At 42.7% G+C, this 122288-nt stretch overlaps 2 protein-coding genes across 2 annotated transcripts; one reads left to right on the top strand and one right to left on the bottom strand.

The window, feature by feature from the left end:
• The first annotated feature begins 29641 nt into the window (after nucleotides 1-29641).
• UPP2 (uridine phosphorylase 2) lies at nucleotides 29642-37204 on the top strand. The gene is given in 8 exon segments (XM_010563073.1): nucleotides 29642-29667; nucleotides 30325-30436; nucleotides 31503-31592; nucleotides 31594-31644; nucleotides 33836-33953; nucleotides 34595-34804; nucleotides 36419-36565; nucleotides 36873-37204. Coding segments are annotated over 8 exon segments (1086 nt in total).
• A 4940-nt stretch (nucleotides 37205-42144) lies between these two features.
• On the bottom strand, nucleotides 42145-103739 carry CCDC148 (coiled-coil domain containing 148). Its single transcript, XM_010563044.1, has 14 exons — nucleotides 103685-103739; nucleotides 98519-98640; nucleotides 91321-91424; nucleotides 90620-90702; nucleotides 90291-90454; nucleotides 89938-90033; nucleotides 89665-89846; nucleotides 81943-82081; nucleotides 79652-79858; nucleotides 60588-60728; nucleotides 53477-53595; nucleotides 46999-47116; nucleotides 44263-44403; nucleotides 42145-42291 (listed from the first exon to the last, which is right to left on the bottom strand). Exons 1-14 carry the CDS (start codon nucleotides 103737-103739, stop codon nucleotides 42145-42147), a joined length of 1818 nt encoding a protein of 605 aa, XP_010561346.1.
• Between the last annotated feature and the right edge of the window lie 18549 nt (nucleotides 103740-122288).

Here is a 122288-nt window from a genome sequence, read left to right as displayed (position 1 = left end):
CGTTGGCGGGAGCGGTGCGGGGTGCGCGGCGGCCGCCCCGCCGTCCCCGCTCGGTTCCCCCGGTGAACCGCTCACCGGCCGCAGAGGAGCGCCCACAGACGCCACCGCGGACGCCGCTCCTGCCGGGCAAGGCCGCCAGCGATCCAGCGGCAGAAACGCCCTCGCCCGTACCGAAGGCAGGGCGGCCTAGCGCCCCGTGGGGCCTGGGCCGGGGAGCGCCCCGCGGCGTCCCCGTGGAGCGAGGGCCCGGTGCCTTCCTCCGCGAGTAACCGGGTCTCTCCCCTCTCTCCCAGCCGGACCTGGGGCTGGGCTTCCCCCGCCCGGTACCGGGCCCCGATGGGAGAAGGAGGTCTCCAGCCGTCCCGGGGGCAGAGGCCCTCGTCTCAGGGGGAACCCGCTGAGAGGCCGAGGAGGGCCGTGGGGCGCGGAGCAGCCAGCGTCCCGGGGGGCCGGCGGGGAGCACACCTGCGGCCCGTGAAGCGGCACAGCCTGGGACCTCCTAGGCGCCGTCCGCGGAGGGACCTGGAACCTGATGGAAGAGGAGAAAAGCGCGCGACGACGAGGAGAATCGGACCGCGGGCGGCTTTTGCGCCGCTTTAGGGTACGTTAAGGCTACTGTGACCAAAAACACCCTCATTTTGATTGGTTCGGGTTGAACCGCGGCCACTGTGCCAGTTGCGCCAAGTAAACGTCACCGGGAGTTCCTGAAAAGGCACAGGTTTCTTTCCAAGGGGGATAATGAGGCAGATTTCCAGAATAGTTGCATCTAATTACTACTAACGGAGCGCTTAAGTTATCACGTGGTGAATTAAGGACATGAAAACCCACGTTTTAAACAAGCCTGAACAATTCCAAGCAGACCAACTACATCAGAAATTCCCAAATAATACTGACCTTCTGATGCTCTGCATACCTTCCTGACTTAAATTCCATGATACAGGGCTTCCCTGTGATGCTCCGTGTTTTCCTCAAGACAGTGATACGAGGGCAGAGCGCTCAGTAGGCACTGAGGAAGGCGAGTCCCGTGACACCGCCAGGTCAGGCTGTGTGAAACCATCCTGCCAGGTCTCATTTGTCGAACCCTGTCTGAAACATCAACTTTGTTGCCAGAGACTTCAGACTTATCAGCCATTACGTGTCCCTCTGCGATCAACATGGGGCTGCCATCATTGCCCCGTGGTATGCTCTCACCCGCCCGGGAGCGTCCTTCTGTGCTTATGGCTGAGCTAGACCATGTTTGTTTTCCCAGGCAGCACCGCTGTGCGCAGCCCTGCTGCTGATGGACGTGGAGCCCAGTGGGCTTTAACAACCCACAGCACATACCAGCGGGCGAACCACAGAGGTTTCCTTCCTGATCCAGGGAAGGCGGACACCAAAGGTCTGCGCAAGGACAACAGCAAACCATGTTCTTGTGACAGTAACGAGACCCCGAGGCTGGCTGAGCCACCGCCTCCAGCTGTGGAGGCGGCAGGGAAAGATTTCAGGCCAGAGGAGGAGCATGCTGCGCCCTGCGTCATTTCTTCTACATGACGGAGGACATATTTTGTTCCTTTTCTTGACACATACGGCACTTTCCAAGCAGTGACATGAGCATCTGTGAGACAGGAGGTGAGGGACTAAGAGGAGTGAAAACAGAGAAGACATGGAGACGTAGCATGAGTCAGGCTGGGACAACATGGGTAGTAATCACAGCGGTGGTGTCGGGGTGGGAGGCACATGCTGGTTCCCTTGGGAAAAGGCAGGTGCACAGAGGGTTTGGGAAGTGCTCCCTCAGAAGCTTCTTTGTGTGTACAGCCCATTTAGGCACCACTCTCCAAATAGGGCCAGGATTTGACTCATTATGAGTAATAGGAATGTTTTAAACAGAGGAAAGAATACTAATTCCCTTAAAAATACAGATAGGTCTACATTTGGCTCAACAGTACAAGGCCAGTAATTTTCCACAGTGTACTGCCAAACAACTGAATGTGACATTCAAGTAGCTCATGTGTAGGTGTTCCTCAGGAGAAAATACAGCTCTAACAAGGACCATTTTCCAAAAGAGAAGACTAAAGGTTGGGTATCTAAATACGACTTTACAGAATCTAAGTAAACAGCTAAATTTCCAGAAATGCCAAGCTTCCCTTGAGGCTCCACTTGTGGTGCTGACAGCCAACACTTCTGACAATCTAGCTGCTTATTTGCAGCCTAAAGCACTTTTGAAAATAGTAGCCCACATAGTTAATAGAGCTTATAACCACGGCTGACATTGTTGGATTAAAAGCCTTCTCTAACTAATGACAGGTTGCAGGATTTCCAGGCGACATGAGAAACTGCATGGGTTAGAAACACTTGGCATGAAAAAGTTTCTACTTTACTTTTGGTGGAATAACATGAGTTTTGGAAACTGTCATTTTCTAAGTAACCCACACATGGCTTGCTAAGGGGCAGCTCTTGCTAAGTGCTCATTCAAAGCCACAGCAGCAATCAGTGCTAGAAACTGGAATCAGGAGTCCGCAGCTCCTGCCCACAGCCTCATGTGACTGGATCACGTACAGTTTACCTGCAGCTGATTTTTAATTAATAGTGAAGATGAGGGAAGAATTGGGTTAGTGAAGTAATCTCAGCATAATTGGTAAACGACTGTTTTTCTGTCCTTTTGAATACCAATTCTTATTCATCGTTACAAGCATCCTTACAAATAAATTCGCTTTCCAAAAGGTGCAGGTTTTTTTCAATTATCTTTTCTATCAGTACCATAAGTGTTGATAGGAAATTCCAGCCGTAAGTAGAATTTGGTCTGTAATAACATTATCTGGGGAGAAAAACAGGGCTGAAGTCTAAGATGAGTATCATGACAAGGTGTTTCGTTTAATGGCTGGCAGCGGTGTCTCAGAATCAGGACTGCTGGTTCTGCTGCTGACCGCTGACTTGGGGAGGATCACAGGGCTGTTTCTCTGTGCCTCGGCTGCCATGATGGCACAGTGAGGGCACTAAAACACCTAGCTTTTCAAGTATTTTACAGTCCCCCAAGGAAAGGCTTTATGGGTTTAATGAGCGTATTCGTGCATAGCTGACTTTGCACAGCTGTGCAAGGAGTGGAGCATGATTAAGTTTGGGGTCTTCCAGTCCACAGCAGAGTACCTCTTGTAGCTACTCTTTCCATGCCAGTGTACAGTTTGTAACTTTTTCCCAGATAATGTTTGTATTAATCAAGGTGTAATAATGGCATGTCCATGTGAAAGGAGTAGTATGCGCATAAATTGCCACGCACAGACATTAGAATAAACCCATTAATGTTAATGCAAATATCATGCTCTTTAGAAGTATGTGGGCCCCAGAAAACAATTGCAAGCAGAGCACACCTTTTGCTGTAGAGCAGGTTCACCCTGTCATCCTTCCATGTAGAAAACTCTCCCGACAAGACAGCAAGTATAGCAAAATCAGGCTTCTCTGTTTTGAAATTATTACCATGGTAACCTGAAACCCCTTTGTACTTCATAAATTCTGCCTCTCTCTGGAGCAGCTGAAATTTCAAGTAAGACCACTCCGCAATGCTTTGTGAGTGTAGAAACAGCTCTCACAGTTTAAAGATGACATAGAGGAAATTTTTGGAAGGCTAGGGAGTTGTTGGACCCCAGACCAGTCACCTCATTTAGTAAAATGATCTCCCTTTAGACTCCTAATATCTTTTCAATTGAATGGGAGATTTGCCATTTTCACGAGCGCAGCTCCAACTTGGCATGCTTCGCAATTAGCCGTATTGCTTGGCACTCTCAAAGCGTATCTACTTCAAGGAAGTTTGTGGGAATTTTCCTGTGCCGGCGCAGTTCCACGTGACCCAGCGGGTGAGGTGCGGGAGGCTTCATCACGCAGCAGGCAGCGTGGCAGCAATGCTGCGGAGCGGTGAGCACCATTCCCCTCCCACCACAGGAGAGGAGCAGGCAGGGCTGGAGGGACCTGATCAGGTCCGGGCTGCCTGGATGGGCACTGCTGCTACCAGAAGAGCGGTGGGATGGCTCAGGGTCAGTATGGAGCTGAACGACAAGGCCTGTTTAGCAAAAAAAAACCCCACAAACCAACACTATTATTCCTTCTGAAATACACAGTAAAAGATATTTTTCTTAAAGTAGATGAAATGCGGCCGTACGTGAAAAAGCCTACCTAATAATTCCTTGGAGTATTGCTAAGGTTTTAAACTCTTTTAGCATTATTAAAATCAGTACATAAAGACTTTGCTTATGTGTTGGAGGTGAGCCACGGTACAGAAATAATAATCCAGATGACCTTCCAAGCTGCTGCTTGTCATGAATTATTTTCTCTTGCCTTGGGGAAATTTCTAAATATATATATATACACATATACATGTAAATAAGCAAATCTTTCAGTTGTAATGTAGCGACGGTTACATCACTGCCCCTTCCCAAGTGTACAGCACAGCATCGCTCTGAGTACAGCTGCTGAGAAAACCCCGGGAAGTACTTGGGTTTGAAATTAAAGAGCTTGTTTTAATATTTAGCTGTGATAAATTTGACTGAGAGTACATGTATTTCATCAGGTGTCTGTGAGTCAGGCGTGTGAGTCACAAAAGGAGCCGCGCTTGGGCTGCTGAAGACAGCCGGCGAGGCCTGTCCTAACAGTTCCAGTGCATGCGTGCAAAACCCCCATTAATTCCTCTGGGGAGATTTAATTAGTGTGAGGATGGGACGGAGGACATGTGTGCTGTCCCAGCTGCTCTGGAAAGGGCCTGGCCCCGAGCACCACCTTTGTTTCTCTTTGTTTGAGTCCTGACATCGCGCGCACACCTTTACATCGCAAATCCCACAGCCTTTGGTGGCATCGGGGAGCCAGGTGCGATTCAGTATGGGCACGGAGAGGAGAACCCAACTCCAAGTAATTAACAATAACATATGATTGCTACTAATTCAGCTTTACACAAATTACACAGTGTTATTAAATTAAGCAAACCATGTTCTTCTATCTGAGCATTAGCAGCAGAACTCATCTTCATGTAATTAGTCTTCTTTGCTTTCCAGACCGATCACATGCAACATTTTGTTTTTACCAAAACACCCACCAAAAGTGTTCAGGTTCTCTAATTGCAAAGATTCACTTCACACGACTGTGCAACTTCTTTCTGCTCTGGGTGTTATTTAGGAACAGCCAACTGGAATTTATTGAAATCGTGTCGAAAACCAAACAAAATTGCTCCCCAGCTGGGTGGGACACCTCGCGTGCCAAGTTTCAGCCCATGAGAACTCTTGCAACGGACTCACAGGGCATGCAGCTGAGCGCGGGAGGTCGGGGTGGAAAAGCCGGCAAGCTCTTTACCGTTCCAAACGCCGAGACCGTAACACGGGCAAGCTCTCCCCTGCGGCTGACGGCGTGTCTCCGCGGGCGCTGGGCGCTGGCACACCTCCGCTCGGTGCCCTGCTCGCTGCCACGCTCGGCGGGGTTTTGCTGGGCGATGCACCAGCCCCTTCCTCCCCGTGGCCCAAGGCACCGCGGCCGGGCCGTCCCCCCTGCCCGCTCCTGCCTGGCGTGGGTGTCCCCAGCGTGCCCGATGCCGGCCCTGCACCCCCGTGGCCCCGCTGGCGCAGCCGCCCCTTTCTCTCCCACTTGGCTGGGAAGGGTGCTTTTTTTGGCCTCTGCTCCTGTCATCTGGCATTTAAATGTAACGAGATCTCTCCTTGCTAACATTTATAGCAGCAAAATATTTAAGTTCCAGGGCTTGTAACGCATGTTATTAATGTCCCGTTGCCAAGCCCAGCTGAAGGATCCCCAAACCCTTCTCTGCACTTGCTTCGGGTCCGTGCCAGCAAAAGGACGTCGTCACCCCTGGCTGCGCGGCAGCGGGTGACCAGTGAGCACTGGAGCCCCGGGCGCTCTCACGGCACCAGGAGGCAGAGGAAAAGCCCACCGGTGCTCCCCAAGGGTAACGCGTGGCGGCGGCGGCTGCCTCTGAGCAGACCCTCGCGGGGCTTCACCCGCCCGCTGTTGGCACACAAAGGGCAAGGTAGAGTTTGTCAAATGGGCCGACGCGGCTGGGCAGAGGAGGAGGCAGGAGAAGGACGAGCTACGGTCATCAGCCTGCCGGGACTTCAATCAAAGGCAGTAATTAAAGAGGGAAAGTGGTTTAAAGTGCCTGATTTAGCAATGCACGTGCCAGGGCGTGTATTTAAACGCTCCCACCGCTCCCGCTGCCGCCCTGGCAGTTGGTCTACAAAAACCGCCTGGAAAGGAAAGGCGGCGAGCAAGCGCGGCCCGGTCTGCATGCACGGAGCCGGCACATGGCCTCCTGTCGCTCACCCCCTCCTCGCCCCTCCGCGGAGCCCGCAGTGCCAGGCTGCCCGGCGGGACGTTCCTGCCTCCCCGGCACCGGTGCAGCGCGGGAGGGGAGCTGGGCAAAAGCACCGAGGCAAGCAGAAAGCGATGCCTCAGTCCCACAGTTGTCTAATAAAGATGTTCCTGGCTTTCGAAAAAGCCTAAAGCAACATCAAACGTTACCAAAGAGTCTCTTCTTCCTGTTCCTGTTTTACCCTTCGTTACAGTCACCTCCGAGATCTGAAGGCTGCTCCTGACCAGTCTGCGCCGGGGTGCTGCGTGCGTGGCTGTTCCTCCCTCGCGCACAGGTTCTGCGTGGCTCTGCCACTCTGCAGCGGGCGAGGGGCGGTGGTAGCTGCCGGCCGTTGCTCACCAGCCTGTCTCGGCAATGGTTTGGGGTCGTCCCAAAGCCACAGGTCTTGGACACCCTGGACACCTCAGGGGTTGGGAAGAATAAGACAAGAGGCTTCTGATCATTGTGGTCACAGCAAGGAGCTTGAGATGTAAACCCCGAAGGCTCAATACAGAAAAAAAAAAACCGAAAACGTTTTTAAGCTTCCAGATTTTTGAGCCAGGCTCCAGCTCTGTCTTCTTGCGGTCCGAAGCCCTGGGGTTGAATTGCGGGAGCCCTCACCTCTGCAAGAGCACAGCAGGCGGCCAGCAGTCAACTCGCCCACTGGTGTCCTCTTCTCCCACTCATCTTTTTCAGGACTTCCCACCTCACTGTGGACTGAGGAATCCCTCAAAGGTCTCGTCGCCTGCAGCACCCCTAAAAGACCCACTCTGCAACAGATTTCTTCAGCCTTCTGCTTGGAGGTTGTGGCCAGGCTCTGTGCTGGAAAACCACGCCAAGTATTTCGGAGCAGCTCTTGACACATGCTCTTCCGTTTGAAGAGTGGACACAGGAAAGAGAAGTGGACTGCAGCTGCCAAATTTAGACCTAGGAGTGAGAGGAGGTATTGGATGTGAGGGCTTGGCCCACCCTTTTCCAACATCTGCCAAGCAGAGACCGCAATTCAAATATCTCCAAAGTCCAGGGCATGAGATCACAGCAGCAAAGGGTAGGTCCTTAGCAGCTCCTCTGAAGTGAAGGCTAAAAGGGGTGCAGCCTCAGTATGAAGATAGTTCTCATAAATCATTTCTCATAAAGCCAGGCACCATCTTTATTTTCCTCTCCGACAGCTGATTAAGTAGCTGGTGAAGGGAAGACGTGTAATTCATCGTCTGACCAGGACAAGGACCCAAAGTCTGCTTGCTGTGATGCTTCTGAACAGCTGGAAACGGAAAGAGGGAGAATGTCTGTTAATATTGGATGTGACAGAAATAACCTGGCAATATATCAGAGGGCAGACAGCCTAACGCAGTTAAGGGCAGTGTGTGCTGTGAGGTACAGTTATATTTTAAAAAAAGCGCTTCGGAAGGTCCCAGATTTCTTCAGATCTTCCGTGACTGGCATGGATAAGGCTACAGCCTGACTTATGTCCTTCTCTCTTGGATGAGCTCAAAGTGACCCAGCTGGCCGCTAATCTGCAGGGGCCTTTCTGGGGAGCACAGTTGTCACGTGCATGATAAAATATGGCTGAAATATACTGTGGTCCATAGCAAAGTGCCACTGCCATAGCTCAGCTCCAAACAGCACTTGGGCAAGCTGCATGTCAGGGATGGGGACCAGTTATAAACAGTTGTACAACATCTCCTCCCCAGAGCAGCTGCTTTCAGCAGATAGGAGTGCCAGCATGAAATAAGAAATAAAGCCAGGTCATCGCTGTAAAAAGGATGCTTTCCTCTACTGGCCTTAATGTGATTTATTTGGTTTAGGCTTCTTTTTGCAAAGTAATAAGGAAACTTTATAGATTTGGTGATAATCTGAGACTCATCTGAATGACAGAATCGCAACTGCTGGCCAAATAAAGGAAGTGCTTTCATAATTTAGCAGTGAGAGGTGTATGAAAACAAAGAACAGCTACACAGAGAATATACCACATGCACACCTGACACTCTTGCCACATTATAACCCTGCGTAGTTGGATATTTGGGAATTAGAGGAGTTACCAGCTCATATATAAATTGTCCTGAAGTTGTGAGTGCTGAAATCAGGCTCCTCTATGGATCAGTTGGTAGGCTGTCTGCCCTGGCATACTTAATTAAATTGCCTTTGTCTCATTACCTGAGGTGAGAAATGAGCCAGCAGAGTTGTACCCGGTGTAGGGCTGAGCAGGCGGGAGGGCGGCAGCGGGGAGCACCTTAAACCCAGGGGCACGGCCAGCGTGCAGCTCCTTTGCTAGGGTGAATGAATGGGCAGAACGAGCCTCTTCCACCAATCTGCCTTAGTTTTGCCTTCTTTGACTTGTCTCCTCCATGAAAAAGACACCACAGCCACCATTCTACAAATTTAGCAGTGCCAGCACTTAAAAACACGAGTTACTGCCCAAAGCAATGAGACCGGCCAAAAGACAAGAAGGCTGCATGTTTACAGACGGGCTGCAGGGCAGGGCTCCTCTGTAGCGCTCGGGATTTTCGCTGGGTTTCCTCCCAGAAGATGTCCACGCGCAGACCCTGTGCACCCAGCAGCATCGCACCACATCCAAGTTTTGTTCCCTGCCTGGTGCCACCTGTGGCCTTTTCAGGCCCAGTACGCCGATACAAGAACTGGAAATGTGGTAGGAAGAAAGCACGAGCTGTGGTTTTGCTTGGCTGCCGGGAAGGCACCCGCCTCCTCTCGGGTGACCGGTCCTGGAGTACCGAGTGACCGTGAGTGGCCCTCAAAACTCTGTCAATGCCAAAAGTGACATGCTTCCCCACGACGGGCACCTCCAGCTCACCGCCTGCCCCCGCGCCGCTCACCTCCCCGGACCCCTGCCTGCCCCGGACCCCCGTGCCCCGTCCAGGCCAGGACTGGAGCTCGGCACTGGGAAACTCCCACCAGCTCTGGTTTTATCTCTGCTTGAGGAGCTTTCCCCCGGGGCCGCCTGCGTGACCGAGGTGGCCTGAGCTGTCCGTGAACGACCCTCCTTCATATTTACAAAAATCAAGCTTCAGCCCACCTGGTTTTGTCTTTCAGGTCCAGCTCTGCTCTCAGGCTCTCCTTCCATTTCACAGCACTGGGCTAACAAACCTGGGTTTGACTCTGCGGTGAAACACTCAAATGCCGGTCGCTGCGTGCACCCTCCTCTGGTATTTGGGCAATGGTATTTCTGAATTTAGCTATCGCGGGAAAATAGGGCTGAACAGGGCAGTGGAGGGAGGGGGAGGCCGGTGTTGCTCTGGCAGCCTGCAAAACCAGCACCTGGCCAGAGCCAAAGGGTGAGCAACTGTCCCTGGCTGGGGAGGGCTGGGACTGGGAACACAAACCGGGGGAAAGGGAATAAAGGGGAAGTGCTCTCCTGGATGGGGGCTGCTTGTTTAGCTTTAACTTTATAGCCATTTAATTAAAAATCTATTCTAACAAAGGCAGAAGAAAATGAGCACATTTCCTCAAAAAAACCCATAAAGTTACTGAAATTAGTTCTGAAATATTTTTGTTTAAGAGCCTTTTGCTGTGCTGCGCCTTATGTAGTAAAGGCAAAACCAGATAACGCTCCCTCGTAGTGGCCAACAGCCTGAGCTGATACATATTTTGTAGGCAAATACAACTGCAATCCCCAGGTTCACAGATGCCCTCCGAGTCCAGCCTGCAGCCCACGCATGAGCTGCCCATGCTGTCCCCATGCTCTTACTTGCAGTCTAGCCCAAATCCCCGCAGTTTGCAGATTGCTCCGCACCGGGGATGCCCCTAAGGCTGGGCAGGCTGATCAGGTCGATGGCAGGGGTCAGGACGAGGGACGAGGGCTCCCTGCACGGCGCAGGGACGTGCTGAGGTGTAGAGGAAAGCCAGCACGGTGCCTGGAAATGCTGCTCGGGGTCTGACCCTGCACAGCAGTCCCACGTCTCCCAGGCAGTGGACGTTGCCTGCGCAGGAGCAGGTCCCTCGTGCGCTTGGCCTCTGCTCTGCTGGAGCTGCCGGACCCCTCAGTGCGTTTCACTGCCCCATGGATCCCCTGCTCAACACTGTGGTCCTGTGGATGAGAGCCACAGAAGGATCTCCTGTGGGCAAAAAAAGCATTAACTTCGTGGCAAGGCAGCACAGCTCCGAATCTGTCACGAACAGCTGAACCGCTTGTGTCCTGCCCGCGGGGGGGCACAAGCCCTGGCGAGCAGCGGCAGCCCCTCGGGGGCATCTCATACCCCGCAGCCCCGCTGGCACATCCCCGACGTGGCGCTGGGGTCAGCGCAGCCCAGCTGCCCGCTTTGGCCCGAGTTCTGAGCAGCCAGGAGGGTCCTGCACACTGCTGTCCTTGCCAGCTTCAGTTACCCCACCTCTTCTTTCCAGGCACCCTGCTCAAACTCCTGATTCATTGGAAAAAAAGCCGTTTCTTTTAGCATGAGTAAGTTTCCCAGCCCATCACCAGGGACGGGCCAGCACCCGCTGCCCTCTGCACTTTTCAGCCGAGCTCAGGCTGCCAGGAGCTCTGCTCCCTCCTTGAGCAGCCGCACGAGCGACTGGCAGTGCCGACATCTTCTGCCAGCGCTGCAACGGTGGGTCTCGCTCATGGTGCTGGGCCAGCAGCACTGTCGGTATGGCCGGCATGACCTAGACCTTCATTCTGAGGACATTGATTTTTTAATTAATTTTTCATAAAGGCTTGGGATACACAGCTCAGAGTCGACTGCTAGTGCTGTCTTACAGGCTGCTATTTTTATCGCCTTGATAAAATAATTACTGCTAGAGCTGGAGGTGAGCGCAGGAATGTAAATATTTATTAGAGGGTCTGTGTGCAGATATGGAGATGCACTTCCAGCCCGGGTGAGGACTGATGTTTCATCAGCACGCCTGCCCAGCCTGCCAGGCCTGCTGGCTAGTGCATAAATAATTACACCGGGAGCTGGATTTGGTTTTACAGAAGGAGTTTGTATGGCGTCTGCAGCACAAACAAGGTAAGGCTTTCAGAGCAGCAGCGCCTGTTGCACTGCAAAGGCACCGTAGCACAGAGGGCCCCGAGGTCGTTCAAGTAAGCCTCACCGCCAACAGCGGGGCAAGTAATTAATAACCGAAGCAGATGAACAGCGGGGAGAGAAAACAGAGGGCAGTGCTCCAGTCTCAGCTCTGCCAAAGCCCCAAGTTGCCCAGCCGGACGCGCAGGCTGGGGAGAGGGACCCCTCGGACTCCGTCCGTCTGTCCACACTGCTCCACCCTCCCGGCGGCACCGGGAAAGGCAGAAGCACCGACACGGTCCACTTTTACCCCATATGGTTTGTCCCGTTTCTGTCGGCTCGCTTCACGTTCAGCCGCACGGTGCCAGGGAGGACAGCCCACTCCTGCTCTAGCTCAAGAAAGAACCGAATGGCTGCGTTTTACTCCCTTTTACATCACGTTTCCTCGGGTGGTTCTTAATAGATCGGCTACAGTGCAAACCGCGTCTGCCTTCGGTGTCTCTGCGGCAGCGGTTCTGTGCTGCTGCGCGTTCTTAAACAGCTGGTGGGGTGTCATGAGGACCTGGCTGCGTTTCAGTGATAAGTGAGGAGTTTATCAAAGGCACAACCAAATAAAAATAAAAGGAAAGGAAAGAAATTCTCTCTCGCTGTGCCTGCTGCATGAAGAAGGGTTTCCACACAAGGTGGCACCTGCTTCCTTCCCTTCTGGCCTCGCTCAGGAGAAGCTGAACGGCGGCTGAAAATACTCTCTGAAAATTGACTCCTCGCAAATAGGATGCATAATACGTCATTCGTTCACTCATTAGCCATCGTTTTTTTCCTCGGCGCTAAGAATCAGGAACAGAAGCGAGCACCGCCCTGACCAGCACTGGTATTTAGCAGCACGGGGCCGGCAGGACGGAGGAGGCTGACAGCAGCGGAGTCGGCTCCCCAGTGCCGCGGCTGTGGGATGGGCAGGCTCTCCCTCAGAGCCTCCCAAGGCACAAGGATGCTCCCGGGAGCCAAAGAGGAGAGCCCTGCCCAGCCGCCCCCGGGTGCCCGAGCCAGCCTGGGGACAGCCCCAGCTCCCGGGCACTCCACGTCAGCTGCAGACAGGCAAAGAGGTTTATGTGCTCCCAGCAGATCGGCCCTGCACTTTATCTGATGGAGCTTAATGTTTTTGTGCCTATAATTTTAAATCCCAATTAAGGTATTTTAGAATATTTTTTCATACACAGTGCAGACCAGTCATAGCTCTGCTGACGTATGACGTGCTTTTGCATTCAAATGCAGGATGCTGACGAGGCCCGCCTTCCACTGCAGGCTTTTGCTTTTGATCCTGACCTTTCCACACAAAGAAAATGCAAATTATTATTACATATTAGAAATACGGGGTAGCTAGAAATAGCCTCTTGCATTCAGTAGCGAGACAGTAACAGCGTTGTGGCCCGGCTGAGATGCCCGGGCTGTGCTGGGCAAGGTGTTCACTGCCTACGCCAGCGGGATGGCCCGAGTCCGACAGCCCGATGTGCCCACGCTCACCCCTGGGTCCATCCCAGAGCTGTCCTGGAGCTGGTCCCATGGCTGGTAAACTCAGGGAGTTAATTTTCTGCGGGATCTGCCTAGGTTAGCAGACTTCAGTGAACAGCAGAGTTATGAAGGAATTACAAAGAGAGTGCCTCTGCCATGTTTTCCGTAAGAAACTAAGGATCCCGGATCGTGTGGCTTTGGCAAGGAGGCTCCATTTACAGACAGATGCTTCCCATTCTTCAGACTCCTCTCAAAATGCAACAAATACATCACTGAAGACTGGGACTGGCCACCGGGAGTGCATCCCTGGAGCTAACCTCAGCACCAGCTTGGACCTGTCCACCGGCAGAGCCGCCCCGGGCAGCATGGGGGAAAGCACACAGCGCTCTGGGCCAGGGCACAGCACCGGCAGGGCACTGCCACGGGCACCCAAAAACCGGGGCACGCATCGCCCCAGGCATGCACAGCCCCTCAGACAGTGCAGACTTGCTGCACAGAGCCTTGGGTGTGCTGCAATGCAGAACTGCTGTTGGACTCACTGCTCCCGTTGCGGGGTACAAAATGACATTCTTGCCAGCAGCGCCAGTTAATGTCTGTCCCGGTACTGAGTGGAAGTTAAAGTTTCAGTATTTCTCCCAAAATCCCAAAATAAATCAGTATTTCTCCCGGGGTTGGAGTAGGGGTAGACTTTTTAGTGTATCAAAGCACTGTGCTCCAGCTTCAACTTTCTAAAAATGGCCTTTTCTAATATAAAGGGAAATATATTTCAAAGTAATGAAGTTCCTACATGGCAATTTAGACATCACGTTCTGAAAATGTCAGCTTGGGATGACATTAATGAATCATTTTTTGTTTGGGTATTTTGCTGACATGGAAATTCATCAGAATGGACTGTCTTCACTGAAATGTATTTGCTTTTGATGAATTGGCCTTTTACAATGGGAAAATGGTCCACGAAAATTGCCGACAGCCCCAGCCAGCGGGGTGCTGTCGAGCCCCTTTTTCCCCTTCTAAATGCGACTGCTGTTGGCTGCAGCCTGCACACACTCGCTGCACCTCACCCCGTGCCAGCGCAATTGCGCCAGCTCCTGGGTTCCCATGGGTCAACCCCAAATACCTCGGCTTTGAAGATGTTTCGGCGCCAGTTGTTTCAGAGGTTAACCATTAACTCCGACGGTGATGTCTGCTGCATGCCGCTGTGATGTACTGCAAACAGAAAAACCTGGTTTCTGTTGTGCTGTTAGATGGGTGTGTTCTGTCCCAGTGCACGGACTCTCTTCAGTTTGGTTGTTTTGTAACTTCTCTGCGGACCTGGGGTCGGCCTCTGCGCTTCCAGGGATTGCAGACGGGAGCCTGAGTTCGGACTGGGGCACAGGGCAAGCGTCGCCGCGAGCGCTCTGAGCTCTCCCTGGCTCACACCCCTGACTTTTCAGGGGTGGCATTACTTTTGATTCACCACTTCAGCACACAAAGCTGTGAAAGGTTGATTTCAGATCTCATGGACACTGGCAGGGTGTTACTGCATGGGAATTGCACGTACTTCAGCTGAATCAGTTCAGATTTAAATCCATATAAGTGAGGGCTGGTTCTGGGTCTGAGAAGTAATTTATCTAAATTCCTGCCTCATGAAATGTAGCTACCGTTAAAAGTCCCATTTCAAAATCATCAGAAAACTCACACCAATACTTACCCAATGCTGCTGCTGCTGCCATAAAGTGAATTTTCATGTACCTGAGTTGCAGGAAACAGAATTCTTGCACTGCAAATGGATTTGAATATAGCATAAAGAACTTCACAGAAGAGTGCTCTTTCTGCAGCTAAAACTGTCTTTTCTTCTGGCACATGGCAGCCTATGGAGGTAGTGAGTTTCCGTGATGGCTTATGCATATTTAACTAACACGCATATTTGCAGAACAGCTGGAATGATGGCGTTAAATTGAATTGCTGAGATATTTGAATATACAAATATAAATACATGGTTTAGTTTGTCCAAGACTGCAGGTGAGGTCTGATCTCACACAACAGCCCCGATTCAGACGGGGGCTGGCCCAGGTGACCTCCTCGGGTCCCTTCCAGCCTGGCCGTCCAGTGGCTCAGCATTCTCCAGAAACTGTGCCGTGGGGCCAACATCAGCCAAAGGCAGCAAGATGCTCCAATGCACAGGTCCTCTGACGATAAACTCATCCCTGGTGCTGAGCTACGGCACTCTGCCATGGCCCTGCCGGTGAAATCACTGCAAAAAGCTCCCCATGGTATCCTTGGAGATGGAGATTCAAACCTCTTGTCTTCCGTAGCCGCTGATGGGATGGGCTCACAGAAGGGTCTCCTGGCCGGGGGGAATTCCCTTGTCCTGTGCTGGCTCCCGGCAGCACTGAGCAAGGGCCTTTAATTCCCATCATTACCAACCGTCCCTATAGCTGCATTTAATCCTGCAGCCCATTAACTCCGGATGCTGTGCCGCAGCCACTCCGCACACCAGCCAGCCAGGACTGGAGCGACACAGGCTGGTCGCCCAGTCTGTATAATGCCATCCTCCTGTGCTCGCCTTCGGGAGCAGGATGGGTGCCGGCGAGGGGACCCAAGACCCTCCAGCCCCGCAGGCGTCCTGGCTCACGTTCCACGGGACGGGGGCTCTCCGGGGCTGGCCCACAGCTGCCCCTGCCCACCCTCTGGTTTATGCCTACGGTGCAGCAGGCGCGGGGCGGGGGGGGGCGCAGAAAAATTAAGCACTGTGGTCCCCAGCCTGGGAAGCTGACAACCAGCTTTTAACAGACTGGAACTCGAAAAGAATGTAACAAACCAGTGAATAAAGATCCTAGAATGCCTACTGATAGAGGGTTTAAGTACACATGTATCTGTATAGCGACTTTCCTCTAAGCCAAGGATTCTCTGGATTTGGGAGCTTGCCTGGGGCGAGCAGCGGGTGCACCACTGCAAGCTCCAGCCCACCGCTGGCTGTGCCTAGGTGGGTTTTCCAGCAGGCATTTCCAGCTCAGCTCAGGCCCCTGCACCAGCTGTGCCAGGAGAGCCGCCCAGCACTCGCCAGCCCAGCTTGCAAACTGCTGGTTTATGTGCTGATGCAAACACCATTAACATTAAGTAGAAGAATCTCAACAGCTGCTAACCACTGGTACCTCTGTGCATGCAGAAAAAAAACCAAACCCAGTCACGTATTGACTTGTTCACAAGACTCTTCTTCTGGCCTTTTTTTTTGTTTTCTTCTAAAGCCGCTGTTTTCCCCACCTGGCACATCACACACACACACTGAGAAAGAGTCAAAGTCACAGAGCTCTCAGCTCTGCGATTACGAAAATATACGACCTTCTATTTTTCTGAGTTGTACAGGGCAAATTATTAACCCAGTTCTCTCTGCCCTGGCTTCATGTGCCATTTATTTAGTTTTCTAATTAATTTCTAGTTTGAATGGCTAAGTACCTCATCTGTTTAAAATGCTTAGTTTTGTAAAAACAGACTGTTTTGAGGATTTCTAGTTCCTTCTGTTTGGTACAAGAACAGAGGAACATTGAGGTTTTCATATCTTAGGCTAAAAAAAACCCAAAAAACAGGAAGGTCAATTTTGTAGATGACTTTCAGGGTGATGAACTGATGAGCTTACTCCTATCTGAGCTGAACACCAGATGAACACCATGCAACAGGGACTGTAACGTGACTGCTCCGTAATAAATGCTTAGCCAGTCTGGAACAGTTTTAAGATAAACTGTGATTCTTCTGGGATAGTTATATGCTTTATTGTACGCTTTTCATCTGCATCCAGTAAGTGCTTGGCACAAATACATAAAAAATTAAATGGGACATGCCAGAAGTGTACGTTCAGAGGGTTATTGCACTTCTTGAATGACTAAAGCCACTTGCCCTTCAGTCCCACATCTCCCACAGCACCAGAGATGCTCTAAGTCCAGAAATCCCTTGTCTTAGTGTGCAAATGAAGCGTGAACAATGCTGCTGATCTGCAGCCATCAGAGATACTGGGGTTGGATAATGAAGGGATCTTATGGGTCATCTGGCCTGTTTACTTCCATCTGTAGGTAATTTGGGTTTATGCAGAAGAGTCACACTAATGAAAAGTCTTTCTGAGCCTTCTTCGCAGGGTAAGAGAGGAGCAGGGCTGTCCTCCGGCACCTTGAGACCCTGGTACCCGCACAGAGCCCGCTGGGCACCATCATGACCCGCCGTCCTGGCAGCCAGGTCCCGGCACAGGCGCAGGGATGCCCTTGTTGAGCATCTCCTCAGGCAGCATTGCCAACAGCCCTGTTTCCACCAACCCCTTCTCCAAGGGCATGCTGTGGCACAGAGGACCGCCACAGCATCCCTTTCACATGCATTTTCCAAACTCGGCTGACAAGGCTGTGGGGACCCTTAAGGCCCCATGGCCATTTCTTTGCACCCCCTTCCAGCCTCCAGTCTTAGCCTGTGGCTTGCTAAATCCCTGTCTTCATGGACCATGAGATTTCAGCAGAAGTCTTGCAATGTTTGGTGGTTTTAAACCTTAAAAACCGTGGTGAAGCTATGAAGCTGCAAGATCACTTACTTACATTAAGGTCCTTGGTCCTCAGAGTTGCAGAGAAAGGCAAGGATATGTCCTGAAGGCTGCAAGAAACCAGTTTGATTTTTGTGTTATTATTTTCAACTCCTCTCATGCTTCTCTCACCTGTCTCCAGCTCTGTGGTCTCTGGCCACATCCCAGTGCTGGCACAGTGGCTAAGGGCTTGGGCTCCCACGCCTGTGGAGTGGGATGGCAGGTTGGGGAGGAGTATGGGACAAACTCTCCTTCTCCAGCCTCTGTGGAGGAGAAGGGGAAAGGCCATGGGGACACGGGGCCAAGGGTGAGAAAGGAGATGTGTAAAAAGAGAGAAATTATGATAATTACAGGGAAAAGGAAAAGAACTGTCTGAAAAAGAAAAAAAATACACATTTCAAGCCTGCTTGCTTGAACTGGGTGCAGGGAAGACGGAGGAAAGTCAGGGATGGTTTTGCAGTGCTCCTGCACATGTGTCCACAAGGCACTGAAACACAGAGCCAGCACCAGCAGGACCGGGACACCTCCTCTGAAAGCTGTATTTATTCCTTTTATGTGTTTCCATCTCAACAAAGTTGGATAAGGTAAGGTCTGGACACCTTATTTTAAAATAATGGAGCCAGCATAGGTTTGTCATTGCCTGGAAGCCCCTGATCCTCCATGGGGTGTAGGAAACTGCCCGAGCAGCCACGCAAAGAAAAAACTCAGATCCTCACAAATTTAGCACACAAAGCGATGCAGCAGCTACCACCAAGCCCACCTGTGCTGCCTGGGGCTGGGGACCAGCTCATCCCTGTGCTCCAGCCCTGCACCATCCGCAGGCACCCCACCAGTGCAGGGCACGTGGGTGGGAGCAGGCAGCTTTGGAGGGGACAGGGCTGGGGCACAGTCAGCCAGACCCCCATACGTCGCCTGAAGAAAAATTGTTTCTTGTCCTGGTTTTGACCTGTAATTGGGCTCAACAAGCACAGTGGCTTTATGAACTCCACTGAGGCCCTGCGTCATTTGCCTTATTGTGGTCAAAATCTCCTCCCAGCCCGCCCTCCTTCTGCCTGCACCCACGGGCACCGACGTCTGTAACATGCACCCACAAGCCCAGAGAGGGAAGGACGAAAGGGTAAAAATACCCATGTAAAAAAAAAAGAGAAAAAGAAACCCAGGCACCATCTGGATTCAGAGCCTGGAGAGCAGGAAAGCAGGAAGGGAGCAAGCAGAGAGGAGCACATTTGCTGGTGCCGAGAGTTGGGGACCACCACCGAGCCCATGCATGCTCTCACCGCAGCTGGTCTCCCAGCTGAGGGAGAGCCGCTTCCCTGCTCCATCTCAGCAAACCAGGCAGCATTTCGTCCATCTGCATTTTGCCTAAGCCTCTGTGGATGCTCTCAGCAGCCGTCCAGGGCATGTGGGGCTGCCGGGGAGGGCTGGTGGCTCCGCAGGAGGTGGGCAGCCCTGGGAAGGGGCTGCTGCTGGCTGCAGAGGGGACGGAGCAAGCCAAGAACATGCTACCGGTGACATTCTCATAGTTTGTGAAGGACTGGAGCAGCTAACTCTAATACAAACCTTGCATTAGTTTCTTGTTGCATAGGACAGGGCTGGCGGCTGGACCGCGGGTGAGCACTCACAGGGTGGTTGGAGGGGGGCCGTGGAGACAGGCGAAACTCAGATGTCACAGCACTCAGTGCCCAGGAACGAGCCCATCCCAGGACGCCTGGTCCCCAGCTCTTTTTAAAGCGGAGGAGCCCCTCCACAGGAGAGCAGACAAGCAGCAGATGGAAAACGAAAGGGCTGCGCTTGACAGCGGGCGCATGCATTGCGCCAAGCAAACACAGGCTGGCCAGGAGAGACCTGGTGGTCCTGGACCCTTAGTGCCCCCCCACGTCTCACACCCATCCTGGGCACGGCAAGGTCCAGCCCCGTGGCAAATGCTTCCAGCCAGTCCTCCCTCTGCCGTGGAAGCATCTCCATGAGCCACCGGCCCCAGGACTACGCTCCCTGTCACACTGAATAATGGATAAACAACACAAACCTGTGCAGACATACTCTCCATAGGCAACACAGAGTGCAGAGCAACTCAGAAAATACTGACAATTAAGCTGAGAATATCACGAAAATCCTTTCTTTTTTCAGGATTGGGTTAAATACAGCCCTTATTCAGGATCTGGCAGATTGTTCCTGTTAAGACCGGAATTCATAATGAAGACAGGTATTAATTTCTTGCAATCTGTTAATTTAAAAAAAAGATAATCTCAAATTCTTTTATTTTCTGCACATACTGCAGGAGGCAGTTTTCATGCTCAAAATAAAAATGTCTGGTTTTACCACCAGTATTGCACCCAGAAGTGTCCACCCTCCTTCCGCAAAGCCTCGGCTCTTCTGCTGATCCCTGGCTTTCTGCAGCCAGCGTTGCCTGCGGCCGTTGTTTCTGGTGGGCGCGCTGGCAGCCGCCATCCCAGCGCTCGCGCCCAGCTCCCAGCCCGGCCGTGCAGCCGCGCAGCCCGTGCCAGCCCCGCGCGTCCACGGCGGGGTACGTGCCCTGGCACGCTAACCCCCAGAACGGCCCCTGCTGGAGCCAGCTCATACGAGCCAATTTCTAAGCAGGGACGGAAACCTAACGGAGCTGACATCTTTACCAATTAACAAAACTATGTCCCGAGGCTGTTTCTCCAGCCCCTGCTTCTGAGTACAAACCATCATTTTTATCATCTACAAGCATCTGTGCTTTTGGAAGGAAAAGAGGTCTCGCGCCTGACCCCGCAGCAGGGTTTCCGCTTGCGAGGGCTGAAGAAAGGAAAGTCTGGGACTCTGCTCTGCTGTGCAGAAGAAACTGCTGCCGCCTCCGCTTGGTGCTCCCTTTCATGTCCCCACCCCGGCACACCGCTGAACCAATTTGCGATGGCTAGCGGCAAAGCGCTCGGATCCAAGGTCACTCTCTCGCGTGTCCCTCGGCCACGCCGTGTCTGCACAAAGCCTGCAGCGGGGAGCGGGGGGAACGCAGCCGGAGCAGGGGCTGCTCCAACGTGGCCGTAAGTGGGGCTCTCCATCGGCTGCGGCTCAGCCTTCCTCGCGCCCCACCGCTCCCCTCATGAAGGCCGCGCAGCTTGCAAGCTGCCACCAAAGCAGTGCCGGGGCAGGAGCCGCATTTGCAGAGAAGGGCACGAGGCAGGTCAGGACGTTGGACGACTGGATCCGGGCACCCTGCGCCCATCGATGTGGGATGCCTGCTGCGCGATGGAGACCAACAACAGCGACAACTGTACGGCACTGCAACACCACCACCATGTTTACTGAGCACTTAAGAAAACTGCCTTTCTGGAACAATAACACTTCACAGGATAAATAAAGCATGCTTGTTCTCTGTGCCACCGGCTGAGGCCAGCCGATGGCACGACCCTGACACAGGAGAGAGCGGGAACGACCTCACCACGCATCGCCACGTTGCATGCTCCGGCGGCGAGCAGCTCGGCGCTGCCAACCCCGCTGGTCCCTGCGGCTCTGCTGGGCAGCACGGCGGTGACACCGGCAGGACCGGCAACTGCGGGGTCTGCTGGGCTGGGGCTGTGAGAGCCTGGCCTGGGCACACCGCCAGCTCGGCTCTGCCCGGTCAGGTCGTGAGGAGATGGAGGAGTTTGTCGTGAAATAGGGAAACACGGGACCAGAGGCTGCCGGGTCCTGGCTGTCCTCCTCCTGCACTGCCCTTAGCGGGGTCCTCCCCGAGCCTCTGGTTAGCAAAACAGCGCTTTAAAAAGAAGCAAATTCCTGCAGTCTCTAGTGACTCTGACTAATCAATGCGCAGTAAAAAAGACGGGAATTAGCCCGGTTTTAACCCAAAACTCCTGTGGGGGCCGGCCACCAGCAGAGCTCAGACGTTGCGGTTGCGCTGGCGGCTCTGGGAACCAGCCTGGGTGGGAGCTGGTGGAGGGGCTGTGAGGTGGTGCCACCTCCTGCACGGGCCCTTCCCCAGCCAGGAACGCTGCTGGTCTGGACCAGCAACCTGGTGCAATAGAGCCGGGGAGAGCTGGACTGTTTCCCATCAGCTACCTCCAGGCTGCGGGTTTCTGCTCTGGGATGGGGGATGTTTGCTCCGGTGGATGCGCTAACTGTCCCGCAACGAGTGTGCCCCGATCCCTCTGCCCTGTCAGCAGAGGAGCGGTCTCCAGCTGGGCTGCAGCTCCCGGTTGCACTACAAGCAGTAAATAAGCTCCTGTATTGCATCCTCCTAGCTCCTCTCATGTGAATACGGCTGTAACTGAGCGCCCACAGCAGACGCAGCAGCAGCTCGCAGGCAGCGATGAGCCTGGTTCTCTGGCCCGGAGGCTGCGCCTGGCACCGCGGGGGTCCTGCCGGGAATGGCCCAGGCAGGTCACACCGAGGTGGTCAACTCCGCGTGCCTGGCCCTGACTACTCACCGGCCGAGTGCCTGCGTTGGCTGCAGGAGCCTCTTCGGGAAAGGCAAGCCCACACGGCTGCATTGGGGGGGGAGAGCCCAGGGCCAGGAATGCTGATTGAAGGTGGGCATATATAGACGGCCAAGTCCAGCTCTGTCAGTCCCGGGGATCGGAGAAGGTGTGTCAGGAAAAGCAGGGGTCCAGCCTGGTGCCCAAATTTGGCACCCGGATTTCACTCACCGAAGGGTGCCAGGCAGACGGAGAGCTGGCAAGGTGCGTGGAGGACGCGTGTCACAGAGCACAGCTCCTCCGACTGACTGGCCTTGCTCAGGAAACAGCTGGCAGTGTTGATAAATAAATGTGATACAAAAAGTAGAAAGTGTTGACCATCAGTACAAGGGCCCCGTGGGGTGGGGTAAATGAGTTCAGCAGCACAGAGCGGCGTGACAGCCGCTCAGTGGGGTGGTTTGCTCCGAGCCCGTAAATCTCATCCGCAATGGGAGAGAACAGCCCCAGACGCTGGAGGAGAAGGGGACTGCACTGGTGCCGGATGGGACGGTAGCTCCTCACCTGGAGCTCTGCTGGTGACACAGCGTGGGGACCAGCAGAGCTGACCGGCAAGGTTTCTGCTTGCCGCAGGCTGTTATGGCATTCACTAAAGTCTTTGAGGATCTGATCCCATAGCACCAGCAGCAGCGCAGCAGCATCGCCCCCGCACCAGTATCCAGCACAGCATCGGCCCCAGGGGTCCCCATGCCCGCGCAGGCTCTGTGCCAGGGGCAGAGATGGTGCAGCTCCCTCCAGCCCGTCGCCGTAAGCAGCCCTGCGCGGCAGGTCCGGCGTGACGGCAGCGGTCGCCCCCCAAATGTGGGCTTACTGCGGCTTTACCGCATGGTCCCGGGAGTCCGCTGCGCTGCCCTCGCGCTTTCAAAGCACGTTTTGCAGCTGCAGCCAGCAGGAACAAAAACAGCTTAAAGGAAGGCAAGGTGAAACCTAACCCGGCCTGGGCGTGGGGTCCCTACCTCCAAACAATCCCACTGGTGATCTTTCCTCTCACTTTAATTTCTGTCCTGCGTGAAGGCACGAAAGGAACTTTGCGTTTGGAGAAGCAATACGCCAAAAACAATGTTTGCTGTTGAAGCTGATCCTCTGTGCCGGGCCAGGGAAGGAAGTTTTCCAGGAAGGGCACCGATGGGCAGCAGCGATACAGCACAAACGACAACAAACCTGCACGCCGCCGATGGTGAAGGCAGCAGCGGGGCAGACGGCGTCGGGTGCCAGAGGGAAACGCCACGCGGCTGCTTGTGCCAAGGCCGCCGGAGCCGGGCAGGGCTGGGGCAGCGTCCCGCGCTCCTGCAACAGCCAGGACCGACTCCGGCCAGAAACCGGTGGGTTTAAACCCAACTGGAGCGGCTTTTCCGGAGCTCCTCAACCTGGTGCTCCCTGAGCGTGCGTGGGCAGGCGTGTGTGGCTGCCGCCCTCAGGCCTCTTGGGCAGCCCGGTGGGGCCGGACGCCCCGGTGCGTGGGCTCAGCACCTCCTGTCGGCCCGGGCAGGATTTGGGCAGAAAGGTGTCCACAGAGTGGGCAGAGTCCCTGCCCGTCCCCAGGTGGGCAGCCAGCATGGTATGTTCGAGGCTACAGAGTGGGTACAGTGGGAAAAGCGGCTCAACCTTATCCACAACTCCACGAAACATTCCTGCAATGAAGCAGCAGTGCTCAGCCCCTCCAGCGCAGCAGACAGAGGGACTGGTGGATCAGCAGCTCCTTGAATAGCTACACACGTCAGGCAGCTGATTCCTGCCTGAAATAAATGGGTTTATGACAGTGTTTCACCTCAGGGGAAAACATGTCCTGACAAGCTGTAGTTACTCGCGTGCCCTGAGGATTTGTGGTGCCTGGTTTCTTCAGAGAGCGTTTTACTGACTTCTCCTGAAGCCAGGAACAGATCTATACCAATAATAAACAAGGCAAAAGAAAGAACCAGAGCAAACAGTTGATAAAAATCTACATTTTGCCCACCTTGTTTGCTAATCTGGATCTGCAACACAGGGGAAGGAAGGGGCAGAGGCAGGGCAGGAGCTGGGGAACGGGAGAGGGAGAGCTCTGTAGTGCTGGCACACAGCCTTGTTTCTGTCAGGTAAGAACTCTCCCCAGTGCTTTTTCTGCTCCTTTATGCCGATTGCCAGAGATCGTCACTAGAGGAATATACCAGACATCTCATAGATTGTGAATTTTCATAAGCTCTCTGCTAACGAACCAGAACTGCTAATTTAAAAGCTGACACTAATGCACTTGCGTGAGCATGGGCTCGCACGTGGGCTGCTGTGACGGTGGTGGAAGAGCCTGCTCCTGCTACGAGCACAATCTGTCCCCTCCTGCCCAGCCCCGAGACCCGCGGCTGCGAGGGGCTGCCTGCCTTCGCTCATAGACCAGGGCTGCACTCCACACGGGCGGAATATCGCGTTTATCAGCAGCTTCAGGCAGCACAGCGTTGCAACAGAGGTACCACAGGAGAGAAGTCAGAATTGAGCTGACTTGGGAAGAAACTGCTCAGGCTTGTTCAGAGCAGACATTACAGCAGCTCGGGCAGGACACAGCGGGTGGAACGTCTTTCTGCCATGCAAAGGCTGACATGTGGCTGTCTATTTTAAAATAGCATTTAACATGACTAGAGGTGTTGGATGGGTACAGGAGCGCTGGCTCTCCCGAGCTCTTCTCTTGCTGAGAGCCTGTCTAGATTACCATATGTTATTCTGCCGTATACTTCATCGTGCTTTATTTGTCATCCTTTAGCACATATGCTAACAGCTCTACTGCCTGGCACTCAGAAAGTCTGAATTTAGCTCTGAATCAGTCACAAACAAACACTCGCTCAGGGCAATGATCTCTGCTTCTCACCATCCGCACTTCCTCACCCTGCCTCGCAAAAGAAGAAGACAGTCAGGCAGTTGGACTAGATGATCGTTGTAGGCCCCTTTCAACTGAAAAGACTTTATTTTCTATTATTTTCTTTTCTCTGTTCTATTCTATTCTTGCAGCCTCTGCCGTGGCAAGCAAGAGGGCAAACCGTGCTTGCAACACACAAGTCACCCTACAGTCAGTGAGAGAACAGCCACGCTTCAGTCCGGGATATATTTAAAGCCACAGTTTTTACATGCATTTTTACATACATTTAAAACCACAATAAAGCCATATAGGAGAAGAACCACAAGAAAAATAATCAAAAACAAGTGAACCAAATGTCAGGCACTTTTTGTACGGGCCAGCAGCGAGCCTACCCGCGCTGAGGCAGGTGCTGAAACCTGTGCAGCCGCGGCAGCTGTCGTCCCTTCCCTTCAACATCAGTTCTGAGAAGCCAAAAGCACAAGTCGACTGTTTCCCTTGGTGCAATTGTGTTTACTTAAAAAGAACACGGTTGTTCCTTTTACCTTGAACACAGCAGGGACAAACACCGCCAGGAACATTGCTTACTCACGATTTCTCAGCCTACCTTTCCAGGCAGAGCTATAGTTCCAGGAGATTTCTGTCTCTGCTCACTCAGCAGGGCCACCCTCCAAAATCTTGCCCCTTTGTCACACGCGGGGGGGGGCTCCCTGCCAGGGACCGAGCACGCTGGGGGCAGAGGGCTGCGGCGGGTCGGGGATGGGGTTTCACTGACCACCAGGCAAGGATGTCACGAATGGCAGCTGAGTGTGCTGGAATATTATTTTTAGATCGTAAGTAAATATTTAACTTAAGAAGTGGTCCATGTGCTCTGGGAAATTGTTTCATCGTGAGACAGTTTACAATTGCGCAGGTGCAGACCTTGCCACATGTGCCCCAAAATACTTTGCCACAAAAGATGGAGAAGGGGGAGACATGGAAATGCTGCATTTAACAGACCAAGCCACCAGCGACCTCTGCCCACGGGAGCGCGCTGGCTCAGGGCCATACGCACGCTCCCGCCTTGCCGCAGGGTCACTCACGTGATGACAGCTGTCTGTCCATCCGTCCATCCACCATTCTGCCAAATCCCGCCTTTCCCTCCAGCACCGCTGAATACTTGCTCCCCGATGAAGCCCCTGTCCAGTCATGCCCTGCGAGTCGCAGAGCGCCTGCGGATGGGCTCAGCCCGCTGCAGAGCCGGAATTCGTGGGGCCAAGACGCCGCTGTGCCGAAGCGAGACCAAGGTCCCTCCTCCTCCTCATCCCCTTGGGGCTGGGGATTGCAAGTCCGTGTTGGAACCACTGGAAAACGATAGAGCAGGGTGAGGACTTGTGCCATTCCTTCCCTATCAGCTGCGCTCCCTTTGCAAGCAGGTGATTTTTGTGCCCACTCATCCCACGGACTCATCTGGGCTCGACGCACAAGCTGTTCCTTCTCCTTCGTGCATCAACAACAATAATATGGGCCCCGTGCGTGCCAAATTAGTCTCTTAACGATGGCTGGGTAACTGCCCTGGCTTCAGCCCATCCGCACTCGTGCGGCTGCGTGGCTCATGGCACACAGGCAGGGCAGAGCCAGTGCTCCCTCCCAGCTCTGTGCCTCCTGGGGCTCCGGCAGGGAAGGCGTTTCTGTCGGGGAGCAAGGGATGCGAAAGGCAGGCGTGGGGCAGGGGAACCTCGTTTCCCTCCACCAAACAAGTGCGCACCCAGGGAAGCAGGCAAAGGCGAACCCGTGGGAAGCCTAAACCGCGATCTCACCTCCCCCAAAGCGTTTACAGCTGCCATTTGCAAGTAGCAAACCTTTCTATTGCATTCTCTAAATCAAGTAATGCTAATTGGACAAAACTGTAAAGATCTGCATGACAATCACTGAATTAACTGCAATGTGCCTGAAACATTGAGCTTTACGCTGAAAAATAGAGCAATTGCACTGAGTGACTTAGGCAGTTCAAGGCTGCAGGAGGAAGATGTACGTGCAGCCCCAAGGAAGCTTTTCTCTGTGTACCTCATGGTGCAATCTGGTGCACTCTAAAAGGAAAAAGAGGCTCCAGATCCTTATTCTTCAGGAGTGCTGTGGAGCATCAGTAATAAGTCATCTTTGGCAGGCATATGTTAACAGCATCCAGGGAGGGGAGAACTTCATCAGAGCAGAGAAATCATTCCAGCCTGACTTTGGTACAACTCCAGCAAGTCTGAAATACCCATAAGGGCTCTGCTCCCATCCCTCCTCAGATCTATCCTGACCCTGTCTTGGCCAAGATACCCAGTTTACACTTTTCTGTACCACTGATTTGTAGTGCTTATTTGCTTTCAGATGGTGTTTTGCAATTTTAAGGGTTTGGACGTGTATTTGCCCAGCAAAAGGCTGCCTCAGTTACAGCAATTACCTTCCCTGCCCTGTTAGCGAAACAGGACCTCGTTACTGCCTGGATGCTATGCTGCAAGCGGCCACACACAATATGTTTTTAACTAGGGCTGCAGCTTTGAATGGATGGCACTTGTGCTTTGATTTTTCTTTCATTTATTTTTAGTGCTTATTAACCGGCTAAATGGGTAAGAAGAAAACCATCATGCACGAAGGGTAAAGGCATCTGGAAGGAGGGGGCCTTGCAAATCTCTTTGAAAGAAGCCAAAGCCATCGTTAAGTACCAGTCCAAAAGATGGGGGGTGCCATGGCAGCAAGAGGGGGGGGGAGCAGGAGCAGGGTGGTGAGCCTGGCAGCCTCATCCCCCGGCCTCGCAGGACACCTCACAGCCCCAGACGCAGAAGAGCCGCCTGTCACAGTCAAGCACCTGGCCGACATGGGGATTTTGTGCTGATCTGGGTCTAACTCTGGATTGCAGTTGCCCAGTGTCACAAGCCCGGCACTCAGCCCAGGACCCGGAGGTGCAGGCATGGCCAGTGACCAGCTGCTGAACCAGGGGCACGGCGGGCACCCGCTCCCCTGGGGGAGGCAACCCAGGCTGCTCGGCCATCCCTGGCCGGGTGCAGAGGGGTGGTCAGGCCGGGGTCCTGGGCGCAGGAGCCCACCAGCACCCCGAGGACGCCTGGCCCCCAGCCCACATCTGAACAGTTCAGTCTGCAAAGTGCATGGCTGGCCAGGCCCTGCCGTGTTTGCGTGGCTCCGATGACAAAAGTTGTCAAAACTGGAAAACCAAAATAATAAAAACCTCTGCAGGCAATTAAGGCTGCCCAGAGGCTGTAATGAGCGCACTGGCTGCTTCTGCAGACTCTTCGTGTTTCTCTGCAGTTTGCTGCTAGGACGAGCATTTGCCATAACAGTCGGGGGGCCTGCGGTGGCGATCACATAAATCACAGCAAAGTGGTCCGAGACGGCAGCAGATCAAAAGCATCAGCTGACAAAATCTGCACTGAAATCAGACGTGTTTATTGGTTCAGTTCACCATGGTAATTAATTACCTAGCACTTATCTAATTAACCAGAGCTTTCATCTACCATTCCCAGAGGCCAATAGCAAATGCCAGATCCCGCCCCTCCAGCCTCTGCCTAAAATATCTTACAGGGCAACGCAACGTCTCGCGTCGTGTCAGGACAGGCAGCAGGACCAGTATCTCCAGTCTTCTCCCGATCCTGAAGCACAGGACGCTCGTGCACATCTGTCTCAAACAGCAGCTTGCTGCTGACGAGACAAACCTGGGAAGCGCCGAGGCGGAGACCCAGCGCCCGCAGCCTCGCTCGGCGTCCTGCGGCTCACGCTGCGAGCAGGGGGGGACCCAGCCTGGCCGAAGCAGTGCTGCCCTTCGGTCTGAGCCGTGAGCAGGGGCTGTGCTGGCTGCTCCCCAGGCCCCGTCCAGCACCCCAGGACCTGCCCCATCTCCCATCGCACGCTCCGCGGCCCCGGGGGCAGCAGGCAGCGGGGTGTGCCATCAGCCTCTCCAGGCCAGGACTGGTCACTTCAGGATCTGCTTCTGGGCGGCGGTAGCTGATCCCCGTCTGTCGCCGTACCTGGGCACCGCTGTGGTACTCGGCAGTGCTGCCTTCTGGGGAGCTTAGCCAGCGAGAGAAACAAACCTACCGCACGTCACTTTTTTGTGTTAAGAGCCACGAGGGTAAAAACGGGGATAGGTGGGAATGGGCACATCCGCCTCTCGATGCTTATCTCAGTTTTCTGGGCCACCCGGGACGACCACAACAGCTCAAAAGGCGTCCCAGCCGCCGTTGACCCCACGCTCAGACAGGCTGCCCGGGGCTGGGGAGCCAAGCGTGCCGAGCCCAAGCCCTGGAGCCCGTCCCCCCCTCCGAGCCGTGTCCCCCCCGAGCACCCTGGCAGGCTGACGCCACGCGGACGCCCGCGGCCCCTGAGCGCCGGGTGCGAGGCAGCTGCTCTGGGGCTGCCGCGGCTGGGAGCCATGGTGCCGAGCCGGGGGGCTGCGGCACAGCCGCCCCTTCGCAGAGCCTGCGGAGGTTCACCACGGCATTAACTCTTTCTTCTGCACCTGAGAGAAACGCAGAGCAGTTTCAAATTTGCACCGGACAGGGCCAAAGGCACGGCCTGAAGCCGGCACGTGGGGCAGGAGCGGCGTTTCGATCCCCAGGGCCCAGAGCCCGGGCGAGGAGCGCCGTGGCGGCGAACTCGGACAAGCCCTCGGCACGAAGCCGTCGCCGGAGACGGCGGGCACGTGTGCCGACCCTGCCGGCCAGAGGGCGAGCGGACCTCACCGGCCCCGGCCCTCGCCGCCTGATCGCGGTGGCGGAAGGCGAGTCAAGGCTCTCGGTGCCACAGCTGCCAAAACAGCCAGCGTGGGACCAGCCACGGCGCCAGCCCTGGGGAGGAACCTCTGGCACCCGACGGGGCAAAGGAGAGCGGGCGGAGGGGGAGACCGCCGCTGTTGATCTTGGGAGCCGCACAAAGCCAGAGAGGGTATTTAACCCCCTGCAGAGCCCCTCAAAACCTCTTCTGAGCTCCAAAACCCAACAGCTGAAGAAATAGTCGGGTGTTTTCTTTACTGTTTCTGCGGAGTATCACTTTCAGCTGACTGGTAGAGCCGCTATGACCAAAACAACAGATTACTCTGGGTGAGTAACAGGGGAGGGTTCCAATTTGTTTTAATAAGACAAGAAAAATGATCTCTGCGTTTTGTTTAAGCCTTATTTATAAAATTGACTTGTATTGTTACTTAGTTGCTTTCCGTCTATTAGAGCAGGTGGAAAGGAAAGGCAAACTGGCCCCCTGCTGTCTGCAGAATCTGCATTTAATTTGCACTTGTACTGCTAGGCAGTTATTTGGGACAATATAAATATAAAATCCTGATTTGCTAAGAGCTTAATAAGCTGTCACATACAAAATAGCTAAGTACATTACCCGCTAGATATTTCTGGCAGAATTATATGAAAGAAAGAGATAAGGTTGCCATTGACAAAATTGATGATAAATACTGAGAAACATTTTTTGCTGAATACGTTGACATAATAAAGAGATGTCGAAAAGGTTACCAACAGCGGTGGATGTAAGGAGGAGGACAGCTCATGTGACAGCAGGGCTCTGACAGAAAGGCAGCCACCCCGGACACCACGCAGAGCTGGCTCGTCCCTGTCCCATCCCTTCCCTGACACCAGGGCTGTGCGTGCCCTTCGCAGGGCTCCCAGGCCACCCCATACTCCGTCCTGCCCCGTCCCTGTTCCTGCAGGCACTGCCCAGTGCCCTTGACCCATCTTCACCTCGTCTCCCCGCAGCAGTGGGCTTGTCCACTTTAAAAACCCGCATTTGGACTTGATGGAAGAGAACGTTCTGTATCATTTGGACTTGGGAACGAAGATGCACAACCTGCCAGCTATGTTTGGGGACATAAAGATAAATAGCAGGTAAAAAAGCAAGGCAGCAGGTCCCAGCCCCGCAGGGCTCTCCAGCCCCTCGTCCCACAGCTCTGCCGTCCCATGCCGGGGTCCCACTGCTGCGGGCGCTCCCGCTGGGGACAGGGTCCAGCTGCTTGGCAAAGGGACTCAGTGACCCAGGGCAGGCTGGGCAGGGAGGTCATCTATCCTTGCTTGTTTTTGGGCAGAAGTCCCAATAGCAAATTATCCTTCTAAAACCCTGTAGTTCCGTAAAACCTGATTTTATATTGGTCCCATGTTGGAGGACAGACAGAGGAAGCATTTGTCCAAAGCATCTGATCATCATCTACTGGAGACAACGGAAAGAGGATGTTGTATTTTTGGCAGAGACCTGCTGTCAAAACCAGCCCGTCATGACTGCATCCTCTTCCATTTTTAACTGGAGAATTTCCCCAGCAGTGCAGGGGAAGAGCCGCGGTGCCCCAGGGCTGAAGCAGCCTGGCACAGCCCTGCCACGCGTGGGCTCCTGCTCCGCTGCGCTGCTGGCAGCCGGATCAGCAGCACTGCCCTTGCAGCTGCTTGTGGGTCCCCCTCCTACGTTCGGGGAGCATTTTTTTCCTTTAATATGTAAAATTTGTCCTTTTTCCTCCCTGACTTTACGGCCCCTGTGTCATCAGCAGTGCTCATTAATTGCAGTCAGCACTGTTGATAGAATAAATTAAACGATGAGCTACTCTAACATCTGGTTTTGCTTTGCTGTCAGTAGGAATACTAACAGCTTAAATTTGCTGAATTAGTTTAGATTTTCTTGGCCTGGGACTGATACCCAAGTATGTGCAGCTGTACAGCTGTCTGGACCTAGCATAGTCACAACCCTAAAGGAGTAACAGCTTGGTTTTACTGTTAACTCCTGTTTTTGAGACCCTTGGTTGTTCTGATGTCCCTTGACTGCCTGCGAGGAAGCAGCATCCCGCTGCGCTCTCTGGGGAGACCTGTCTGGCACAGCCCGCCACTGCCACATTAAGACTGAATCTTGGCACCAATTTTAGCTAAAATGTACCAACACATACCTATTTCACATCCAGCTTGTCTGCGTTGGCAGCAGCCCAAACAGGATGAGGGCATTTGCCCAGTTCATGCACAAGCAGCTGGGACTGGTGGGCGAGACGGGGAGGACCTGGCAGACATCCGCGCAGGGATGGACCGGTGCTCTCCATCAGCGTAAGTACTGTGCCGTGCTGGACCGCACCGCACAAGTTTTCCATCCCAGGCACTCATGGCAGCCCCTGCCCCGGGGTCTGCTGCTGCCGCTGTGGTCCCAAGTGGGCTGGCACGGGGGACCCATCTCCTCCAGCAGCAGGGAGGGCGGCTGGCATGACCTCTCCCTCCTGCAACACCCACCGGCAGGTTTTTTTCCTCTTTTCACTTTTCAGCCATTACCACCAGTGCAACCTTTTAGCCATGGTAAAGCTGCTTCTGTTTGAATGGTATTTCTCAGCACCCTACATGTTCAGTTTTAGAAGCATTGTATTAAAAATGAACATGCATGTGTTTTGCTCAGCTCAGCAGCCTGGCAATTTGAGAGGCAAAGACCACTTCCCACCATGCATGAACTATGAAATATTGCTGGAAGTATTACATTGACATGAGCTCTAAAGTAAAAACCTTGCTTTATTATTAATTATTCTTTAAAAGCACAGTTTTTGGCACTGCACAAAGGAAAAAAAAATACAGGCTGTGCTGGTGAGTGCTCATACCCAAAGGCTTGGTCCTGCTGTCATTTCTTCAGGCACAAGATTAATCTTAAATCTGATTCAGAGGAGACAGTGTCACTCACACAACAGAGATCACGTTTGGTCCCTCTGACAAAACCAACCCAAATCTGACTGATTGAAAAGCCCGAGGGAATCAATTCTGCCAGGATCCAAGGGGAAAGAAACCCACAAGTTTTGCTATTCCCCAGTCTGGCAGCAGTTATGACACAGCTAGAAGAAAAGCTTACGCTGAGCTCTTGGCCATGCACCAGTTTTGTGCCAATGCAGAAGCCATCGACCCCCAGGCTCATCCCTGCGAGGGGACGCAGGGCAGAGCATGCAGCGAGCCTCCCCCAAAATGCTGCGTGCAGAGAAGCTGCCAACATCACATTTTTGCAAGTTGCTTAGAAACACAAATGAACTCAAACATACCGGAGGCAGGAACACAGTTTCCTGCTTTGAATATTTACAATGAGAATAAATTTTTTAGGCATTTGGCAAATAAGTCAGGCTGATGTTCCAGAATAACAACATGCAAAAAGTTTTCATATTTAAAACATGATACAAGCCTAATAGACCATCAGTCTCACAGCCAAATGAAAAGAGACAAAGCAAAAGAGAACTGACTGCGTATGTTAAATTAACTATGCTTCTTTACACACGCTTCCTTCAGGTTTTTGAACACGATAGCAAAACCAAAAAAAGTGAGGCGTTTTTCGTGGGAAAAAACAAACCCCACACCACCAGACACCTTTTGTTTTTTAAAGGTAAAGCCGAGAAAAAGGCGTCGGTTGAGTGATGGAGCAGAAAACTAAGAGGATCATGTGAGGGAGCGCTGGGCAGAAAGCAGAGGCAGCCTCGGTAGCTCGAGATTTGCAACACATCTGCCAGCCCAGAGGAGCGGCAGCGGAGACAGGGCAGTGGGCTACCACGAGCCGCGGCAGAGGACGGGGAACGGGCCAGCACCAGCGAAGGGGAGAGCCTGCGGGCAGCCAGGCAGGCGCTGGGGACGGAGGGACACCGGGGTGGGCAACGCGAGCCAGGAGGCAGGACAGGCGCCCTGCACGGCGCGAGGCTCCATGCGGCAAACGCCTGACCCCGAAACCGGTCCTCGCCGAGGGGCACGAACGCATCCATTGTCCTTCGTGCCCAGCGACGCAGGAGGAGGTGCTCCGGCGTGGGGCGAGGAGGGGCTGGGAGGCACCCAGAGGAGCGGAGGCTCTGGTTATCCTCACTGAAATTCGCCACTCCAAGAGTACGAGCAGGACATGACAAAGAATGGAAGTCAGCATGTGGCGTAAGGACGGGCAAAACAAGGGGAAGGTCTTGGAGCATTCAGCCATCAGGATGCGTTTGTGGAAAGACCTTTCTTGAAGGAGAGACCCCATCTCCTGGGGGCTGACGTACTGGTCCCCAGGGATGAATGCCAGCTCTATCAATAAGAAGAGCCTTAAAAGCATCAAGGGGAGGAGAAGAGGGTTAGATGCTTTACCTGGTCAGGCTACAGAGAGACCCTGAGATGTCTCCCCCCCTCAAAAAATCGCTGTTGGCCTCATCAGCAGAAAGAGGCCACAATGTAACCCTGAGCTCGTTGCAGTCACGTACCTGTCACCTGCCGCAGCATCACAGGGAATGACACTTTTCTCTCCTCCCAACAGCACAGGATGGGCATCCCTTCCATTTCCATCATGCTTCAGGAGGAACTAATCAAACTGCTGCACCATGCAAAATGCCGAGACGTTACTATTATACGCATCGGTACTTCTGGAGGCTTAGGTAAGCTGTCCGTGGTCTTTCTTCAGAGCCAAAAAGCTATTAATAAAAAAAATCTCAGCAATAGGTCATGCAATTATGAGCTTTAGCATTTTGTCAGGTCCCCAAATATCAAACAACATGATATTTTGGTTTGGGTTAAAACCCAGCAAACTTCTAGCGACTGGCTTAGCAGAGCACACTTTTTCACAATGGACAAAGGCTTTGAATTTACAACAAGTGGGTATCACTTTTCAAAGAGAAAACACTTGACTGGAAGTCACTTTCATGCTTTGAGATCCTCCCGGCTGTCCTGGTGCCTGTAGTCCTCTGCACTCGTCGGAGCCCCAGCCGGGGCAGTGGTGCTGCTTGTGCCTGCACAAGCTGGTGGTGGGGAACAATCTCTGCAAGCCAAAAGCAAGTAAAACACTGTTGCTCGGCATGTTCCCACAGTCACTCGTCATGTGCTGATTCTGTACATTTTACTTGTACATCTGTGCTACTGCATGAATTTCAATTATTCTCTCACATCTGTTTTACTCACTAAAAAGAACAACCCCACAGTCACACATATATCTACAGAGATTCTCCTGTCATGCTAGAAGTTTTGCAGCAGGTCACAAATGTTACAAGCTCTGGCTTAGCCTCAGCCCTCCTTTTCACAGGGGTCGAGGCCGGGTCTGTTGTGATCACAAACATGGCAGTGGACGACTCCTTCCAGCCACGGTTTGAGCTGGTGGTGCTGGGTGATGTGGTGGTGCGGAGCACTGAGCTGGACAAGGACCTCGTAGGGGAACTACTTGCCTGCAGCAAGGAGATCCCTGACCTTCCCACGCTCGTTGGCCATACTATGTGCACCTACGACTTCTACAAAGGTAAAACGATCTTTGACTGTCCTTCCTCCCCCCAAACATAATGCCAAGTCTTTACATTCTTATGTGGGCAAAACTATCCATGCTACCAAAGCCTAAGAAGAGCTGCAGGAGCAGACCCACCTGATACGTTAGAGCTTGTTCAGTGGTCAGAGCAGGGTACTCGTCCAGAACACACGATACCAGTTTTGGCACTTTGCCAGGGCGAGTCCTCCTCTGCTAATTGGTCTCTTGTTCATCTGACAGTTAAATTTGGTAACATCACCTGCAAGGCCAGCGCTGCTGTAGCTGATGGTGGATCAAGAGTGAAGATCCACCCAGCAGCGGTTGCTCCCTGGGGGAATGCAGATGCCCGGGGGACCTCTGCTGCTCCCCCGGTCCAGCCGTCACACGGGAGCCATGCGCGGCCGCAGACCCTCCGAAAGCAGGAGGTCAGTAGCTGCACCCTGCCAACGAAAACAGCCCCTCACCCACAATCCTGTAGTAAGCCTGGCAGATGGGTTACGCTGAGTTGTTTCCTACAACAAGATTGTAACTTCCGAACTACCAAACACTAGAAAAATGTCAGGAAGCATGTGACATTTACGTAAACAAACTTTGGTTACTCTGGAACAGTTTCCTTTGCAAAATTAAATGCTGATTGCAGAGTAGATGAAATGTAATAAATGAAGAATTAATAATCTGAGGACTATTTATAAACCTTTGGATCTGCTCGCAAATGCGACCATCTGTGTATTGCTCAAGGCCATGTTTTATTTAAACAAAAAGCCATTTGTGGGGATTAACAGTAGGAACATCAATAAAATGAAGCACTCTGCCCAGGTTAGCGCAGCCGCAGGTATACATTTTGCTTGCATCGAGGACTTTACATACTGTGCGAGAGGAGCGGCTGCACCGGGCACGGGTCTGCTCTGCGGACCCAGGTGTGGCTGCAGGACAGCCAAAGCCACCAGTGGAGTTAGAGGAGAAGGTCGGGATGGGTGCCCGCGCCCGGACGCACCGAGCACGGCATCAGGTCCTGCCTGCAGCGATGCCCCGGGGCTGAGGCGAGAGCGGGAGGGAGCACCAGTGCCCCAGGACCCAGCTCCCCGGCCAGCACCAATGCCACCTGAGCAGGGAACGCCACTCGCAAGCCACCCCAGCTGCCTGCCATCCATGGCAGCCCCCTAAGAAAAATTAAACCTCAGTTAAGGGTGTTTTCCTCTCCCCAGTTTTCCCGTTCTGCACAGCTGGCTATGCCTCTTCCGCAGCAATCTGGCATTCTTTTGATTTAAGCTGGCAGACCTTCACAGCTGATGTACGCTATGGACCTCAGAGGAGCTGCAATGACTTGCCCCTGCAGAATGCGATATACCGCCTGTACTTAACACCTGTGGGCTTACTCATCCTTTTTACAAATGTTAAAACCTGCATGATTTTCTCCTCTAAACAGAGACATAGCACACTGGCTTTAAACACTGAGGTTAATATGAGTTAAGTAATCATTCAAAGGAAAACTTAGTCAGCTTCAGACAAAACGTAGCCACTGCTGGACTTTCCATTTGAAACTACACCCCGTTCACCACCACTGTAAACTCACACAGGACCAGCAGTGACACTTCTCTGCTTCTTTTCAAGGTCAGGGGAGATTAGATGGAGCATTGTGCTCTTTTTCCAGTGAAAAAAAGCTAGAGTACTTAAAAAGAGCTTATGACGCCGGCATGAGGAACATTGAAACAGAGTCCTCAGTGTTTGCTGCCCTGTGCGGGCTGTGTGGCCTGAAAGGTGAGTCCTCCCGCGGCCGCTTCCACGTCCTTCCCGCACCCCCGTGCTCCCCAGCTTCACCTCGCCTGAGGGTTCAGTTGGTGCGAGATTCAGACAACCTGAAGGCCAAAAACGCATTCCTAACGATTTTAACTAGAGAAGTACACCGAAACAAATTTTGTGGCTCAATAAAAAACAAGTTTGTTTTAGAAGGCCTGAGTGCGTGTGGCACAAAACTAAACTTAATCCCCCCCTCATCCCTCCCCTGGCCTTAAAACAAGTCCTGGCCAAACTGGTGTAGCTGCCTTCCTCTCTTTTGCTGGAAAAGAAACAGGGCGAGTGGAGGGCACCTGCAGGGCGGTGCTGCAGCCAGCACCTCCCGCGGGGGTCCTGCTGCTTCGGCCCCTCCAGAGCATCGAGGCAGGTCCCCCCGTGAGCCCCGGGGAGGGCAGCGGGAGCAGGACCTCCTCACCTTCCCCGCAGGGCAGTACTTTAAGGCCTGGGTACATGAGGTCGTCTGCACAGCACTCCTGGACTGCCTGGAGGGGGACCAGATCTGGGGAGTACCAGCAGCGGCCCCAGTGCCTCATCGCAGCCTTCGTCCGAAAGCACCTGGGGCTGAGCTCTCCGGCGGGAAACACGCTTTTCTCCACAAACTGATGGGCGATGCAGCATGAGCAACGGGGTGCCGGGTCCCAGCTGGCGCAGTGTGGGTCTGTGCTCCCGCACCAGGACCTACGCCCGCCGGCACACCGTGGCCCTTTTTTCCTGGGAAATGGAAAAGACAGACCCGGTCACGATGCGCTCCCACAGGCGAGCACCCTCCACAGCTGAGTGGGGCGGCCGGATCCAATGAACACCATCGTGCAGGAGCTGGAGACCTCCAATATGGCTTGAATTGCACCAACACACTTCTACACCCAAGGAGAGCTCCAGCCAAAATTTGCACAGAAGTTAAGACTGTATTACTGAACTGCACGCTCCTCACTCCCATCTCCAGTAGTTGTCAAGGACTGTCCCATTAGGGTCACTCCTGTCCACGGTGATGCTCTAGGGAGGAGATCCCTTTGCACTTGGCATAAAACCAAAACCTAAGTAAATGACATGCAAAATTAATCCACGTTTGTGACCGTTATTGTTATTCATTGCTGTCACAAAGGCCATTCAGACTTTCATTCATACCATGTTTAAAGATCTGGCAAAAACCGACGCCTACCAGTGTTTGAACACAAGAGGTTGGCGTGCGGGAAGCCCACCTTGTGCAGCCTGACCCAGCTGAGCAGGAGCAGCTTTGCCCCCGTCGCTCGGTTGGCAGGTTTGGGCGTGGGGCACACGGGAACCCTCAGGAGGGAAAGGGATGGGGAGCACACGTTACTGATACAACCTTGACCTGATTTCACATAACTGCCAGGGACGGCATCTTTCACATTCATCTGCTAATCATCACACATCAATGATCGAGAAAATCATCTTTAAGTGCCTCCACAAGCTGTAAGAGACTAAACTGCGCCTGGGTTGAGTGGAGAGGTTTTTTGGAGGGTCACCTACAGCCTGAAGAATTTCTCACCAAAATCACTTCCAGTTCTTAAGGTTCACTAATAAGCTTGCTTCAAAATGAATTTTGACACCTTTGGAACAATAACTTACAGGATTTAAGAGTTCTGGTAGACAAAATTTTAACGTATCAAAAAACATGGGAGAGGATCTTAAGATATTAATGATACTAAGAGCACGAAACATCTAAGTCTAAAGATGCTTACAGACATGCCGAGGGGCTATATCCGAGGTACTTGTTCTCTGGCCAGCATCCTAAAATCTGCTTCATCAGCAGCCTCTGGGCCCCTCTAGTCCTGGAAATACTTCCACACGCTCAGGTACAGCTTGATTTGCCTCCCAAATGTGGGGGTTTCTCTTGGAGTCCCTCTTGTCACCCCACTGCACGTTGTCATGCCACCTCCTCCCATCCACAGAGGTCCGTTTCTGGGGCGTGGGGCCAGCGGCAGAGCGGGGCCGTCTGGGGTGCTCCCCAGTGGGCTCCCCTGGCGCTGGGACCCCACTTTCACGGTGCCCCTGAGCTACTCCAACAACTTGCCAGCACTTTGATCTGGGATACATTCAGTTTGCTGCCATGAAAAAGCAAACTCCACTTTTTACAAGAAAAGGAGATCTGTTCCTAGTTTCCATTCCAAGATTGCAGTTTTTAGAGCTCAAATATTAATCTGACAGGGTAGGAATCCCAGGACAGGAGGCCAGTGTCCTCCCAGAACGGAAACAAAATCACTCCAGTCACTTAACATGCAATCTAACCTACCATTCAAACTCAGTTCTGTTAAGTCCAAAGTCCACTTAAGAAAATTCTATACTAATAGCAATGTACCTTAAGACCTTTGTGAAAATAATTTCAAACCACTCCAGGAAAAGAAATACGATGCTTTAACATTTTCCCTAATTTGATAGGTGAGGTTTGCTCTGCCATAGCTTACGGAAACACAGTCCTGGTCATTAACTTTGCAGGAGATAGTGAACTCTACTTTCCAGAACATTGTCCACTGAAGAGACTCTTGTTTTTCTTATTTTGCTTTTACCTTAATGATTATCTTGTTAAATGGTTTTTCTGCCGTACATTCTAAGTTTGATACTCTTTGAAGGTGTCAGATGAGTCAGCAGTTTACAGAGCTCAGAATGCATGTCCTTGGTGAGCTCCTTTTCAAAATATTGACCATTACTGCAAAACCCTCACTATTCTCAGAGGGATCAGAACTGGCATCGCAATCACTCACATTTTTCTTTTTCTATAAATACACACACAAATGTGCACATAAACTTATGTGCACGTAAGTTGGCACATACTTCAAGTGTTTTACAACAGCTGGATACCACACCAACTGATCTTATACCAGTTGGGTACTTGACTTTCAGGCACTATTTAACATTTAAGCCACTTTTCTCACTACCAAAATTCACAGATAAGTAGTATATCTTGAAACTGAATAACTTATTTTTCACAAAAAAGTTTTTCTCAGGCTTTAAAAAAATCAGATTGTTAGTCAAACTGCATACACTTCATACACTGGCATAAAGGATAGCTGAATTCTGAACTGTTACTCTTACCGAGTCAAAACCAACAAAGTAGGGCTGCAAGAGATGCTGGTTGAGAAGTCCCATTAACATTTGCTAAATTAATATTTTTACGTGCAAGTAATTTCATACATCTTTGTACAAAAACAACTTGCAAAATTTCATTAAAAAAAAAAAAGTGTAGAAAGCATTTATCATGCTTATAAGGACTTTTTTTTTTTAAAAAAATCTCCATTTCCTGAAGGGTTCTGATCATCTCTCGTGAACAATGCTAAGGTGAGGATGACAAAGTAAGCCAAAACATCCACCTCCTTCCCCCAGGAGCATGGAAGAGGGGTGCTTGGCCAGGCCAGGGAAAGTGGCCGAGGCAGTCTGCAGGAGCTCTCCTGGCAAGAGCAGCCTCTGGTTATGCTGAGCAAAATACGTGAAGCCAGTTTGACTGACCTGCACATTTTCCATGCTCCACTGTTACATGAAAATCCCTCTAAAAATCCTCGTTCTGGCCTCACCATATCAATAACAAGCTCCAATTCATGGTTGCAGTGACCTGGCACAGACTCATCACGGTAAGTGGACTTCTACTCAGTCTATTCCCTGAGAAACAACAGACATGAAGACAATCACAAGACACTGCCTAAAAATCAGTGCCCTTTATTTCCAAGACAAATGTCTCCATCTAAACTTTCTTTTTTCATAAATGTCTTGGTATTTATAACAGATGACAAGACAACTCTAACCTGAAAAGATTTTGCATCACTGAAATTATCTTGTAGACCTGCTTTTAAAGACAAGTTAAAAAAAAAAAAAAAATCAGCTGTCTTAAGTTTGGGATCTTCCATTTCTGGGAAGCAGTCTAGTGGCCAGTCTGGTCTCCAAAACAGAACAAAAGCAATGCTGGTTTCCCCTGCAGGAAGATCCAACAAGTTGTGAAGCTGGCCAAGTGTGTTTTAAAAATAATGAGTTACCACAAATGAGATACCAAAATAAAATGCACAAATATACACAGAATTGTAATTTTAGCACAAAGATGCAAAAGCTAAATCCAGAAGATACACAGCTCCCGCGGCTTTTGGGCAGTCTCTGTAGCATTTCTCCCCACCTTAAAAATAACTTAGCTTCAATACTCAGATGATGTTGCTTCTGGTCTTAAACTTTGCTTGCTCTCGAGAGTCTGTCGCACCAGCTCTTCTCCTGCCTTTCTGGCACCCTTCTTAGAGTCTCCGTCTGCTTCTGACTTTGCACCATGCACACCCAGGCCAGAGCAAACCTCCCTCCCCCAGGTGCTCGGAGACACCTGCTGGGATCAGGCTTATGCTACAAGATTTTGCCAATGTTACTATCAGTTTGAGGTGTGAAAACTTCACATTTCTTGTCTCTGATTGCAAAACATTTGGTGTAGAGTTGCTGAATATGTCAAGAGAAGAGGGCCTGTTGTCTGTGCCAGGTAAGGAGGTGGCATATAGTGGCTAGCAGTAAAACTGCTCTCTTGGTGTTTGCTGGACCTGCACCGTAGGCTCCTCTGGGAGGACACAGACAGGGCCCCCTGGTCCCCAATTTCTCATTTCGACAGTGAAGAATTACTGTCTGTTTCACAAGGCATTGTAAGTATGTGATCCCTTAACACCTATAAGGCATTACAATACTACATTAATGAAGTTACTATAGTTATCTAGATAAACAACTATGGATGTTCAAATCTTTCTGATACTCATCATCCTTAGAAATTTTTGGTTAAACTGCTAATTGTAATTTGTTTACATACATTTTACACTTACCTTATGTAAGGCTTGAAAACATAATGAGTTACAAAATGAAGTGACATCAATTTCCCTTTCATTTAATACAATCATAGTCAGTAGTTTCAGCTCCAAAATAAAGATCCCAGATCTGACACGTTATTTCTAATTTATAATTTATACTGAAAGACTAATCTGCAATATGAAATTGCAGACTGGTTTGCAGTAAATATGATGTAGCAAATTGGTTTCTAAATATAGACAAAGGTTAAGTTTCTTCTTATAATAATCAAGGAATAATAGAAACATTCATGATAATGAAGATTTTATAATTAAAAGAATCAAATTCTCAAGAAACCTGGAATGAAAGTTGTGGGATGTATTCATGCATCATAATATAATCTAAAGTGACTGTTCTGCAAAGCTGTTTTGGATTTATGCTGCCAATTAAAAAACAGAGTTTCTACTCAAGATGCTAGATATCAGATTGGCCTGTAATGTCTGTAGGAGACTTTCATGCACAGGTGTCCTATCTCCCAGTAGAAAGGGACATGGGAAATTATACTACAACAGCCTAAACCCACCAAACCTCTATAAAACCTTCACCAAGGCAAGTGTAAAATGGTGTAGCACTGCATGAGAAAGGCACATTGTTTTTTTGAATGACTGCATACACTGAGAGCTAAGTAGTTCTATGACACAGCCTAAGGGAATTTATTTAAAGATTTCACATTATAGGCCAGACGATACCCCTGAAGCTTCTCTACTCCTGATATGAGAGGTGCTCTACATTTTAAAAGCTGTAGATTCCATATCTCTTCTTGGAAGCTTCAGTGGGGGAATTTTTGGTAAAATCTCTTTTGCATAAAGTGTTTTATGAAGTCCAGCTTCTCGAAGAGCTAGCTCAACACGAAGTCTAGGGTCAGAAATGATCTGTTAAAATAAACCACAGCAATGATAAACAAAACAATACTTTCCTCATACACACAGTGTATCTTACAGGTTGTCTGTGGATGTATATATTTAAAAAGTTTTAAAAGACAGTCAGAAAATTACAGTCATAATATAAAGCCTTCAAAAGCAGAGAAACTCCATAGTGAACAAGCCTTATCTCACTGCACATATCTTGATATGATCCTTTTTAATACTAATGATCACAAACTATTTTAACAAAGAGCTCTGGCTGTCATTCCTCAGCAAAACTCAAAGGGTAGATGAGAAACTGAGTGACTTGTAATCCAGCCTACTCACTGAAGAGTTGCTGACTTCCCTAACGTTTCCCCTATCAATACTGCCCTGCTTTCACCACAAGACTTTTAATCCCTTCCTGTTTGTTTCTATGGAATCTGAATGCTTCAAACACATTTATGATTTTTCTCACAGCATTGCCTTGTGACTACATGGCAGTACCACTTTAATTTTACAAAACAACAACTAATGCCTAGGGAAATTACTTCTAAAATTTGTCAAAAGGTTATTTGACAAAATTTGTAAGCCTCCTTCAAATCCTTCTTCCAATGGCTACAGTGGGGAAGCACTGAAAGTACAAGAGAACATCACATTGCCTTCAGTTCTAGCATCACCTGCCACAGCACCCAGAGCTGCTGGGAAGACCAACACTGGGGCACATTACCCATAACCACTGCAGCTCTGGGATGGAGCACGCTAACACACTTGGCAGGAATCACATATTGCAGTCTGAGCAGTACCAAAACCCGTTTGGAGTTGAAACAGGACAAATATTCTGAGAATTTAGGTATCAATCCCAAATACACATGTTCAGAGCATTTTTAAAGCTAAGGCTTTTCAGAACCTCGTACATCAGTCAGATTTGGGTAAATTTTAATAGCCAAACAAAAACTATACCTCTTGTACCACATCTTTACCAAACTGAGAAGCTTTAAAATGTCTTAAAATGGGAAGTGCTGGACAAGCTTAGTTATAGACATCATTAAACTTCAGCTTATTCAGTGCTAGAAGAAAGCTTTTATGCCATAGAATTATATCATAGCACTTTCCTTTCTGCAAACATAATTTCCAAATTCCAGAGCGGGAATAATTTCAAATGCATAGACTGAGCAGATGGGGAACAGCAAGGGAATCAAAAAAATCCTCCCCTATGTTGCTTAATTCCATTTGAAATTGAGCTAGCACTGTCCTTAGCAATCTGAGTGACCTGAAAACAGGAGTTTTACTTCAGTTTCCTGCTTCATTTACACCTCACTGGTTTCTTCTCCTTTAGCCCTTGCATATCATATCCCAACTGATCTTAAATCCAGCAATAGTGTAAAGATGGTCAAGATACTAATTTTCAGCTTATGAATAGATTTGTGCTGTGTATAATCTTCCAAAAAAAAAGAATACCCCATAATGAAGTTACCTGTGACATAGCTCTTTTATATACAGTCAGTAGAACTTTTATGCTAAGTCAAGTCACTTCAGATACTTAGGACAACACTAACTGGAGCAGGTGAAAAGGAGGCACTCTTTTAAATAAATGCATAAAAATGCAAAAGCAGTGAGTTTTGAAATTAAAAAATAGCAAACAGATCCATCAAAATTCCTAGCAAACACAGGAACTGCCCAGTGGTCCATTTAGCTCAGTATCCTCTCTCCAGTGGTGCCAATGGGAGATGCTGTTCAGGGAGAGCCCGGAGTCCTATGCTGGACCTGAATGGACCTTCGTGGTCCACTCTTGTCGTGCTCCTCCAGCACCTACATTGGGTCAGAGAGATTACCCCACCTATTACTCCTAATACCTTTTTTTTTTTTTAACACACATTATATTCTATACTCTACTGTTAATATTGCTATTTAGGATATATTATTAATATTACTATCATATATCACTATTAAGATACAGGTGCATACAATAAACTATATGGTATGATTACAGACAATTACCTGCTGTTCACTGTATGTATGCAACTTAAACAGTGGCTTCTGAAGATCAAACTCTTCTTTGGTTCCAATGCCCATCCGAGCTTTAGATGCCACCGTATCAGCCACTACTCTAGCTGGATCTAATGTTGCAACAACGGCAACCTAAAATACATGATATGAAAATAACAATTACTCTATCTATGTAGTCTAAAGTGAGAAAAGGTTATTATCAATAACACATCCTTTGAGAACACAATCATTTACCTGGTTTAAAAATTTCAATAGTTGTCTTAACTTTGTATCCATATATAGAATTTGTAAAGCTTAAAACTTGAATCCAGAGTAAAACCACTTTGACAGAGAATAATAATCACGGAGATTTTTCTTCTGTTTTGCAAAAGAGACAGTTTAATTGGCTGGACTTAATGCAGCACTGTGCATGCCCAGAACTGCTGCAAAAAGTGGAGAATTGCCTGCTATGTGGGGGCAGGCTTAACACAGAACCACCTGCATATTGTGAATTCTAATTGTCAGTCCTTGAAAACAAACTCGAAAGCTGGGCAGCATTTCTATGAAGAGAGAAAGCTTATGTTGCTACCTCATCATACCCCTGGTAGGAAATAAGCTTACACTAAGCTTTAGGCTACCAGAAAACAGCACTTCCCGAATATGTGCACTACTGATCTCTGCACCGTAACAGTGGCATGTGGTCCTGGCTGCGAAGGAGGCCTCAGCTCAGCAAGGATGCTATAAGAGAGAAACAGTAGCATCCTCGGCTCTCTAGCAGAGATCGACATGAGCTCTGACGTTCGAAACCAGTAACAAAAAGGAACCAGCAGACTCATAATTTAGCAATACCCACAATTCCTGGAAGTCCAAACTTTCTTCTTTTTCTTCTGATGGAAACGAAGGTGTTGGGTAGTTAACAATTTTTACAGAGTCATGGGCAATGACACTGAGTGATATGCCACAAGTAACATAATTCTTTGGTTTTTTTCTTAAGTGCGTCTGTTTTAACTGTTTAATTTCCTGTGGCTAGAGCAGTATCAAAGATTCTATCAGACAATATATTGTGCAAGAGTCAAACTTTTTTCATTGCTTATTTTCTTTGTGTTAAAATATTCAGATATAGGCTAATACTACTTTGGAAAATACAGAAAAATGCATAAGCAAAATAATCAAAGTCAGGATACATTCTGAATGGCTAAAACGAGAAAAAAAATTTAAAATTGTGTACGATCATTCTATTTTTTCCGTCTCTAATAAAATGTCATCTTTGTATTTACAGGCTGTCAAAATATACAGACTGGATGACTTTAGTAAAGATCTTTTTTTTTCCCCACATACAACCAAGGGGCATATTTTATGAAGCACTATTTCATTAGTATGAAACACAGAGAATAAAAGGTTAGAAAAATGTAAGGAAGTGGGAACTCTACCATCCTGGTCAAAGGCCATTCTAGAAGCATTTTCTACTCCGGTAAGACAATTGGGTCAGTCAGAAGAGATCAACAGATCATGACTCTCAACCAGCCTTTTGTAAAATCTGACACAAAAGACAATGCAATTCAACCAGTATCTTAGAAAAGACATAATAGAGTTATTAAAAATGCATTGACAACCTAAAATAACACTGTTAATACTGCAAAATATTTAATTGAATCAGATTACTAAAAATAAAGCATTATTGACTAGAAATGAGCCCAAGTTCAACAGTTTAAAAAATGACTAAAATAACAGACCAATGATCCCTTAGGTTTATTTATTCCTGTTATGCTCAGCTCTCCCACAGAAGATGACCTCTGTTATATTTTTCTTTCTTCTTGACTTTGTACACCCAAATGCTGAAGTGAAAGCACTTATAAGGCCACAAACAGTCCACGAGGGACTGAGGAAGAATTTCACTGGCATGCACACTGTACTTGGTTGGTTAATCCTGAAGCCAAAGGATGTGCTGAAGGTGAGGTCAAGGCTGCATCAAGTACCGTATTTTTAACCATGGGTAGTCCCAGGGAGAAAGCTGCTGCATTAGTGCTGTTTAAATTATCCGAAATCAAAGGGTTTGAAGAACACCTTTTCTCCCTCCTTTATTTTCCTTTGGCTGCACATTTAGGCTGCAGTACCTGGACTGTAAAGAATGTGAACTCCAGTTTTTTCCTTTTAATCTTTGGAGGAAAAACCAAGGAGATTAGGTAAAAAAATATAAATGAAGGTAAAATTACTCCTTCAAATGTCAGCAGTAGGAAAAACCAATAACACTACATTTACTACGACAAAGATTAGCAAGCATTTTCTGGGATACCCTTTTTAAAAGACCGTGCAAAAGTTTCACAGAGAGTTAAATATCTCTCTAAAGAAAAGTCATCCAAGGCCTGTAAGTTTTCAGAATTTAAAAAGAATTTAAATTACTCATAAATCTTGCCTAAGACTCAAGGCAGACTTAAGATTATTAAAAAAAACCCCCAAAATAAAAGAAAAAGAGAAATCACATCCAACCCAGAAAAAATAATATCTATTTTCAGATATCAACAGCTTCTACAGTGCAATTTAACATCATGATGCTCCTGCTGTCAGTTACAAAGCACATAGGATTTATAACATGACAGAATTACTGTTAAAGTCAGACCAAAAGTGCATTTTAACTTCTTCATTTAGTTGCTTTTGATAGATTGTTCTTTTTATCTTTCATGTAATATGACAGTATGTGTTTGTATCATCACTGTATATGAAAATACTATATACAGGAAATAAAACCACCTGTTGCCGGAGTGCTTCAAGGCATTTCTCTTTTTCCTTTTCTTCATGTGCTTCTTTAAGGGCCAGGTGCTTTTTCTCCAGCAACCGTTTTTCTAGTAATGCTTGTCTAAACTTTACCCTGCAAAACAGCATACATACGAATGGAAAAAACATTGGTCAAGTGTAATTTTAAATTTCTGTTATGATATTTCAGTTTGAAAACTAGTCTGATGTTTTCTATATCTGTCTGATAATAATACAGTGGTTCATCAAAACACCTGAAAAATGCAAAAAATGCTTTTTCATTTGAATATGTTATTTTTGTTGGAGTTTTTTGGTTTGGGGTTTCGGGGGAAAGGGGGTTTGGGGAGGTGTACTTTTTGATTTGTTTTGGGGGTTTGTTTTTTTGGTTGGTTGGTTTGTTTTAAGTAACTTGGCTAACCCTTCAGATTTAACTTCTAGAAAGCAGATTTTCTCTAGCATACTTTATATAGCCCTGTTGCTCTTTTTCCCCCCCATTTTCTTTGCCAAGAAGAAATGTTCTCTGACATCTGTGTGTGGCAGAAGAACTCTCTCCCATAACTCTTTCCATTAAAAGAAACACATCTCTCCCAATCTTGTTACTGGAAGAAGCAAGAAAACTTGAGAATTACATCCTTCTTCAAAAGGAAAAAAAAGGAGGCTAGTGCAAATAATCCTGAAACTTTACCTATAGCATTATTTTTGGTCAACTTTTCACAATAGGTTTTTATAGCCCCGATAGTACTACCATGACCGTATTTCCTAATAACCCTCAGTCTACTGCCAAACTCTGTTTTTTATGAAGCCGCAGGGTATTCTTTGGTATGTCACTTTTAGTCCTTACAGAGGAGTTGCCATTGCCATGTTTTGCATTCAGAGAATTACCCTTCTTTTGCCCTTCAAATTTTAACTTGCCTTTAGAGAAATGGAGAAGAGAGAGCTGCTTCAACTACAACAACTAATAAAACATGTATTTTTATTTTCTTACTCTTGAAATCTTAGTAAGCTCAAAGGACTATACAACTTGTGCTATAAACTGCAAAAATCAGAATTAAATGCACAGTTATGTTGGTAACTGGAAAAGACCACTGCATCAATAATCCAGTAACAATTATCAGGATAAAAAAATTTGTTCCTAGAGAGTGGTACAAAGCTGCCTGAGAATGCCCCAGACAGGCTTTCAGTTTCTTACTGTAGCCATTGCAGTTTAGGCAGATGAATGCTTACAGTGGTAATCTTCAGAGGTAATTTTGTTCCAGGGAGAAAGTCTAATCTTCTTTTTATATGAAGAAAATTTAATAAAAAGCAGATAGTCATATTTTTCTGAAAAATGACAAAAATTATATTGAAAACTTTTCACTCTGCTTTAGCTGACTACTATGATACATGTTCTAAAATACTCCAGTGTTACCAAATATGAAATTCAGTACCCTGGAAACTTCCGTAAATTACCAAGGAGGAGAACTGAGGCGCACTCATCCAGGTCTAATTTCAAATACTTTGTCTATACTGCAGAAGTTTTCACATACATAGGACTGGAAAGCATTGCTAAATGGCAACAATTTATGGCATTTCCGTGCCCAGTTTGAATAGGTGTAAGTGATTGCAATTGATTGCCAAAGTAACTGACAGGCAGAGCAGGGCAGAGCAAGGACTTGGCATCTTGATGCAGCATTTGTTGCTCCTAAGAAGAAGGTTCATGTTTTCATGACTATGTTATCCTAAGGAGATCATCATCTTGCTCATGCTGGAGAGACCAAGGCCAGTATTAACAAAGATTAAGTTTCAGTGTCAGAGAGCAATGGCAGAGCTATGAAATCTACACTCAGGGAAGGCAGAGAACCTTGAAAATACATACTCAACCGTACATTGTGTTCCTAATTTGGAACATTCTTCCAATACTTTTTATACTTGGCTTTAAATGTTTACTTGAGCTTTGATTTCACAATGTCCACTTCCAAATAAAGTTGTTAATTCTCTTTCACTCCATTATACTTAGTAATATTTTAGCTACTATTTCTTCAAAGCAAACTTAATTTTATAGAAAAGCTTAAAATTAAAATGTCTTAATATTCAATTTTGACTTTAAGTACCACAGTAAGTAACGATTTTAATAAATCGCCAGCTGAAAAATGAGTTTAGCTGATTAGTTTCAGTAAAGCTACCTTTTTGAAGTATTGTGGGTACACACTTATGTAATTTTTGATAAGCATAATTTCATTAAAACTCTGCTTTCAGACACTGTCTCATAAATATTTATAGGAAATAATGAACTACTATGTTTATTATGAAAGCCTTAGCAAAACTTTAAAAAAAATGGGTTATAATATAGTTTTTTTGCCCTATATCACAATTTATCCTGTTCACTGCTATCAGTTGAATAAATCTCAGTAGCAACAGTAGAAAGCATTATCTTTGTGGCTAAGAAGGTCTGCTTCTGTTCCCACCTGTGATAGGCTGAATCGATGCACAATGTCACCAAGGCATGAGGCAGCTGGAATAGAAAGTGTTTTACACACTAATTTGAACATTTCAGAAGTAGTCACCAGTTCTCATGACAAAACTGACCGGCCAGATCCTTTGCTAATTTACGCTGCAACTGCAAAGTGCTGTGGCTATGTCAAGGTGCAGAGCCTAACCCAGCCCTCAGCTCTAAAGACATTCTTAAATGTAACAGCACAAGCTCGAAGCAAAGCTGCTGTGAACACGGACTCCACCAACAGCCGTCTCATTTGCCTGGCTTTATGAATGGCTTTCATACCCAATTATTTGTCCACAGTTTTTCTGGATTCTTTCTGTTCTGCGTCCCTTCAACGCGGAGCACCGACTGGGGAGAGTGGGAGGGTTTCGGGGGAGTTGGTGAGAGTTGTGCTTCAGGAAGGGGAAAACCTTGAGGTGGGGCAAGAAGGGCGAGATGAAAGGCTATCTGCATGCATCCCCAGCAAGGGACTGCTGCAAAGAGCACAAGGGAAAGGAGAGATGCAATATATAAGCACCTTCACCCCCGACATGTGATAAACAGAGCTGTGTGGCAAACTGCTGCCATTGCTTTGTTTCTGATGGTTAGTCAGATAAAACTCTTGCAAAAAGCAATCCTTTCCTTCCGACTCTCCTGCCCCTGCCCTTTGAATTCAGGGCCAGGACTGGCAGCAGTACAGGTGCTGGGTTAGGATGCTTGCAAATGTTTCCCACTCACTGCCTCACTGGAGAACAGGACTGTGCCAATCTATTTCTCATAGATAATGAGTGAAAATATTTGCACAATTTCATGCCAATTTAATTCTCACTCTGCAACATTAATGCAAAATCTATTGCTTTGGGGGGGGATGTTCTTTTAAAATATTTTACGTATATTCAATCCATTCCATACCGAAGGGACCCAATAGAGAACCTGAACGAAATTCACTGCGTAGATTAGAAAAGGGAGAAATGGACTGTTAGCAACAAACATCTGCCCTTTTGGATGCTAATTCTTGAAGTACAATAAGACCTAAATGCAGTTTGTAGTTCTCGATACCACATTAAAAGAGAGCTTATAATTCAGTGTCCTGAAGACATAGGCATGTAGACCTAACTTACGACATTTAGAACAGCTGAATGTGTGATCCTATGCACGTATAAAGGACCACCTGCAGTACATGTACATCCACGCTTACATCTCTACTTTCAATGGGCCACGTGCAACTGTATCTTGCCAACAGTAACTTCTTAGCCCTGAAGTAGTCCCACCAGTTACCCCAGCTTGATGGGGTTAAGTCCTGCTGAATGCCAGTAAGGAGAATGCACACCATTTATCTAGTACCTGCTGTGTTTATGAAGCATTTCTCTCTGGACCTGTCATCTACCAAACCTTTAACTTTTATTAAAAAAAGGATCAGAACTCTCTGCTTTCCTTTTTAAATGTGGCCAGCCCAGACCTTTTATGATACACACCAGTCATCAGAGCTCTTGTCCAGACTGTTTTAGTCTCAGGGTCTTAGCCTGAAGGAGTTCAAATCTGCATTTTCTGCATTATCAGCAAGCATCACAACCAGTGAGAATATACAATAGTCTAGGTAAGGGCACCTCCACCCCTGTTTTAATAGCTGGACCACTATCAGCAAACAATACAAAATGAATGGGAGTAGAAGAAAACAAAAAAGGAGTATGGTTTTTGCCTACTTGTGGAATTTGACAGGATCTTGGCACACCTAGGTTCTTACCCTAGCCCCTGTGATTTTTTTAAATGGCGTTTTACAAATTTTGAATGAAATGACTGTTGGATAAATAAATTAATACAGAATAGATACTGGGCTCGGAGCAGAAATCATAGCACAATCCTTTTCCCTTCTCCCATGTTTCTGAATGCAGATAGCATTGCGTGTTAGGATTTTGTGTTGAACTCTCTACTCTTGCCATCTTTTACTTGATCAACACCTATGGGAACTTACATAAACTTAAACCCACCGCAGTTTAGGCAAGTGCTGGGTGGCCAGATGCTCTGAAGACAACAGTTTTAAGACATGCATGCAACATAAAACTTCAGCTACCTAGGAACTTGCAGGCCAAAAAATGAAATGTCCCATCAGTTAAATGTCTCCACTGTCAGTCACTAAGCAGAGGAGTTGTAGAAAACAAACTTGGACTTAGTCACTTGAAATTCTACATCCAGTTTCAGGTGCCTTTAATCCTTTTTTTGACCTGGTCATAACTCTGTAATTTCAAGATGTTGAATAGCCAAAGTGAGACCTGAATAAACAGAATACCACAGCGACTCTGTGATAATAATTTTCCTTTTTATAAACCCGATTACTTAATTTTAGATTAATTTTAAAAGCAATTCGGGGTAACAGCAGATAATTTTTTAATATCTTATTGTACCTATTAGAAACTCTATGCACTATCCAGGCCATATCTTATACTTGAATAGTCAGTCAGCTCACAATCCAAAAATCTTTTCCTTTCCCAAAAAAGCCTGAAAATGTGTCAGATCAGAACTGTGGTACTGGCCTGTGCCATCTTTCATGATCAGCTCTGCAAAGACTCAAAACCAATTTATGTGCTGCAACAGGTAAAATGTAAGAACACTACTAGTTTCTACAGGACTGCAGTTCTGCACTGTGAAATCATTATGCCAGTGTGCCTACCTTAGTTCAGTACAATACATATTTTAAAATGCATTATACCATACTTGTAGCACTACATTATCTAATAACAGTAACATCTCTCTGCCCTTCTTTGATTAATGTTCCTGAAGGCTTTGAAGATGAAAAGCATTAAGCAATTTCAAAGACTTATTAATCTTGACAAACAGTATGCATTTTTCTTTAAACTGTTTTATTTTGTACAGTACGCCAGTTCTGGGAAACATAATGCTAAGCATTTACTGACTTTGGATTCATAATAGCCCAAAGGTGTGATTATTTCCTTCCTGCATTCCTCAATGAACTGTGCCATTTCCTTATATTTTATTCTGCAACATTTATTAGCATAAGAAAAGAACACTCCCCAACTGTATGGCATAGTGCAGTACCCAGGTTTAAAGAAAAGTAATTTTTTCCTGATCAGTTCTACTGAAAACTCAGTAATTCAAGTATGTGTGTTTCTTTTGCTAAGAGCTAAAATTATTGCAGGTATGTTTAAGGAAAGGCATAGAAATATTTGTAGCATAAGGATACAGACATTTAAATTTAGCTGTAAGCGAGGTATTGTAACAAAATAAGATGGAAGTGGTATTTCCCACAGAATGTTTAAGATGAGTTTAATATTCTAATGCCAATGGTACGTTAACCCTACTTTAATTACATTCCTGTTCCATGCAATTTGGTGGCTCCCTCTATGTAAAAAAAAGTAAGCCTGTGATTTGAGAGCAATTATAACCAGACTACATACAGTTGGGTTTTTTATGGTCCTCTGTGACAGAGGAATTCCTCTATGAAATCAAGTATTTCTTCAACAGGTCATTAAAGGCCATATTCTGTAACAAAGACTTGGCAAGCATTCAAATATTAACAGGCTGATGTCCTAAATTACATCAAACAGGTGAAGAGCGTCTACAACTAGATGCACAGTTTAAGACCCTCTAAAAGAATAATAAATATCTTTGAGGCTGTTAAATGCTTAATGTGCTCCTCTAGCTTGTCTCTCAAACAAACCAAACCTGATTATAAATAATTTTGCAAAGCGGGAATGTAGAAGGTCCTATTATCCAGCTACAACTAAAAAAAAAAAAAAAAAAATAACAAAGGGGGCTAGTTTTAATGTGTGTACTCTATCATGATTACAAGAGTTTAGCGCTTACAAAGGTAAATTCAAACTAACAAATAAATTGCATCCAGGATACAATCATGATGCAACCTGGGTGTAACTGCCAACAGGAATAAAAAAAAATTACTTATCTCAATTTATTCTAATTTAGAAAGTTGGGATATCAAAGCATATTAGATTATAAGAAGTTCTTATTGATACTGTAGGTATCATCACTTTTAATTTCTTTTACCTTTCTTTGTCTTTAACTGCTTGTTCAGCCATTAATTTTCTTAATTCCTCCAGGCGTTGTAGATCTTTCTCTTCCTGTTCTTGCCACTTGAGCTGTTTCTCAGCCCAGTACTTTTTCACCTAGAGTTTGAACAAATACAGTAAACAAAATAACAATCATTCACAAGCCAAGGTAGTGAGAACAAATAAAGAAAGAAAAGTATTAACTTAAAGAAAATCCAATTTTGATCTTTTTAGAATAAAATTTGTATTTTAGAACAGTATAGCTTAGCTGAAACAGCTGGATCCACACCAGCCAAGTTCATTTTGGCTGAGGTGGAGACCCTGCTGAGGAACAGGAAGAACATGTGAGTGGTCTTCATGTAAGTATGAAGTTTTTCCAAAGCTGAGTGAGAAAGAAAGGCCTCAAGCAAGATGGTGAAACCTGAGCAGGGAAGCTTATTAGGAAAGATGAGGGGTTTGGGATCCAAAACAAGGAATTGGGATTTAAAGTAAATATTGCTGAAGTGAAACTCTGAATTCTTCATTTGAATAAATTCTACAGGATTCTGTTCCTAAACCAGGGCAGTTCTTCAAAGACAAGTGGTGGAATTTGCAGCAAGGTTTTAATTCCCACCTTGGCAAGACATACGTTACAAATCATAAAATCATTTAGCTTGGAAAAGACCCTTAAAATCAGAGTCCAATCATAAACGTAACACTGCCATGTCCACCACTAAACCACATCCCTAAGCACCACATCGACACATCTTTTTAACACCTCCAGGGATGGTGACTCAACCACTTCCCTGGGCAGCCTGTTCCAATGCTTGACAATTCTCTCAGTAAAAAATTTTTTCCTAATATGCAACCTAAACCTCCCCTGCCACAACTTGAGGCCATTTCCTCTTATCCTATCACTAGTTACTTGATAGAAGAGACCAGCACCCACCTGACTACACCCTCCTTTCAGGTAGTTGTAGGGAGCGATAAGGTCTCCCCTCAGCCTCCTTTTCTCCAGGCTAAAACAACCCCAGCTCCCTCCACTGCTCCTTGTAAGACTTGTGCTTTAGACCCTTCACCAGCCTTGTTGCCCTTCTCTGGATGCGCTCCAGCAACTCACTGTCTTTCTTGTAGCGAGGGGCCCAAAACTGAACACAGTACTTGAGGTGCAGCCTCACCAGTGCTGAGTGCAGGGGAACAATCCTTTCCCTAGTCCTGCTGGCCACACTATTTATGATACAGGCCAGGATGCTGTTGGCTGCCTTGGCCACCTGGGCACCCTGCCAGCTCACATTCAGCCAGCTCTCAACCAATACCTTAATGCTACCTTAAGAAGAAAACTGCTGCAGTGGTACACTTCCCAAAGTTTTGAATGATGACTGGAGCTAGCCTCACAAGCCACCAACCAGCCTGGAAAGCTGATAGAGCAGGTTTTCTTAGACACAGGAACAAGAATCACCTTCTCATCTTTGAAGTGCTGACTTCAGAATGTTTTTTTAATATACTTTTAAAGAACACCTGAATCACACTGAAATTCAGGAGCATGACTCCAACACTGCATTCCTAAGCTAGCGTTAGGTGAGTCCATCCAGGTACTGGTCACGAATGCTGAAGCCACTACAACACAGGTTATGTAGGGATCTCAGGAGGTCATCTAATCCACACAGTATGATCAGGAGCAATAAAAGCATTCCCATCTAGGTAAGACATCCCTGAAATACAAATGCATTTTCTTTGCTTCTGAGATAACTACTACTATTAGTTTTCACCAAGTCCCAACTGCCATAGTTGGATTGCCAGCAGTACTGCTCCTAATAAGTGATCAGTAAGGTATAAAGTATAATATCTGTAATGTGGTACGAGGTCAGCAGTGACTGCAGTATAGACAACTCTCTAGCCTTTTATTTTTCAGCTACATTTACAAGAAGCTGTTGCCTGTCACTTTCACAGAGATAAGCCTCTCTCACTTCAGACAGCTGGCAGGGGCACAGAACTTCAAATTCCTCTCCTGTAACAGAAAAAAGCCATTCTGCTTGCAGAGCAAAATGCAGGGAACATCCTCCTGTAAATCTTGCTCCACAATCCAACAGCACCACAGCAACATTTCCCGATGATGCTGCATGCAAATGAGGGCCCATGGCTGACATCAAGCAAGGCTTTCAGGAACCAGTGACCACAGGCCATATTAAAGCTCATGACGGCACGCAGCAACTTTCACGAACGCCAAGAAACCATCCTCTGGGGAACAGAAAGCACAGAGTGCCATGACCAGCATGGCTGAATGAGCACCACATCCCAAATTTGAGTGCCACTGACCAAGAGGGCTCCTCCACCCCTCCTGTGACACATCAGCTCAGTGTGCAGCAGCAGTCGAAAGGCAAATTAAACATGTCTAGTGTCAGGACTTGGTACAAAAAGAATAGGAAAACACAGAAAATATGTTTATAGTCCCACATGCAGTTCTGATCCCTCCCTCTGTGAAAAGAACCTTTTCATATGGAAAGAGAAGAGAAACAGTAATGATCAAAGGTTCATTGTGTTCATACGAGTTTTCATACAGGCACTGAAGGAACAGGATGGGGCTATTCAGATGAAGTGACAATTTATGGGGGATTTGATAAGAAGCCTACAAATTCATGAGTGTCACGAAGAGGCTGGATGGAGATCGATTCCGCCTCTCCAACATGAGAACCAGGAGGCTTCAGCTGACACTAGCAAGAGCCAGATTTGGAACAAAGAGAACAGACGGCTCTCCATGCAGCGGGTGGAAGGCTGGTGGAGCTCCTTGCTGGTGGATGCAGGAAGTTCACACGTGTTTCAGGAAAGACTGGGCAACTGCCCAAAGAGAGAGCCCCTGGGGAGGGGTTACTAAACTGACAAACCACATCAACATCAGGGAACAGCTGGAGACAGGGAAAGTAGCCAGGAGGGAGGGAGGGAAATTACCGTGTGTGTTTCCTCTATTGTTACAGCCACTGCTGGAGTCAAGAGGCAGGGCTGGGTGGGCTACCAGCCGATGCCAGCACAGCCCTTCTCCCCACTGCCCGTGGGACCTCAGCTGCTTACTGCAAAACTCAGCGCTAGGGCTAACTTCAGCTCATGGCTTGGTGAAAACCATGCATTCTTTGGAAGACTAACAGCAACACAAAATGTATGCAAATGATGACTGTTAATACAGAATAGAAAAAAAACAAAGAGGGAGAAGACACATAAAATCACAACTAAGGTTTTTTTAATAAGCACTAATAAACAAATTATATATTAGGACAAAAAGCCCTTCAGTTTACCTAATTTCAGCAACTAATTTTCAGGAAGGTTCAGACATCTGTAGATAGGAACCTGTGTATGAACATAAGTTCAAAGACAGAGAAATGTATTCAGGGCACTACGCTCCTTCTTATTATGTTAACAATATAAAACAGTTCAACCTATGTAAGATGACTGGATATGATCATAATTCCTCAACTCAGTCTATGAAAGGTATCAATTATGCTTATTGGCAACATGATGCTCCAGCCATTTCTTGTATCCTTTTGCCTGTGGAAAACCGCAGCACACCTCAGTATAAGACCTCCCACGTTTTCTGATCTTGCAGCCTCTTGCCCTTACTGAAGCTAAGCTGACCTATCCTGCCTGTTCCAGTTTAATACATAATAATAACAACAACACACAATAATACAACCCATATTCCATGCCATCTCCAACAGGTATTGTATATTCTCTTTTCTGCATTATACTAAGTATTCTGCTATCCCAACAAGAAGAGTTAGGATGGCATGGTAGATCTACAAGGGTTAGCGCTCTTGCAATTTCTCTTTGTTGTACTTCTCACTCTTTCGTTTCCACTTTTTTTTTTCTTCCATTCCACATGCAGGTACCAGAAGAGAAAGACAAGCTGGGACACAGAAATAATGACATACCCTGATGTACTTCCAAATCACAAACCAAAGGAATAGCCAGAGAATGACGTGGTGCTTCATACCACCTGAGGGCTGACTGAGAAACCCCTTAATTTCTTAGACCTAACAGACTTCTTGGCAATTGCTATGACAAATAGAAAGAGAAAAGCTACAAAATTCACTAAAAATTATTGCTTCCAGCAAAACAAAGATAGTGTTTACCTTGAAAAGCAAGACTGAGTTTTTGAAAAGACTGTTTATGATGACAGAAGCATATGACAATGCTGTCACTTGTAATTCATTGACAAAACAGCATTATGTTTCTAAAATTTAAAATACAGCTGGGAAAACAGAGAATAGAAGCTTTAGAAAAAAGATGCAAAACCCTAAGAAAATCTTAAGAATTTTAATAATCTAAGAAAATGCTAATTATAAAATTATTTATCAAAGCAATTAAAATTATAGGTCAATAATCTGTTGATTTTACAATTAAATGCATAAAGTTCCTGTGAAGGTCTGGGACCTTATCCTACCTCCCAAAACATAGGTAATTTCTTACAATGAAATTTACTTATGGAATCATCTCACATAGGAAAAGCTTCATAAAATGGCAATAAAAATAACTTCTGTATCACCCACTGAACTGTATCGAATTTAAGCCTCTTTTGGAGATTTCAGTTGAAATGACAGTCAAAATACCGTTCTCTTTATGTGATTGTGCAGAAAAAACTTTTAACTATCATGATTCAGAACAAAACAGGTCTTCCAAATAGTGTTTATATTTCAGAATTCCCAACCTATAAGCCAATCATTTCTTTATATAGGCCATTTTTTACACATGAAGGACATGAAAATAAGGATTACAGTTATAACCGTATTTCTTAGAATGCTTTTATTTAATATTGTTTGGAATACTTATATTTATGAAACAAAACTGTCTCTTCTGCAATTATTATCTTTCTGTATTCCACATTGCCTGAAGGCTTTCTCATAAACTCTAATTAGGGACCAGTTTCTGAAATTCCATATTTAAATATACAGGGAAAAAACTGATCAGCAGTCTAATAGAGCAAATGTAGCATTGGTATTTAAGATTTAATGTCATTTTACCTATTCTCAGGTTTGGAAGAACTTGACATACCCTGCCTAGGTTACAAACTAGGTAGAGTATGGGCATTTATTTTAGATATTATTCTTGCTGCCACAGAACATTCACCAGAAAAGCAGCTGCAGTATAAGGTTAGCAGCCCTTTTTAAGGTTCTAAGATGTAATATACTCAAATGAAACACATGATCATTGACCTTAAACAGCTGCTATTCCATCTGTGCATAGGCAGAGGACTGTTCTATGTAGACATTACACATAGGCCAGAGAAAAGCAGAAAGTTTGCACAACCAAAATATTTACACATAAAATGAACATTGCTGGTGGTTAGGTCAACACAGCCTCACCAAGCCTCTTCCTTCCTTGTGGTTTCAGAGCCACCTGCCACTACAAACACAGTGTGAGTAAAGACAAATAAGCAGAACAAGCTGTAACAAAAAGAAATGCAGCAGCAAAGTTTCTCATAACCTAAGCAGCAAACTGTCATTAAATATGGGCTGCCCCTCTCTCTACCTCTGTTTCCAGTGCTGGTGGAGAAACCACAAAAATCTCACAATCACACGCTCCAACTAGAACAACTTACACATTATCCATACCAGTCAAAATTTCATCATGTCTCACCCTTAAAACTCTTACATAGAAGGTGAGTGCAGACACCAAATGTAGAAGTTCTGCCTTGATTTGTTATTTTATAACTTTAAATCCAGCATGTAAGAACAGTAACAACATATCAACCAAGAACAAATACCAGGAAACTTATGTCAGTGTGAAAAAAACAAAAACAAAAAAAAACAACCCCCCCCCCCCCAAAACCATAAAGTTTTGTGACACAATGCACATACATATAATCTTGAAAAATTCCTGTGTCTTTTTATAGAGATTTATGTCTGAAAAGTTCACCAACAATATAAGCCAATTAACCCAGTAAACATTTGCTCCCCATAAGATAAGTTACACAGAAATGGGGCAGATAAATAAAGACAAGAAGGCAAAATCTATAGAAAAAACATGTTAACTTATATAAAGATTTTGTTTTCTTCCTTTTTTTGCACAAGCTTTCTGTAGTGTGATACATACTGATGTCACTAAAGCCTTCATATGCATCATGAAAATACTCTATTTGGAACAGTTTAGCCTTGTGTTCTTAACTCTGCTTCTAACTGGCGTACGAGCACAGCTTTTAGTGCTTTTAGAGCGCTTTTAGATCGCAGCTTCTTGCAAACATATTAGCATGAGTAGTTCCACAAGAATAAAAGAGACTATTTACTCATCAGCATTTGAAAGACAAAGCAGTAAGAATCTATGACGTTTTCTGACTTATTTTTTCCAGAAATAATTATGCAGTCTTAACAAATATGCCACAGGTGAGTTGGACTCTAAGCACACCAGATTTCAGTGTAACGAATAATCAGAAAAAGAGGTAGAGTGCTAATAAAACAATCTCCTGGACTTTTGCCATATCATTTAAATAAAAAGGTCAAGGCAAATAAATACGTGACAGCTTGATTTTCCAAAAGCATTACATTCACTATAGTGGATTTCTGATTTTCTATTAAGTTGAAGTTTAGACTTAGGCATCAAAGTTATTTCCCAAGTAGTCACCACATCAGTACTTAGAACAATGTAACATGGAATTCTGATATCCTGAAACAGTTAATATTACCATTGTGCTTCAGGCCCACTTTTAAGGTCCTTGTGCTGCAAAGTGCAGTGCGCTATCCTGCAGACAATATACTGTAAGGCTCATTTGCTGCATTGCAGCATACTTAACTGCAGCATTGGAACCTTTCATAGTCTTTGCCACTGCTAAAAAGCACAAATTTGTAAGAGTTAGAAATTCAGTAGGGCCTCTGCACTGATGTTTTTGTGACAGAGATAGTCACATACACTTATTTGTGTATGCCTTTTTTTTTTTTTTTTAAACATAATGAAGTAACATAACTGGTGTGTAAGAGCAGGCAGCTTTACAGCTAAAATGGACAGTAGCAAAACTCAACTAACCATTTGCTCATCTCTATACTAATACTTAATACTTTACAAGAATACAAGGTAGTGAGATCAGTTAAAGATTTTAAAGGCAATTGTACACATTAATATATACAAAAACGTATAAAAGTTTCTCATACTTTCTCTTTCTCCTGAGCTCTATGAATCATTTCCTGTTCTTTCTGTAGCCTTTCTTTCTCATCTTCCTTTTCTTTTCTTCTGGCAGCTACAGCAGCTTCTAGTTTAGCAGCCTCTTCCTGCTGTGCTTTCCACTGTAGAACCTGGAAGAAACAGTTGAAAAGGTAGTCCTGCACCAGACTTGTGTAATACTGTGACCCTGCCAAACAGACTGGGAAGGAAACCCATGTAATCCATTTACAAGATAAGATTATAATCTTATCAGCAACACATAATCATTTAGTAAGCACCACCTTTCCGCACGTTCACGTGCAATTTGCAATGGACTGGCATAATATGCAATAAAATCACATATGAAAAGATTCTAGGCAAAATTGCCAAAACCACCTCAGTAACATCAGATCTTAAATTCCCCTTCACTGCTTAGACTTTCAATAACACGTACATTTCTTAATGAACCTATGAACAAATGGAGACCAATGCTAACAGACCAGAGTCTGCTTGCATCCTTCAACTCAGGTATTTCTGTAACAGCACTTTGCTTCCAACCAGGACTCTGTGGAAACCAATGGACTCCAGTGACAGGGACTTCACCTTTTGTCAGGTTTCAAACTGCAAAATTAGTCTAGGATCCCTGCCACCCATTCAAAGGTTATGACCGGTGCCTATAATGGTCTTGTATACCCGACATCCCGCTCTTCTGTGGGAAGAGAGACATCGGCTGCAGCTTAGCTGCCTGGCAGCTTTCCAGACCGCTGGCTAAGTGGGTGCAGAATCAGGACAGGACCAGCTCCACCGCAGTTCTCCTTACAGGGCCTGCCACACTTCGTAACAAAAAGTGTCAGGGACGGGATAGATCACTTAGCTCAACATGCCAAGAATCCATTCTTGGCATATTCCTGACACACTGTATTGATTAAACAAGACAACACGTCCTCAGTAACTGGCAATGGGTAGGGACTTATTTTCAGTGTTCTCAAGCACACTGTTCTCAGTCAGCGTGGATCCCCAATTTACGTCGGTGTTGTCAAGAGCAGTTGTATGCTTATCTGTTTCATGCTGGTTTCAATAGGACTAATGATGTCTCCTTTTTGTTGGCTTGCCAGCTCTTTTTGCAATAGATTTGTCAAGTGCTAATAAAACTCTGTATTCCTCACAGGAACAAGCATTTCAGCCATTTTTCATCTGGTTTTCTATACTACAGTTAGTAATTTAATACTAAGAATTAAAGTATTTTAATATACATTTTTTCCACCTTTACTGCATTTCACTAGCTATGTGCGCAGACTATTAATTCTCCTGTTCTGTGCTTGTGAAAGATTTTTGTTCAGAAATCCAGTGCTCCCCATGGTCTGAGGTTCTCAGCGAGTTGCATCTGTGTGATGCCGTGTTTGCCCTGCTTCTTTGCTTAAATAACAATCATATTTTGTTCTTTGCAAAGTGTCCCAATAGACTAAACACTGCCGTGACTTTTCATGTAGTGCAGGCAAAGTAATAACATGAAAATAACATGAAATTTTACAGTGGTTGTAAAATTAAACTCTCTCTTTATTAAAAGATTTAAAGATAGCTTGTTAAAAAGATACTCTGCCTGTAACGAATGCCACAGATTAACCAACAGTTACTTTTGTCTCCTGCAACCTGAGTTTATCTTTAGAAGTTCAATGCAGTCTGCTACCATACCCAAGCATAAGCGGTAACTGGTGTGCTTTCATGTTTTAATAAAAACTGAGTTTTAGGGTTCTTCAAGCAACTTTCATTTACGGTATTATTCTCTCAGAGTACATACAACTTTTCCCAGCTTCAACTCCATCCTTAAAGTTAAGAATTATGATTTAGCTGAGCATTAAACTCTTTAACCTCTTTTCTTCCATTTTTGTAACTAATTCTCAGTAGAGGCCTGTTCATAATGGTGTTTCACCTTCTGAAATCTCCTTTCTAGGAGGAAAAAAAAAAAAAAGCTAGGAAACAGCCAACTTCACCAATTAGATGTTTTACAGGAAGAGAGCAAAGGCCCGAGTCAAAAATTATCCTTGCGACTAGGAAAATGTAGGCAGCTAGGAGAAAAAAGGCACAAGATCCTGAAAACCCAAGCCTCTCAACTTCCCTCCCTCTCCCCCTTACTTGAAAAACACTACTAATTATTTTATGGGGCAGTGGGGTGGAAACAGGCATAAGTTTGTACATGCCAGCAAGTATTAATGGCACTGAATGAGTGTCAAAAAATGTAGCGGGATGGTTTGCAAGGAGGGAACATAAACGTATGCACATGGAAACTGCAGGTGGGCATGGATACTGGAAAATATGCAAGAGGGATCAATTAGGATACATACATGCAAGCTGCACTTGTCCATATGTATTTGAGTGTGCAGTAATGTAATGGCAGACAGCACAGAAACAGCTATTTTTCTTTTAGCTATTCTTACCAAATTATTTCAAACTGGAATTCAAACTTGTACACTATAGAAAGAAAAATTAAAAATGTTATGCAGTGTTCCTTAGCACAGATGTTACTCTTCATATATGACTTTTCTCCTCAGAATTTTGAAAATGTTCCCTTAACAGGATCTCCTGTATATGATGATGATGATGATAATAATAACAGCAATAACAATAATAATTCATAGAGCTTCTTTGGCAGTGGTAAAACTATCCTTTCATTACTAAAAAGAAAAAAGCACCCCCCCCAAATCCTTTAACCTGCCAGTCATAGGTATGTTAAGTTTCTATAAGAACTGGGGAGAACACTGAGCCCTTGTGGGACACTCAGAACACTCGTTCTCCCCCACCCCCCAATTTTCCATTAATTAGAAGTGACATATTAACATAAATAACCCTGAGACATAAGTACTGTAATATAAATAGCTCTAAGCATCTGCATTAAATAATTTAATTTTTTTCAGAAAAGAAAACTAAATATGACTGGTCCCACTTGAATATATACTGCATATGAATCATGTACCTTAATTTCCTCAAAACAGGTTATTAAAAGAAGTACGGGGCAAAAGTTTTTGCTAAGTAGTAGGCTTCCCCTCCAGTAATATCATGCTTTTGGTCATCCCAAATACATCCCAAGCAGTATGTTCCAAATAATTTCCAAATTTTTATTTAATGACTTGATTAATCAAGACTGCCATATCACAGCATAAATACCTTGAGCCCCCTTACCCTGGCTGTGGGAGATCCACATGCAATTCTTTATTCTGTAAAAAGGAATATGAAACCATGTTTATGGTTAAAATTATTCCAGGTTGCAGAAAACAGAATCAGAGCAGTTGAGGTTGGAAGGGACCTCTCAAGACTGTCTAAGACCACCCCCCCTGCTCAAGCAGGGTCAGCTATAGGTGGTTGGTTACCTAGGACCGTGTCGAACAAAGGGTGGAGGCTGCACAACCTCTCTGGCCAACATGTTCTAGTGTTCATCCACCCTCTCAGTAGAAAATTGATGGATGGAATGGAATTTCAAGTGTTTCAGTTTGTGCCCATTGCTTCTCGGCCTGTCACTAGGCACCTCTAAAAGAGCCCAGCTCCATCCTCTTTGCACCCTCCCTTCAGGTATTTATCTATATTGACAAGATCCCCCTGATCCTCCTCTTCTCCAGGCTGAACAGTCCCAACTCTATCAGCCTTTCCTCACAGGAGAGATGCTCCGGACCCTTCATCTTAATGGTCTTTCACTGGACTAGCTCCAGTAAGAAAGAAATAATGAAACACTTTTTGAGGCAGGGACCCGTATCCAGCTGTCCTCAAAATTAAAAAGAACATCCTCATTTCTAGACTAGCTTGAACCAGGGTCTTCTCACTCCCTGACACTGTAGCTGTTCCACTTGAAAACCACCAAGAAGCAGAAGAGCGTCTCTCTTCCAGTGTCCAGACATCCATTTGGGAATGTCTTCTCTGCTGTTTATTTGATGTCAAAGAATTACTCTGGTGTAGAGAGGAACACATTTTCCTATAGTTCAGTCCTCACATCATTCTCCCATATCAGTTCCCATACTCAGTTCTGGGACTCCAGTCTTTCTCTCCTATCATCTGAGATCTTATTTCCGTAACTTTGTTCATAAGTTAAAAACATCAAGTTGACAAGCAGATGCTCTAAGATTTAAGCAAGTTCCAAGAAAAAGAATCAGGCATTTGGCTATGGATTTAGGCCTAACAGAAATGCATTTTCTTGAGGAATATGCAAAGCAAGGATTCTTGTGATGTAGTTCAGCGTAGGGGCACTACCAAAAAGGCAGGAAAGAAGCAGGTAAGAGGATCTAACAAGCTTTCTTGGGAGAGTTGTCTGAACTCTCCCAAGTTCTGAAAAGAGCCACTTAAGTAGTGAGAAACAGCCAAGTATAAGGAGCAAGATGTATTCAAGACCTTTATTGCAGGGTTTTCTATAGTTCTAACACTGATAACAAATGCAGCACTAGATGGGGTCTGAACAGCTTGCTGAGCTTGGCAAGAATGAAAATGGATAAATGAGGACTTAAAGAAAAAATAGCTACATAGCAGAGGTTTATTAGATGGATACTACAGAGGAAGCCAGCGGGTTTGGGCCTGTCTCATGCGGAGGGAATGACAAATTGATTGGTTCTAAGCCATACAAGAGTAAGAATACCATCAAGTGGGCAAAGAAATCCATAGCAGCTCTGCATGCTAAAACAAGCAAGTTCCAAGGGAAGTGTCAGCAGAAGAACGTGTATCACTTAATGCAAACAGTCAATTACAATTTCAAACCATCCATCGAAACAGAAACATGGAACAACAATAAAAACAGAACAAGGATGACATGAGAAGACCATACTAGCCGCTAAGAGACTTCTAGAGGGAAGATGTCAATTTTCATAAGGCCCTATTTTCTGGAGCTTAGCTGTAATACCTGATTGAAACCTCCCCCACACTGTGAAACTTGTAACACAAGGTCTTTGTCTAAACAGAAATTTTTATTTAGCAATTTTGACAGCAATCTGCTCATACATTTTAGCAGTTTAAAAATCTAAAATAAAATGCTAAATTGTTTCTGTTACCCTTCACTTGCTACACTAATAAACTTAAAAAGGAATGTTTTGAAAATGAATGTGGAAGAACATGCAATCATTTCTACCTCACTTGTGAAACAGACTGAAGCAAAAACATACATCAAGCTTTAAAATCTAACAACAAACAAAAAATGAATGAAATCTGCTAAAAGTCTACTCAGATTGGAGCTAGAATAAACTGCAGAAGCATTCAAAGGAACTTTAAACTTCTCTAATAACATCACTGAGATTTCTGAACTGGAATGAGGTAACAGTCAAACTATGTAACAAAAAAATTGCTTTTTTTAAGTTTGTATTTTCCTATATCCTGCTTCACACTCCTTTCACACTTTCTTCAATAATAAGATATATACCATTGTAAGTGGGCTCATGACATGATGCAGCTTCAGTTTCCTCCAAGTCTGAGAACTCTCTTGATCTTCTACTGGTCTTCTCCAGATATTACTTTACCTATTATCCAGGGATGTTTTTCAGTTGTTTGATTGCAGTCATAAGTTAGCACGGTGAGTCCATTAAATTGGTATCAATAAAAGCTGCAGGGAATTGATACTTCAGGGGAACTACTGACTGGAAATGGATGTTGAGAACAGAATTGGCCCAGCAGAGAGTCTCTCAAAATGACAACTGATTGAAGGAAAGCAAACAATAAAACAGTAAGCAGAAACAGATGCTAATCTAGTCTAAAATCACCTCAAGCCTCATTATTCATTCATTTTGATTAGCAGTTATTTGCGTTTCATATGCTACACTCCAGTCTCATGACAGGCCATAATCACTTTCCCTAGTTATTTTCACATAGCTCTTCTGTTAAAGCTTTTCCACTCGAGTCAGAAACAAATACTGGGGCACAACCTAGATTTTCAACAGGTTTCAGACAAACAAGTGAGCATTACCAAGCATCAAATATATAACTCCACTGAGCTGACAAAACATTAATCATGCAGTGAGGTTCCCCAGACAAAACTGATATGCCAATAATTCAGTGCATATCTCCACTACCTTCTACAATGCTATCTACACTGCCCTAAATCACTACTAAACACACCTATTTACTCAGTGGGTAGAATCTGCTTTCCATTTTTATCTAGTTAGGTTTTTTTAATGCATAAGCCCATTGCCAATCAAGAAAACGGGTAGTAACAGTGACAGAAGGAAGGGAAGTTTCATTGTATTATGCTTTCCCACAATACCCGTTTATTCTTTTGTGTAGGCAGCATATGAAGTTAGTCTACATCATCCCAGGCCCTCCCACGTTTATCTAATCCATGCCTTTTCATTAAGGCAAAAGAAGAGTCCCTTCCTTTAAAAAATGAATCCTAACTGCAACAAAAAAAGGAAAAACTGGTAAAAAACAGAAAAGAACTGTTTGCAAAATATTTATAAAATGTGATTCAGTAGGTTGGCATTTTGCCATGTGTTCCCCACATGAAGAGTTAAAGTGATATAGGATAAAATGTTCATGACAGAGCTGAGCTAAATTAGTTTATTATGTAAGAAATACCAAAAATTAGGAATTAAACAGCTGATTCAAATGTCAATATATTTCACTTTTTAAACCACATTCGAACATTAACACATCTCTCTGCTAGAGAGTAGTTCTAGTCCCACAGCCTCAACTTATTTAGTGAGCCAGCCTGCCTACAAAGGGGAACTTCTCATGGGAGTACCATCCACAGAAGATGGCAGGGACCAGAATGAAAAGATTCCCAAACCAGTCCCCTGTCCATGTTGTCACAGGTACAAAAATTAGGAGCTAGACTATCTTAACTCATGATAACAAAGGATAGAGTAGACTGCCTCTTATGGAAACCCAGCCTGCATCTGTATCTACCTTGCAGACTACACTTTACTGGGAGTTTGTACAACACATGGCACTGCAGGACCCCAACCCTATCTGAGAGCCTCTGGGCACTGCTGCAGAACAAATAACAACAACAAAGGGCAGGCAGTGAAATGGAGCATAATTGTTGAGGAATCTCTGTGGTATGTATTTCCATACTTTTAATATTTTGCTGTTTAAAAGTGACTACCTGATGATGAATTTCCAACATTCCTACAATTTAAGCTTTTCAAGAAAACCCACTGTATTCATCAGGTTTTTCCTCCAGAGGTAGTACTGTGCAGATCTGAAGACAAAAAAAAAATCCCAAACAATAATTCTGATTCACTAAGGCAGTAATCTGGGACAAAAATGCAGGAAAAAAGAAAAAAGTGTTCTTGATTGCATTCTTTCATTCCTATGAGTGCAAAATCAGAAGGGTAGAGTTTACTGTTTCAATAGTAAATGTTCCATTTAAATATTTAAAAAATCCTAGTAGTTAAACTAATATTGAAAATACACTAAAAACTGGATCCCCTACTGCCTGTTTCACAAAGCAGCTTACATTTTAGCAGTATAAGCACTGCCAACATTAAGTTCTGAAAGTTTTTAATTACAACCCGCATTTCAAGCACATTTCACAGTTCATGTATTACTAGAGGAGCTTTTGCCAAGTGAGTTATGAAATTGCTGTGCTGAACAGAATGCGTACATACCGATTTTCAGTTCATTATTTCAATATTGCATATTACAATAATGTAAAGTACACTACAAGCTAATTAAAGTAATAAATTAGTTCTTTCACTCTAACATCTGAATAGTAATGATGTATTTACCATGTACTTAATGCTACAGATACATCTCTTTTAATGACAAAACAATTTTTGAGATACTTTGCTTGGGAATTCCCATTAAATTAGCACATGGCAACACAGCACCATGTAAGGTTTTCTCTTTAAGCAACACTAACTTACATTATAAACAGATCTTGAAGCTGCCTAGGGTGACACAAGAGAGTTGGCATCAAGCTCATTCTAGCAGCTAAGCTGCATAGCTACGTAAATAGGAACATAGGACAACTGACTGGCATAGAGAGGGTCTGCACGGTAAAGGTCACACGAGGAGTAAAACTAGCCTTTGAAAACTGAGGCAAAAATAGACTACAAACCAAAAGGACATAAAATGACCGGGAGGAATAGTGTCACAAAATGACTACACAGAGCTCCAGATCAGTATTCTCACAGGCTACACTGTGCTACACGGATATAATAAGCTGCTAGAATTCTAATTCTAAGCACAAATTCCCAGTAATCGTGTGATAAAGTCAGTACTGTTTGTCATAACTAAAGGCATAAAAAGAAAATCCTCTGATATCCCCACCCCGATTCTCTCTAGCTCACTCTTTCAACCTCATAAAATGACCCAATCCCAATACACTTTCAGAATCTCCCAGAGCTTTATTAATCTCTGAAACATTTCTGCACACCTTATTTTTATTATGGTTTGCAGTTCTTCTTCCTTCTTCAAACTGTTCACAATTGATTCTAAGAATGCCTAGGAAAAAAACATTCTAGAGGGTCTCTTCAAGAAAAATAACTTCACAAAAGAAGGACCACAAAATTTGAATGAGTAAGGTGAGGAAGTGTGCAACAGAATACTATTCCAGCACTGGTGAAAGAACCAGCATTTTCATGGTGGCATCACCATGCAACTGAAAGCAATAGCAGCTGCAGCAATCAGGGTTGCACAGTCAGAAATGTTGAAGTGTGATTACAAGATGACTAGAGATTCAGATAGTATTTAAAGGAATTCAATATAAAAAAAAAATCATAAGCATAAAACAAGGAATCATAGAATGCATCCAGATACATTTGTCCCACAGTTCTCCCTGGTGGTTCTGCAAAGTGGGTAGGAAATCCTAACAAGTAACAGCCATGAAGTGTTATTTCATGTTTCACAGCTCGGACAGCACAGACTACCTGAGGTTAGTGTTATATTGCATGTCATCTGTGCCAAAAATTGGTATAAGTAGCAATAAAATTCCTATTGTGTGGCATAGCTCCATGTTAGGCTACTGACGGTACCCTTGAAAACAGAGAACAAATTCAGCAGCTTTTCATGTCCAGATACAGCCCAAGTAGTCATTCAGAACCATGAAATAAGCTCTGGGAAAGGATGAGTGCCAAATTACATGGGAAGCCGCATCTGCTCCCTTTCCATGGGATTATTCAGGCTAGAGTCCTCTAGGTCATCTAAGGCTTTCCTACAGCTACTTACACTGTGCTCATATGAAGCTCAAAAGAAAGAGGAAGCTTGGAATCAACAGAGTCCAAAAGCATAGCAAGAAATGTCCACAGTTCAGATAACCAGACTGATCTACTTCTGTTGCTAGGACTAGCTCCTCTCCTTTTTTACCCTCCTTCCCAACTTCACTGCATCATCGTCATCTTCTCTGCCCAGCTTTTCTGCCCTGTTTCTTGCTGAATATGCAATTGAGTTATCCCATTTATGGTATGTCAGAGATACCTCTTCATTTTTCCAGATAGAAGGCACAAGGCACAGAGGGTGAAAAAGTGCCTCTTAATTGCAAGTTTGGATTCAAACTACGTCAACCATAAAATTTTCCTTCACATTTTTAAGATAAGGACTGCAGCCTCAGAACAAGTTGGTGACCTAAGGAATTCTGTTTACAGAGAAAAGGCTGCTTTAGAACTATGCATTTCTAGTGTGTCCTGAAAAACAAAATTAAGCAAAACAGATGTAAAAGGTGATTAAGTGATAAGAAGTTATGGGCTAAAGGAATTACAAGATTGCAACATCAGGTCTTCAGTAAGGATATTCTTCTCAGTTCAGTTCCTAGTGGACACATCATCCAATCAATGAAGATGATTTAATAAATTTGGCAAGCTTCTTATTTCCCCGCACAAGAGAAGGTCATTGCTTTTTATCTACTATAGAACTGGCCAAAGAGCACAGTCAAACCAAGATCACTAGAAGATTAACATGGAAAACTCATTAAAAGGTGACTTTCATTACCAGCAGTGTAGCCTCTTTGCTTGCATTATAGCTTAGTCATTAATACTTCAGATAAAAGTAATGCATGCTGATCTATGTCTCTTGCCTGAGCAACTCCCTTCCATTCTAAGGTGGAAAAAAAAGAAAGATTTTTAAGAAAAGGGGGAAGGAAATGTAGAGGAAAATAAAAAATTAAAGACCTAGTCTCCCATAGAAGAACAAGGATTCACCCAGATAATTTCTATTAAGGTTAATAGAAGTTAAGCACATAAATTCCACTTGGGTTAATGGGATAATAAATTCCTTAGACTTAAATATTTTATAAATGGAACAGGACAATAGAAGTCTGTGTTACAAAACTAAACCAATATGTTAAGTCACTAATTATACAGAAATGTCTATTCAATGACTATTAAAGAGTAGTGCATTTCATTTAAAAAAAGTCTTTTCAAATTTACTTGCATTCACCTACAATTTCTCATTACAAACCCTATTTCAACTACTCAAATTTTTAAGACTTTCTGCTAGGGACAAGGAAGAAGGAAATTAATGCATGTTGTAAAGCATTTGCATCTCCAGGACAGAATTGCTACAGCTTTTCCCAGACAAACATGTGAGCCTCCACAGTATTTGCACAGCAACCCTGACGCTCGCAGGAAGCAATGGCTGGATGCACTCTTAATAAATGGTTTGGGCATGCAGGAAAACAATGAAATTTAGGAAACACTGGACCTACTGGTAACATATGCCAATGTGCAGTAGTTTCAACAGCTCTCAGACATGCAGAACTCACAGCACAGGTACTGGAGAGTAGATTAATGCCTGCATAGTAGGCATCTCATGGATTTCTAGATTTCCAGTTAATGACTTGTTTGCCAAGACTTTGGAAGTCAGGCAAATTTTGCCCCAACAGAGCTGACATCTCCAAGGAAGTTAAGATGTATAGTAGACCTGCTACTGATGGGAAATTGTATCAACTGAAAATAAAACAAAAAAACCCAACTCGCACTAATCAAACCCACCACACATTGAAATATAAAATATTGTTATTCTTTGAAATAAAATAAGAACAGAAAGTGTATGCATATATTCCTAAATGGAAAGATAATGAGATGGGTCCCTCAGGGTGTGAATATTAGAGCTTATAAAAGGGAAAAAATTAAAATGCATATTAAGAACAGTTCCCTGGAATCTAAAATACTAAGGGGCAGGGGCGAGTTTGTCAAAACAATGTGAAAAAGCCATCATTTTTTAAATTTAGGAAGTCCTTTTTTATAAGCATCATACATATTGTTTTCCTTTTCTTGTTTGTCAGTAACCTTATGAACTGACATGAATGTTTAAAATAGCAAATGTGTCAATTATTAGTTTACTGTGGAAGGAAGTTCAGATTTACAAGGGGGCCTCCATATTAAATATCATGATCAAGTGGAAATATTACCAAGAATCATTGCTGTTTACATGTTTTGGTTCATATGCTGGTGGTAGCAGCCCAGAGAGCTGCAGCGATGAGTTACTGTCTCCTGCCAGCAGGTTAAGCACCACACTGCTCAGGCATCCCCCTGTCTGTGCTTTGTGATACCATGCTTAAAATTCTGCTGGCCGTTAGCTTCACAACAAACACCAAGCATTCAAAATCCATGCTAACACCTAATCCTAAATACAAAAACCCAACACACCCCCTGTGACAGAGGTTACAGGGCAGCAAACACCCTGAAACAGCAGGTCACTCAGCAGTCCAGCAGGAATCAAGTTCACTTTCTGTGGGGAGAAGACTTAGCTCTACTGTCACGGTGAAGAACTCATCTGTATTACTTTTACAGAGAGTGGAGCACCTCCTGAGACCACACAGTTAATACATGAAGTTACTTATGACATCAACAGTTATTGACATCAACAACATAAACTATTGTGATATTAACAGATGGTGGTCTGAAGTCTCCAGTAAATTTCAACTCTAAAAACCTGTTCCTTCTTTTCTAGACTGGGGATTCTTCAACCCTGAAGACTTCTGAACAGCACCTGGAATCATGTCCAGACTCCACGGGGTCTTGAATGACAAAACAGCAAACAGTAGAAGCTAACAGTATTCTGCTTCTTACGGACTTACACAAGACCTATGAGAAGTCCAGTATTAGAGCATTTGGCAATGGGATAATTAAGAAATAATACACTTGCAAGTTTGCCTGTTAATCTGAGAAGATAATCTTGTTCTGGCTGTGATTAGAAAAACAATTAAATTTCACATCCCTAGTAGATTTTTGACTGGTACTCTTGAGCAGCTTGTGCTCCACAGGCCACCTCTAAGAGGTCTGCAAGAAATAATAGAGAAAAGCAAGGCTACTGGCATTAGGATTAATTTTGTTACATAAAAAACCCAAACCATATCTACCTCTAGAAAAATTATAATTTGAAAATCAGAAAATGGTTAAAAATAACTTTTTTGATCATTAACAGAACTGTAGACATTTTCTTCAGCTGTAGAAGTGTTTAAATCTGAAAAAGGGATGTGAGAGAAAAGCATTTGAGCATAATCCTCAGTCATAACTAGAAGAGTGAAACAATACATTGCTTTTAGTTAGGAAACTTAGTGACAAGGGCTAGGATTGGTACCTGTAAAACTTGTGATCCAATATAGGACTGGTTTTAGTTCCCTGGAGCTGAAAGCACATGCCAACATCTTTGCTCAAGACAGTGTGTGACCAATTTATTTTTCACAGCTTGTCCTTGTATTTCCTCTCTCTTCTCAGTCAGCATTATTCAGAACATCCTTCTGTTCTTGACAACGGGAGTGTCAACATTTTATTAACGTGTTTAAATATTATGTAGGCTTAAATATTCACACATGCATAACCTTAAGTAAGCCACATTTCTATTTATACCTACTTAGCTAAATTTGCTGTGCTTTTATATACAGTACTATCTCTTCTAGTTCTTTCTGCAGTTGTATGGAAAGCTCCTTTGATCCTTTACTACTTTTGCAAAATTTTAATGCAAATTATTTTGCTTGCCTGTGGCGCCACTTTCCTAGCTGAAGAAGGAAGATAATTCTCCTAAGAAAAGAAGGTTAGCATTAGCTGTCTGCTTGCCCAGCTATCCATCCTCAAGTAGTTTTGGGGATCACTGGACAATTTCAACTAAATTTGACACGTAAGTGTATGTCTCAAACATACTTAAGATCCTACAAGCTTTGATAAACCTAGCAGCCAGGTAAATGAGCAAGATGAGTCTCAGGCTGAGGCACTATGTGCTCCTCTGATTGGTTGAAGTTTTGGGGCACAATGGGTTGTCTAAATGGATCTCAGAGCTGACAAGTCAGTCCATGGTCTCCTCCCATGCAGGGTACCCCTGCAGCCCCCTGTTACCAAAACCCTGCAATTTATGCCCACTACATAAGATTAAGTATGCAGTCGTGATGGCGTCCTCAGAAGAATGAAAAGAAACACACATAATGGAGCTACCATGGTTTAACAAACTGCCCCTTGTCAACTTCAGTGGAGTGTGGCTCTGTGTGTGCTCCTAGTCCTCCCCAAATCTGGTATGGTCAAATAATGAAGAAACCATTTTCACATTTGTATGTTGTCTCATATAGCATAAATTGTAATTATAATGCCAGAGCAAACCACGAAGGCAGTTTAAACTAATACACTTTCCACGCAATTGGCATAGTGCAGGGAGTCCGCTGCTGGCTCAGCTGGTAACTCAATAGTTATGTTCAGCTGATCACTTGCAATCACCTGTGCATTGCCTCACACCAGCCATCCAACTTACCATGGGTTGTGTGCAGCTAACAACATAACGAAATCACTTGAAGTAGAAAGAAGGTGTGATTATAAATTACACTACAGACACAATTTATGAAACAGGCAATAGCTAAAGTCTGAACTTCTATTTCTCTCAGATTAGTATTTACTAATTGGTACAACTTTTTCTTAATTAGCAAAAAGGACAACTATTTTTTCATTTGTAGCTTAAAACATGGAGAATGTCTGCTTTTTACACACTTCATAAATTGGTTTATCAACTACTTCTGTTGTGTGTGTACTGAAAAAGAGTGAAGTTAGAAGAACATTTCCAACTTTTTATTGTGGACTTACAGTTGCGCCACCGTAACAAAGAGCTGTGAACAGCACCAGAAGGTAAGAAAAAACATTCAGGATGGTAACCCCTTAAATCTGCCACGTGCCCAGACAAAATACTAGGCAATACTTTGTGAGAAGATTTCAACAGAGAGGTTGATAGATTCAGAAATTACAACATCATGTGACAGAACACATGTGGTACAGGAAAACAGCAGGGAAAAAGGAGGGGTGAAATGAAAAGCAGGGAAAAGTTGCAGAGACAATCTCCGCGTGTGCTTCAAGCTTACCGCATATGAGCTCTATCCAACCCAAAAGCCATGTAATTCATCAATGCTGTGCTGACCTCAAACTAATAAATCCAGATTTATTAGCTCTGGATTAAAAACATACTAAGTCAGAGTTGGCTCATCTTTGGTGAATTTTAAAATCTTAGATATTTGCTCACATCCACTTTGGAGAAATACTATAGCATCCTACAACTCTTAAGTTCACCACATACTTCCTGAATGGATATCTGCATTTAAAATTTAGGTTATTAAAACTTCCTTGTATTTCTCATATCCAATGAATGAACAGGTCACCTCAGTGGTGAATAGACAATGCTTTTGAAAAAGAAAACGCCTATTTTAAATATCCTACTATTTAAATATTTGTTTTTTAAAGACTTTCCTGCAAAGTGATCATATTATAGGCAAAGTACTAGATTTGATACCTACCCAGACTTTTTTTTTTTTTTCATTTGATTGTAATATTTTCATGTTCATCTCCTATGGCAGTCAAATCATTCAAATCAGTGACTTGGCTATATGCTGAATAGGGAGATACAACTTTTTTCCCCTGAGTTTACTGGCATATCCTTTCTTCTCATTATACAAGAAGGGAGAAAGAAGGCAATCTGTGACATGCTTTATATGATTTGCAATATCCCAGTTAATTCCACCTAACTCTTTTCCTTTTGAAATTAATTTATTTTAGTTTCTGCCAGGATAAGGAATGCAAGGGTTGCTCTCCAAAAATTAACACTGTGTTGCAAGAGATGTTAGCACTAGAGTGGGGATTAATCCTGGAACAGTAAAAGAGAAAAGATTCAAAGGAAGGCAGGCACATAGCTTTATGCTAAGGAAGAAAAAGCCCTCCCTATGCATCATACAGAGGAGATTCAACTGTCGTTTTGTCTACTGTTGTATGTCTTCCCTTGAGTGTGTCCTTTTAAAATTGTTTTATATGAAGATGGAACATACTGGATTATAAGTATTTTAAGGTAAATTCAATAGAAAAATAATATTTTGAATGCATGCAGATACCTTAAGTGAATTTCTAAATGTATTGCAGCAAGTACTTCAATCCTTCAAACACCAACTGTGAAGCAGTGCCCTACTAAACTGCGTAGACGTGGCACTTCAGGACATGGTTTAGTGGGCATGGTGGTGTTGGGTAGACGGTTGGACTCTATCTTAAAGGTCTTTTCTAACCTAAACGATTCTATGATTCTATAAACCTCTTGAAAGATTGCTCTCTCATTTCATTACTTAACTACCTTGTGAAGAAGAATTTGCTTCTCCACGTTGTTTAGAAAGAGGAATTTTACAAAGAAAGAAATTTTTTACACAACATCTGCTACAGAACCCTAAAAGTGGTTAAACCCACACAGTATAAAGAATACCAAATACAAGTGATTCTTGATCACTCATTGAAAGTGTAACCTCCCCATGGTTTTGTTTTGTTTTCCCACAGCAAACAGGGGTGTTAAAGATACATACCAGAAACATTTCTTCTTTAATAATGTACAGTATATCCTCACCAGTATTATCCATTTCACACTTTATTTCATTCAGGTGACTACCATATGGGCCTTGGGATTTACTTCACCTGAGCTTCTTGAGTTGTTTCAAAACTCCTCCTTAGAACCTCTGATTCCTGTTAAGGACACACACTGATCTTCTGTGAGGTGGAACATGGAATAAGGATTTGAAAGTCCCTTCCCCAAGTAAAAACTGCTATAAACATTAATTTAACTTCCCTGCTGCTTTACTTTTTAATTGTTATCGTCTCTTGTCAGTCACAAGGCCTAGAGTCTCACTGATGGCATAGTTGCTTCTAGTGCATTTAAAACAGCTTTAAATAATGTATTCGTTAGTCTTTTTGCTATGCCTTTGGTTTGTTGTTGACAGATGAACAGAACTGTATGAAAGTTAGGTGATATCGTGTGGTTATTGCAGTAATAAAAAAATTCATAGCCTGTCACATATGAACTTTTTCTTTCTCTTATGTGTTGCTCAATCTGTATCGCAATTAGAAACAAACAGATTTTCCACACACAGAGAAAGAAAAACCTCTTTTGAAAAACCCCACAAACTCAAAGAAGCACAGAAATTTACAGAAAGATATCCCTTTTAAACCAAGTAAGTAAAATAGGCTAAATGGTTTACTGACTGGAAGTTAGATGAAAGGTGTCATATTCAGAGTCTAGTCTTCCTCCACTCTATCATCAACAGCTACTTAAACAATCCACTTTGATTTTAATGTATTTCTGCATATTCTGTCTGCAAAAATGATCTAACAATCCTTTGCATTTTAGAACTGCTTACATATCTTACTCTGTGTGTGTGTGTGTGATAACTTCATTTTACAGCTGATGTAAATAGGCACATAAATGCTATGACTTTCTCTGAAGCCTGCTCATGTAATGAAGGAAATCTGTATCTCTCATTCAGAATACAAACTCTTCACAAGCATATCTGAAGTTTACTACACAGCTAAATCATAATAGAAACTACATTTTCCCCCTGGTAAAGTGATACGAGTAAGATATCCTTATGCAAAACTTCCTGAAATGCAAAAAAATTAAGTCAAATAATGGCCAAAAAGAAAAAGTGAGAGAACAGCCCTATCCCTGATTTCGAGCTCTACACTCATTCCCTTAGACACAGATTCACTTTTTACCCCATCTTATGGATCCTCGTCAGGATGGGGTTTTATCACTGTAAAATAACTCATTAGACTGAGATTTACTTTTTACCTGATAGCTGCCAACAGCCGCTTTCCACAGTATGACATTCTGTAGTTGCACACTTCAGAAATGTGGAAAGATGAACTAAAACTGGGTAAAGTATGAGTTTTCAAATGCATATACCCATCAAATCCAAACAAAAAACATGGATACATTCAGAATAATTTCTTTGAAAAACAGCTAGTTCCTTGCCCAATTTCAACTTCTGTCTTCTAGCCCTTTCAGCTGTAGAGCTGATCAAAACAAGGTCATGATGATATCCTTCTTTAATGAAAGGAATGTACCTTTTTCATTCCTCTTTTCTGGGAAACAGGTGAATTGTTTTTGTTCAAATGTTCAACATTTTAACAAAGCCACCTTTGAAAGCAACCCTTAAAAGTATAGGCCTAATAGGTTTAAGTTTCAAACAGTTCCAGGTTACTGGGAAGAGGAGGTCAGAATCCAAAAAACTTTCAGACAATGTTCAATGCATCAGTGAGAATCTTAAGCTACATGGAGACAACATAAGTACTCCAACACTTGCTTGTTACTTTTTGTGGGGAAGAAAAAGAAAAAAAGAGAAAAAAGACTGACTCATAAATTCACAGTTCTGGAATAAATGGCCTTTCCACCTCTAACTGTGCAGATATGAGAAACACAGCAATTCCAGAAAGGGAGGGCTAGGTAAAAAAACAAAAACCACCAATGCCCCCAAACTCCTGAGAACCGCTTCTTACTCCACTTGGCTCCAAGGAAGCTTGCTAGAGGAGTTAAAATGGGGTACTCCCCACTTAGTCAAACCCAGACAGTTTCTAACCCTAAAGTGTTCAAATTCAAACCCTCCTATGACAGACAGCTCCAGGAACAAGAGACAGAAGGTTTTTTGTATTATTACTATAGTGAAAAACTAGCATCAACATCAAAAGTCTTAATCATATTACAGGTTTTACTGCGGTTTTCTATTTGTAGAAAAACAAAATCAAATGTTTAGTATTCACTGAAAAGTAAGGGTTCAACAGAGATAATGTTGGTAAAAGCAAGAATAATACATTGTGTATGCTTTCAGATGTTAATTTCTGTACAAGTGGAAAATCACAGAAAGCAGTTTAAACAAATCTTAACATGCCTTTCATGCCCAGAAATGTGGTTTCCCTTATAAATGCCTTAGGCATCAACATCATAACACTTTCCTCTTGTGCCCAGGCTCCTCCCATTCTATTATTTTCTCTTACAACAAAAAACCCAGGTATTTTTATATTTTTTCACCTCTTAACACAGTAAATCACCTTTCAGAATATTGTTAGACCTCCATAACAAGGGCAAACAAGTTGTGGGATCCATTTTTTCAGGTCTTAGAAAGTATTCTTAAAAATAAATAGAAGGGAAGACAGATATTCATTATTTCTCTGACAACAGACTAGCATTAATCTAAAAAACTGGTGGTAGTGATGATGAATGGAACATTTCGCTTCCACTTCTGAGGGTTCTAGTGTTAAAAGCCATTATGAACTAAGCCTCAGACAGTATAGATATCAATCCCACTTTGCTGAGGAAGAAACAGAAGCACACAAATATTTTGTGATTTGTCAGTATTAGAAAGGAACCCAAGGAATATGATGCCAGACCTTTACTCCTGTAGCTTGCTTACAGTCTCTCATACTGTAAACTGCAGAACAAATCTTGTTCTTCCAATACTGAAATACAGTTAAAACTCTTCGATGGTGCTCAAAATCCATCAAAATAAATGTGATCACAGTTTATACAGAGATTATACTCACAGTATGAAACTCACAGTAAGGCCTAAAGTGTGCTAGGACATCAAATTCTTAATCAAAAGAAGACAAACCAAGTTCAAAAGCTGGCTGAAACACTAACAAAGGTCCTTATTGGTAATGAAACACAGCATCTTCAAAACCATATGCAAGTCAAGCTTCACAAACATACTGATCTCTGGCAACAGATTATAGTTTGCTTTTTTCCCCCAACTGCCCGAAACAATTCAATCAGGCCAGTTAAAAACAGGATTATGACAACTAGCTTCAGTTAGTTTTTCTTCACTTCAACACTGTAACTTCATTTTGAATTTCGCAGGAAAAGGCAGATTTACATGTGGTAGATTTATAACTCAACCTACCTTTGCTTTCAGATCAGCACAAATCTCCTGTTGCTTTTGTCTGGTATTAGCCAACACCACTTCTGTCTCATGAGCAGCAGAGGCTTCAGCAACAGTTGCCACTGCCTTAAGTAAAAAGGCTTTCCTAGCTTGAGCCCAATTTAATATCAAGACTCTTCGCTGATTCCTAATGAAACGGTAATGATCCCAAGCTTTCTCATGAACAACCTAAAAAAGCAAAGCATTTCACAAAGGTTTAATTAATTATTATATCACCAATATTCCTATAGAATCCACAATTGAGGGCCCAAAACTATTCCATTAGGTGCCAGGTACGCTGCAGTCTCCCAGAGTCGGTAGGCGGTGATGCCACTCCAGCCCTTCCCTGTTTGCCTGTACCATACGGCACTGCAGTATCCTGATGTCCCACTGTTCTTTTCTGAACTACGATTTTGCAATATGAATAAATTAAATGCAATGGTTCCTTCATGCCCTAAAGTACATAAAATGCAAGCAGATCCTTTCAATACATCTTCAGAGATATTGAGCACTCGTAGCAAGATGAGGCTTTTTGTAGCAAATTATGATCTATAGAGAAACAGAACACAAATTAAAGCATTTGTACAAATGCAGTACAGATGAGAATTAGCTTCACTTTTTCTCTCCTAACAAGAAGTTTGGAAATAGATTTTTAGCTTGCCAAACAGCATACTGCCACCACCAATGTCACCACCTAACAAAAATGGCGAGTGTTTAATCTTAAATACACCTTCTTTGGCCTTATTCAGTGATGTTCCCAAGGATATTCTTCTGTCAAGACTTTGACAGAAGTAGTAACAGGTAAGGCTGCATAGACTGAGGCAGTAGAGTCTTGGACCTGTCTTATATCCCCCCCAAAATACAAGTTACAGGGATGAAGGAGATTCTACAGATGGTTGTCTGCTTGCAAGTGTCAAGGGGACCATTTCTGATGCTAATTTCCAGGCTTTTGGCAGGGGACGGGGATGCTGACTCATCTGGTGCCTAGCTCACAAATATTCCTGTCAGCTCATAGCTAGATGAAGACAAAGTGGTACCACTACCTCTGGAGCTTCTCTTTGGTCAAATGCACATAGGCCACCGCATCAGAAGTTCACATTGCCATTGCTGCTGCCACAAACTCAGGTGAGCCTTGCTAGCAAGCACCTAAAGCTAAGACACTCAGAAGCAAGAAATGGGTTGGAGAATTTGCACTTCTAAAAACAGACCTCTCTGATGAGCTGCTCCTGGATCAAGCAGTCAGTGCTTGTCCACTGATCCATTCTTCTTCAGAGGGAAGAAGGCATAGAAGGCCCTAAGTATAGTATTCTAATGTAACACAAATGTTTTAAGAATAGATTCTTAGTACTGTTTAACATTTCTTTATTTGTCATGCTAATATACATACCAAGAGATATCAGTTCAATGCAGAATTATGATTTTTAAATTTAGAAATTTTAAATTTAAATAAACCTTCAAAGAATTAGGGAGACCCATTAATAATGGCTATGCTTAAAATATACCTACATTGTACAAAGCATGTAATTATTTAGCCCAGTTCTCACAGGTAAAAGTTCCAAACTCCACAAGAACTTTATTTTTGGTGAAACTATGTTAATTATCAGCATCACTTCACTGTCACTCCTTTGCACTAGGCACTCCTCAAACACAAGCAACTAGATGGTCTAAAAATACATGCAGAGAGATAAAAAAAGACTCCTACTTTACTTATGACATCCTGAAGTGTTCTGGCCTTGAAATGGGTTTCTCTATTAGCTGCTATGTGCTTATTCACTATGGAGTGTAAAAGGAATCAGCAATCAATTTGAAAGGCATTATGAATATAAAAATAGCCTCTCCCTGAGAGCAGGAGATAACTTTCCACTCTTCCTGCTATATATGTGCCACAGACCAATTAAAATAACTATTCCTAGACAGTGCAACAATGCTATACAGCCTCATAAAAAATAAAAATACCAACAGAAGCAGAATAGCATGACATAACTATAAAACTGTACGGCAAAAGCAGTGCTAACAAATTAATTTTGTGAATTTGGCTGTAAGAGTATGTGGAACTATAAAATCTCCACAGTGCTTATTTTGAAGAAATGATAGATTTTCAAATTCGTGCATTTTGAAGACATGGACATCTCTTCTTCACTGTGCAGAATAAAATTTATAATTAAGAAATTTTAAAATAAAAAACTTTGATAAACATTGTTTAATACAAATGTTCACTACGTGATTTATGTAAGAATTTATATAATTGATCTAATATTTAAAACAACACTGACCAGATCACGCCTAGATTTGTGAGGAAGGTATCTCTGCAGCACATCGAGGTACAAAGTCCTCCTCCTCTGAAGATCACTTGGATACTGATTGATAACAGTCTGAAAAACCCACTGATCTTCTTCCTTCCATTCAATGTTCCTATAGAAATGCAAAACAATCAGCCCCAGTATAACTTAACATTTGAAAAGGAGAAGTTTGGTTCTAGTTTGCTTTTAAAGGCCTAACCTCTCAGTGGGCTCACCATCCTGAACCTGTAAACTAGATGTTGGATCAGAGCTGAGAAATTTAGATTTACTTTAATAAAACAAAGCAAATCTATATTGCTTTTCTGATGTGACCATTTATTGTGCCATCATTTGAGTTAATTGTTCCTTTTCTAACTTGGCTTTTTATTGGGGAATGATACCTTGTTTCTCAAATACGCTACATGAATGAATAGTCACACCACATGGAAAATACAACGTGAAAAAGGAAGATGATGATCAGTCTCTACAACTGAGCACTAAATCAAAAATGAAGTGATAATACTCATGAGTAGCTAAATGAGGAACTAGCTTAAAAACAAACTTCTGACAGCCATAAACTCATCAGCAAGGCATAAGATTCACAATTTTTTAAAATAGGAGGTGTAGTAATCAGTATGCATTCATGTATTACAGATAATTAGAGTAACAAAAAGTAACCTAAAACTAAAACAGAGTACCACAGGTTTGGATTTAGCAGATTAGATTTTACCCTCAATCTGAACTCTTGGCCTTGAAGGGATTAATGTCAGGCTTTTATTGTCAGCATTAATGTAGGAGCAGCAACACTGAGTCAGACCAAAAGGTCTCTCTATCCCCGTGACCTGTTTTCAAAAGTGACTAAAAGCTTAGGGAAAATTAAAAGAAGGCAATCATATGACTCTACCCCCCACCAAATTCCTCAGGCCTCCTGCTCTTTGCAGCTCTTGGACTTCCTGAGCCAGCAGTGGTGTCTTGGTATTTAATAGCACTGCATTCATTAAGATATTAGAACAACTTTATCCTTGCACAGGCAGAAACATCAGGTATTTTAAAAAGAGGATTTTTTGTGAGATGCTCATATATAATTAATGTTAAACTAGATTTTATGATAGGATCTAGCATTACATCTAAAGAGAGAATAGTGAACGCAAGTATTAAAAAAATTCTATGTAATTCTGTTTTTCTTTAAAAAACATTGTACAGTAAACCCACAGCCATTTACCATTATACAATATTATGGGATACCAAAGGAGGAAACAAGAAAATATCCCTAGACCTGTTAGTTTTAAGAAATGAAAAGCTTCACCTACAGACATATCTCAAGAATGCAAAGACACAATATCCTGTTTCAACAAACCATTTTCAAAGTAATATCCTGTCAGGCAAGGGAACCCAATCTCTGGATGACATGCATTTCACCTTTTTTCCTCTCTACTGCCACTTTCTGCTGTTGCATGCTTTGCCGTGAAGTTGGCACAAATTTGGACAGAGGTCCACTTATCTCCACCTACCTAAAGGCAGTTATTTTACAGTTTTCTTCAGGCAGACTAATGGGCTTTATTTTTACTCTTATGGTCTTAAGAAGGATTTAACCTTCACCCATCTTCCTGGAGACAGCTAGTGATCAGACGTTCTCTCCTCCTTGCTTCAATTCTTCATCCTCTAACTTTCATGAAACAAAAATGATTCTTGGCTTACTATGACATTTTCAGCACAGAATCATTATTCCAGGATCAGAATGGTGGCAACTCCATGATAACCAAATATGAGGAAACATTAAAATTATTATTCCCTATTAATGAACACCCTGTTTCTTACACTCTATATGTACTTTTTCTGTATTTTGTTTTTCTTTGAATAAATGTTAAAAGTTACACTTGTCTTTTATGCAGACAGCATCACAATGAAGATGGCCAGGTACGGAGAAATCACATCCTACCTCCTTCAATAAACTCCAATAACATTATCATAGCTATTAGTGCCACAAACACATCAAAACAGAGAGCTCTGCTCTGCACTAATAACATTGGTATTGCATACAGAGACATTCCAGTCACGAAAGGTTTTTTTGCAGGAAAATATGAAGCACTAGCTCTTAGCTGGCCCCATATGGTAGTGCTTTTGAGTAGCTTATCTGCCTATCAATGGAGCAAAATGAAAGCAACACATCGAAAATTAACTTTAAAAAAGACTAAAGTGTCCACAGGTAGCAGTATCACATCACAGAACAAAGAGCATACACTGACAGTTTAGTGTCTGTTTTCCCACTCGGGAGGAATGTTCACAATCTACCTTTGTTGACAGCTCTAGAATAATTCACAAAACGTAGCCAATAAAAACCAGAATTCAACAGCAACCTAACTTCTCACAAAAAGAACGCCAACCAGCCAACTCGCAGTTAGCGCTCCCAGGGTTTGTGAGTGGGGTATATAAAGTATCACTAAGTCATACCTTATCTTGCAGCCCATTGACTTCCCTACTTAGACAAGACTTCAAACACTTGCTGTGTGGTCATGTATTACAGTACAGCACTGCAAGCTCATACAGAAAAGCTCCCCACCACTCGTGCGGACAGATTTAGGACTAGGAATATGATAGTAATAATTCTAACTTGGAGACTCATTAGTAGGCTAAAATTAATGAAGTTGTGGAAGGAGACAGCTTTCTCTCTACATGCTTACGTGAGATAGATATATATTATTCATACTTCCCACCTATTTTCCTTTCTCTTCTTATAAACTGTGTGAAATATCTGACAAACTATTTCTAGAACCCAGCTGTTTGCTGTTAAATCCAGCCATCATGTAAAGAAATGGAGATGGCATGGAAACAGGGGAGAGAAAAGTTCTAGGTCCTGTAAAGAGTTTATTTGCAGCAACTGACAACTACCAAGCAAATGTTGGACACAACATGAAAAGTGGAAATACATTAGCAAGAGCAGAACAGCAATGAAAGTGTTTCTTTATAGGTGATTGCTTAAATTTCCCATGACAGACAATGAATATAGATGTCTGAGCTGAGTTTTTTTTCATACACTAAGTCCAAAGAAGAAATAGTGCCCTGGAAAGTGAAATGGGGCTAAGCAGTCCTTCAAAGAGGGAACGGTTGCAGTAGTATCTTATAACCTTCAAGCTGCAGGTCTGTAACAGCAGACACAGTTCTCTGAAGACAAGAGTCCCTGAGCTTTGACGCAGAGGTGGTACTGGAAAGATGTACTATTTCTGCAACATTTACTGCCTCTAAGAAAAATGTCTTGCAACTGATGCTCAGAAATTAATGTTTTAAACTCCTCCCTTTTCTGTAGAGGGAGCTTTTCTATGAAATCAGTTAATTTATTAATTTTAGAATCTCTGTGTCATAATTTGATATTCTGAGGTACAAGCTTTCTGAAGAATAATCAACAAATTAATTATTCTTTGCTATGATTTATATCTCTTTCACTGCAACTGCTCCTACTGATGCTGAACTGAGTACAAAAATATTTTTTTTCTTAAGATAACACCTAGCATTCCTGTCTTTCCAGCCCCAGTGCTTTATTTCTTTATTAGAAGAACCATAAAACCCTGCTAGCCTTTACTCAGAGGCAGTACCAGCCATCCTAAGAGAGTATTTACTAGTTTATGGGTTGGTTTGTGAACTACCTTGTGTAATTTCTGAAAGAAATCAGTAATCCTCTTCTGTGAGCCTGATACACCTCGGTATGGTGCTGTTTGAACATTTTATTTTAGTGACAATAATGAGAAGCAGAGTAAGACACATCTTGGTCAGGAAACATTACACCATGAACTTGAGAGCAGGGAAGACCACAGATTCTGTGGTTTGAAGGCCAGTCTGGTGATGTCCTCTTCCTCCAGCACAGAAGGGCAGATGCACCAGTTGCTGCATCAGTTTCTGCCTCCTATATCTCACATATCTCTCAAGGTTCCCTCTGACTTGTATATTCCTCTAATGGCCAGCTAACACACTACTCAGGAACAAGATGGAGAAATTGAGGTTTGTGGAAGATACTCTGGGGAGCAATCAGCTATAGCTATAGCTCTAAGTAGTTTATTATAAGTAGGGACAAACTGACTGCCAATGCCTTGGTCTGTCAGCTGTGCTGAGATTTTGTCAGCTGTTCATAGACAAATAGCCAAAAAAAAAAAAAAGGCAGCATGGTCCAGCCCAGGGTATTCGTAACCGTTAAATGCATGTAGAATTTCAAAATATCCTGCCTGACTGAATTCAAGATGTCACCTCACTTAAACTTTTGTAAAATTCCAGAAAGGAAGATCTCATCTAAAATGAGTTTGAAAAGTGCCAACACATTTTACATTAATATTTAAGCTAATATCAGGCTTCTTCAGTGTCAAGATATTAACAAACTTTTACAAGGCAGAATGCATGACCCAAATTTTAAATGTAGTGCTTGCTTTTCTTGCACATATCGTTCCACTAGAAAACAGTACAATCTTTATTTTGTTTCAGAACTGAAACACAGCAATTGCCTTATATTCAACGACCCTGAGGCAGCTGTTTCCTTTGAAACAGATTTACCCAGCATTAATCCCTGGCTTTACACATTCTAAAGAATATAAACAACTCAGAAGGGAAGCTACCCTCTCCACCCTATAATCCCCACACATCCTTTAACAATAGCAATGTATACTTGATGCACTGCTGTCTTGTTGAATCTGCAGACACACAGACTGCAACAATACCACCAAGTGACATGTTAGCCTCCCTGACAATTAATTATGTCATTGCCGATTGTTGTACCAGAAACATTCTGGTAATAGGCCTGAAAAGAAGAACTAAATTTACTTGACTTAGTCCTAATAGCCCATTCATTTGAAAGGAAGCTGCAGAGGATACAGTACTGAATATGCAATACTCCATTCATCCTTTGGTTATTTAAATAACTCAGACATCCCTGGAAATTGTGGCAAAAATATAATTGTGCTTAGAGAATCATCAGCTATAACACACACATCAGTTCCAAGTCCACAATTTGTGGGATAACTCAAGACCTGGGTATTTCCCAAACACAAAAACTTGTGTTTTAGCAGCAGTAAAAGAAGTGAATTTAGATTATAAAACATTATAAAGTGATATTATGTTTGAAAAAAAACCCCAATTCTTCAGTTTCTAAAAGCAATAAACACTGTAATGTGCATTCTAGTAGGACTGAAAAGCACACAAAGAATATATTAGACCAGAATATTATCTTATTCTGATTTTTCTTCTTTGGAAATTCTATGCACATTTTCCAAATTTTCTGTTCCAGACAGTCTGAACAATTAAACAATGAGATGTGTAACACCAGAAGACTAGTATTAACTTGAGGTTTCTTTACTGTACATTCAAGCATATGAAAAGAGAAGAATGACAGGAAGTAATCCTCAGATGAAGTGACTAAGTTACCATGTTATCATATAATCATATTGTTCTACTAAGCAACTTCTCAAATTACAAAAATGAGAAAAAAATGTCTTGCAGGTGAAAGTTTGGTATCTTCAGGTATAGAGCAATAACAATAATTGCAAAGGCTTCATTAAAGCTATATTAATCAGTAGAGTACAGTGGATACATACCAAGGTCAAAAATCTGTCACCCAATTTTTGACAGTATTATCTGTGTTCGTTGGATCAAAGTTAGCTTGATGAATTACAGAATACTTAAATCGCAAGGCTGTATCTTTGCAAAATCATGAAATACTTTCATGCAAATTAGTCAATATAAATGTAAGAAGTGACAAAGAGTGTTGTGTCTTTTATAAAACCCAGATCTTGGAAGTAAGCAATTCTACAAGAACAAAGTCTTGCTTTTTTTATTGAAAACACATTTTTAACCTTGTTGTGGATAAAATCATAGAAACATAAATAAGCAATACATTAAAGATCTGGAGACCAGAATGCAAACAAAAAAAGACCAAGATCTAGCTTTAAATAAAATGCCTAAGATAATTGCTGATGGTTCCCGTATGATTTCATACATTCCCAGCTAACAATACTGGCATACGCTGATCCATATTGGGTAAATTGTCCTATGCAACCTACCCTTACATCCCACCAGCAGATTGCTGCCACTGCCACTACCACCAGTATTTCTTCCAGCTACATTCATTTCTTTTTTCCCCATCTAGATATCATAACTTAATTCCTTCGAAGTACCACTACATATGTTTTCAGGCCTACAACAATTTCTTTCCCTTACAAATACAGTATTTTACCTTTAAGTCTTGATGTTAATTATCAGTGCAAAATTAGCTAGCTCAAGACCTAAATTCAAACCTGGCATATGATCAATGAAAATACGATGGTAGATTTTTCAGCCATTTCCATAAATTCTGTTGTCTACATTGATGTGTGTCTATTATTCAGTAGCACACATGCTATGTGGATCAAGAGATTTAAATTTATGAATTTTCACCAAAATTGTTTTGATCATAAACTTTCACACATTTTTAATTAAAAGCACTAGAAAGACTTTGTACGTATTTAATGATTTAGTATTTGTCACAGATTTTCTCACAGAGGTGGTTAAAGCTTCTTCCATAAGAGCAACTGTAACAAAATATCAGAGACAGCAGCAAAGGAACTGCTGTAAATTTGCCAATTGCTGCTTAATAAATGCTATAAATATGGGAAAGATCAGAACAATTTTTAATAAGTATCATGTTATAATAGCTAGGACATTACAGTAATAATATACAAGTTTCAGGTAACAGAAGTACAACTTACAGAATATCTGTACAATTTATACAAAAGTAGATAACATTACTTTCTATGGGATTCGACATCTTAAACCTGTTTCAGCACCCCGAAACTAATTTGGTAGAAGATGTAAGTGCTGCACTGTAGGTGTACACAGAAAAACAGGGAGATTTAGAAACAGCATATGATTGTTTTACCAAAGAAACTTAGGGACTTCCCTGCTCTTCCCAGTTCCTTCTGCCCAGGCTTAAAACAATTCCACTGACCTTCCTATTTCCAGTCTTCTAAAAACCTGACGCCATTCTAAGCCAGAGGTGTATCAGTAGATGTCAAAAAGAAGTCCAGGCTGGTCCAATATCTGCAACTCAATATCTCCTGGACTCAAGTTAGCCTCAGCAGAAAAGCTAAGCTTTATACTACTAATATATAGATATGTTACATTTCTAGATCATTAAGAATATTTATGGGCTTTCTATAAACTTTTTCATTTACAGAAAAATCTCTCCTTCTTTCAGTTATTCTGAACCACAGCTACCTACATTTTTTACATTTCTTTATGATGAGAATTACTGCAGTGATTCAAAACTTGTGAAAAGATCAGATTTATTTATCTGCTTTATAGATAAATACATTCTAGATATCTCTCAGAAAGACTGTACTTTTCTGGCATAAATTTGGTAATGTAATTACCATACAGAAAGAATCATTTCTATTCATACAAAAGCATGTGAAGAAGACATTTGATGCACACCAGATTGTTGGTGCTTTAATCCACAAAACATTTCACTTATTATTTCAGATGAGAGCTTTTGAAAGGACTGCCTCAGTTCTCTCAGCTGTGCAAACAGTTACCAACTATTTAACCCCAGAGAGCTGGGCAGTGCGTCAACTATTCTCTACTCCGCATAAAATAGAACCAACTCTAATGGTAAAGGCAACTGCAGGATCCATAGATTACAGAATACATTATAGTTATTTATTTTATAGCCAAAAAAAGAAATCCAGAAACAGACATCATTACCTATATAAAACTTTTAACTGTTGCTCAATCTCTTGAAGCTTAGACCAGTACCCACTTGCAAGCTTTTGGTATTCATTGGTAACTAAGGTCTTCAAATCAGGGTAAGGGCATTCCAAAGACAGTAGTGCTGAAGGAACTTCAAGGAAAAGTCCATTTTTCTCTTCAAAAGAATGCGCTAATGCCTGTGATGAAAAAATGCTACTCAGCAGACTACTCTGCATTATATTTTCTCTCTCAAAAAACTGCTAATTAAACTTATAAGGAAAGGCTTACTTTTTTTTTATAGTCTTCAAGCTCTCTTTCCAAAGCCAGACTTTCAAGGATAAGGAATTCCAAAATTGCCTTCTGTTGCTTCTTCACAAATTTGATCTATTTCATGAAATAAGTTACTGTTACTTCTTTATCTTGTTATAATATGAAAGCTCTTATTTAAGAAACAAAGAGCCTGATTTCCAGTTCTACACTGCTATGCTTTTATAGATTTTAGTGAAGCAGACTTACAGTATGGCAAGTACAGCAGTTACCGGTACTCTGAGAGTTATATTCTCAAAGTACTACATAAAAATAAATGAAAATGCTAAAAATATGGTGATAATAAATCGCAAAAGTAAAGTTAAAGTACCAACCTGCTGTAACATCTCAACTGGATTGATCCAGGATTTCAGACAAGATTCTTCTGAGAGGTAATGCTGCATTTCAGACAGCCTGAACTTCAAATTCTGTTTTAGTTGCCAGATAGGAACTACAGTATTTGTTTGGTATGTATCCCGCTCCTTTGACAATTTATGGTCTATATCCAAATGAAACATAAAGCTTTCTCAAACACACAAAATATTACACAGCACTGTGCTTTCTAAATCTAAGCCTGTTAAGACAGGGATTTAAAAACCCAAACAAATAATCAAGATAATTTTGACTAAAATAAATAATCAAGAAATGAATAAAAAATTCTTACCAAAGTCCCTCATATCCAAAAAAAAGTTGTGCTTATGGCTTTCTTCATCAAGAAAAGTCTTTATTTCTGCTTCTGCTTTTTGCCTGGAAGGTATGAATATGAGTTTTACAGAAGCTTTAATTTCTTCTTCATTAAGTTTTCAAGCATGATAAGCCTCAAATACTCTAATAATTAAGTAAAAAGGGGGATTCTTTGCCTGGGAAGTTATGAAGTGCAGGACTTGGGCATGAAGATGGTATGGAAACCACCATCCTCTGAGCAAAAAAATGCTTTCATTGATCTGCTGTATATACAGTATGCAAGCTAATAGACAAGACCAATATTAATAAGTGTTAACTCAACATGCACATCTAGAGACAGACTCTGAAGGAATTAAAAAGTATCTGAAAACTTCTGATAATCTCACAAATACATGCTCTTCAGATGTTGATAGGTCAACTAAACAGCTATGAGATCATCATGGAGAGGTACATGCAGAACAACATCCACTTTATTCTCCCTTCCCTTTGTGTTCTCTTCACATCTAGAGACCCCTTTCAATGTAGATCACATACTCTCATGCCCTGCACAAAAAATTATCTTCAGTTCAGGTATTTTATCTTTTCCTCTTAATGTCCCTTGAATCAAGCATGCCATACCAGAATCTCTTTCTAATGAAGTACTTCTTCAATAATGGCTAATTAATGTTCCTCAGCTCTTACCTGTTCTCACTCAGTCTTTTGTGCTCTTGCCACCACACTTGCTGATGCTGTTTCAGCAGCATTTGCTCTTTGTTAAATTTTGAAGCTTGCTCTGTTTTTTTAATCTGCAGGAAAAATTATAGCTTGTAAGTATTTTGAACGTGTTCAATAGCTTTATCAAATGCCTTCACATGGAAACTTCTAACTACAGAATGGTGAACCTAAAAGCTTTTTTCAAAACTGTGTTTTTCTCAAGAACAATGGGTTCAAATCTAACCAATTTTCATGAAAAAAAATTATTCCATTCAAATCACAATTAAATGAGAGGAGAAAGTGAAAAAAAATGCAGTCCATTTTCTTCTTCCCCTTTTTCTCCTTTTCTTTCCCATCCCTATTTCCCAGGAGGTGAAGGGGGAAAGATGAGTAGGAGAAAGAAAAATACACTTTCTTACAGGTGGGAAGATGAAAGAGGGAAAGTGCATCTTGCAAGAAAAAGAATTTCAAAAATTGATTACTAAAAAGAGTGCTTTTTCAAAATCTATCCAATTAAAGAGGCTCTGAAACTGCCTGAGAGCTTCACAAAAACATTGCTTCCAACTGCAGCTAAAATAGAAATACATGCTTTTGAGAGAGATGGAGTTACTGCTTAAACTAGATGAAAAGCCATCAGGGAAAGGCTGATGAAGTGGTAGCCAGATTGACTCTGGCCAACCAACAATGAAGGAAAAAGGATCAGAAGTTTGTGGCTGCCAGACTCAGATTCTCTCACCCTCCCGCCACCACAACTGTCTTCTGGCCTCTCAGTGGATACTCAGGACAAAGCAGCATTTCAGCTCAGAATTGGCTCCTTTCCTGCTCCTTCTCTTCTTGCCACCTTTCTCCATAACATGTGACTGCATCCCTGACCCAGCCGACTTCTAGTTGTAAAACCCCTTCTGATTCCAGAGGCTCCCACAATTCACACAGCCCTCTTCCCACCCCCCTGCCCCTTTTTTTTTCCCCCTCCCCAGACCTTCCTTCATGCAGATACATTACTCTGCTGTAGAATGGTAGCAAGACAAGAAAAAAAATTTGGGAACTCTTGTAACTCTTGGAAACTCTTGTCCTAGTTCATAACAGGGAGAAAGGAATAAAGATCTCACTCCACATCTAGTTCAGGAAAGAAATGACATTCTGACTCAAAAATGCTGGGTTTTCACTTGGCCCAGGTGGAAGTAATCTGCTCTGTTTAAAATGCTCTGTCAACTTTCCTGCCTGGTGAAAGCTGGACAAACCCATACATTACTCCCTCTGCGTTCACGTGCATAAAAACACAGAGAGCAAACCCCCCTACAGGCATGTTCTCTGTTCCCTCCACCAGCTGGGCAGGTGATACCAGCAGGCTTCTCAAAAAGGAAAGTTGCAGAACTTTTCTTTGCAGCAGTCATGCACAGGTAAGCAAGAATCCCCATCACTTCTCGAATCACAGCCTCTCATTCACCCACCAACAAAGCTAAAAATCTTACTTAAAATACCTAAAATTTTGAAACTAGAAACATTTACACCTCTCAAATGAATCTGAGTTTAATATATCTGTTTGAATATACCTGGTTTCTAGATAGTCACATAAGGAAGAACCACAACTAGAATGAGGTTAATCCATTGTGCTTTTGCAGCGAACCTGCTTTAGTGGTATTATTTGGGTAAGAAGTTGTAATAGGTGCTATGGAGAGTTATGTGACTGAGAGTGAGAAACAAGGTGTTTATAGGAAGCTGCATATGTGACTGTACTATAAAAGAGTTTGAAAACACCTGTTATATGCTTTCAATCACTATGTTACAATGCTTTTGAATCAAAGATAACATCTCCTTATTTTCATTGGTTACTTATTTTAATGTTTAAGAAGTTACTTACAGCTTCCTCTTGATTACCATTAGGTGCTTAAAACCAGACTTCAGCAAACAGAAAACTGTATTTAAAATAATTTGAAAATACATAGATCTTCAAATCAATTCTAAAACTAAAGTGAAACAAAAGTTGAAGTAGATCTGTACACAGAGTTTAATATGCTCTTAAAATTATTTTATAGCAACAGCAATGACATTTATGTATAACTGCTGCAATATTAGCTTTTTCCTGGATGCACTGTATTTTTCTTTCTTAAATAGTTAACAACTGATTTACCATTTGCTTCTTTGGTTCTACCTCAATGGAGGAGTAACCCAGCACTTAAAAATTTGGATAGCCTGAATCAGCAACAAAAAAGTAGTAGGTGGGAACACATTCTATGCTCTTTGGAGCTTTCAGCATATATATTTTACTACCTACTCAGTTGGAAAACACTTGAAAAGGTGAAATACTGAAAGAGATGATGAAAAATTAGTTTAAAGCTTGAATTAATTCAGTTGAATTTTGTACTGCCAATCTATGAAGAAATATCTGCCAGAGCTTTTGATATATTATACTTACATGCATTAAAGGAAGCGATACTATAAAGAAAGTAGGGGTTTTTTTCTCTCATTCAGTGTCATTCTTCTATTTTAAATACAAAGAGAGGAGCTGCACAAGCAACCCCCCACTTTTTTTTTTTTCCCCCCAAGGCCTTCAGGATAGTAGTGTGAACTAGTGAATTATGCTTGTTGGTACTGTATATATTCTATTTACTAAGATTTTAGAAACAGCATCAGAACCAAAAAAAAAAGTACATGTTATGTTGCTAACCAATATATTTCATTTAATAACTTTTGTTCAAAGAACTTCTAAATATGTTTTAAACATGAATTTAAAGGATTTTTTTTTTTTAGAGCTTTATCATAATCCCATATTTCTTCAGCAAATTTCCCTTTGAACTCTGCAATCCCATCTGAATGAAGACTCTGAATTATATTTTAAACATGCCAAAGACATCATCTGATCAGGTCCCTTAGTCATCTATACATAAAAACTTTAGTCATTGCATTTTGCATAGTTTCTATACCCTTCAGCATAGCCTTTCACTCCAAAGGCCATCCACAAAATTGCAACTGTTCACAGGAATGGCCAAGGACTGGAGAGAGAATAAATTGCCATGTTAGCACAGGTTAAGCATACAAAAGTGTGTTATCCTTACGCTGGATTTGCAGTTTTCTGGAAAAGCATTCGAATAACATTCCTGCTGGAGGGGTGTTTCAAATTGGTAATTCTTTTCCTCTTCTGTTTTGTTTCTCAGCCTAAAGGAACTATTTCAGCTGAATGTGTATCAGTGTCAATTTTTTCAGAAATCACTTCTTTCCATGAATTTGATTTTTTTTTTTAAACATATAACACTCATCAGTGAAATGGTTATACACTAAAAGCAGTTGCATTGTCACAAGGAATTATCACTCCACAGTGTTTCTGGATCAACGTTTTACACTATTTCCACACAACCAAAAAGGAAAACATACAGAGCCAGCAACACATGCTCCAGAGAGATTGGAGATTTCTTGGACATCTGCATTTCATCTTTGACATATACTCTCCTTCAAAGAAAGTACAATTTTTTTTAAAGGGAAGTTCTTAAAAATACAAATCCGAAGAATGTTTCTGGATATCCGCAACTAAAACCCAAACCTGTTTATTCCTAACCACCTTCACCCTCCAACCGTACCCCAACTAGCTGCAATATAGAAGCACTTATGCACAATCCAGTGTAAAAGAACATCCATGTCTTGGCTGTCCCATTAAAGAAGTGCAACACTTCAAATTCTGTTGTGGGTCAATAACCACAGCATGATGACAAGCTGTATGGAAAAGACCTAAACTCATAAATAGGTTTAGAAGAATTTTTTTCCCCCAAGACAAACATGTTGAGATTAAAATATGAAGTTCAACAAGGCCAAGTACAAGGTCCTGCACATGGGTCAGGGCACTCCCAAGCACAAATACAGGCTGGGTGGAGAATGGAGCGAGAGCAGCCCTGAGGAGGACAACTTTGGGGTGTTGGTTGACAAGAAGCTCTACATGTGTTGAGAAGCTCAAAAGCAATGCGCATTTGCAGCCCAGAAAGCCAACCATATCCTGGGCTGCATCGAAAGAAGCATGACCAGCAGGTCGAGGGAGGTGATTCTCCCCCTCTACTCTGCTCTCGTGAGACCCCACCTGCAGTACTGCATCCAGCTCTGGGGCCCCCAACATAAGAAGGACATGGACCTGCTCAAGCAGGTCCAGAGGAGGGCCATGAAGATGATCAGAGGGCTGGACCACCTCTCCTATGAAGACAGGCTGAGAGAGTTGGGATTGTTCAGCCTGGAGAAGGGAAGACTCTGGGCAGACCTTATAGCAGCCTTCCAGTACCTAAAGGGGACCTACAGGAAAGCTGGAGAGGGACTTTTTACAAGGGTATGTAGTGAGAGGACAAGGGGTAATGGCTTTGAACTGAAAGAGGGCAGATTTAGATTAGGTGTAAGGAAGAAGTTCTTGACTGTGAGGGTGGTGAGGCACTGGTACTGGTTGCCCAGAGAGGTTGTGGATGCCCCCTCCCTGGAAGTGTTCGAGGCCAGGCTGGATGGGGCTTTGAGCAACCTGGTCTAGTGGAAGATGTCCCTGCCCATGGCAGGGGGGCTGGAACTAGATGATCTTTGAAGGTCCCTTCCAACCCAAACCATTCTATGTTATTTTCTGCCCACTGCAAAATCCTGAACAAACTATTTACTGTACAGGTGGATGAGAGCTAAGATGAGCCACAGCCTTCTCATACATTCAGGTTTGCTGTTTAAGGAGCTTGTTCACAAAAATATTCCATGTTTTCCCTGTTGGTTTGTAGGTAATATTGGAAGCAATCAAAACCACCCCGTCAGAATGGCACAAAATTAAAAAAAAAAATAATAATAAAAAAAATTCATCAGCTCTGCAATGTTGTATGTAACTGAGACTGACAAGCCCGGCGATACATATTCATAGAGGACACACTGGGGACCAAGACACAATGACACTCAAACACATCATCTTTTAAAAGCTACCTCAATTTAACCGGACTCTTTCTACCCAATGAGGTCTGGCTGCTATCAAACCACTCTACAATTTCCCCAATACTGTAGGTTTCAGAACCCACATTGCCAAGTCTGATTGTTAACTGCATGGTGTCACAGAGCAGCTGGTCAATCTTACTGGAACCTGTAATGGAACCAAGTATCAGCAGCTAGCTCAGGTCCACAAGTGCTGAAATCATCCCAGTTCCAGAAGTGTGTCACAAAGGTACCTTAACAGCTCCACACTGAAGTTGAAGTGGACCTAAGAGTTTAGTCATCACATCACATGAAAGCTAAACTGTTTCTCAAACAGATGTACCTCCGAAGGCAGAAGAGCTGTGTTTGTGCAGGACTGAACCTAAGCTAATAAACCAGGCTAAATCCAAATCTGCTGGCTACGTCAACAGCAAAGGTAAACTACATTCCAGATAAATAAGGCACCTGAGAGTTGACATGACATAAAGTAGGTTTCATACAACAGTTCTGCTTTGGAATGTAACCCAAAGAAGAAACACCTTGATCAGCAGGCTAGCATCCTGTGTGTTTAAAGTAAAATCTTCCTTGACATTGTAGAAAAAGTACATTTTAGTTCCTGCAAGTGTAAAACCAATAAAGCTTTGTAAGAATAGAATGTAATTTTTACAAAGTCTCTTTTCAAAGTGGTGATATATATTCTTTTAACATAATACTAAATCAATAAAGATGGGAAAACTTTTGAAGGAAAGGAATAAGAAAGAGAATATGATGATGCTCCGAAGTCCTGCTTAGGTTTTTGGCAGAAGAAAAGAACAAAAGCCAATCTGCATCCTTGCATTCGCTTGCCTAAAAGTAGTTTAAAGCTAAGCAAATTGGAAAAGATTCATACATGAGTGGTTTATCTGCAGTTAGTTCTAATATCAAGTGGTCAAATTTCATTTACCTGTTACATAGGCTTGTATTAACATAAGTATAATACCGTTACTCAAAATAATTGAAAATTTTTAACTCCATTAGGTCTTCTCATGAGGGTTTTTTCCTTTATTATTTGGGGGGGAGGGGGTTGTACTATAATGATGAAGGTCATATGCAGTATTCTAGAGTTAGCTATGTCTGAGCTATATCTTAATCTTTCTAGTCCTCTTTTTATATTTTCTCTAATATTTAGTCCTTCTTCAACAAAGGTAAAAGTCTATCATAACATTTGGCATATGCCTAATGTAAAGGATGAAATGAGGCTGTCTGGAGAGCTACCAGTGTTCACCCTGTCCTCCCCCATATTTAGAGACTGGTTCCCACTTCCCATTTTCTTTCTTGGGTTTACAAATTCTTCTCTTCACCTGGTACTCTAATTAACTTGCACACCACTGAAGACTTTGGGTGTATCACTGCCAAAAATGCTTCCAAAATTGTATCTCCTTTCTTAATATACTAAATTGCTTTGCTATTTTCAACTCATATGGTACCACCCACTGTTGCATGGATTTATTAAATGTCTCTAAGACCAGACTTACAACATGAAATTGCATTAGTGGATGAAGAAAATCTGATACTTAGTCTTTTTTCCAGTTTGACAGCCCGAACTTTTTCTTCTTTTTCAGTTCTGCTAGTGACCCTGCTTTGTCCACACATTATAAATCATCATTCTTAATAGAAGTAGAAGTAAAGTCTTCATTAAACTTTACTAGTATTAAATAGACTTACCTTCTTATTTACCATTTGGGCCACACTGCAGCTATTTATATCTTTCTAACTGTCTAGCTCTACATTTACATTTTATGGTTATAAAACCCTTTTAATTTTCTTTTCAAGATCTACCTCATCTTGCCTTTTAGAAATCCTCACTTCACATCTTTTTGGTTTGGGTTTTTTTTCCTGTTTTAGCCCCGCCACCCCCCCCCTTTCAGGATCAACCCCTCCCTTCCCATTTATTCCCATAAATTCTTCATTACCTCCAGTATTTTCAGTAGTTTATGTGAGTCTGGCTGAGTTTCCTCAAAGCACCCAAATACAAACTTTCCCTGTCTTTTTTGGGAAGCAGAATCCACACATATTTTGCATCTCTGATTCAAAGAAACTCCACACATTGACATTAACCTTTCCAAATCACAATAACACTAACTGTAATAAACTCTCATCTTGTGACCCCTTTTGCTGAACACTGTTGCAGTGATTTGTTATCCCTATTCATTCTCACATTCCTTGGGACAGTGAAAAGAAATATGATAATTGAATTTTAAAATCATTCACATTACAAATAATATAAAAATCATACCTTTAACTGAATTTTTGCAGATGCCATTTTTTCTACTGCAGCAAGTTTATATAGATGTTTGTAGTCAACAGGTTTATACTTCTGTCTGCAAAGACCACTTCTCATAGGAATCACCAGATTTTCTAGTTATCACATAAAACACACAGTCATTTCAAATTCTGGAGAAATATTTGAAGTGTGAGTCATAAAATGAAAGCATTATAGATAGAAATTAGAAACAGTACATTTTAAACATTAAAAGTTTCCACAACAGAGAGATTTTTAGTTGGTAAATAAAAATTTGAAACAAACATAAGCTAGCAGAAATTATAGAAGAAACATTAACCATTTGTCTGTTTACAAAGAGTTTATTTAAAAAGGTTTTTTTTTTATATGTGAACTGAAAGAATAATTCACTTTAAACTGGGTTTACAGGAATTTTAGTAAGTTTTAATACAGAAATATGTAAGTTTCAATATAGGCATTCTTATTTCACAAATTGGAAAACCACCTCAATATTTATTGTAATCTATGGATTGAGCAATAGGCATAATTTTTTTCTGAAAGGTATATAAACTATTAATTATATGTAAATAGAATGAGTTGCAGCTACATTTCCCATTGATTCTCCAGCTATCAGAACAGCATAATTTCCTCTATTAAACTTCTGTAGGCCCCCTGGGAAAACAACGTACTTCCTTAAAAAACAGAAAGGTACTAAACTGCAAGGAAAACATGGTACTTGCTTTCTGCTGCATGCAGTATGGATTACAATGTCCACTTTCTGCAGTCCTATCATCAGTATTTGAAAGACCGTGACAGTATTGAAAGACTGTTGTCCAAAAAAACTCAGAGGAAGTAGTTTTGCTGCAAAAGTATTTGAAGTCAATAAAGATTTAACCAAGCTGGGGTTTCACCACACAGTGAAGATAACTTACAATGATCCCTTTAAGAAGTTTCACTGAGGGATTGCCATATTCCCCAAACAACAGTTACCTCAAGTTTACCATGGAGTCCTCCTTTGAGCTTATGTTCACGTTCCTAAAATCCACTATCTTTATTTCTCTTCCCCCTCACCAACTTTCTACGAATGATAACTTCCACTGTTTCATGGTCACTTTAATCCAAAGCATATTATGTATACACTTAAAATGGGGTGAGCTAAGGATTGAGCAGACCAGCAGCCATATCAGAACAAATCCAGAAAACCAAGGCTGCAAATCCTGTCTGAACAAGATCTGTCAACAGAAAAAGAAAGCAGCACACTCAAGGTAACCTCAGATACATAGCTGCCTAATACTAATAGACAGATTTTCCTGGCTTATTGGCCTGTGCCAGACTCCCATCAAAACAGAACTGCATCTTTCTTCCCCCCCAATCATCATCTACAGTTTCGACAGGCAATCCCTTTGCAGTTTCCACTCCCTGAACTTGAGAGGATACACCACCCACATAGAGGAAGGCTTCCTCCTTTCCTCTTGCTTGTCAATCCTGCTTTCTTCACCACTAATCTTCTCAACATGCAAACTATTCCACCAAATCAGTGTTATGCTAACCAGGTTATGGATTTGATTTTGTATTATGACTACTTTTTTATTCTCTATATATCTTACACAAAAAATGTTCAGTAGTTTGATCCACTAATTTCTTCCATTTTATCCCTCCTATGAGCTGAACATGAATAATGTCCTTTCTCCCAGGTTTTAGGCTTTTAGGTAGCTTTGTTCATCTGTGGGCTTTTATTCCCATCAATTCAAATTTAAAGTTCTCATCCCTAAATCAGCAAGATTTTATGTGAAGATTTTTTTTTCCTTCTTTCTGAGATTGCTTACAACATTGTCCAGCAGAGATCAGGGAATATCATTCCACTCTCAGAGACATGAAAGTTCTGTCACCAAACCCTCTGAAAAGCCACTCATTAAGTTCTTCCTCCTAAGCCTATTACTCCTTCATTACTGCTCCCAAAGGCTTACGATCACTTCTAGTCTGCTAAGAGTCATTTGGGGCAGTAACATCACTGTCCACACACGAGTAGAAGGACGTGGCAGGAGCTTCAGAGCAATTCAATAACATTTCTAATTCAGGCTTCCTGCAGGCAAATGCTTGGGAGCACCCAGGAGATAAGTTAGCAGATGCATCCTGTCATATTCATTAGAAAAGAAATAGTAACTGTCACTAGTACTACTACATGACATTAACTACTGCTAGAAGTCATTGAGTACAACTCCTTGGTATGGTGCTTGTGAATGTCATGATCTTTGAAAAGCATGATAGTGTGATGTTGCAGAATCAGAGATCCTCAATTAATTCCAGGATAGCATACTATGATGCAGGCAAGTGTTAGAACAAAGGTGGGACACTGTCATCTTCCAGAGGAGATAAAGATCTAAAACCCTCCCCGCAGCACCTGTTGCAGCTGCTGCAGAGACCTCTGTAAGCACCTAGTGTCAGTGGTTTTGGAAGTGTTCTACATGTATCCTACACACATGTCAATGCATGCATTGACAAAGTCCTCATGCTACAGTCAGCTTTTAGACTTGCCACTCTAACTTCCGATTCTGGATCTGAAGGAGTTTCTAAATCATTTCACTACCGTGGATCTCTCACACCACTTGTTCTGAATTGTGGAATAGATATCCAGGGGTATGAACCCTACCTGGGTATGGCACTCAAAACTGCAATATCCTGAGCAGTTTTCTTTGGTCTCTGTCAGCATTGTGATCTCCTTAAACAACTCAATGAAATTACAGTTTGCTGTCTCTGTTTGACAGCTCTCTCACCACTGGCTTCTGAAACCCTGCTTTCTCTATGCCAGCTTTATTCCTCAATACAGTGTAGTAAGGATAAGATGTGCTCAAAAAACAAATCCATGTAATCCTTTTTGCACCCTTCCTTTCTCACGATATAAAATGAAAGAAGAGGGTTGACAACAAAAAGCATGGAAAAACAGGATGAAAAATGTAGACGTGTGTACTAGATATACAGGAACCAATAACAAATACAGTGCAGAAAACAACTAGGAAGGGAGAATGAAACCACCCCACTGAATGAACAGATGGAGAGAACAAGGAACTCTATAAAATAACAGGGAGAAGCACTGTCTTTCTTTGGCTGGGTTGTCTTAATCTGTTCTAACCGCAGAAAAATGTATTGGAGAACACTTGATAAGCAGAGAGAATCCATTTACTTAAAAAGGTTAAACTTTGTGGTACCTAGATAAAAAAAAACAACGTTGCTACTACGTTGGGTTTCTAAACAGAAAAAGCTTGTGGCAATGTCTGGAAGCCTTAGAGTTGTCTCTGAGAGTCCCATGTTTAATTCAGCAACATAATCTGATATTTTCTACACTCTTAAAGTTTTATATAAAACATATAAATATACATAGCTACATATAGAACTAATGTAAGAGAAAGTGGGTACCTGAGGTACTTCCTCAGGTACCTCATCTTCACCAGTTTAATAATGTCCCTCACATCTAAGAAAATGAGTGAAAGACAGGTTCAATTTCCTAACCTCTAACCCCAAATAAATTAATTTTATCTTTACTTTCAATATGATTTCTCCTTTAACCTGTATATTTGAACTTTATGAACCTCCGCTACTAATCTTTATCTGTTTCTTCTTCTACTGAGGACTTTAATCTAAGAATTTCCTGAAGTCAACAGGGTCTATCCATGTGAGATTAACTCTAAAATCAGGGTCTTGGCATATAGGATCCAAACTTTGTGTTTAGTAGGTAATGTATTGGATGTGTCTCATATTTTAAAAAGAAAATAAATTTTATATATTTTTGTATGTAGGTATACACCTACAAACATATACACATTTATACACACATGAATAAAAATATAAAATATTAAACTTTCAGATTTTAAAATACCTTTTCACATTTTTCTATAACAAATTTTTGCTAAAGCCTGAGATATAATTATAACGGTAAATGAAAATACTTGAACTTTTGCCCCAGCACTGTAAAGCTTTAGCACACAGACCCTCAGTAACTTTACATAACCTCTGAAGCTTATAGGGATAAGGAATAGGCTTTTTCTTTCCAACCTCTTTTTTAATGTTCCTTTAGTAGTGAAACTTGCCATTAGGTATTAGTAGAAAGATTCTTTCCACTCACTATTAAAAGCATAGTGGCTGGAAGCAATACGTCTGACAAACAGTTTTGTAGAAAGGTCCCATACAAAATGTTAAGATAAATTCTGCAATGCTATCCCATGATCCTCCTTCAAGTCTCCCCTAAGGATTTTCATTTGCCACATGCCTACAGAAAGTTTGACAAGATGACTCCGGATGATGCCTCACTGTGGAAGGATTTTTTTTCAAGTCAACCACCGGGACAATTGCCAGTATCAATACAGGCTGGGCTATGAATGGATTGAGAGCAGCCCTGCCAAGAAGGACTTGGGGATCCTGGTGGACGAAAAATTGGACATGAGCTGGGAATATGCACTTGCAGCCCAGAAAGCCAGTCATATCCTGGACTGCATCAAGAGAAGCATGGCCAGCAGGTTGAGGGAGGTGATTCTCTCCCTCTACTCATGTTTTGTCAGACCCCACCTGGATCCAGCTCTGGGGTCCCCAGTACAAGAAAGACACAGACCTGTTAGAGCAGGTCTAGAGGAGACCATGGAAATGGTCACAGGGCTTGAACGCCTCTCCTGTGAAGAAAGGCAGAGAGAATTGGGCTCGCTCATCCTCCAGGGAGACCTGATTGCAGCCTTTATATATATAAGGGGGCTTATAAGAAAGATGGTGAAAGACTTTTTACCAGGACCTGTAGTGACCAGACAAGGGACAATGGTTTTAAACTGAAAGAGGGCAGATTTAGATTAGATGTAAGAAAGACTTTTTTTTTTTTTTTTTTTAACAAGGGTGGTGAGGCATTGGAACAGGTTGCCCAGAGAGGCAGTGGATGCACCATCCCTGGAAGCGTTCAAGGCCAGGTTGGGTGGGGCTTGGAGCAACCTGGTCTAGTGGAAGGTGTCCCTGCCCATGGCTAGGGGGCTGGAACTAGATGATCTTTGAAGGTCCCTTCTGACCCAAACCATTCTGTGATTCTATGATCAGAATGCTACAGCAGCTTCCATATGCAGCTATTAATTGCACACAGTATTTCATAAGTAGTTTTATTTCAGATTGTGATAAAACAATTAAATTTGAACATGATAGCATACATACCTACATCATTAATCCTATGAGTTGTAAAGAATGTTCCATGGTCTCGTTCACTCATTTTTATTTTTTATGTATTTTTTATACCTGTTGAGAAACAAACAGATGTTTTGAGAATACCAACATTGTGGATGCAATCTAAAAACATATTCAAAAAATATGTAATGTTTTCTGAGGAGAGAGGGCACATCTCACTAAAAATTTAATTAGACAGAAATTCCACAAGTTTATCTTTCATTTTAAGAGAGATTTCATGTACCTCATATCATTTAGCACCTAAGAAAAAGAAAACAAAATATTACTTCCTTGAAGAATCTGTAATGCTGTCACATAGATCACCTCTTCTTTGCTTTGTGCTTTTCAGAATATAACAATCCTATTGACCCAAATATAAGGTAAGCTTTTGAGGTGTTCTTTGCTTTTTTAGAAATTAAGCTTGAAAAGATCACTCTTTTCTTATATTTAGGGACTGTGGTTTATGTATAGATCCCTATACACCCCCTTTAAGAGTGTCTGTATTAACACTTGTCAACCCAAGTCAGCTGTTCCAGCAACAGTGGCTTAGTTCCTGATGATCAACTATGACAGGCAGCATGTTATCAAGTATTCACATAATCTTGGAATAAACTTGACATTTAAGATACAGTAAGATATACAACATAGTAAAAAGCTTTGATGTCTTAAAACCCCTATTTTCACCTTAATTAAGCATGCATGGGCACCATCACAGGTCTTGCATACAAAGAAAAGCAATAGATCAAAACAAGGTGTTTCAGTTGAACTGAATCAATAGCTGAACAATGCCAGAAGGGGAAGGTCACGTTCAACCAGCCTCCCCACAAACCCTCTCCCTCAAACCTGGCTCTACCATACCACAATTTCCTACAAACAAAATTCCATCCACATTGTCACACCTTTGATGTTTGTCTGGTCCCACAGCAAGTAGCAACACAGTAAACAGTAGACTAGCAAAATCTGTTGATATATGTATTGTGGAGTTATTTCTCTGCTGTTCTAGTGAGTTGAACCAATTTATCCACACAAATTCTAAGGATGGCACAATGCAACAAGGATGGAAGGAAGAGCAGTGGAAGCAATGGAAAGGGAACTACTTTGACAGAGGGCTATTAATTTCAGTCAAATAAAAATGTGAGACTGCAGCCAAAGATACTTAGCATTGTACTTTCTTGTGAGCTGTGTTTCTTCATGACAACATTCTGCATTGCAGAATCATCAAAAACAGCTAAAGTGTAAAAATCTAACCTAGATGGACAACAGTTTCATGAATGACCTTCCACTATTACTGCAAACAAATAGTAAGCGCAGTTGAAATTACACCCACGACAGTACACATACATACACACACACTACTGTTCCTGTGGCTCAAAGTCAGTTTGATATTAATTCCGTACATGTTACCTATGCAAATTACAAGAAATTTCATGACCACCAGGCTTTAAACAGTGAATATTCCATGATCAAACCAAGTAGAAAATAGTGAATAGTCATTGATAAAATGTGACATTTCTCAATGCTTCTTCATGCACATTCTTCAGTGTTACTTAACAATGCTATGAAACTGTCCCTTGCACTAAACCAAAAATATCAAAGTCTAAATGTCATCTGTCTTCACCCAAGAGTGACCATTCATTAACCATAAAGGGACCTTTTCAAACTGGTTCTGAAAGTAATTGACAATATCAATTGGTCAGAAGCTACATTGACTGTCATCACCTGATCACAAAGACTGAAATTGAAGATACACAAGAGTAAAAAAATATGACAATACACAAGGGAGTTCATTCCCCTTTTGAAAGATTAATGTGTAATTTACAATCTAACAGTCACCTGTAAATAAATTCACAGTTCTATCCCTAAGTCTACACACTCCTTAAAAGTCAAGGGAAAAAGAAAGGAAGAAAAAGGTTAGCACATTCACACTGTTGATTCCATTCTTCTCGGCTTAAAGCATTTGGTTTCAACTTGTAACCATATAACACTGTCAAAATAATCCTGACAATTGAGGTAATTCCCTATAGCAGAAGCAACTTTGGCCTATTTGTCACAGTAATGTTTTATCTTTACATCAACTTATCTACATATAATTTTCTAAATGCATATACACTGCAGTTGGAATAGATTTATTTTTTTTTTAAATCAAGTTAATTATATATGTAAAGCCTTAAGGTAGGGATTTACCTAACACAGTAAAGTATGGGATTTACCTTACTTATTTCTTCAAGACGCACAAAGACAGTTTAAATGTTGCTTCTTTTCCCCCTAAAGACAAAATATATTTTTCTGCTTTTTCTTAGAAAGGTCAACTATGCTTGGGCTTGTCTTTCTCTATTTCTTGGCAGAATTACTGGAAATATAACTGGAACAAGAAATGCTCAATCACCAACACACAAATCTTTAAGCTACAGGCTGATCAATTTAAAAAGGCATTTAAAGAAAATTCTTTTATTCAGGTTGTTTACAAGTCTTAAATTAGGTTTAGTTTAGTATCGCTTATGTCATAATTCCCTCAGATTTCCAGCCTCCAAAATCTTTTTGTTGGCAGGAGGGGCAAGTAGACACATCATGAAATTCTGTAATTAAAAAAGGGGCCAGAGGGTGAATCTTGGGGGGGGAAAAAAAAAAAAAAAGCGAAACCCTGCAAACTCATATGATTTCCCAGGGAATTCTATAATATTCAGCACTTTCTGGAAACTCCAGCACAATTATGTGACATAATTTTCCACTGAATTTATAGTCATTAAAGTTAAAGAGGAAAACTTAAAACACTAATAATAAAAGCTCAAGAAGTAGAAAAAAACTATAAGAAAACTCAAAATATTTGTTTATTACTACTTTTCAATTTTTCTTCTTAAGGCTTTTAATGTGAATCACAAAGAAACAAAACCAGGCATTTTTTTTTCTTTGCTGAATTTTACCCTTCCCTTGAAGAGTAAATCAACCACATACCTGAATTTAGAGAAAAGGGAAAACATCACAATATATTGACATTCTTTATTTTAAAGCTCTTTTGATTGACCAGTCTAAAACAGACTTTCATACATATCTTTCTCAGAAAGATCATAAGTCACCACAATTCCTAGTCTCATTCAGGACGACATGAATATTCAACTGTGGCTTGATATTTCTATAACCTTACTGACACTCTTACCAACGTAACAGTGAAGAATAACTGCACCAAGTCTCCTCTTATACCATCAGATTTAACCTATATTTACATCAGGCCAAGAAAACAAGGGGGAAGAACCAACACAAGGATTCTGAACAAATATGGCTGTTCTCCAGTGGAGCCACTCAAGCTTTACAGATCAGCAGCATCATTTTTAAACAACAGGGAGTTCTCTTGAGGGTTTTTGTGTACTATGGTTAATATTTACACAGCAATGTCGATTTTCCTTAGAGATATCAGCAAGGCTACCACATTCTGAGATTCTGCAAACAGAAATAAATATATCTGCGTTAGACTTGAAGCAGATTGTCTGCACACGCTTTGTGGAACCATTTTGACTTTTTAGATTTGTAACAGCCCAGTGACAGCAGCAGCTTCGACCAAGTTGCCAGAATTTCTCAAATTAAAAGAGGAAAATATATCTACAAAGGAAAACACAACATGGGATGGTCCTAACTATAGAGCAAGACATGAAAGTTCCTTGCTAAGTCAAAACGAGAGATTTGCAACAATGAAAACTGGCTTGGCTTTTCCTGCTAGCACTTGCAATTCTTGGCACCCAACTTGCCCATGCTTAAGTTAGAAAGGTAAGTCAATGGTATTTTTGAGTACAGTGGTACAAAGTATACAATTTACCTCAAAAGATTCTCTGACTGTTCTTTTCACAAGGTTAATCCTTAGAAGGCATTTAAGCCTCCATCATCAGTTTTACAGTCCATATTCATTCATACCAGTCTTACCATAGAGATACTTTCTATTGATTCGAGCAAACTGCTGTCAGGCAGTATTCTTCGAGCGTAGGGTTTGCATCAGTAGTCTGAGGAAATCCCTGCTGATCTCAGTCTCCCCGGGCCGAGTGGAAGAACTGTGATTCAGCAATTTCAAAGAGCATAAAACCTACTTCCATTTTACATTCTTACAAGCATAACCCATGGAAAATCATATGTAGCTGAATTTTTTTCTACTTCCTCTTGCATTTCTACTCCAGTCCATGGAAAGTAATGCAAATATTTCAGGGGATGTTTTAGTTTTTAACAAGAGCCACTGGATTTTGCACCTCAATACATCTGGCGGTGCTTTTAAGAGCCTTCATCCTTTTGCTCTTGAAGACACCATAGGAATTTTTGCATTCTATAACCTTAAAAGAGTAATTTCCACTATGTCAATGCTCTCATTAAATTCTGAGATCTGTTAGTATTTCTCCTAGTTGTGGAGTCTATAATAAAAGGGGAAATGAAATCAATTTAGGGTGAGCCTTGGTATATTTACATCATAATGACAATTTTACAAAGATGGAATTATTTGTAGGTTCAAAGACTACCAGTTTGATTGATAGCAGTGGGTTAATTCTGGGGGTGCTTCCTCAACCTCTACCCTGCAAGCCCCCTGTCAATTTCAATTGAAATTTTGCACTAAATGAATACTATAGCTTACAATCCAGACTTTAAATTTCATGATTAAAATTATTAATTTTTAAAGGTTTGCAGCTGCCTGAACAGAAGTAATGAGTTACAGCTAATGATTTTTCCATATACTATGTGTTTTTGAAGCTAAAATACGTAAAGAGTAGAAATATCAGTTTCAGTAAGAGTTCACTGTCTTAAAAATGTCTTCACATTCACAGATTACAACAGAATAACTTTAATTCGCATACTTCTTTTCTAAAGGATGATTATTCAGTAAGTAGTACTCCTTAGAACAAGAGTAACTTCACTTCTTTTGCTCTAGTACTCATAGCGTATTTTCATTGGGAATAGGTTTGTTCCTGTGGGTTTTTTTAGCAATTAGTTTTTTAACATCCATAAAATGCAGCTTGAACACTCTCCAGGAACTTGATCAATCCATTTAATATTTGTGACCAGAAAGATTAAGAAAAGACTCAAGAAGATTGACATCTTAGCATTTAAACTTTTAAAATACTCTTCAGAATACAGCCACAAGGAAATTTGGGTACCATTCACAAAAGAGAAAAGGACTTTTTCCTCCTTAAAACATTGTATCCCAGTGGTTAGGGATAAAGAGGCATGAAGGAGGAAAACCTGGGTTTCCAATGCCATTTCTGAAGGGTCTTCTAAGCACTGGAATCACAAGGATTCCTACATATTGGATGGTTGTCTTATCCATACTTATTAGGGGATAATCTACTTCAAAGGTTTTTGAATACTGCATATACCTCACATCCAAACATCCTAAACCAAAATGAGATGTCATTTGAGCGTTTAATCCAAAACACTTTACCCAATAACATAAAAAAAAAAAAAAAAAAAAAAAAAAAAAAAAAAAAAAAATCCATCTGGGTTCCCTTTCTTGGCTCTGCCCCGATGCGGTCAGACTGTAAAGCAGAAAAACTCCAGAAGCCCCCTGGGACAACAGCATCAGGAGGTACTGACTTTGATCACAGTGCCCTACAAGACTTTGATCCAAAGCAGCTAGGGCATGCCATGCTTTGTTTACTGATCCTAAGTGGTACTTATAAAGCTGTTAATGCTTTGTGTCATATAACATTGCAACCTTCCAGGAAAACACCTGGATGATTATCTGCCCTAACACTGCTGGCATATGTGAAGCACACCAGGCCAGGATGGCTGTTCTCCCACATCACTGATGGATGTAAGCTTAAGTCCAAGCTAACAGACAGTACAAGCTAAGGCCTTCCTCCTATTCACTCTGCAAGGTGCTTCAAAGCCTATGGGTGAGTGCAAGCCTGTCTCCAAATACCTGAGATGCAATGAAGTTTAAGCTCAGATTTGTTCTCAAGAACAAGCAGAACAGGCTGAAACAGAGCAGTTCAAGTACCTGAGAGCACTGACCAGACATGGAGCTACCTCTTGTCACCGTGTGAATTCAAGGACTGGTCAGGGGTTGTAACTAACAGCAAAATCAGATTAACTTCTCACAAATGGAGAAGTGCTTCCCTCTCCACCCATACTATGATAAACAGGATGGCCTTTTTGACTGAAGATACTACCACCATGGAGTCCAAGCCTGGAGACATAAGCAGCTGGGGGAGGGCAAAGGCGCATTTTAGCTGGAGAACTAAGAACTAGACAACTCAGCAGATTTGGAGGAAAGCTCTAAATGAAGAAGAAAAAAAGCCACGTTAGGGAGCTCTGCCAATTAGTATTACGTGCTGTACAATACAATAGGAGGATGCAAACTATCTTTTATAAGTATCAGCAATCTGTATCCAACTTCAACAGAATGAGCAGTGTCTTGCACAAACCTGTACTTTTCATTCCCAGTGTGATTTCCAAGCTGGCTTCTGGCTATTCTCCTGCCTTCACCATCAGCTCACAGTACCTGTTCCATCTCTGTTGTACTTGGTCAAAACACAACAGCGTGGGACTTAAAAATAAAAGAAAAACAGGCCAGGAACTTTAGCTGGAAATAAAGAGAAAGGGGATACCACTGGACAGTTTCATTATTACACCAAACCTTTAGTAGGGTCAAGATTTTATTAGGTTAAATGAAACAAATCAGGCTGAAGAGACATTTCAAAATTACGAGTAATGTAAAGGCTGGACAAAACATCTGTCTTTAGAAAAACTACCTGCACAAAGAGCTAACAATCTAGTCTCTCACAAGCTTAAAAGAAATTGTATCCCTCTGCTGTAGACAGTCAGCTTTCCTCCTCCCTGCTTTTTTTGGTTTCTGACCATCCTGGCACTACTTCTATTGATAAACTCGGGAAGAGAATACTAGACGGTGATATCTAACCCTATATGAGAGCAAAAATAACTTATTGATGAAAAATTGGGAGTACTTGAAAGCTTTAAGACTACTAGACCATCATACCCACTTCTCTCTATAAAAACCTTTTATTACTGTTCCCTGCCCAGCTGCCATGTTAGAGCCATTCTCCTGTATTACACATTTTGGGAACCATCATCCTAATCTGGGTCCATCTGGCCAGCTTTAAATGACAAGCTCCTTCCAACATGAGAAATGCTGTCCTTTTTGAAAAATAACTATGGATACTAGTAAGATTATCAGCTACCCATCTGGTTTATTTATTTATTTATCCCTTTGGCAAATTGTTAATATCTCTTCTTTCTACTGACATGTTTCTGATATAATGTCAGCATTTTAACAAAACTTCACATATTCACATTAGCTTCATCTCCTTTGAAAAGAAAGCAGGAGAGTACATCTGCTGGAACAGAACTGGTACAAAACCCAACTTGCCTTTTTCTGTAATTTTAGGGCTACTGTGTTTGTAGCCCTAAATAAGTGCTTATTCCCTTCCATCCTACTCATTTCTCTCTTCTGCAATGACATCATACATCTGCATTTGATCTCAGCCTTTTAACAGACATTTTTTTCTGTTATCACAAATTCAACATTATGACTTCACTAAAACACTGAAAATGAACATTAAGATGGTTTCAGAAAGGGCAAGATCTGTATAAACCTGTATTTTATCTTCAGTAACTAGAAAATGTACCAGTCAAAATGATGAAAGCACTGCAAGTTAAATTTATTTCTGCTTTAATGCTGATATATCTAAAAACCTCTTCAATACTATAAAAGTTCATCTAAGCCTGAATTCAGATAGCCTCCTTCAAGGCTTTGTTCAAACCTCAATACAGCCTCTAGGTTGGAAGTCTTGATGCATCTCAGAAAGAAAAAGTACAAAAGATGAAACATGACATCAGACAGAAGCCTTTAGTACATAGAAAACTGTTCCCAAGAATGCTAAATCAGCTATGTCTATAACCAGCCATGACTAAATCTTTTTAGTAACAGTAAAAAACACAAGGTTTACCAATCCTCTGTTTCTCCTCCTGTTGATAATTTAGTATTTCACTACAATTCAGAACTTTTAGGTAATAACAAATATGATCTCTTAGAAGATTATGCCTCCAATTCAACTAAACACTTCAATGCATTCTTAATGTAAACACTTGCTTGTGCCTGAGGTATATGACTTAAGTATATTCTTAAATATGGGAGTACCAAATATTAAGGCAAGATCCTACTCCCTTTCATTTAAATAGAAATTAAACTCTACAAGTGTCAGTCAGCATTTCTGGAGAAAGAAAAGCCTACAGTCTGTCAATCACACCCTGTCACATCTTGATACTGGTGATGATTCGTGCCCAGTTAAGGTTCCAATTCCACAAGCATGAGTACTCCCAATGAGTTTAACCATTAACTTTAAAGGAGCCTAGATTTCACTACCTCAATTCAACAAGTCACTTGCATACATAAATCTTTGCAGATTTGGGTCATGAGTGTCATTTTTTCCTCTCAGCTAAACTGCCGTTAATCAACAGAAGAGCAAAATTATTGGGTGGGGAGGCATGGTGTTCAATGATCTGGACATGTTATTTAAACCAAAACTTTTTGTGCATGTTTTAAATAAGTCAAATTATTAAATGTAAAATCAATAATATGAAGCCGTATCAACTCTACACAAAACACAATTTAACAGCATAATCAATGACAGTTTAACAGCTACTCACATCTTGTGTGAATGAAGGTTGCTTAATTTTGCAACAGCAGGTGTTATAATCCTGTCAGTAGTTCAGGTAAATTACTAGTGGGCATACACTTAAAAGCCAGAAGTGAACCACTGACTTCATTGAAAACTTTGAATACAACATCAATGGGAACTGCGATTACATATTAGGACAGATGTTTCCTAAAACATCCAAACTTGAGAAAAAAAACCCCAAACATAGAAGCCCCTTATTTTTTGTGCTCTCTTTTGAATATCCGGAGATTTCTTAAATATTTTATGAAAGGTTTTTTCCTAGATTTTAAAGTTTAAAGGAAATGTTAATTGCTTAGCTATTGCATGTTTCCATTCAAAGAAGAGGAATATTAACATGCAGTTGTTTGAACCCTCTCATCCTAACTATTGTTAGGGAAACAGAGGCAGAGAATCACTCCATTGTACAGCACGGAGTAAAAACAAAAAACAAATAACCAGCTTTATTCGTTCATCATATCCATTCTCTTCTTCTAGTTGAACTACCTATCTGAAAATGGCAACCACCCAGATGGTTTTAATCTTGCAGCTGTCGATCCTTTCCCCAGGAAGAAAATACACATTATAATACTGTTATCATTCAGTGTCAAAACAGTTGCTAGGGAAGTCCCACAGTTTGATTATCATTTAAATTTGCATTCCCGAAAGAAAGAATTATGGATCTGTTTGAAATAAAGTCAAGTATCAGAAATTGTACGTTCCCAAAGGAGACACAGTCCTTTTTGTCTATGATAATCTCATTACTTCCTCATTAAGTAAAACTTAATCCAAAGTAGGAAGATCAATTTGAGTAACACTTAAAACAATCAGCTTCATGGAATACCCTGTCACACTGCAAGGGTGGCGGGGGTGGCGGGAAATAGCTCATCTGCTTTCTGAACATCTGTACACTACAAGAGAGCTACTATTCCCCCTCTAGTCTTCGAATACTCTAAGTAGCAAATCCAAGATAAAATAAACTTAAAAACCACTTAATATAGAAAAAAAATTGCAACAAATAAATAAAAGAAAGGAAGCAAATTTTTTAAAAGTTGACAAGTTGACATAAAAAGGGTAGGAAATGAAGTCACCCGTGTCCACCACTCAACCTTGAATCAAGCAAGTCAGCTGGCATTTGTTATGTTGTTTTGAACAAAACAAGCACAATACATTTTTCACTAACCAAATGCTCCCACACCAAAGTTAGCCAGCTGCAGACAGCACACTTGGCAATTTCAAAGTTTAACTGAAAGAGGGGATGAAATGAGAAAATGCTCTGATGCTTTCAGTAGTTAATTATCATAGAATGGTTTAGGTTGGAAGGGGACTTTAAGGATTATCTACTTCTACTCCCCCTGCCATGGGCAGGGACACCTTCCACTAGACCAGGTTGCTCAAAGCCCCATCCAACCTGGCCTTGAACACTTCCAGGGATGGGGCATCCGCAACTTCTCTGGGCAATTCCTGACATGTGGCTGGGCAATCCTGAACAAAATCCTGCTTTGCCGAGCTAAAGGCAAAAAACCTGAGGCATCATTTACAGACTTTTGGAATCAAACACAAGAAATTTGCAGAGTTTTATTATATACTTTTTCATTAATGTTCCATCTAGCTTCCTATGTATTACCTCCATGTATAGCAAAAAGTTACAAATTAAGCAATATGCTTCAACATATTCATTTAAAGATTAATTGGAAGATGCGAGCCTGAGTTATCCATTATAGCACCCTACACTTTTCTCCATTACTTAAGAAATAACAAATGTATAGTTAAATTGACCTTTAACTGTCTGACTCATAAAGCATATCTGCTTATTCGCTAGCCTATGTGGAAAGCGGGATATTCGTAATGGTGCAGTGAGCAACTTGCCACTCTGCTGCTCTCGCACCCGTCAGATGAAACACTTAAATTTACATTACTCATTTAGCACAACAGAAGTAAAGATGCTGTAACAGGAAACTGCCACAGAATAAATGTTCCATACATTACAACAAACTATCTGGGCTTTGCCTTAACTCTTTTTTTTTTTTTTTTTTTCATTTTTTCTATTAATGAAAAACAAAGCCAAAGCACTGTCTTGAGACTCTATAAAGAGACTGATATTAGTGGAACAGAATATTGCAATTCCATTATCTCTTAAGGCCCACCAGTTTTGGAACCAAGCATTTCAGCCACCCATATAAAACCGATATAGTCTTTTTTCTTTTTTTAAACCAAAAAAAGATCTGATTCACACGAACGCTAGGACTAGACCTAACAGTGCAGAAAAGCACCAAGAGAAGTAATTTTCTTCTTTAGGATTTCTTTGCTTAACAGCACCAATGAAATGATGCTCCTGGTCCAAAATTTGACATGCCTTCTAACTGCTAAAATGAATCAAATTAATTCTTCTTGATTGTATAAAACTAGAACATTTAACTGCATGGTAAAAAATAAATAAATAAAACTATCACCTTGGTAACTTAAGAAAATGCATTCTTTCTCTAACAAGTGGCATGCAGAGCTGTGCAAGGCACAGCACTTCAAATTGAACCTGTATGGAAATTAAAACCCACAGTATTTTCACCATTTAAAATATATTTCAGAACAAAGACATATTATCCATACAGATCATTCCAAATTGTGTAAGAAAAAATATCTGCCTGTTTATTCCCATGTAAAAGTTTTGGTGCCATTCTTCCCATACACTTAGACTTTATCTTGAGGACTCTGTTCTGCAAGATAACGGCCATTCTAGTCTGGATCCAACAGAGCACATAGCTGCATGTGTAAGCTTAAACACACCAAAGTATTTTGTAAAATCTGGGTCAGTATTAAATATTCTTGATACTATACAAATGTACAACAAGAAGTAAATTATTGTATTTCTAAGAGAACTAACATACATTAAAAAAACCCAAACAAAACAAAAACCCAACACAAAAAAACCCCACCAAAACTGTGTAAGTAACCAGCAAGGAAGGTTTCATAGGACTAATATCATCAGCTAACATATAACTTTCTGATCATAACCTAAAAGCTCTAAGGTTTTACAAAAGCAGCATCTTTTCATTACAGTTTTCATAGAAGAAAAGGAGGGCTTAGAAAAGAAAATGTGTTGCTAGAGGTGTAAGAACAGTAAGGAGGAAAGGACTGGGGTGAGAGCAGAAAATACTTCAGAACAGATATTCAGGAGACTAAAAGGAACTGAATGACAGGAGAAACTAAGGAGGTTACAGAGCTCACAGCCTGGGAACAGACTAGTCAGCAAAGTAAACCAATGCAAGCCAAAGGGCTGGCGCTCATGTGGCCCACTTTGGAAGGTGATACTGAAGTGCTCTCTATTAATGATGACCTCCTGCCACCAGAAGACCACCCTCATGGGTGGTCACCCTGAAGAACTGACCATGTTTCTGCAAAGAGCCATCTTTGCAGGGGAGATACAAACATCTCTTTACCCTTCAATACACAGTGCTTGATTGCTTATAACCTTGCTGAACCAAACAGGCACCGGTCTTCTCATACAGAGAATCCTAGTTGCAACAGGCGTCAGTGAAGTTGTAACGCCATAGGCAATCTGGTCTTACACAAAATAAGCATAGACCTCCTTTTTTCTGGTAACAAGTTATGCCCATGCAGTAGGCAAGAATTCAACCGCAATAACTTCTTATCAAGAGGTAGGATATGCACCGTACCACAGAAATTTCAAAGGTGGATTCCATGTGTAATAATGCAGGGCCAATGGAATAAGAATGTAATTTTACAGGCAGGGATAGTTAAGGAGATAGACATTAAAGGACCTGTAGCAGAATGGTGTGTCCTATAAGAGGCATCACGTCTACTAAACCACCAGATACCAAAATAATCAATACTAAGTAGTAGCAGAAGTTCAGCAGAAGACAGATAAAGACACTCAGAGTATGCAGAAGTCATCAAGACACTCTAAAAAAAGTTACCGACTGAAGACTGGGCTTAAAAATTCTGTACAAAGTTATCTTGTTTACTGCTGTTAAATCACCATGCCATCGCTCTTCAGGTAAACCAACTGATGTGATTTTGTTTCCAGCGCTGCAAAATGAACAATTAGAAAGACACAGTTTTCTGTCATGAGTTTTCTTTTCTTTAACTAGCTGAAGCCCAAATTTTCTCAAAGCAGGAAGGGAAACAGAAGTCCAATTCTTTGTTTTATAGAATGAAACTGGTGATTTTAAGTTGTCCTCACCTTTTGCACATGCTCTTGCCTTCCATGTAGTATTTTAAATTAAAGCATTTCCACCTACCCCATTTTCATACTAGCTTTGTTACTGATGTTTTTTTCTTTAAGAAAACAAACCTGTGTGGAAATGTTCACTGACCCACTGCTGGAGGCCTCCTCCCCACAGCTCTGCTGACAGACCAATTTGTGTAAGCATTTCTTAATGAACTTCAGGCAGAAGTCAGCTTGTTTCATTTATACTGTATGAGGGTACAGTTTTTCTTTATCAGTGCTTCCAGAACATATTACGCTGTTTGAGTAAGTCCAATTTCTCTTTAAACCGGGATACTTTTCCCCATTACACCCTATGAGAATCTACAGCTTTCTCAGTTGCAGTGATTTGCACATTTATGGTTATACTGAAAAGAAATTCTGCATCAGTCCTTTCACAGTTTAACAGACTGCTTCACAAACCGAGCTTAAGGTGAAGACACACAAACAGGTCTAATAGTCATTGGTGGGGGGAAAGAGGAACTTAAGGAAGCAGGACATTGTGAGTTAGTGCTGACACCAAAGACTCTGTATCACCGTACCTTAAGCTAGCCTAGCTGATTTTTGTCTGACAGTAGCATAGCTGGAGTCAGAGAAGAACATTTGTCTGCAGCCTGTGAGATAGCAAGCAAGAGGGATAGATAATTCATATGATTTAGAAGGCACTGCAGGTTTTTTTGTCAGGAGCATCAGTATCATTTTGTACACCTTTTGCCAGTTCCGCTAGGCCAAATTTGCAGAGTTATGTGCAGGGAATAATTTGGCACACCTTCACTTTAAATCACTGTGTTATGCTGCCTGATAACCTACTACAAAAAAAACAAAGGATGCTTGTCTGAAGCCTCTCCTTTACAACCCTTTGAAATGTACAGTCCATAAATAAGAATCAATCTTCTTTTTGCATATACATTTTCTTTGTTGCCTCCTTATTCATAAGGATCTCTAGATTGCAGTTTGAAATTCTGTATCCCTAGTCTGATAAGAAAGACTACAATTTGGTAAATTTCTCAACATTTTTTCCAGGTCTCAAATACGGCCTAGTAAGAAGATGGGTAATATTTTGTTCAGCTTGAGAACTGCAGCAGTCTGTAGAAACTGCAAAAGATTTTAGCAGGCCTTCACCTGCCCTTGAGGAGATATAAGTACCTACATTTTCTAGGGCTGGTTTTTGGTGGGGTTTTTTTGCTTGTTTGTGAGGCTGAAGGACAGTTTGGTTTGTGCTTTGGTTTGTTGGGGTTTTTTTAAGGTTATTAGTTTCTACAAAAATTAGGACCTCAAACCCCACAGAACAGAGTGACTGCTAATCACCTTTTCTTTATTGAACCTCCCACTCAGCTTTTCCTCACATCCTCTCACCAAATCATCCTTTTGGCTGCTGCCGAGCTGCCCAGTTTTGTTAGATGCATTGACAGCCAAGAGCAACCCTGACTTACAGTGCACATGTGTGATGAAGCCTGGTTTCACAATTAGCTGGCTTCAGCAGCAAAGCTTACTTAAGGACTTCCCTTCACAGGGCACTTCTTCCTACCTTCCCACTGCAGTATGCTACCCCCAAACAAAATATTAACAAAACCACTCATGGTGCCACACTATAAGCTGAATCAATATATTGGTACAGGATTCTTTTGTTTTGCCAAGAAAAGGTTACTTTTCTTAAACCTGAATCAACTCAGCAACTGCGCTTATACTGTGGTCCAGCAAGCTGTTCTTCCTCAAGCCTCCATTTTGCTGAAACAGGTACCCAGGGCAAAACACTTCACATTGCTGCCAAAAGAGGAGGTCCCCCATTCCCTCTGTATGCAACTACTTGCAAATATCTTACTGCAGGCATTAGAGGCAGGAACAGTGAGCTAGATCAGGAAATTGATCCAACTAAAAAAATAAGAGCATATGTTGTGGGGAGGTTTCTGGGGAAACTGGATCAATTTTGTAATCTAGACCACTGCACAGTTGCACGATCACATTTGCTGGCACAAGGAAAGCTGGAGAGATATCATGACAGGGTTGCATTGTCCCATTCCATTGCAGCTGGGCTTGAGCCAGATTAAAGTGGCTGTGTAATCAGAAACTCAGTGGCTGTGCAGAGCACTCTGAGGGATCTAGAATCAAATATTCATACCTGATGCTTCAAAGCCATGAAAGAAAAAAAAGTTATGAAAATGCAAACAACTTGGCAGTATCCAAACAGTTTTCCTTGATATTTTGTTCTTCCACAGGGAGAGAGAAATCTATACCCATGATAGAACAGTAATTTTGAATGCTACCATTTGAAACTTAAAATTTCTGTAAAAACCCTCGCTAAAACAGCAAAATGTCAGCCCACTACTACTTCAAAAATATACCTTCTACTAGGTGCCACATCTCCCCAGTTCAACAACAACAAAAAAAACAACCAAACAAAAAAACCCAGAACATTTACTGCTTTTTAAACCAAATGAAATTACAGTTTCCAAATTACCCAAAGTCAATTGTATCATGATTGACTGAGTTGCTGTGACATCAACACAATGGCTTGCAGTAACTTTTGAAATCAAATTGTAGGTTTTAATGAGGGGAAAAAAACCCACGCATCTAAATAATTTCCCCCGTGAACACTAAACAGCTGCTCATTTGTTCAGTTAGCCTGCCATGAGCATCACTCTCTTCTCCAGTTATTTTTTTCCAAACTTTTGTCATTTCAGTACCTGTAAGAGATTACAGATAAAGCAGGTAGCACTAAATAGTTTCCAGGAAAAAAAAAGAGAAGCAAAGGCAACACTAGTTTTGTGACTGATATTTATCTTCATAATCACACATTTCCAAGGACCAAGCATTCTGTGCCGACAACTCCCACTTTCTAGCCACAGTGCCTGCATGCTTACACCAAATGAGAAAACCTGATGAGGTAATCTTGCAAATAGAGAAATAATCACTAAATTAAAGATAGGCATGCCAGTGTTCTGCAATGACTGTGAACATCTGTGGAATATATATATTAAAAAAAGACTCCAATTTGGATTAATTTCAGAATAGATTAAACGAAGCAGAAAAACATATTAATGACTTGAAATACTGAAGGAGCACAACAGCAGCAAAACAACCAGCAAATACCCGTTAACTAAATTGCTCGTCTAAAAAGCTAGAAAATGAGCACAATCATTTTAAGAGATCAGATTCAAGGCTCATAAGAAACCAGGAAGGTTCAGAAGGAAAACATGCCATTAGATTTTTTTTTTTATAAGATTTGCAAACATAATGGAATCGGTGCTTTCCAAATGATGCTGAGAATGAAAAAGAAAGATCATCTGAGTTTCAAGTCACATCCTAAGGGAGGTGAATAAAGAAACAGTACTTGTTTGTTGCTGATCCTAAAATTGATATAAGAGTTTAAACATGTATTTGACAAAGGCTACTATCAAGAAATCAAAAGAATCAGTATACCATGCAGCTCTTTGTATTGGAAAGTTAAAATGGGGTGCCTTTCCATAACATATTTTGTCCCTATTGGGCTCAGTACAGTGATAAATTGGGTGAGAATTGATGGCCTGTGATACGCAGCAGTCAGATTAGATAATGTATTGGCTGCTCTGGGTGCCAAAACAAATAAAAAAAGCTACAACTGTATGACTAATACCAGATAGAATGAAACAGCTTTCCTTCACTGATAGTCACTCAATATATCTGCAAATCTGACAGGACCTCAAAAATATTTTTAATTCTTTATACTTCCATTGTGCCAAAACAAACTGGCTCAAGATCACTTTCTCCTTTGTGCCATTACTTCTGACCCTTTCCCATCTTGCCCCAGTGGCAAACTCTAAATACAGAGAGACCTTGCAATGCATGGCTCTGCAGGGATACAGGGCACTTGGAACAGCCTGTTCCTAATAATGCAGAGGGTTACAGCCAGCCACCTGGAGCCACCCAGAGTCTGGAAGGCCTGGAGATGGCATTATGCCACCTTTCACATCCTGCCAGTAGACTGTGCCTTCCACAGTCACAACAGTAACATTCAGAAATAGTTCAATTTACCAGGGGAGGCAAGTAAGCTTCTTCATTTTCTAAAAGCTGTGGAAGCTAAGCCAACATAACAATATCCGAATTACAGGTTAAAACCAGTTGAGACTGATTTGAAGTTCATTTAATTAATCCAGTACACCTTTGGTAGAAGCAACCTTGCAACTAATGAAAGTCATTGCTCTCACAGGTTCTGTGCTTTCTCCTCCTTTTATTCTTGATCTACTTATTCTGATTTTACATTTTATTTTTCCTTTTCTCTTGCTCTCCACTCTCATTTGACCCTTCCCCTGCTTATCTTATTTCACCCTTGTTACTCTTTGTTTTACTAAGTTTCTGCTGTTACTCTTCTGGACTCCTGTTTCCCATTTTCTAGCAGCAGGCCACCATTCTGGTCTGGTAACATTTTATGTCCACCTAACATAGTATGAATCCTGAGATTTTCAGGGCAGTGAGGAATCAAGACCCCTGTTTACATATGCCAACTGTTCTCCATTTCGCATATGATTGTACTGTAGGAGTTACTACTGTATTAATCCATACAAATAGCAACAAATACTACAGAAATTAAAAATTATACCAATAGCCTACATAGTTTCCAGTGTAGCAGATTACATTCCAAGTGGGAAATTAAGAGAAGGGACTATGTGATTTCTAAGTTTATAGGTGACTCTCCATGTTCAGCTAGCCCCTACTTTTTACCTGCAGTTCCTTTCTGAACAGAGGGTAAGGACATAGTGCAACTCATAGCGTCAGCACTGATTAAACCACATCGGAGTTGTCACGCATCCTTACGCCAAGATAAAAATATAGTGCATTCCATTGCACAGTAAACTAGATGGAAAAAAGACACCAGTAAAAATGCAGGTTCCATTTTCACAGTTATTTTTCAGCAGCATTGCTACACAGTCTACATCAACACAACAGGGGAGGGGGTTGAATCAGACAACCTCTTAAGACAGTAAAAGCTGCTCATGGAATTACACCCCAAATACAAGTTTGCCTACAGGAGAAATCTGGAGCTTTCTTGGTGCGCTAGACAAGCATCAGGAAAAGATAAAAGGCAAAAGCATAAAAGAGTAAAACAAGAATACATGTACTTCTGAGAAGATTCAAGTGCCAATTTGGTCTTGGCTTCTTTTAGCCGTTTACAGTGTCATCATCGTACTAGTGAATGAAGTGGCGAGTGTCCTATCGCAACTGTAACTGCAGTAGGCTGGCAGGAGAGGAAACGGTATCAGTCAGAAGACCCTGAGAAACAGGGAGGTTTTGTATTCAGAAGGGTCTCTTAACTCAAAAGACCCAGCATTTAACACACATGCCCTCTCACCCCAAACCTATTTTTAAAGTGTTTTACACCATCTTCAGGTATATTGGCTTTTCTTTTCTCCATCTGTAACTCTCTACGGCATAAATAGAGTTAGGCCAGTACTAGAAGCTTCAAAACGGTGAGGCTTTAAGACACTCTAGAAAGTATTTCTCCGGTTTCACAAACGCCTTGACTTCATCCGTCAGGGTCCGAGCAAAGGGCCGTACGTCCCGCAGGGCAACCTGCGTTGCCAGTACTGCCGGTCTCCCCCTTCTGGTTCCCTACGGCCCGCCGGGAACCGCCGGAGAGCCCCAACTGAAGTCAACTCCCGCTAGCGCTCCTGCGGCGGCAACACCGTCCCCGAGGACTTCCAAGGCCGCCTTCGGCGGGGCGGGAGGCAGCCCGCCGAGGCGGCCACCC

This window comes from Haliaeetus leucocephalus, unplaced genomic scaffold (assembly GCF_000737465.1).
Source record: "Haliaeetus leucocephalus isolate CR32 unplaced genomic scaffold, Haliaeetus_leucocephalus-4.0 Scaffold163, whole genome shotgun sequence".
Taxonomy (NCBI): Eukaryota; Metazoa; Chordata; class Aves; order Accipitriformes; family Accipitridae; genus Haliaeetus; species Haliaeetus leucocephalus.
This window is presented reverse-complemented; position numbering and strand designations above follow the sequence as displayed.

What these genes read in the sequence shown, in the direction of transcription:
- CCDC148 (XM_010563044.1), bottom strand. Translation starts at nt 103,739, where the DNA reads ATGAGTGAACGAGACCATGGAACATTCTTTACAACTCATAGGATTAAT. An exon ending in TCATAGGATTAATGATGTAG is followed by an intron (nt 98,641 to 103,684) that starts GTATGTATGCTA and finishes TGTGATAACTAG; the next exon opens with AAAATCTGGTGATTCCTATG. An exon ending in GCAGTTAAAGACAAAGAAAG is followed by an intron (nt 47,117 to 53,476) that starts GTAAAAGAAATT and finishes GCTGTTTTGCAG; the next exon opens with GGTAAAGTTTAGACAAGCAT.